The following is a 144,179-nucleotide window of genomic DNA, read 5'->3' as shown; positions in this document are numbered from 1 at the left end:
CCACCACCATTCGGCACTTGCTCAGCATGTAGTTGAACAGGTCCTGACTACTGTCCAGGCTGCCTGTGTACGGCTTCATGAGCCATGGCATTAAGGGGTAGGCTGGGTCCCCAAGGATCACTATAGGCATTTCAACATCCCCAATGGTTATTTTCTGGTCCGGGAAGAAAGTCCCTTCCTCCAGCTTTCGAAACAGACCAGAATGCCTGAAGACGCGAGCATCATGTACCTTTCCTGGCCATCCCACGTTGATGTTGGTGAAATGTCCCTTGTGATCCACCAGGGCTTGCAGCAGCATTGAAAAGTACCCCTTGCAGTTTATGTACTCGGTGGCTTGGTGCTCCAGTGCCAAGATAGGGATATGGGTTCCGTCTATCGCCCCACCACAGTTTGGGAATCCCATTGCAGCAAAGCCATCCACTATGGCCTGCACGTTTCCCAGAGTCACTACCCTTGGTATCAGCAGGTGTTTGATTGCCCTGGCAACTTGGATCACAGGAGCCCCCACAGTAGATTTGCCCACCCCAAATTGATTCCCGACTGACCGATAGCTGTCTGGCGTTGCAAGCTTCCACAGGGCTATCGCCACTCCCTTCTCAACTGTGAGGGCTGCTATCATCCTGGTATTCTGGCACTTCAGGGCAGGGGAAAGCAAGTCACAAAGTTCCATGAAAGCGCCCTTATGCATGCGAAAGTTTCGCAGCCACTGGGAATCGTTCCACACCTGCAACACGATGCGGTCCCACCAGTCTGTGCTTGTTTCCCGGGCCCAGAATCAGCGTTCCATGGCATGAACCTGCCCCAGTAACACCATGATTTGCACATTGCTGGGGCCTGTGCTTTGTGAGAGGTCTATGTCCATGTCAATTTCCTCATCACTCTCGTCTCCGCGCTGCAATCGCCTCCTCGGCTGGTCATGGTTTTGCTTTGACATGTTCTGGCTCTGCATGTACTCCAGGACAATGCGCGTGGTGTTCATACTGATCATAATTGCCGCGGTGATCTGAGCGGGCTCCATGATCCCAGTGCTATGGCGTCTGGTCTGAAAAAAGGCACGAAACTAGTATCTGACGGATGGAGTGAGGGAGGGAGGGGTGAGTGACAGACATGGCATACAGTTACAGGGAATTAAAATCAACAAAGATAGCTGTGCATCAGGGAGAAACACAATTAACTGTCACACAGTATGGCCCCCCCAAAGATTGATCTCAAAACCCTGGGTTTAGCAGGCCTTTGATTTCACGGAGGGAGGGGGAAGCAAATGAATACAGAACAAATCTATTTTTTACATCTTAAGCTGGCAGACGATGGTGCAGCATGATTGATAGCCCTCAGCATCTTCTGGGTGCTTGGCAGAAAATACTGGGCGCTTGGCAGAAAATAGCATACTACGACTGATAGCCATCATCGTCATGGGGAAGGCAGCGACTTGGGGACATACGGAGTTTCAGCCACTGCAGTACGACGACGACGGATACCAGTCGTAATACACCATCTTCTACCAAAAGGCAAGGGGCTGCTGCTGTGTGCAATGCAGCCCCACATCTGCCAGCACCCAGATCGCCGATGAAGGCTACCAGTCATACTGCACCGTCTACTGCCAAAAGGCAATTAGCTGCTGCTGTGTAGCAATGCAGTACCACATCTGCCGGCACCCAGATGACATATGGTGATGGTGAGCTGAGCTGAGCGGGCTCCATGCTTGGCGTGGTATGTTGTCTGCACAGGTAACCCAGGTAAAAAGGCGCGAATCGATTGTCTGCCATTGCTCCGACAGAGGGGGAGGGGCCTGATGACATGTACCCAGAACCCCCCGCGACACTGTTTTGCATCATTCAGGCATTGGGATCTCAACCCAGAATTCCAATGGGCGGCGGGAACTGTGGGATAGCTACCCATAGTGCAACGCTCCGGAAGTCGACGCTAGCCTCGGTACTGTGGACGCGGTCCACCGACTTAATGCACTTAGAGCATTTTATGTGGGGACACACACAATTGGCTGTATACAACCGATTTCTATAAAACTGGCTTCTATACATTTGACCTAATTTCGTAGTGTAGACATACCCTTAGAGGAAGCAGTTTTTAGTATCACCACAAAGTGATTGCACTTCATGCAGCATATGGTGCATTTATGGGAGCTTTTATTTGTGTGGGGGGAATTATAAAGACAGGGACTTTGAGATGTGTTGCTAAGAATTTACCATGCTTAATTTTTCACTTTCTACACACAGATATGCTGAACTTCTGGTTAAGGTTGCTGGCATATACTTCCATACAGGGCCATTTCCTGAACTAAAAAATAGTAAAGTAGAACTATCACTGAAGAATAGCAGACGGTGTTGCCAGCTCACAATATTTACAGTTTTTCATAAAGCTCTAACTGCAGGATTGAAGAGATTGAATGAGAATCTCAGCTTTCATTTTTATTTTTAAAGTAAGTTTCTAGCCCTCATGGTTGCAGAGAAAAGCTTAAAACCATGAAGTAAGTGCGACCTAAAGACTCAGAATGTTCAAAACACAGTGGGACAAATCCTGAAGTCTTCCTTAATTTTTACTTAGTCTTTATGCAAACAAGCACTGAAGCCAAAGTGACTTAGGACTGTCTAAATATTGAGTGCCCAAATCTGCAAGGCACTGAGCATCCTTGTTTAGAATTTATTTCAATAGGAGTTGAAAACGCTCAGCATTTTATGAGGAGGAACCAGGATTGGGCTCTGAATAAGGAGCTTCACCTGAGTGAGGAATTGGGATTTATACCGATGAACTCAATCCTGCAGAATGCAAAGCACTTAAGCATGTGAGTAGTCAAACTGAAGTCAATGGGATTACTCATGTTCATTCAAGGTAAGTATGTGCATCTTTAATATAAAACTTCAATAGAAGTAGTCCAACTACTATTGAAAACCTAGCTAAAAACTAGCACTAAATTGTCTATTTCTATCTAAGAGATAGTGAATTACGTATTTGCACATAGCCAGGGATATTAGGATTGTTTTTAATGGTTTATTGGAGTTGGCTGTATTATGCTTGGTGACATGGGCATGCAGCAGGCACTATCACAAAGATACAACAGCAAAGCATTTTATACTTTATTAATATGTATTAAAGACAATCAAAAAGAGTAACAAATAAAGCAAATGATTTCATTTACCAGCTGATGTGACAGTGGTATTAAGATTTGCTGTTTTTTCATTGCTGAAAACATCACACTGAAGGCTGTTGTTTGTGCCTTTATGTTAGCGGCTGATATGACAAAAAGTATTTGGCACGATTCTACAACACCACTGTTAATGCTTTTCACCCATAGCTGTTGTTGAATTTCTTTGCTGTTACTTTTTTTTTTATATATTCTTAATTTTTAAGCTTTTTTTTTTTTAAGCAAGTAAACATTTTAAGTCTTGGATCCACAGTTGTAAACATATAACATTTTCATTGACTAAAGATTACTGATAAAATACCTATTTTTAAATGTAACCACCATTTTTTTTAAATTTGCTTTTTCAGAACAGCAGATTGAATTAATTAGTTTCTAATGTTATCCTAATCTCCCTTCAAAATACGATTCAATGAAAATGCCATCCTGACTTGAAATTGAAAATCAAACTGCAGTTTATTTGAAAAACATATGATCACTTCATCTTGTTGTGAAAAATCTATAAATCATTGTTCCAAAACCAACAGTTCAAGCCTATTCCAAATCCACTGTCTGCATAGCACCACTCTCCCTCTCTTCGGGCTTAATTCTGAAGCCTCTATTCATATGAGTAATCCCATTTATTTAAGCATATGTGCTGCAGAATGTGGTGTTTAGGACCCAGCTATAGAGGTGTTGCGTTCCCTAAGTAAGGGCGAGTATTCTCAATTCCTATTAATTCTAGGGTTGCCAACTTTCACAAAAGTGAACACCCTAGGCCCAAATCTTCCCTGAGGCTCCACGCCCCGCTTACTACATTCCCCCTCCCTCGGTGGCTCTCTCTCCCCCTACCCTCGCTCAATTACACTGGGCTGGGGCAGGGGGTTGGGGTATGGGAGGGGGTACAGGCTCTGGGCTCGGGGTGCAGCTGAGGAATTTGGGGTGCAGGAGGCAGCTCCAGGCTGGGGGGTGGAGCCGAGGGATTCAGAGTGCAGGAGGGGGCTGCGGGTTGAAGCAGGGGATTGGGGTGCAGGGGGGTGAGGGCTCTGGGTTGGGGCTGGGGATGTGGCATTTGGAGTGCAGGAAGGGGCTCTGGGTTTGGGCAGGGCATTGGGGCTTGGGGCAGGGGCTTACGTCCGGCGGCTCCTGGTCAGCAGTGCAGTGGGGCTAAGGCAGGCTTCCTGTCTGTCCTGGCTCCGCACTGCACCCCAGAAGTGGCCAACAGGTCCGGTTCCTGGGCAGAGGCGCGGCAGGTGGCTCTGCGTGCTGCTCTCGCCCGCAGTCCAATGGGAGTGCAGAGCTGGTGCTTGGGACGGGGCAGCGCACAGAGCCCCGGGGCCCCTCCCCGCCTAGGAGCCAGATCTGCTGGCTGCTTCTGGGGCACAGCATGGTGCCAGGACAGATAGGGAATAGCCTGCCTCAGTCCCACAGCACTGCCGATAGGACTTTTAACAGCCTGATCGGCGGTGCTGACCTGAGCCACCAGGATCCCTTTTCGACCAGGTGTTTTGGTCAAAAACCGGTACCTGGTCACCCTAGTTAACTCCAGTGGAAATCAAAGGCACTCAACATGCTAGTCCCGTAGTTCTGGTCTCCTTGCTCCGAGACTTGCCTGGTTTCTGTGACTTTACACAAGTACACATCACCGGGTAACGGATAACAGTCAGGCTTAAATTTAGATCATATGGCTCAAACCAGAAATTACAGACAAATTTATCAAACCTGGGTGCCTGCAATTAGACTTCTAAATTCTTATTTTAGCTCCTTTAACAAATGGTCCAATTTTTACTTTTTAAAGTTTTTTTCTAAAATATCCTTGCTATTATAACTTTGAATATTCCTGTTATCCATATAAATGTTAAATCCTGTTAAGCTCACAGACTTAGCAAGATTTTGTGGCAATGAGTTCCAATACTTCTGTGTGAAAAAGTATTTTCTTTTTATCTGCTTTGCAGCTGCCATCTTTTAATTTCATTGCATAGCTCTTTGCTTTTGTATTATGGGAAAGGATTAATAGAAGTTCCTGATCTACCTTAATTATACCCCTCAGTATGTTGTATATCTGTATCATCTACCATCTTATTCATGACTAGATTAATGATGCTTGAGGCTCAAAAGGGAAGATTTGATGAAAACTGTGCAAGGTAGTTCTTACAAAGTAAGTCTCCAGTGTTACTTATCATCCTCCTTTAGGTGTAAATGTGGGAGAACATGATTTGACTCTTAATCATATGAACACATTTCCCACAAAATTATCACAGGTCACACTGTGGCAAACAACATTTTTCAAAATATATCTAAACATTTAGAATTACTGAAAGAACAGGAAGTTGCCCTGTTGTCCCATAAAGTTGTTTGCGACAAAGGAATTTATGTGGGAAGGGGAGGTGAAAATAAGAAATTCCTTTGAATATAAACCTTCAGGCACAGTGATATATTTTGGGCCAATCACAGAGAAGAAGTGCATTGTACTGCCACTGGGAGAGTTGGGTTTTATATCAGCTTTGTGAGTTCTGCTCCTTGGGCATCTCACAGGCAACACTATCCTACTTTAGGGAAGGTACAACTCATTCAGCTTTTAGTGCCAGATCCAAAGCCCATTGAAGTCATTCATTGACTTCAGTGGACTTTTGATAGAGTGTGCAAGTCATTTGGACCTTAGAGGACCCCTCATGCCAGGTGATCCTTGATGATCTTTTTTTATCACTAGCTGGCTTATTTTTTCCAGGATATTTTTTCCTCTAGTAGCATGAGATCCCTGTTTCCAAGTTCAAAAGCAGAACACACAGAACCATTTGTCTTCCAATAGTTCTCCTTTGGAGCTGCTTCTTTACTCACTGCTAGTCTGAAACAAATGTAAACATCCTCCTCCATGCAGAATCCTATTGCAAACCCACAGACAGCCTCACCCTCTGTTCAACTCTCCAGGATAAGTCACTGTCCTGATTGTTCTATCCAAAAAATATCGAGTAATATCAGTGAAAAAAACCAAAGATGTTAAATGCAAGGCAATTCAATTTCAGCATTAAAACCACAAGATTAAACCCAGGGATGTCTGTTTACTCCTGGGGGGACTTCTGCATACATTCCCCTTCTCCCTTTTCCACTGTCCCTAACCCTTTCCCTCATATCATTGTGAACACCTATATCTAGATTTCTTTTTCTTTTATTAATGTTTTTACCTGTTCTTAAAATTCTTCAGTATCTGTTCATATAACTGAAGTGTTACCCTCAAAACATATGCCCTCTTCCTTTCAGTGATGTAAAAAGCGGTGTCTGTTGCTATGGCAATGAACAGCGTACAGCATGAGCCACTGTGATTACAGGTCTACCACTAGACTGTTTTTTCCAGTCAGTTCACAGAGATATCTTTTGTTCCTGGGTGTATTCCAAGTTCTGTTGTTAACACGTTTAACTAATTAAGTGCCAACATAAGTGCCTATCAATGCAGAAACTACATTCCCTGAGGGCCCCCCTAAATCACCTTTTGGATGTATGCGAGTGCACCACTCTGTACAATATTCATGCCTGTTGAAAGGCATGGCCTCATAGGTGTTGAAGTGTGGCATGCAGAAGGGTTAACCTGTGATTTGAAATTGCATTTAGGTCTCTTCTTCCCAGGCCCATAGGCAGCCAAGTGCAGGTAGGGAGGTTATGACAAGCTGTGAGAATTTATTAAAAAGGGGGTAGCCCAAGGTGGTCCCTTGACAAATGTTAAAATGTCAGGTACAGTTTCCTGCATTTTAGTCTGCAGCTTAAAGCCAGTGCCTGTGCTGGGGTGGGAGGAGGGAGGCTGCTGAAGAACCCCCCAGGAGGAGTTCTGATTCAATTCCTAGGGAGCACATGCCAGAGCAGTGGGTCAGCTGCCCTGGGAGATGGTTCATAGCGTACTCCTTTCCAAGCCCCTTTAGCCAAGCACTGCAGAAGTTGGGGGTGGGGAAAAAGGCCCACTGCACTCATTTTCATTTAGGTTTTATGGATCCCCATGTTCTTTGACATGAAATGACCTTGGAACCAATTATAAACAATGGCATAGCACAGTGCTTCCCAACTGTGAGCCATGGCTCATAGGGAGAGCCATGACTGTTTGGGAAAAAAACTTTTAATCATTAGGCCCGGTTTTCTTTCAAAAAAACTATAACGCTAGACTTAAAAATCATCTGCATTTTATGTATGGGTCCGTGTCTTATGCTGCTGCTGCCAGGCCTCAGACGCTCTTAGGCCTTGGCTACACTGGCAATTCACAGCGCTGCACTTGCTGCGCTCAGGGGTGTGAAAAAACACCCCCCCTGAGCACAGCGAGTGCAGCGCTGTAAAGCGCCAGTGTAATCAGCGCCTGCAGTGCTGCACGCTCTCTCGCAGCGCTGCAAGCTACTCCCCTCCGAGAGGTGGAGTACTTGGTGGAGAGAGCTCTCGCAGTGCTGGCGGCGCGACTACACTCGCGCTTCACAGCGCTGCCTCGGCAAGTGTAGCCAAGGCCTTAGTGTTATCTGCTCCTGCAGAGGGCCCTCAGCCAAGAGACTCGCTGCTGGGGGCAGCACTCAGCAGGATCTCCCTTGGCTGAAAGCCGCTAGATCAGAGGGCACAGAGAGGGGTCCCAGTGCTGGAAGCAGCTCCAGCACTAGCAGATAAGGGAAGGGGACTGAAGGAGAAACAGATGTGTCTTACCTTTATAATAGAATGACTTTTAGCAAATGCTAAATCTACACTTAGCAAATGTTCAGCTGATGAAGATGATGATTTTAATAAAGCTAAACAGAAAAGGAAGAAGAGGAGACATTATGATAACAGCTACATTACATTGGGATTGTCGTGTCTCGATATTACTGCAGAAAATGCACAGTGACAACGTGTCACTTTTTCCAGGTGTTAGTGAATGAAGTTAGGAGACCAGGGAAACTACAGAGATATTTAGAAACAAAACACCCAGAATTTGTAAACAAGAGCCTCAATTTTCAACTTCAGAAATGAGAATTAAAGCAGCAAAACCAAAAAACAAACAAACAAAAACAAACAAAAGCCATGTTTAAAGATGCAGCTGTTCCTTGAAAAGGCTGAGAAAGACCTTAGGTTTTCCCCATACAAACTGCAAAATGCAAACAAGCACATGTCAGTGGTGAGACCCTTTTACTTCCAGCAGCAATAGACATGTAGAATTATGATTGGGAAGAAGCAGCCATGGCACTTAAACCATTCCTATGTCATATAATAAAGCCATCAACACACTGATGACCTTACAGAAAACATCCAGGAGCAGTTGGTAGAACATGATGAAAGTCAATATTTTGCACTGCAATTTGATGAATCCACAAACATAGCCAATATGGCTCAGCTTCTGTGTTAAGTGAGATTTGTCAAAGCAGGTACAGTAGTTGGGTCCAAACATGGTATACATGGTAGTCTGTGTCCAAAAACCAAAAATTCATATTTTCAAATTATAGTTTAAAACACCATGGATTAAGTTGGATTTTATATTTTAAACAAACTATGTAGTTGAATAAAGCCTCAAAACTGTCCAAATTATAGTGTCTCTCCTGAATCTAGTGTGCTAGGTCAGTAAAATAAAATGATGTTTGATTGTGGGGAACCAAGGGGTTTTAAAATATTTTTAAAGGAGCAGCAGTACTAAAAAGATTGGGAACTATGGGTTTAGTATGTCTTTCCTTCCACACTTTAGTTTAGAGGATATCTGAGGAATCTGATCTTCCAGGGATTCTTAGTAGAGCCGGTGGAAAATTTAAAATATACTTATTGAAAAATGTATTTGAAAATCTGAAATTTGTTAAATAAATAATTCATAAATGTGTGGAATTATCAGCCCAGCTCTATATCTGTAAATGTTTTTAAAAATTATTCCTAAAATAATTTATTCAAAAATATCAGGACATTCATTTAAGAGATTATTTGACTATTATTATTAAACCAGCTCCAGTTCCCAACATGGGGGGCTGCCAGGAGAGACACACTGTAGAAGAGAATGCTGCAAAGACTGGCCACAAATTATTCTAGAAACTTGGTATGAATTCTGCTAGTTTGCATTCTTGTTCAGAAGATCAATGAAAAGAGCAGGAATTGATTGAAATTGTCTACTTTATATAGCTCCTATGCCAGCAGCAGTGAAGTTTCTTTGCCAGCAGTGATCCCTATGTCTCCTTAAGAAGTCAGCATGTATTGATATTATTATATGCTTTAAACTAGATCATGGATTATATTAATACCAATTATTCCTAGTTTAATCGCTGGCTTTCATCCTCCCTCCCAGCATGCTGTGCAGTAACAGTATTCAGATGAACATCATCTCTAGAAAATGGAAGTTTAGGAAATATTACACCATGCAAAAGGGCATTGATATTTCTAGCACACGGATTTCAGTCCTGTTTTGTAGTGAAGTTAAGCTGCTAGCATTCATTTTGACTGGCCTCTGACACTCTTAGTCACAATCAAATTCCCGCTGCCACCTACACTGCACTACAAAGCTCTTTTCTTCTACTCAGTATTTAGTGCTGCTTTTTAAGGCCACTTCATGGAAGAGGCAGCACTGAGAATTAGTAGCTATGAACCCTACCTAGGATTCCTCAAAACAGCTACTATAAAACATTATGGGTTTGGGGTTTTTTCTGTACTTTTGTCATTTTGGGGTGTCAGCAACATACTCAACATGATTATGTATGTGTGCACAGGAAGATAATATATAAAAGAGGATAATCTGCAAGTGAACGAGTGCATCAATACAAGTGTTAGAATGTAATTAAATTTTTTAGATTTAAAATGACAAAATGTCCAAGGCCCTAGGCCCCATAACAACACATTAATTATACAATATAATGAAACCCCAGGAGCTTCCTTTCTTATTCTCCTGATTAAAAAGTTGTTGCCCAATCTGGGAGCCAAAATGATACAGGGGTCCATTGGTGTCACTCCACTGAAGCTATGATTGCTATTCTGGCCCTTGTCTTTGCTGGCTACACATCTCCAGCAGGAGTCATACTGCCATCGCAGAGCCAACTTGCATCTTTTAAAGTCCCCCTTTAGAAACATAGGCTATGGCTACACTAGAGAGCTTACAGTGTCACCGCTGTAAGCTTTCTAGTGTAGCCACTCTAAGCCAACAGGCGAGAGCTCTCCAATTGACTAATTAATCCACCCCGAATGAGTGGCAGTAGCTATGCCAGCTGGAGAAGCTGTCCACACTGGAGCTTAGGTAAGTATAATTTATGTTGCTGGGGGGAGAGAGCTTCTTTATGCACCTGAGTGACATAAGTTATACTGACAAAAGTAGTAGTGTAGACAAAGCCGTAGGTACAGATAGCCAATTGGCTACCTGCCATCAATGGAGGTGCTAATACCCTGGACAGCGGTGCGGGTCAGGCTACCGCTTCCCGCAGTTCCCATTTGCTGGGAACGGCAAACCGCAGCCACTGGGAGGTGCGAGTGGCCATACCTGTGGATGCTCAGGTAAACAAAGCATCTCACGGCCCACCAGCGGCTTACCCTGAAAAAGCCGCATACCAAGTTTGGGAACCCCTGGTCTAATAGGACACTACTATGTAGACCTGATAAAACATAGGCTACTCCACTGATAGAAGAGGATCATGCTAGCTATGCTGTCTGAATGCAATTTGGGTTGTTCAGAGAGAAAGAGGCTAGCTGTTCTGTGGGTGGCACCGCATGTAATGTGAATACTCCACCACATCTCTCCCCATTAAATTTCATTGAGGGTTTGCTAGAGGTCTGCTGGCTGTTTTGGCATAAATGAAAGAATCTGTTGATTATTAATCTATCAGATATTTCTTAGTGGGGAAGGAAAATAGAGTTGTTGTTCTGAGGATTTCCCTTTCCAAGCTACAGCTAGCTGAATCCTCTGGAGAGAAAGAAAAGCAATGTTTTAAAAAGCACTAATTTATCTAATGATGATGCTTTATCACTTCAAGATGAAAAAAATATTTAATGCAAATGGCTTTCTGCAGGGAGGCATTGTTACATGGAACACATCTGAGGGCCTCAGAGACCAGCATGCTCCAACTTGGTGCCTCAGGCACTCTTAACTTCTTTGACTAAAAATAGAACATCAGAAAAATTACCCCTCATGAATATTATAGATTGTTTCAACGTTTGGTATGTTTTGCTGTTTTCTCATTATTTAATTTAGCAGGCTCATCTCCCTAGCCCGATGTTGTAGGCTTGTTTTTCCATCTGCAACCTCTGGCCCCACTTTCTCTCACATAAACAACAGGAGTCCGGTGGCACCTTAAAGACTAACAGATTTATTTGGGCATAAGCTTTTGTGGGTAAAAATATGCCCAAATAAATCTGTTAGTCTTTAAGGTGCCACCAGACTCCTTGTTGTTTTGTGGATATAGACTAACATGGCTACCCCCTGATACTTTCTCTCACATATAACTCAAGTGCCTGACATAAGATCATGATAATTCCCCTTAAAAAAATAAAACAAAATCACCTGCAATTTATGGCTACAACGACAGATGAAAAAATAAGCAAAAGTTATTCTAAAACCCTGCAGTTTTCTTGACATCTTGCCACTTAATTTTACGATGTACGATTTCATCAGGTGGCACTTTATGTCTACAATCACTGAGGCAGTATATCCTGAGAGCACACAGCATACACAGCTCTTAGTGTGAGCTACTGTATTGCCAGACCCACAATACAGAGTAAATAAATCTGATTGCTAAAGCAGGACCTCCTACCTCTACTAAGTCTCATGCTTTGATTTTTAACATCCTGTCCAACACATTGGCTGCTTCTTGCACTGTATGAAGAATTTCCTACTAATCTATCTTCTAGCTAATGAAAGCAAGAAGAGTGACCAAACTATACAATAAGTTAAATTGATGATCAAATAATAGCCAGCTCCTGCTGATCGATTTCATTTTGAGATCTGTTCGGTTATTTTGTTCTCTACTCTAAGGATACCAAAGGATGTGCTTTCTGATAGCTAAATAAAGCACTCAATTAGGAAAAGAATCCAGAGTTCTTTATAGAGTGAACAAAAGCATGTTCTGATTCCTAATCATTTTGGATGGGATTTTTCATGGGCAGGTGCTGAGCAACATAATATCACATCATCAACAGAAACAATTAGGATTGGGATTAAAAGAAGACTCTTTCCTTCGATGAAGGCAATGGACAATGACCAGTACTACTAACAGAAGTGGGGTGATATATCTAGATAAATGGGAGATTTGTGTCAATTGGAATGGGCCTTCTTGGCAAAGGAATGCAATTACTTTTCTCTAGAATAGTGCTAGAAAAACCAAAACCAACCTACTTACCTCTAGAGAAGATTGGGAATTTTCCATCAGAATGATTTTCCAGTGGAAAATGCAGTTTCCATAAAATCAATATTTTCTGTGGGAAAATCTCAATTTTGCTGAAAAGCTTTTGATTTTCCATCAGGAAATCGAAATGAAATATTGTGTTTTGGATTGGTTTAATCTGAATCAGAATATTTCATTTGTTGAATTGACCTGAAACATTTAATTTTGAATCAATTCAATACTACAGTACAGTGCATTTCCCTATCAGCACATTGTCTTCTGGGAATTCTAGTATAAGCACCCATTCTCTCCTCTGGGTTGAACTCCTTGGAAGATTATATCTTCTGCAATGCATAGCAGATTTCCCTCTCTGAATGGTTCATCATAGGAGCTGAATGACTGGGTGCATCATGAGAGATGTATTCTGGCCAGGGATCTTAGCCAGAATCTTAGCCGTGAGGGACAGTGTGGGCGGCGGGAAGCAGCGGCCAGCACATCCCTCGGCCTGCATCACTTCCTGCAGCCCCCATTGGCCTGGAGCGGCGAACCGCGACCAGAGGGAGCCGCGATCAGCCGAACCTGCGGACGTGGCAGGTAAACAAACTGGCCTGGCCCACCTCCGTGTGCCAAAGGTTGCCGATTCCTGGCTTACACCATTGTGATAATGGTTCATGTTAATTATTTTAATGTACCAAGGGTGAAGTAGTTTGATAGAGAGCTAGTTGGCTATTTAAAGTTGTATTCTCACATTTTTTCTATTACAGTAGAGTGAATACATTTAACTAAACTTAAACCCATAATTTAGTTACATGTATCCATACCTTTTTGTATTTCTTTACCAATATTTCTTTTCTTTATCAATAATTTGCATCCCTAAGTACCCTATCTTTTCTGTCTCTTGTTATTATTGTTGTTCTGTTTTAAGTAAACAAAATAGAATTATATAACATAAATATAAATACAAGACTTAAAGGCCCAATTCTCCTGCCCTTTTCATGTGAAACAGAATCTTACTCTGTGAATAGTCGATTGAAATCCAGGGCCAGCCTCATAGCTGATGTAAATTGGCATACCTGTTTGCAGCAATTGAGAAGCTGGCACAGGAGAAATGAGTACAATAAGGCACTACTCAACTCAGAAAGGTTGGCAGAATTGGCTTCTAAATAAAGGCATTTGAGCATCACATGGAGTTAGAGGAATGTCATGAAGTATGTTTTTATTGCACAGTGGAAAATAGTGGGAGTTGCCATTTTGTTCAGCAGCTGAGCTTCTTATAGTTTATGCAAATAGTTTCTGGTAAAGTCTGGAGGAAATTATAATTTTGTGCGTAAATTGAGGGAACAGGTGGTTATAATTGCAAATGTCTATGCTCCAAATAATTTTTTCACTGTTCCACTAAAGATACACAGCTCCTTTTCACTGTTGGTTTGCATGAGCAAAAGGGAGTTTTCACTGGATATGGGGAAAGAACATTATTCTTTTCCTAGATGGTAAATTAAATCTTTTATGGAAATTTTCTCCTAAAACAGTGGAGATGAAAACAAATACTTGTATTATTGATCTAAATTACAATTATGGAGGAACAAAAATAACGGCAGTAGATGTACTTTGTTTTTAGTCTAAATATGAATGGTCATATGCTGACCTCTTCTATGTTACACTCAGATTGACATAAAGCAGTGATGTGGCAACCTGCAACCCTCTGACAGCATGCGGCCCATCAAAGTAATCCACTGGCAGGCAGCCAGACAGTTTGTTTACATTTGTATGGCCATCTGCAACTCCCAGTGGCTGTGGTTCGCCATTCCCTGCCAATTGGCGCTATGGGCGACCATGAAAATGTAAACAAATTGTCTGGTGGCCCACCAGCAGATTACCCTGATGGGCTGCGTGCAGCCCGCAAGCCGCAGGTTGCCCACCACTGACATAAAATTGTGACATTTACTATTAATAGCTCCACCTTGTGACCCTAGATTTCAATTGGTGCCTATTTGTGAGTTAATTTCTTATTATCTTTCAGAGTATTTAAACTGATCACTAGGTAGGGTGAGGAAAAATGTCTGTGTGGTGGATTATTGCACCATTGGCCTGTTTTATGTGAGTTTTTATATTTCCTTAATAGAAACCACCAACATAGACAGAATACCAGAAAAGATGGCCTCTTCTGTTCCAATTTCTGTTCCTACAATGTCTGTTGATTTTTGGCATCAGACCTAGCAGCTGTAGATGAGTCAGTGGAATGGTGGAATGTGATAGGTATATTTGAGATTTAATGACAATAATGAGACTAATATTTTGAAAAAGGACTTTGGGATCTTAAGTTGGAAGAGAAAATTAGTTGTTATAAATGCAGCATAAAATGTAGAACATCAGTATTGAAGAAAATTGTGATGAACTAATGGAGGCCCAGGATAAATTAAAATCTTTATAACTGCAAAGATGGACCGCACCACACCTTTAAGCAGGTGGGAGGTTGTCCAGCTAGCTGAGGGAAAGGGAACAGTGCTCTATGGGTGGGGGAGAAATGTCAGAAGCTGCTGCAAAATGGGGGAATGGGTCAGTGTGGTGATGCTGACTCATCCCCTGGGACCAGAAGGGCAGAAGGGTTGAAAAGGGGAAAGCCCAGGTGGGAGAAGCCCTTGTCCATGGAGCCCACGAAGCAGCAGCAGGGAACAGAGGACTCCAGCACACCAGGCGACATGGCTCCACATGGACGCAGGACAGTGAGAGCCAGGAGAGGGGGGCAATTTCCTCCTTCCACCACTCCGGAGAGGGTCAGGCAGAGTCAGGAGAGTAGAAGGAGAATTAACTAGTGAGATAGCTCAGTGTCAGACACAATCACCAGAGAGGAGAAGGGGCAGAGGGAAAGGGATGGGTAGGAGGAGGGGGAGAGGGAGGGAGAGGGGGAGGGGAGGAAGTGTACCCCCTCCCCCATCACAACCAGGGTATGAGTAGAGGTCTAGTGGACTGCCCTAATTTGTATATATATCCAGGGAGAAGAAGTTGGAAATGTGAGTGTAATTTTGTGTGTTGAATTGTTTTATTTAGTATAGAGTGTCTATTCTCTTGTATTTTTCAGAGACTATATGTTGTTTATAAATGTTTAGCTTTATTAGTTAGGGGGTTTAATGATCTTTTCTAAACATTAATAACTCATAATAAAATGAGAAGTCTTCTGTGCTATATGAACTATCAGTGGAATATTACAGCAATAAATATTAGTTCATCATTGCCTCAGAGTGTAGAAGAGTGTTACAACATATTCTAGCACACTTAGGGTCTCACACCATTTGTACTCACTTATAACTGTGCAAAGTGGGTGGAATCAATAGCAAATCAGAATGTAGCATTTTACAATCACTTGGCACAGCTGTAAATGACTACATGTGGCATGAGGCAATGGAGAATCATGTCCTTAATATGCTTGTAACGATTATGAAGCATACCAACCCTGATTCCTGAAAAGCAGGCTCCTGGCAACAGGGTTTCATACAAGAGGATTTATCCCCCTTCAATATTACAAAACGTTTTGCCAAGATTTTGGTAAAGTCTAGAAGATTCCAATAAGATGAACTGATCAGACTTACTATATATTGAAAATTGTGTATAGTTATATGTGGCTCCACAAAGCTGCACAATCTAGGGCTCAGAACTGGGAGTCAGCAGAGCTGAGTTCTATTCCCAGCTCTGCTACTAACCTTCTCTGTGACTTCACACAAGTCACTGCAATCTCTGTACCTCCATTTCACCTCCCACCCTTTGTGTGTCTTGTCTATTTAGACTGTAGAGCATCTAGCACAATCTGGGGCCCTGATCTTGGTTTGGATCCCTAGGTGCTATTGTAATATACATAATAATAATAAAAACTTAATCATGTAGATTTTGGAGATGGTGTCAGGAGGATTGTTCTTTTTTCTTTACATGGTTGTGGTCTAGTTTGCAGCTAGTTCTGAGTGTGTGATGGAGATTGGGTAATTTAGCAATGGACTCTAGCTCCTTCATTTTGTGTATAATTAATGGCTATTCGTCCTTTGGCTGAAACTATTTGGTATACAGAGACTTCAGCCTGCTTAGTACCATCGAAAACATATCATTACAACATTTAAAGCTTCATTAGCTATCAATGGTATAAGGAATCCCCAACCCCCTCTCTCCCCATTCTGTTCTTTTTAAGTCCTTTACCAAGCCATTTATCTGATCACTGGATGTTTTCCCTATGGAGTACCTGTACTGGACATCTGCCACAAGGAGGCATCAGCAATTAGCTTGGCTGCGTCCTCCGCAAACCCAGTCAGGTTCCCAGACATCTCCCAATACCCTTTTATAGCAGCCCAAATAGATGAAGCTCCATTCTCCCAAAAGAACCCGTTGTCCCTTGCACTATGCCAGGATCGTCAAGTACACCAGCATCTGGGTTGTCAACGACCAGGTACCGCAACACTTGCCCCTCCATGGTGGGCAATATCAGTGAGCAGCATTCTGGATCCTGAAATTGGAAGAACTCATTAAATCTTCCTTTATAGCTCAGCTGTGTGCCCGGAGCCAAGAATCTCCATGCCATTGACAATATCATATGCTGAGGCTCCAGAGAGCCAGTGGCATCTCCTCAGGTTCATTGCTAGCTCCTGGTGCGAGCTCACGAAATCAGTCAAACTAAAAACGAGACAAGGCATTATCCATTTAAACATTGTAGAACAAATGCCCTCACTAACTTCATAACCCTGTGTGATCTGTAAGTTTGGCAATTGATAACCTGTACCACTGCCATGTTGTTGCACCAGAAACACACCCTTTTATTAACCAGCTCCGGTCTCCAAATAACCACTGTAATGGGGAAAAATTCCAGGAAAGTCATATCACATACAACCCCATTTTGCGTCGAGATGGCAGGCCATTTCTGGGCACACCACCTGCCTTGATAAAAAAAAAAAAAAAACCAAACCTGTACCCCCGGAAGCATCTGAATGGATTTTTAAACCCTCCATTCCTCCCTCCACAATGGCACCCCATTAAATTGACTCAAAAAAGTTCCCACACCTTCAAGTCTTCTTTCATCTCTGTATTAACTCGTATGTAATGGTGTGACCTGGCTATGCCTGCTGTTGCCACAGCAAGCCAGGGACAAAATGCCTGCTCCTGGGCAACAACCCTGCAGACAAAGTTCAGGTGCCCCAGAATAGACTGCAGGTCTTTCAGCAAGAGTTTTTTTGGCTCCTACAGCTCTCCTGAGCAATCCCAATAGCTCCTGAAGCTTATCCTGAGGGAGCCACGATATGCCCACCCTGGTGTCCAGGTCAATCCCCAAGTAGGTCAATGTAGTGGAAGGGCCATCTGTTTTTCCTTCCACTAGGGGTACCTCCAATTGTTTAACCAGGACCTGAAATGTGTCCAAAAGGTGAACACACTCATCTGACCCAACTATTCCCACAAACAAAAAGTTGTCTAAATAATGCACTACTTGGCATAGTCCCGCTGACCGCACCACTGCCCAGTGCAACATTCAAATGCTGAACAGGATACCGAACAGCCCATTGGCATAGTCTTGTCAAAATAAAACTGTCTCTCAAAAGAGAAACCCAAAAGGTTGAAGTCCAACAGATGCACTGGCAGCAGTTGAAAAGCAGACTTGATATCATACTTAGTCATTAGTGCCCACAGGCCACAAGCCCTAACCATACGAATGGCTTCGTCAATGGATGACTAGTGCATGGAACATAGCACTGGACCTATCCCATCATTAACAGAGCCACCTCGTGGGTACGACAGGTAATGAATTATCCTGTATTTCCCTTGAGTCTTCTTGGGGACCAAACCCAGGGGGGAAACCCTTAAGTTCTCTATAGGAAATTGATCAAATGGCCCTGCCGTCATTTAATTCCTGTATAATCTTTTCTTGAACAATATGTTCTCACAGCCCTCCCAGGAACCTCAACTCTGTCCCATGAAGTTATATTTCTTAACAACGGGGATTAAAAATGTGCCCAGGGGCTTAATCCCCCACCATGGGCTCCCATACCCGTGTGGATAGACTGTCCCACCTGCCCATCTCCAGCGCCCAAACTTGAGCCCATGCTGGGCCTATCCTGTCACCCTGTCCAGCTCCCTCACCCACAGATGCCTGAAGTTGCAACAACTGTAAATTAGGTTGCAGCAGCTGTGTAATCAGTTAGTGTACCCCCCAGGGGTGTGCCCCTGACAGGTCTGCTATGGCTTCTGAGACTCCCGCTCCTAGGCCCAGGCCTATTTATTACCCCGCCAGGCCCACTCCCGTCTCCCCCAAGTAAACTCATAGAGGGACACTTGAGCCCAGACCCGGCACCTCGCTGAGGCCCCTGCAACTGCCACCTGTTGCCACACTGCAAGGCAGTATATCACCTGTGCCAACTGTCCCGTCCCCCCCCCCCCAACCTTTCTCTGTTGCAGATCACACTCACCCCTGGAATCAGCATCATCCCCATCTCTTGTGTTCAGTGGAGAAGAACATCCTGGTTCCGGGTGACCCGGTACACTTTGGAAGCACCGCAGTGCTGTTGAAACAAACTCAGAAACAACTTCACTGACCACTTGCCGCACTGCACTGCTGACTGTCCCACTAGCAAACACAGCCTGCCCAGCTGCATGCGTGCGTGCTTCCTCACGAGCATCCCCATCCTTCTGTCCATGGGGCTGCCTTGGATGATCCGACACTCTGGGCTCCACCAAACCCCATCCTGGTAACAACCCCTTGCCCCTGCTGGAATGAAACTCATCGTTGACGCTTGTCTGGTGGCCTGGGAGACTAGGATGTATAGTGGGGAGTCCACCAAACCTGCCACTTCGAAACCAGCTCTTCTGCAGTAGAAGAATGCAAAGGAACTGAATGCATCCTACACACAGATCTCTGCTGCAGCTGGCCGTCCTGCTGATGCTGCCTCAGGGAAACCATCCTCCAGCACCCAGCTTCCTTCTCTTCTGGTGGAGTCCCAGCACAGTCATGGCAAAACTCCCATTGACTTGACTAGGAGCAGGCCTGGGTCCTTGGGTTCTGATTTAATGATTAAAAAAACGTCCAGGGCTTGCATCTTTATAGCCTTTCGACCTCACATTCCCGGGGGGTGAGTCAGCACCACAAAGCTGATCACCGCTCATCTTTTGCAGCAGTTTCTGACCTCCCATCTCCCACCCACACTCCACCCCCACCATAAAGCACTGCTGCCTTCCTTCGGCAAGCCCAGACAATGTTACCCCCACTTCAGGTGCAGTGTGGCCATTACCACAACAGGTCTAATCACCCAGCCATTTCCCACTCAGGAAGCCCACCCCTAGACAAGAAGTACCAAGGATCCTAGCAGGACTCACTGATGTTTTTTTCCTACTGCCAAGCTATGATGGTATTTACAATAGACCTTTTAGTATGATGCCAGGCCCTATATATTTGTTTGATAGTCACAACTGTAAGCAGAGAACAAAGACTATTTATGTTCAGAGTATGTTTTTCAATGAGTGTCTTACCTGAGTTGGAGAAATAACACCATCTTTGAAGAATGACTGTTCTACTGAGTTTCTCACGTGAAGGCTCATTAATTGTTGCGTGACTGGTTGAAAGCAGAGAGATTACACTGTTAAAATTATTCTACTTTACTAATTGGGTCAAAAGTATGTGAAAAAGGCTATAAAAGCAAAATGATATATAAAAAGCAGGTATAAAATAAACTATGTAACTGAAAAGAATGCTATAACACAAACACTGTGTGAGTGAAATCAATTATTTTATGAATAACTAGTAAATGTTCATCAAGCAATGTTTCAGCTGGTGAGAGGAATACATGAAGGAACTAGGAGGCAGAGCATTTATATCATTTTCAACTGCAAACTGGAGGATTGATCCAAAGTCCACTGAAGTTAGTGGAAAGGCTCCCCACTTGCTTCAGGTCTGACCCTAGCCAATGTTCTTATTTGACAAAATGGGTTGTCAGTGGTCACATATTCATTTGTTTAAAAAAAGGTTTTGTTTTGTTTTAAATTGCCCTTAATTTATAAATCCAGTCATTTTGAGTGAGATTGAATTCTGTTTATTTAAGGAGAACCCTTATGTAAAAAAGCCCTGTAGGATTAATAGAGAAGATTATCCTATGTATAAAATTTTTAAACCATGCTTTAGAGCAGGGGTTTCAAACATGCAGCTCGTAGGCTGCATGCAGCCCACTAAGTTATTTCCTGCGGACAACAAGCTCCCCTCCCCCCGCCCCCGTTCTTGCCCCCCAGCACACCATGTCCCCACTTGCCCGCCTACCTCCCAGCACTTCCCGCCACCAAACAGCTGTTTGGTGGCACTTAGGGCTTTCCAGGAGGGAGTGGGGAGTAGCAGGGATGCGATGTGCTCAGGGGAGGAGGCAGAGAAGAGGCGGGGCCAGGGCGGGGATTTGAAAAGGGGTTGGAATTGGGGCAAGGATGGGGTGGGAAGAGGCGGGGCATGGGTGGTGCCTCATGGAAGGAGTGGAGTGGGGGCAGGACTGGGGGTGGGGGGGACTTTAACAGAAGTAATTCTAAAAGTAAGTGTGTGTTTTGTCCTTTGAGTGAGTTGCATTACTAAGTGTTTATATTTTATTAAAACCCCTCGAAAATGACTTATAGAACACTCATGGAAGAAAAAGAGAGTTTTCCAAAACAAATGGGAGAATTTATATTTTTTCACAGAGGTAAAAGATAAAATTCAATGCCTTATTTGTCAGCAAACGATTGCTGTTCCCAAGGAGTATAATGTGTGTCGGCACTAGGACACGATGCACTGTGAAAAATATAATGCATTCACCAGAAAAATCCGAGACGAAAAAGTTCAGCAACTTAAAGCAGCATTTGCCAAGCAAAGAAATTTCTTTTTGGAGATTAACAAGTCTAGCGAAGATTCAGTAAGAGCAAGTTTTGTAATAAGCGAAATTATAGCTAAATCATCACGACCTTTTACAGAAGACCTATTCGTAAAAGAATGTCAAGTTGTGAAGGCCAGCGAAATTTTATGACCTGATAGGAAGAAATTTTTTGAAGGAATAAACGTTGGTGTGGTTGGATTATTGAAGACCAAACTGAACAGCCTCAATATACCAGGAATTAGCTTCACCAATGTACATTGCATTTTGCACCAAGAAGCCCTGTGTAGTAAAAGTCTACAAATGAAGGAAGCTATGGATGTAGTTGTTAAAACCGTTAATTTTATATGTGCACGAGGGCTGAATCACAGACAGTTCACTTCTTTTCTAGCAAGTATGGACAGCGAATATGGGGAACTTCTGTATCACGCTCAAGTTAGATGGCTGAGTTGTGGAAATTTTTGAAGCTTTTTTTTTGCATTTAGAGAGGAGATTGATTCCTGCATGAAAGTGAAAAACAAGGAGGTTCCACAGCTTGCTGATTCCACTTTTATCTGCAACCTTGCTTTTCTAACAGATGTAACTGATCATCTGAATGCACTGAACTTGAAGCTTCAGGGTAGAAAACAGGTGATAACACAGATGTATGACAGTGTTAAGTCATTCAAAGTCAAGCTTACTTTGTGGGGGAAACAGCTGACTGCTGACAAGTTGGTCCATTTCTCGACTCTGAATTCCTTAGGAAAAGTTGAACCCAAATCCTTGAAAGAATATGCAGATATCATTTCTAACTTCCACAAACAGTTTGATACGCGGTTTAAAGATTTCAAGGCACTTGAATCACATTTTCAACTTTTTTCCACACCATTTCCTGTGGAAATTGACAATGTTGCAGAGGAAATGCAGATGGAGTTAGTGGAGCTTCAGTGTGATACCATTTTGAAGCAGAAGTAGACAGATGTTGGAATTCCAGAATTCTACCTGTTTCTTTCACAAGAAAGATTTCCCATGTTATTTGCTGCTTCCACAAGGGTAATGGCAATGTTTGGAAGCACATATATATGTGAACAGTTTTTTCTCTTCCATGAAGATTAACAAATCTGTGTTAAGGTCAAGGGTCACTGATGAACATTTGAAAGCAACATTGAGATTGGGTTTGTCTCAGGATATCAAACCTAATATTGATGCTCTGGTTGATGCAAAACTTTGCCAGCTAAGTGGCCAAAAATGAAATGACTGACAAAATTAGCACTGAATTTTCACATTACAGTTTTTTAAAAGTTAATACATTGACTTTTAATAGCATACTATATTACTCTTCATTTTGTTTATTTTTTACTGTACTTTTGTATCGTTGTATGAAAAGGTTTCAGTGATGTGGCCCTCAGGCCAATGTACAAGTCCTCATGTGGCCCTCATGGTGATTTGAGTTTGAGATCCCTGCTTTAGAATAAGTATTATATCCCAGCTATAGGTCATGTTTACACTTGGGGTGTAAGTCCCCTGCTTGTGTACACATGTGGTAGCTCAATGAGAACTATCATGAGTATAGCTAGCAGTGCAGCTGTGATAGCACTGGCAGCAGAGGTACAGCTGAGCCATGCCAAGTATGTACCCACTGTTTTCAGGCAGGTTTGAGCTTGGCACAGCTGAGCTATGCCACCAATTCCACTGCCCAGGCTGTTGTGGCTACGCTACTAGTTATACTCATGCTAGCTCTCATCATGCTACCGCGACTATGTGTACATGAGCAGGAGAATCGCATCCCTAGCTCATAGTGTGGACATAGCCTTAGAATTCCACAGGATGGTTAAAGCATCTTACATGGCAGTTATCAACCTGTATTAAATGCTGTAGGTTTCTAAAACAATTGCTCTACAGGGCTTTTTCACAGGGCTTAATTTGTAATTAAAGGTGCCGGGGCTCAAGCAATTTTTTTTTCTTTCATAGCTAGAGCCCTACAAACTCACGCCCATGAAAAAACATCACGGATCATGAAATCAGACCTCCCCATGAAATCTAGCTGCTGGAGGGAAGGGAGAGGGGCAGGGCTGAGGGCACCCAAGCCAGGGGCTCCTGGCATGCGCTGGACTCCAGCTGCTAGTGCACTGGGCTGGGGAGGGACTTCCTCTTCCCTTGCACGGCTGCTCTCAGGGGGAGATCAGACCTACCTCCAGGTGCCTCCTCTGCCTGCAGGAAGCTCTTTGGCTGAGCTGCCTTCAGAGCCACCCTCACTTCTGTGCCGCCTTCAGAGCTGGGCAGACATCTCTAAGCTAAGAGTCTCTGTTTGCTGTAATGCCTAAGCACAAGATGTTAGGGTGGGACTTTTGGATCATTACATCTTGGCTGTTTCTGAAAATTAAATTTGTGATTTCGTAAGGCCCTATCTACATTACAACTATAATTGAGCTGGGAGACCTGGTCCTAACACATTTTTTCTATGTCTTGTTATAACAGTTAAATATTTCAGTGTAAATTGGGCCTCAACCTTGTCCCCATAATTGGGTTTCAGACATCAAGCAAGGAAAGCCCTGTGCTGTAATATGTTTCTATTTATGAGGGGCTGGATTCTGATACCCAGGAAGTCAGTGGGAATAATCACAGATTAAGTTGGTACTGCTCATGAATGAGGGTATCAGAATGTGGCACAAAGTGATAAGAGGAGTTGTCTTCACACATGTGGAAAATTATGCTCCCAAAAAGTCTCTTTCAGGGCTTTATTTTTATTGAATGGTTCTGCTAACACTGTAAAACAGAGAAAGGTTTGAGTAACTAGAAGCTTGTGAATAAAAATGAAATATAGCCATGTACATTATTTATAATATATGGAGAAATCAAAATAAAAAGGCTCCCTTCTTCAGTTTATTGAGGGATTATATCCATGGCTATAACAGCAAAAGAAATTTTAATTTCTACAGCAGCCATGGGTATTCCACCACAGGATTCCACCACCATGGCAGATAATTACTTGGCAGCTGTTGAAAAGTCACATGACCTCCAGAGTATGTCTCTATGGACCACAGTTTTAAAGGTATTGAGATGTTACGGTGCTCATGGTGCTCAAATCTTACTGATTTGGGAGCCTAGATCTCATTTTCAAAAGGGATTTAGCATTTAGGAGCTTAATCCCATGGAATGCTGATGGGATTTAGGCTCTTAAATGCCCAAATCCCTTTTGAAAATGAGATTTAGGCTCCTAAATCAGTGAGATGCTGCAACCCTGAGTATCTTCTAAAAATCTGGGCATATACATATAGTTCTCAATGTGTCTCCACAAGGTGAACTCTTCATGCAGTCAGAAGAGAGTGCCCATCAGTTAGTTGTACAGTCAATGCTATTAAAATCTCAGAACCCTTTTTCTTCAAAGAATACTAATACATTCTGTTGATTTCAATGGGAGTTATACCCATACTCCAAGAAGCAAATAAGACCCATGTGATTACTACACCACAGTATTTACCATTACAGCATTATTTCTAGTACTCCCATACTTACAATGGAAATTCTGCAGTAATTTACCAACTGCAAAGAGATTTTAATGCCAGACTTTAATGGCACCCACAGTATCCATCTTTCAACAAGGAATAATTGAAATTGTAGCATTATTTCTGTTTAGCTGAAAAAAGTTCCCCTTATAATTTTAAAATGCTAAGATGCAATCAGTTTAAAAATTAAAACTAAATTGTTCAAGAAATTACCTTATTTTAGAAGGCAACAATCAATGTGTGGTTGAGGAAAGCAGGGCATTGTCAAATTTGCTCTACAATACTACTATCGGTGATGTCCTTTGTTTAGAAAAAAACTTATCTAGACAAAATATAGCCTCTCCTTCATTCTTGTATTGACATTGCTAATTCCTAGCTCATAATTCTAGCTCATATCTAATTCCTAGATAAGCAATTTTTTAGTGCCAGTGTAGTACTGCATGACAGAGCTCAGCTGTAGAACAAGGCAGCATTCTACAATGCTTAGGACTGAAACTTTTAGTTGTTTGTGCGAAGAGCAGCAGCCAGAATGGGACAAGTAGGAGATTGATAGAATTATTCTATTTCACATTTATCTAACTCATACCTAAAAAAAGAGATCTTGTCTGGGGAGGAGAGATGCAGAATAAGAAAGGCTGATGAGAGAAAGGAATTCACCTTTAATAGAAAGGACAGAAGTAATGGGATATAGAGCCGTTCACTTTTGATATAGGTCACCAGTTCAAATCCAGCACAGGTTGATAGTTATCAGAGTTTACTAGTTGATGATTGTTCCACATTCCATTGTGAAACGAGCTTGGTATTTTGTGATATGAGTTTGATTATCTCAGAAAAGTGCTCACATTGCAAAAAATATTGTCAACAATGTTTGCAGATTCTGCAAAGGACCAGAGACTGAATGGGCCATGGAAAGAGGGACACTTGATTTTATTTAACTAAAACAGAACAAGATCTTCTAAAAATGGGTATCAGCAGAAGACAGGTTTCAGAGCAGCAGCCATGTTAGTCTGTATCCGCAAAAAGAACAGGAGTACTTGTGGCACCTTAGAGACTAACAAATTTATTAGAGCATAAGCTTTCGTGGACTACAGCCCACTTCTTCGGATGCATAAGCAGAAGACAGAACTCTGTGAAGAGAGCAAAAAAATGTCATCCCTGGTTATCTAACTACAAACTTTTAGTCAGTACAGCTATCCTTTTATTTGAGAATAATGTGAAAGAAGCTCTGAATTTTGTCTGATGCAGAGCATTCAGTCAATTGTAATCTAATTCTACAAAACATGCATTTTAACTGCCTATGGAATACAGAAGACATGATTCTGGCAGAGCCAGATCCTCATAGACTCATGGACTTTAAGGTCAGAAGGGACCATTATGATCATCTAGTTTGACCTCCTGCACAAAGCTGGCCACAAAATCTCACTCACCCACTCCTATAACAAACCCCTAACCTATGCATGAGTTATTGAAGTCCTCAAATTGTGGTTTAAAGACCTCAAGGTCCTCAGCTGGTGTAAATCAGCATAGCTCTGACTTTGGTTTATATCAGAGGCGGATCTGGCCTGTGGTATTCATTTTACAAAGCAGAGGGGACTATTGTGTAGTTTGCGCTGGCCTGTTATAAAGTTCAAAATTGTTTTAATGTATTAGACTGTTTAGTCTGAAAAAACTAAAAATATTTTTAAAGTTGTTTAATAAATATGAATGGCAACTATACTTATATTGATGGTAGATGCAGGAAACAGATCTTTTCAGTACAAGTTAAATGTTTAAAATTTGTTACCTTTTTTGTTCACATTAAATATTTTTCACTATTTCCTGGATTCCATTTTTCTCCAATAAGTAGAAGTTTCTAAAGATTTTCTTTATATGTTTTGAGTGAATTTAGTGATGGTCCAAAGTGCTGAATTAAAAGCATTGGAAATGGAAGTTCTTCATGTATTGGTTGAAGAGGCACATTGCATAGTGCATCCTCATAAAATCCGATTTAGTTTTGGTAACAATTCTGTTTCCTTATTCGTCCTTGCTGTGCTGTCAAACAACAAACTGTAAGACTCTGAGGGCTTAATGTCACCCTTAGATTAATATGCATACACATATTGCATATATTGCAATTGCAGGTGCTGAGTTTACAAATTACATATACAGCCTCTGGTTCTGAGAGCAGGGTCAAACTATTCTGCCATCACTTACATGAAATAAGGAATCAAGTTACTTTAAAGATAAGTGGTTATGCTTTTTCAGCTTCTTCATGCTCACCATGAGGCACATCTACCTTTGACATTGACAGCAGATAAATGAAAAGTAGAAGAGTCAAAGAAATCTGAAAAGGACTATACTGAGAAATGAATTCATACTTGGTAATAGAGCAAATAGGAAAACTTGCAGAGTATAGAGTATGTCAGATCTAATAATCAACTAGTTTATTAAACTAGAGAAAATGGCTAGCAACTGCAGAATAATTTCCTCAAAGTTTTACACAATTTGCTACTACATTTTAACACAAACATGGGACAACAAAATTCCTTTCTCAGAAATTTAGGCTAAATGACACAGTATTTGCTGGTGTCCCTGCTGATGACACAGCTTCTGCAATATTGAGACATAGGGACGTCGGCATTTACTGCAACATTTTTAACTGCATGCCAGATTAGCACTGATTTATGGACTCCTGCAAATTACAAATATAAAATAACTAGATTGAAATCCTGGCCATTAGATTTATGCCATTGACTCCAGTAAAACTAGGATTTGATCCCAGTAAGTCAATATAGTTCATTCTCTTCCCAGTGCAATATACTTTCTAATTCTTCATCTGGTCTGATTTGAAAGGCTCCAAATAATGGGGCTTCCATCATCAGGAAGATTTCTAAAATATTGTGGATAAATAATACTTTTTATACAACTGTTGCGATTGTCCATCAATATTTACCATATTTGCCTTTACTGGGGTATTAATGATGTCCTATATTTAGAACATGTAAAATCATTAGTATTTTTAATTTTAAGAAGGGCTGTCAATTAATCGCAGTTAACTCACACAATTAACTGAAAAAAATTAATCGTGATTTAAAAAAATTAATCGTGATTAATCGCAGTTTTAATTGCATTGTTAAACAATAATAAAATGCCAGTTAAAATGTATTATAAATATTTGTGGATGTTTTTCTACATTTTCAAATATATTGATTTCAATTACAACACAGAATACAAAGTATATAGTGCTCACTTTGTATTATTATTTTTGATTAAAATATTTGCACTGTAAAAAAGATAAGAACTAGTGGTTTTCAATTGCACTGTGGTATTCATATAAGGTGAATCTCTTTATTGTGAAAGTGCAATTTATACATCTAGATTTTTTTTGTTACATAACTGCATTCAAATACAAAACAATGTAAAGCTTTAGAGCCTACAAGTCCACTCAGTCTTACTTCTTGTTCAGTCAATCGCTCATACAAACACGTTTCTTTATATTTAGGAGATAATACTGCCTTCTTCTTATTTACAATGTCACCTGAAAGTGAGAACAGACATTCGCATGGCACTTTTATATCCAGTGTTGCAAGGTATTTACATGCCAGATATGCTAAACATTCACATGCCCTTTCATGCTTTGGCCAGCATTCCAGAGGACATGCTTCCATGCTGATGACGCTCATTAAAAAAATAATGTGTTAATTAAATTTGTGACTGAACTCCTTGGGGGAAAATTGTATGTCTCCTGCTCCGTCTTTTACCCATATTTTGCCATATATTTCATGTTATAGCAGTCTTGGATGATGTTTTAAGAACAATTTCAATGCAGATTTGACAAAACGCAAAGAAGGTACCAATGTGAGATTTCTAAAGATAGCTACAGCACTTGATCCAAGGTTTAAGAATCTGAAATGCCTTCCAAAATCTGAGAGGGACAAGATGTGGAACATGATTTCAGAAGTCTTAAAAGAGCAACACTGTGATGCAGAAACTACAGAAAATGAACCAACAAAAAAGAAAATCAACCTTCTGTTGGTGGTACTTGACTCAGATGATGAAAATGAATGTGTATCAGTCTGCACTGTTTTGGATTGTTATTGAGCTGAATCCATCATCAGCATGGAAGCATGTCCTCTGGAATTGTGACATTGTAAATAGGAAGCGGGCAGCATTATCTCCCATAAATGTCAACAAACTTGTTTGTCTTAGCAATTGGCTGAACAAGTAGTAGTACTGAGTGGACTTGTAGGCTCTAAAGTTTTACATTGTTATGTTTTTCAGTGCAGTTATGTAACAAAAAAATCTACATTTGTAAATTGCACTTTCATGATAACACTGCTCTCCAGCCAAACTGCTTCTGAAATAAATGTAGTCAAACTTTACTAATTCTGGGTCACTGAGAACGAAAATGATGCTTAAAATTGTTGATTGGCTCTAGTTTTCAAGATATGCTATTGGGTCACTATATACAACCCTTGACTTGGGAATGGCGGAGGATAAGTGAGTTATAAAGGGAAGGGATTTCAATTTAAACCAGAAATGACTAAAATACATCTTTGACTGGATCTATGACTAAATCTATGACTGGGTTTAGACAGTACTTGCTTTTTAGGCAAAACAATGAATGATGCAATCTGAAGCTGGTATTGCATCATACATGATATGAATTGCATCATGTTATTCCTAGAAGTCATGAATGATGCAATCATGACGAAGCTTACATCACTCTGCTGAACAAATTGCCCTATATCAGCTCTAGAAATCATACAGTGCCGTGCTCTCTTATTTGTCAGTGTTTGATTTTGCAAAGGGACACATTCTGTTTAGCCAAAGTGAGCAGAGATGCCTCGTACTTGTGTGAACAGTGCAGATGACTTCTGCTATGTTTGTGGTGAAGTGACTTTTGCATCACAAAAGCGCAGTATAACCACTATGGTTAAGAAAGCCTATCACCTCTATTTTGGCTGCAAAATTGGAGATCAGGACAAGAGGTGGGCCCCACACATATGCTGCAACACTTGTGCAACAAATCTTTGCCAGTGGCTGAACAGGAAAAGGAAATCTATGCCTTTTGCAGTGCCAATGATTTGGAGAGAGCCAACAGATCATACCAGCAATTGTTACTTCTCCATGGTGCCTCCAGTTGGGAAAGGTGTGTCAAAGAAGAAAAAGTGGACTGTGCATTATCCAAACATTCCATCAGCTATACGCCGAGTACCCCACGGAGAAGAACTGCCGGTTCCTGATCCACCAGAATCATTCTCACTTGAGTCAGACGAGGAAGAGGAAGAGGATGAAACTTCTGGTCCTGAACCATCAATGTCACAGGACCCACATTTTCTCCCATCCTCCTCCTCTGAACCACACCTCATAACACAAGGTGAACTGAATGACCTTGTCAGGGATTTGGAACTACCCAAGAGTAAGGCAGAGCTGTTGGGCTCCAGAATACAGCAGTGGAATCTCCTGGCAGGTGATGTTAGGGTTTCCATGTTCCGTGACCGTCAAAAGGATCTTGTCCCATTCTTCTTCATGGAAGGTGATCTTGTAGCCTGCAACAACATTGATGGTGTGATGGCAGCCCTCAACATCGTTCATGATCCAGATGAGTGGAGACTGTTCATTGATTCATCGAAGACAAGTCTTAAAGCTGTTTTACTGCAAAATGGCAATGTTTTGCCATCAATTCCAGTTGGTCATGCAGTCCATATGAAGGAAACCTATGACAACATGAAACAACTTTTGAGGTGCATAAACTATGACCAACATCAGTGGCAGCTTTGTGGCGATTTGAAGGTTGTTGCTCTCTTGCTTGGTCTGCAGACTGGATACACAAAGTACTGCTGTTTTCTCTGCGACTAGGATAGTCGTGCAAGAGATTCCCACTACATCAAGAAAGACTGGCCACTCCAACAGTCATTGGAGCCTGGGAGGAAAAGTGTTCAGCATCCACCACTTGTTGAATCAAGGAAGATTTTGTTACCACCCTTACACATCAAGCTGGATCTGATGAAGAACTTTTTCAAGGCCGTTGACAAAACACAAGCAGCTTTCAAGTACCTCCGTGGAAAATTTCCAAGGTTAAGTGAAGCTAAGATAAAGGAAGGTGTCTTTGTTGGTCCTCAGATTCATGAACTTCTTCGAGATGATGCATTTGACCATGCACTGCGTGGCAAGGAAAAGACGGCATGGAAAGCCTTCCAGTTAGTGGCAATAAATTTTCTCTGAAACAACAAGGCAGACAACTACAGGTTGTTGGTGGAAAACCTCCTCAAGGCATACAAAAGCCTTGGTTGCAACATGTCACTAAAGATACATTTTTTGCACTCTCATCTAGATTTTTTTCCACTGAACTGCAGAGCAGTGAGCGACGAGCACGGCGAGCGATTTCACCAGGACATTGCAACAATGGAGAAACGCTATCAGGGCAAATGGAGCCCATCAGTGCTTGCAGACTATTGCTGGAAAGTGACAAGAGATGCTCCATTTAATGAATACAAGAGACAAGCCAAGAAGCACTGAGTAGACACTGAATAGGATTAAACTATGTACATAATAGTTTTTTGCCTTTTGTTTCATAATAAATTTTATTTATATAACCCTTTTGCTGATTTTTAAAGTGTTACATAAACAGGACAGGTGAAATATTATCATGTAAAGCAACCATAAACACATGAAAAGACCTAGGTTTACAATTTATGATTAAAACTCTACTATCTACACAATATAAATAGACATAAAATGTAAAAACTTAAATATCTTAGAAACAGTAGCCAATCAGTTGTTTTAATTGTCATATTTGAATTCAGCACATCAAAATCATAATAAATAGCACATTTTATCTGTGAAGCAGACGACTTCTCAAAAATTGTAGACCAGTGTAATGAGATCGCACTACAGTACTTGTATGAGGTGAATTGAAAAATACTATTTCTTTTGTTTATCTTTTTTACAGTGCAAATATTTGTAATCAAAAATAAAAATATATAGTGAGCACTGTCCAGTTTGTATTCTGTGTTGTAATTGAAATCAATGTATTTGAAAATGTAGAAAAACATCCAAAATATTTATAATAAATTTCAATATTCAATAAATATTATTGTTTAACAGCACGATTAAAACTGAGATTAACCGTGATTAATATTTTTAATCTCATGATTAATCACAATTAATATTTTAATTGTTTGACCGCCTTAATTTTAACATTTATTACTAATAATAACTTATATATGATATAATTTACATAGCACTTTATAAACACAAAATGAGAAAAGTTTGCAACCTTGAATTGCTTACATTCTAAGAACCCAGTTCTGCAATCTCTTCTCATGTGTGCTATCGGGTCAGGTGTTGTGTTTCTCACTTGAGGGGACCTGCACATCAGATCCATTCAGCATCAATGGAACTGCTCAACTGAGTAATATTTGCTCACCAGGATAAAGGTTGCATGATCAGGCATTAACTTTGACAAGATGAACAAATGCCAGATATTGACAATAGTTAAAGTGAAAGATGGTGTAGACATTCCTGATAATAAGAAGTAAGAACCAATTCTGCACTATCAAATCCGTGGGCCTTTTGCCATTGACTTCAATGAGCACAAGATCATGTACTCAGTATATAATTACTGTTAATGAGCATAATATGGGAAGGATTTCTGGAAAAACTGGGTTTTAAAGTGGAATCTAAAAGAAGTAAGGGAGGTATTTTATGAATGAGAACCTAAAATACTACATATACTGCACCTGAGCAACTATTGTGGACTAATAAATATTATTCTTAGTGGTGATCTCTATAATTTCCTCTCTTTACTTCTAGCTACTGTATAACCCCTAGTTTATAATTCCACTTCCAGATTGATCATACCTATCAAATATTTGAAGACTGTTACCATGTATTGAGCAGAGCTGGGTAGGAAACAGTTTTCTTATCCCACAAATATTGTTAAAAGTTTGAATTTTTTCCCAATTTTGAATGTAGACAAAGGGGTGAAATCTCACAAATATTTGTAAACCAAACAAGTAATATTGTCATTTCAGGTCAGTCAAAATATTTTCTTTTGATTTTGACTTTTTCCTTTTTTAACCTTTTTAGTCTAATTAGCTTAAATATTTTAACAAAAAGTTGTTTCGAATCAGAAAACTGCAATTTTTCATTTAAAAAATAGTGCAACAAAATATATTTACAATTTTTAAACTCATGAGAGATCAACTACCATCTTCTTTATTCCTTTCTACATGAAGTGTTCCTTCTCCACACACAGCCAATAAACTCATTGAACTGGTTTGCTGACAGATCTCAGTTAAAATACACTGCAGTTAATATCCTGTCCACTATTTCCCTCCTTCTTTTTCAGCATTATTACCTCTATTGAAGTATCTTTCTTTCAAATACTTTTTCTCCAGATGTATTTCTCCAAATACAATCTCATTTCATTATTTCCTAACCATAATTCTAACCTCTCTAGGTCCTTTTGTTTTATGTCTTTTAACTCAATGGTGTATGTAATGTCTCCCAGTGTAATATAATCTGATTTTATTAGCCTCTTCCTGATCATTAATGGTGCAAGATAAGACCAGAACTAACACAATCCTTAGATCCCCAATAGATAACTCTCCCCAGCTCAGTACTTTTTTCTTTATGGTTACAGTTAGTTTGCAATGTCAGCTAGTTTGCATTTCTTGTGACAGTGTTTCTACCTAAGGAATCTGAATTAAATTTGTGAAAGAGATTTCATGAGACACTGTATCAAACACTTCAGTAAAATCCAAATATTCTATTGCATTGCCTTTGTTCAGTTATTTTGTAATTCTGTCAAAAAATGTAATTGTTTGCCTTAATTTGTTCTGTGATGCTTATGTTTTTTGTTTCCATTTTCTTCTAGAGGTTTACAGGTTTTTTTTTTACTCTGAGTTCCTGATCCTGCAAATATTTATGCACCAATGCTTAACTTTACCACCTAGTAATTTATCAGATATGAACTGCTAGGATCATTCTTCCCTTTATTGAAGAGTGGTACCACATTTGCTTCCTCCACATTCCCCAACCCTGAGTCCTCTGATATACCTTCACTTCGCCATGCCTTCATTATTTACATGTAAATGGTTAAATTTCTGCTTATTTTCTAAAATGTGATTTTAACAAAAAGCAGTGAATCTTGCTTCCTCTCCTATATTTACAGCACTATGAACTGTTCTCCAAATTCTACAGAATTATTCCAATGTTGTGGTATTTATTTTGGATGTGTATTAAGTAACAACACTGGCATGTTCAGCATGTATTTATTTTTGTTTAATTTTTATCATGCTCTTAAAATATCAATATCTTTTCCTTCTATTCTGTCCTTCCATTTTCTTAGATAGCAGATAATATACCTACATATACCTTCCAAAATAAGTTTGGGTTTATAAACTTTTTTGAACTCACAATTGCTGTTTTGTCTTCCTGATTCCCCTTGTTGTTACAGATAAGGTTGATCAATTGAGAAAGTTCCTTAATTTTTCAATATGTTCTCATTTATGAAAAGTAATTTGCAATATGTTTCTAAATACTGTACTTTCCTGAGAGCTGACATATCCTGCATAATGCTTTGGAACAGACTCTGAATTGGCTACATAAAATTGATTCCATGCTTCCTTAAACAGTTTGTTTAAACCACATTTGAATTTCACATATGGAGTATCATCACTTTAAATCTATTGGGGAAAATAAAACTGTTAAACTGAAAAGTCTATCTTTACCACAAAAAAGGAGAAAGCTGACCCTGTATATAATGAGGGAAAGAAGTCTGCAACAAGTGTACACTGTGTATTAACTCAACATTGTGACAGGTTTGAAATGAATCTACTTCATTGTCATTTCAATTTAATTGTCTGTTTCACAGAAATGAAATCCTGGAAGTAATTGTTTCATTCTACAAAAGTCACCTGGCAAGTGAAGCCCCACGTTTATTCACACAATACTACACAAAAAATAACACACACAAAACTAAAAATAATTCCAAGGAAGAATACTTTCAGGACGGATACTTACACTAACGGTTTGTCTACACTGCAGTCACATCACTGCAGCATGTGTAGACATCCCCAAGCCAGATTGAATTTAGCTAGCTTGGGCACTGGAGCAGGGAAGCTGTGGCAGTGCACATTTCAGCACAGGCTAGACTTACATGTAATTACCCAGGGTTACGGTCACATTTGTACAGCCCACATTGACACCTGTACTGCTGCAGCTTCACTGCTCTGGTACCCAAGCTCGCTACATAAAAGCTATTTTAGATAAGTCTACTTGAGCTGCAATCACACACCATGCTTTGACAGTACAAAGGAGCCTTAAAATAATGTACTCCCCCTTGAAGTACCCTTTACTCTGCTAGTGCTCGGTAAAGGGGCCTTAGCGTAAATGAGAATCAGGACCTTCATGTTTTCAAAATAATGACCGCCTCGTTCTTAAAAACAAAAGAAAAATAAAGATACAGATTGTGCTATTACTGAAGTCACTATGGAGGATTAATATTAATATTATTTTTTAATTTTCATTGCAGTAACATCCTGAACAGGATTTGTGCTTCACTGTGCAAAGTACTGTACAAACACCGAGTCACTACGGACTAGATTCATAAAAGGATTTTGGTGCCTAACTGCCACTTTAAGCATCTAAATCAGGCCTTTCTGGGATTCATAAAACCCACACTTAGCCCCCATCGAAAACTGTAGACAACTAAACTCACTCATCACCTAAACTTTTGTAGTGAAAGTTCCTAGGGTCCTGCCTTTCTGACTCTGGACAGGTGCATTGCAGCCCCACACGAGGCATCCAGATGCCTGAGCCCCAGCATGACTCGTGAACCTGGGGAAGACAGACATTCTTCCACCTAACTCACTTGTGGGGCCCAGTCCACTAAGTCCACTCAGAGCTCGCCTATCAGATCAGGCCACAAAATGATGGTGGCAGTAGCCACTCACTCATAGCCTTTAACTCAGTGGTTAGGGTACTCAGCTGGTATGTGGGATCCCCCTATTCAAGTCTCCTCTTCAACCAGAGAGGGAGAAGGGATCTGAACAGGGACTTGCCACCTCTCAGCAGTGTGTGCTAACTACTGGGCTATATGATATTTTGATGAGAGGCTCCCTCAGCCTCTCCTGTTGAAGCTCCTCAGATGTGGATAAATAATTTAAAAGTCGTTGGGCCAAAAGACAGAGAATGACTCTGATCCACTGGTTGGAGCACTCACCTGGGAGGTGGGAGTCCCAGAATTCAATCATGCTGTTCCAATCACTTTAAAAGGGGATCTGAACCAGGGGTCTTCCACATTCCAAGGGGATATCCTAACCTCTGAGCTGGAAGTTATGGGAGACAGCCTCCTCTTCTTCCTCCTCTCAGCTTCTTGCAAAAATACATAGGAGCCCAGTGCCAATAGAGGGGTTGTAGATGAGAATCCCAAGCAGAGGGAGGCACTTCCCTGCAGTCCAAGCTTGGACACCTATCTCCAAGAGATGGGTGAGGCTTAGTACACACCCTTTGGCTTGGCATCCCTCATTGGCTAGTTTAAGCAGTGAGGAGCCTAATATGCTGGCTTTTCTGAATCCTATTCTGAGGCACTTCTCTCTCCCCATTCACTGTATAGGGAGCCTAGGCACCTAATGCAGGCTTTGTAAATCCCAGGGACATTCTAAGTGCCTAAAAGTCAGTGTGGTGGTGCCCAGTGTTGCCATGCCCAAGTTTCATCGTGAATCTAGCCCCATCGGTCCAAAAGAGCTTGCAGTATTTGACAGAAAAGACAGCCAGAGGGAGGGGGAACAGGATATGGTATACAGGCAAAGTGGTTAGGGTGAAGATAAGCACAAATCTTAGTAGTCCCATTTTTTACATATATATTTCAATGAAACTTTCCCAATTTTCTGTGTATAATATTAATCTTTTCAATTTACTGTATATTTTTGTATATAACTGTTTAGCCTTTTTTCTGTGTTTTTATAATGAGGCCATCTTTTTGAGCTACCATTCTAGCTCTTCACCACTGTTTGTTCCCCTGACTTCTTACCACCCTCATACTTCCCCTTCCACTACAATGAACCAGTGGCTATGAGAAAAGCAGTAAAATTGCAGCCAAACACAAAGAATCTTAGAAGTATAAATCAATTTTTTTTTCAGTTGAGCACATATACTCAATAATTTTTATCTCAAATCCATCAGAGAATACACTCCAAATGGACAGCAGATCTGGCCAACATTTTAAAAAATAGCAGCCAAAAGTTAGGTACCCAAATAAATTGTGTGGTTTTGAACAGTGATAAGAGTGCTATAAAGTAAGTCCTCAAGAAGAGTGATGATGCTACACTTACTATATACTCTTTATGCAATCTCTTCATTTTTGTGTCAGGCACTGAAAAACAAGAGGAGAGAATAGAAGGAAGTTTTGTTACCTTATTTCTGTATGTAAGTTTCCCTTCTTTTTCAAAATAAAACAGTCACGCTCATCCATCAGATACCACAGTAAATACCTATCAGCTCACTAAAATTAAATGACATTTTTATGATGTAACATTATTATTCTGTACACAGTATTTATTTATTTAAAACTTTGTAACAGAAGACTAAGAATCTGAGATATAAGATTTTTGTTTGCAACGGGGTCTTCGTTGCCAACAATTCTCCATTGTATACATCAATTTATTATTAAACTGGTAAGTGATTATAAAGTATCTATATATTCAATAATAAACTGACATTTTCATTTTGAATATTTCCCAGTGTATTGTACATTACCCATTATAAAGCATCTTTTTTGCAAGAGAGACAAATTATCTAATTCCATTCTGAAGTAAAGATTTTGGATTATGATGATCTTCAGGACTGCCAGACTGTTGTTTGGAGTCTGCAATATTCTGCTCAGTATTAGCTAGAACATTGTGTGGGAACCAATATTGTAAAGGTCATTAAGGATAAACTCCAAACCATTGCCTTTTGGCCTATTGTTTCTGAGTCTATCATCCAAAGGGGATAATTATCACTAGATCCCTTGTGTTGCTGTCTTTTTTCAGCTTTTCTCTGGTGTTCTAGGTACAGTATAATAGAGAGCTTCAGACTCACGTGACCAAACAGCAGGAGTAATGTGAGGGCAGCCTTCCACTGTCTCTTCTAGTATGTTTATTTTCCATCTGAGTAAAGAAGAAAGAGAGCCTCCAGAGGGCCCAATGCATTGTTGATGTGCATAACAACAGATCTGAGATAGGGATCTGTCAGCTGTTGTTTCAAATTCTCTATAAAACACAGTGCTCAGTCAAATCTTATAGGAATACCAACTTTATGCTTTCTGCTTTTTTTTTAAATCATTCACAGGATACTGCTTCTCTAAAGAGGCTAGAACATTTACTAAAACATTAATGGAAGAAGCAGAGCAGATCACTTTAAGTGAATCGTGAGACTGTAGGTAGGTTCAGAGAAGTGGAAAGGGACAGAGTAGAAAAAGTCTTCTGTTTTAAGTTCTCTCTGTAACAAGGGTTTGGCACACAGCAGTGCTATTAAGCAACTGGACTTTATTTCTTGGCCTCAGTGACCTGATCTGGCTCAAGGTAACAGTGATGATGTGACCCCTTGTCATATGGCAGGGGTCAGTAGCACCTGTGACTACACTTATATCTTGCTTATTTGTTTTTAAATCATCTGAACATAAGAATGGCCATGGTGGGTCAGACCAAAGGTTAATCAATCCCAGTATCCTGCCTTCTATCAGTAGCTGGTGCCAGGTGCTTCAGAAGGAATGAACAGAACACAGCAATTATTGAGTGATCCGTCCCCTGTCATCCAGTTCCAGCTTCTGGCAGTCAGAGGTTTAGGGACACCCTGAGCATGGGGTTGTGCACCTGACTATCTTGGCTAATAGTCAGTGATGGACCTATCCTCCATGAATGTATCTAATTCTTTTTTTAACCCAGTTATACTTTTGGCTTTCACAACCCCGGGCAAAGAGTTTCAGAGGCTCACTGTGTGTTGTGTGATGAAGTACCTCCTTGTGTTTGTTTTAAACCTGCTGCATGTTAATTTCATTGGGTGACCCCTGGTTTGTATGTTATGTGAAGGGGTAAATAACACTTCCAACTAAAGTTCTGAAGAATTTTTCCCTATGATTTTCAACCCTCTCTATTCACCATGAATATATGTATATATTTGACTATATGACATATTGTTAGTGACAAAATCATTGAATTAACTATAAAGGATAGCATTTTATGTACATAACACTGCAGTGCTTAAGTGGCTCAACTAGAAATCAGTTTGTTTCTACAGGAAGAAGATGAGTAAAAAATGCAAAATCAGGGATTACCTCTAACTTCCAGTATCATGAATTATTTGGCTCACCCCTTCACATCTTGCTACCTTAAAGTGTTCCTAGCTTGGAAGAAAAGGAGAGCTGAATACATCAGTCAAGTAGCTTGTGGAAACAAGTGTCTTCTTGCTAAACTGGTTAAATGTTTAGTGGAAGTCACCAGGAAGCAGCAAATACAAGCTCCAGGGGATCAGCAACTAAATAGGTCACTACCGAAGGGACTGTTTTGTAAATAAGATGTGCCTGTGTGATAAGAAAACCATCAAGACTCAGAGACAGTAGTTACTATTAATTTGCAGGTATTATTATGAAGTACTGAAAGTACTGAAACAGTCTGATTCCAAGCCATACCGAATTGGGCATCAGTGAAAACAGTTCCCATTATTACAACATGGTGGAACCTGGTCCATAGTCTCCTGAATTGAGTTACAATGTCCCAAATGACATCACTTCTCAGAAAAATGGTCACCTCCACCACTAGACTGCGAAATGTCATTTGAAATTAAACAATTTTTTTTTAAAAAGTCATAATTTATCCTTAGTGGCAAGTGCTTGTTAACGTGTGAACTTTTATAAGGTGGGACATAGCGACTCAGGAGCAGTTTTCCTTTAAGGTACACAAATATATCATTTAACAACTTTTCTGCATCGTGGACAGATTATTTGTGATGTGGAAATGAGATGTGGCCCTCAATGGTAATTCACCTACAGTATCAACTTTTACTGAGCTAAGTGCAAATGTCATAATGGCAGCAAGCAGGAAAGAGGAGAAATCTGTGAAAGGAACTTTAGCTAACAAATGTTGTTGTTGTTTTTCAAATTACCTGCAAGCAGGTTGTGATTTTCTCAGATTCATTCATTAATTTGCTGCTCGGCCAGGTAGCACATCCACTTTTGCAACAAGAACCATGATTTCTTCAATTACCACAATTGGCCAGGAACTCAAGTTTTTCCCTATTGTTTTGAAGCACAGCACAGTGTCATCTAATACTATGCTGGGTCATTGGTTCACTACAGACTCAGATAGAAAATAGCCCGCTGAATAACTTTTTGCAGCACATAAGTGTTCCTTTGCATGATATTGGACATGAGAGAAAGACTGGTTCAGTGGCTAGGGTGTTAGACTGGGGTTCAGTTCTCTGCTCTGCCACAAAGTACTTGTATGATCTTGGGCAAGTCACTTATGCCCACATTCACAAAGGTATTTAGGCTCCTAACTTTCAGGAGCCTAAATGCCTCAGTCTCTTGGGGCCAGATTTTTAAATGTATTTAGGCACCTACTGGGATTTTCTAAAGCATCTAGGCATCTATCACCCTTTCAATCAATGAGTTTTAGGCATCAAAGTGCTTTTGAAAATCCCACTAGGCACCTAAATACTTTTTAAAAATCTGTCCCTCAGTGCCTCAGTTCCCCATCTGCGTAATGGGGATAATAGCACTTCTCTACCTCACAGCAGCATTGTGAGGTTTAACATGGGGATGCAATCTAATACCATAGTAATAGGGGCCATATAAATACCTAAAATAGATAAGTAGATACTGCCCCATCCTGCTTAGTGTTTGAGAGCCATTGCAGTGCAGAGTATAATAAACAATTCCTGATTCATACAGCAGCATAGCTCTTACTGAGTTTATTGGCATGTTAATCACCTTAAAGTTTATAGAAACTGGTTGCTACTTATTGCAGAAAACAACCAGTGGTACAGACTACAATACCACCCCTTCTCATCCTATACGATAACAGGTACCTATCCATTTTTGTCTAAGCTTATGCAGATCTTTCTATCCTAAGAAACTGCAGTTCATTACAGTTAGGATATGAAATGGCTCATGATGAAGTAAAACAAAACAAAAAAATCTCCCAAAAAATCCTGCCATAATAAGTACCTGGAACAACACCAGTCTTTTTAATTACAATATGACTGAAAATAGGATCAGAGAGCTAAATGTAAGTACTTTGCACTGTCCTCCACTACATACATCACACTAATCATAATACGTATTGAAAACAGTAAGCTGGGCTAGCTAGTCAATTAGAGGGACCTGTTATCAATCTTGCAGTATAAAGAGCCATTAAATTCAGTCAAAATCTTTAAAATTGAAAATGCTAATTAAAACATTCTAAATATTTAAACATACAGGAAGAAATGTCAAATACACACAAATACCATTTTGGCTAAGATTTTTATTTTTCATTCTTATCTATGCACAATTAGCTATCCCCGTTCCTAGCTAGAAAAAGTAAAACTTGCTGCATCCATCCCTGCTAAGACATGCCAAAAGGTCAAAATAAGCTGTGCCCTGTATGTGCAAAACTGTGGGTCCTGTTTGTAACATACATTGTCTCTAATAGTGTGATTGAACAGTTAAGGTTTCTCGGCTGACTTCAGCTCCTTCACATTTGTTATTTCATGTGCAATGCACCCTGATCTGACAGCATACTGACACAAACAAGGCAGGTTAGTCAGGTAAAGCAATAGATGGAACTGTGTAAATTTATTCCACACTACTCTCGCTTACATATCTCGGTTCTCACCTTCAAAACCCAAGCATCTTCATTCTTTAAAAGAGGAAAGATTGCCCGCCATAGCAAATTAAATTCTGTTTATTAGCAGGGGCAGCTTTATGTACTTTGCCGCCCCAAGCACGGCAGTCAGGTGGCTTTCGGCGGCATGCCGTCCCTGCCTCCGAATTGCCGCCGAAACCGCGGGACCAGCGGACCTCCCACAGGCATGCCGCTGAAGGCAGCCTGACTGCCGCCCTCACGGTGAGCAGCAGGCCGCGCCCCGCAGCTTGCCGCCCCAGGCACACGCTTGGTGAGCTGGTGCCTGGAGCCGCCCCTGTTTATGAGGAGGTGTGGTCACATAGGGACCAGGATGAGATCATCAAATTGATTTTCATTTATGACCTAAGCCACACTTTGAACTCAAGCCTCCTGAAGTGAAAGGCTAGTGCATAAACCCACTACACCTCTTGAGCCTCCTTTTTAATTTTCAGTTATTTTAGAGGAGACAGAATAGAGACTAAAAAGCTGAGGAAAGTTAGGTGCACAAGGAAGGCTGAGATCATGAAACAAACTCCTATCTTGAGGCATTTTTAAAGTCATAATTCTGTCACCTCCAAGGTTAGAAAAGATGGGTAATAGATGTAAGAGGAAAAATAAAGCTTACTAAAGGAGAAACTTGTTTTTGCTTGAACCCTCTTTTACCAAAAACATTTCTCTTAGCCAACACTCCAATAGTCTAGTAACAAATGTTTCTGTGTTCTTCTATTGGGGATTGAGTCCCCATTTTTTCTAATTCCCATAGTTGTATATTGTCCAATTGTACAATAATTATTTTAGACATCGCTATATACAATACAGTTTTCCAAATGTATTCTTATACTGAATACAGTTTTCCAAATGTATTGCTTATACTGTACTTTGCTAGAATAATTTCCTACGCTAACTTGTTACAAATGTGCAACTCTATATATTCTAGACCTTTGCCTCTGCAATGCTTTTATCGTGAGTGGGAGTCAGGCATCTAGATACTTTGAAAACCCCACTAGGTGCCTATTTTCATCTTTGCATCTAAATTCCTTTAAGAATCTGCCCCTAGTGATCAAAATAAGTATTTTCTACTTTTTATTCCCGTTGAGCTTGCACGGTCAACACAACTAAGCTGGAATGACTTTGACTATCTTTCCTTATAGTTCATCAAATAAAAGGTTTTTAAGCTAGTATGCATGAGAAGGAAATACTCCTCACTTTTGAGAGGTCAGCTTGACTCTCAGAGCTCATGTTGAGTTTGCAATTAAAATCCATCTTTTTTTACCTATGAATTGATCACGCAGGTTACAGAAATCATTGGAGACAACAACCATGAAATCCCATATTGCAATTTTTAGACAATCAGTTTTCACATGAGAGCTCAACTTTTGAATTTTTATTAGCAACATATACAACTCAGAGATCATGATCATATAGTCTCTAAATACTGTCCATGATGTCTCTCTTCCTTTTTTCTCGTCATGGAAATCAGAGCTTCACAACCAGAATGATGGCAGATAAATCTAGCTAAACCCATGACTGAATCTATAGCAGAATTTTACTGCCACTCCTACATATCTTTTTTAGATTCTGCAGTTTAGCCTTAGGCAAAACTCAGATTCAGATTGCTAAATTTCTGTCCCTTCCAAATGACTCATCTGGAACTTAGGTGAATTTTAAGAAACTGTGGAAGATCAATTATCATGCAAAGTATTCACTTTCAAAAAGTGTGGGCCTGTCAGCATCATCAAGAGACAAGCATGAAAATGACATTTTGGAAGACACCAACATTTACCAAGCATTAATATGGCCACCTTGACCATCTTGCCCTTTCAGTCACAACTTACAACATTAAACATTCCTTCAACTCTTTGCAGAGAATCAATATATGGCTACAGTGGGTGTTAAACAGTTGACTAGAAAGTGCTTGAATGTCTATTGGGAGAAAATTAAGTCAAAGCCTGACTTGTAGAAAATAGGGCTGTCAAACGATTTAAAAAAAAAATCACAATTAATATTGAGATTAAAAAAATAGTCACGATTAATCACAGTTTTAATTGCACCATTAAACAATAATAGAATACCAATGTAATTTTATTATAAATATTGTTTTTCTACATTTTCAAATATATTCATTTCAATTACAATACAGAATACAAACTGTACAGTGCTCACTGGTGACAGGTTTCAGAGGGGTAGTCATATTAGTCTGTATCAGCACTAACAATAAGGAGTCCTTGTAGCACCTTAGAGACTAACAAATTTATTTGGGCATAAGTTTTCATGGGCTAAAAGCCACTTCATCAGATGCATGAAGTAATGATTTTAAGTAATTTTCCCTCTGTTGATATTCACACCTTCTTGTCAACTGTTGGAAATGGGCTACATCCACTCTGATTGAATTGGCCTTGTTAGCTCTACAAAAGTATTTTTTCCTCTGTTGATATTCACCCCTTCTTGTCAACTGTTGGGAATAGGCCACATCCACCTTGATTTAATTGACCTCATTAGCACTGACCCCCACTTGGTAAGGCAACTCCCATCTTTTCATGTGCTGTAATATATATATCTGCCTACTGTATTTTTTACTCCATGAATCTGATGAAGTGGGTTTTAGCCCACGAAAGCTTATACCCAAATAAATATGTAAGTCTCTAAAGTGCCACAAGGACTCCGTGTTATTAGTGTTCACTGTATATTATTATTTTTATTACACATATTTGCACTGTAAAAAAGATTTTAAAAAACTAGTGCAATCTACAAGTCGAAGCATGAAGGGGCGTATGACTGTTTAGCATATCTGCCATGGAAATACCTTGCAATGCTGGCTACAACAGTGCCATGCAAATGCCTGTTCTCACTTTCAGGTGACATTGTAAATAAGAAGTGGGCAGCGTTATCTCTCGTAAATGTAAACAAACTTGTTTGTCTTTGTGATTGACTGAACAAGAAGTAGGACTGAGTGGACTCATAGGCTCTAAAGTGTTACATTGTTTTGTTTTTGAGTGCAGTTATGTAAAAAAAATAATTCTACATTTATAAATTGCACTTTCACGATAAAGAGATTGCATTACAGTACATATATGAGGTGAATTGAAAATTACTATTTATTTTATCTTTTTTACTGTCAAATATTTATAATAAAATAATAATAAAAAGTGAGCACTGCACACTTTGTATTCTGTGTTGTAATTGAAATCAATGTATTTTAAAAAATAGAAAAAATATGCACAAATATTTATAATAACTTTAAATTGATATTCTATTCTTGTTTAATAGTGTGATTAAAACTGCAATTAATCGCGACTATTTTTAAAAAAGTTTTGCATTAATAGCTTGAGTTAACTACAACTAACTGACAGCCCCAGTAGAACCTGAGTTAAAACAGCATAACTTCAGTTCCTCAAAGAGTAAACTTGAATTTACGTTAAGAACTGTGCTATAGATTCAAATGGCATTAGGTTAATGTTCTGCTACACTAAGTTTATCCATCAGTTCTTGATTAAACCTTTTATGGCTGGCTACAAAATGTGTGTAAAGCATAAACATTAGAGTGTTGTTTGGGAAAGGAGGAAAGGTACTGCATTTGGTTTAAAAAAATAAAAATAACAAGGAACTTGCTGAATTACTAACAAAATCACTTTATTAAAACAGCTTTTCACTGACTGAGACTTCTGAAGTAGATTTGTAACACACTAAGTGTCTTGCGTCCTCCTCTAATGTTTGGTCCACAAAGGATAAAAGCCTACTATTGCTACTGGAGTTTCTCTTTTAGCTCAAGTATTAGAAGTCTGTATTCTGGTACTGAAGGTCTTGGCATCTGACAACACATTGTGGGGGTATAACTCACATTAAGTAATTTTAGTTTCATTATTTTCTTCTCTCCCCTCCTTTTTTTCAGCAGACACTCTTGACTACTATATAAAGCCTTTCTAGGTACCCTCTCTGTTTTACAGAGTAAATACAGTCCTTGACCAAAATTCTTATGCTTGCAAAGGACCCCGTGCTTAACTTTAATGGCATGAGTGGTCCCATTAAATTTCGTGGACCTAACCAAAAGCCCACTGAAATTAATAGAAGGACTCCCATCAGGATCCAGCCCTACCGGAGTACTGTGAGGCCCTCCTGTAAATTAAAGATATGCTCAAGTGCTTGCTGAATCTGGACCTAGAGCAGTAAGTGTGAGGTTATAAGTGGACTCTATAGCCCTTAAGGAGATGGAATTGAGCAGTTATCTTTGTATGTGAGAGTTCTGAACTGGCAATCCCTATTTTAACATTAAGCTTATTTGGTACTGATTGTGAGAGCACTTAGTAAGGTTTTAGGGAAATGGAAATGAATAAAAACAGTTTATGACTGGTTGTGTCTATGTTTTATTTATTTGGCATCAGCTAGGAAAACTTCAAAGAAAAAATTGATTGAATTTTAAAAGCTATTTGATTAGTTTTGATTACTTTGTTTTTGGACACTGCATTTTTCCAGTATTTTGTGATTAATTGACTACAAAACATAAAGAGACAAGCTGCTAAAATTGAACAGCTTTCTAGACACGTAACATTTGTTCAGACCAGCGCAGAGGCTGATATAATAAACTGTTCAGACCAATGTTTCTTGGAACTTACATATTAGCTCTGCTCTTCTAGCTGTGTCAGCTTTTTCACTGATACCAAGTTGCTAATTTCTGTTATGTGCCTATACTAGTATTTATGCTTACATAGAATAGTATAGTAAGTGTGAATAGTTTCTGTTTGCTTAAATATACCTCTCTTGGTGTAATGATCATGTAAATAGCTTAAGTAAGCAGTAAATGAACTCTCTTGATCGATTCTTTGAAGGATAACTATATGTCATATTACACTGAATGTGGTAGGAGCATTTGTGTAGCTTCACCTTAAGTGTCTTGCACAGAATCACGATATTATACTCTAGTATTGTTAGTCAACTGAAAATAACTGCTAATCTAAAACATCTACTCTGTTAAAAATCTGATTTAAATTTACATTGTAACCAAAATATTCTCCTGTTCATATTACTGAGAAAAGTATTACAAATAGTGTCCTGTAGCATCTATTTCTGTTAAGATTAAATGTGTCCATTAGATCTCATCAGAAAGATAATATACACTGTAGGTTCTTCAATAAGTGTTCTATTTTATCAATCAAAGTAACTGAGGCAGAAGAGAAAAGACCACATACATCTGGTTTGTTCCTAAGTGAATCCCCAGTGTAATCATTCCTTTGCTGGATTTGAAGATGGTATAAAATTCAAAATATAGATAAATTAGTGATGAGTCTTTTAAGGTTTGCCATGTCTTATAAATGATTATACCAGTCTTTGGAGACAAATAAGGCCTCCATATTTGCAAGATAAATAAGCTAGCTACAATTACAGCCCAAACAAACCAGTTTCTGAGGATCTGTAAGGCCTAGTTTACCTGCATCAGTCAAAATTTGAACATTCTAAGTATTAAAGTAAAATCCACATTTTAAAAGTTGTTCTGTCACCCACAGGTGCCGGCTTCCTTCAGGCCTTGGGGGTGCTCAACCCCCTGCTCTGCCCCAGGCCCTGCCCCCACCGGACCCCTTCACCCAAGCCCCCACCCCCACCAGCTTCTTCCTGCCCAGTTCCGCCCCGCCCCCCAAGCACCCCATCCTCGCTCCTCCCCCTCTCCCTAACACCTCCTGCACTCCGTGGAACAGCTGATCGCAGCGGGCAGGAGGCGCTGGGAGGGAATGGGGGAGCCAACTGCTGGTGCTAAGCACCCATGGAGTCAGCGCCTATGCTGTCACCTGCATCTTACCAAATTCCCTTCAGTTTAGGACAGTCCCAGAATATTTTTTGGAATGAATTAGATTATACAGCATCACCACCATTCATCATCCTTTTATGCCAACATTAAATAAATCTAAGGAGCTTCAGTGCATCCTAAGGAGAATCATCTGTTGAATTGAGTATAAAGCTAGGTCAGCTGCGGATTGTATAATATTTATGGTGAATGTTATTCCACTGGGATGTAGTTAAAATGGTTGTCAATGTGGATTCCACAACGGAAATATGATTTTTTTTTTCATTTTTAAAAGTGCTGAGTTCCAGATTTTCAAATTATAATACAATCTAAATATTCTTTCAGACACCTGAAGAACCCAGAAATGACACAATCCATAGATATTTGCTTGTACAGGAAGAAAAAGAAATCTATATTATTCTTCAACATTTTTTTCTACTTCAGGAGAGTGAATGTGGAACACTTGCATTTTTAGAAGTTATCTAAATTAATCCTCTTACAGACAGTGTCAGCAGGATTGTCAGCGTGAAACGAAGACCTCATATGCTTGAAGAAAACTTTAAAAAGATTAAGTGCTTAATCTATTATGTCTATGTGTGTAACTACAGAATGATGCGGGGGGGGGGGCACCAAATGTGTGGAGATTCAGTTTGGAAGCACCTCCAAACTTACCTGAACCATTTGGCCTGGGAATATCTCAATATCAAGCGTTTTTGTGAGATTTTTAGTGTGTCATTATGTTAGTTGGGGCAGAAACATTGTAAGAAGGTTCTTTCCATTGGGACTGAAATGCTTCTATTTCTGGTTGAAACCATGAAGTGCGAAGACACACATTTTTTCAATGATATAAAATTATTATCCAGCTATAGACAAACAGAAATTCCTATGAACCAGATTCATTTTCCTAATGGTCACCACCAACAGCTGAAAAATAAATAATCATATCCCTTCTTAACATCCTCACATACAGTTTCTTGTCTTCTTTTTTGCTTAATTTTCCAGACTGAACATCAAAGGAAAAAAATATTTATCATGGGATATGTAGCTTATTCTTTTAAATGGAATGGAATGCAATGTTCTCAAAAACCTCTTCACTGAGAAAGATTCTTTAGCATTTTCAAAGTACTACTAGTCATTCTCTGTATGTTGCTCTATTACACTTGAAATAAATTGGCAATGCTGTTCCATTCAGGGCTGATAGCAAAAATCCCATGCGGTGGTCAAAAGAGTACAATATGCCATTTCATTTTTCTGTTGTTGGTAAAAATTCTGGACTCAGCTGCCCACTCATGAGTGTGTGTGTGTGTGTGTGTGTTGGCATGAGGCAGGGGGAAGGTTGGAGAAGCAAAATGGAGAGCACTGACAAACTGTGCCTCTGCAGCCACCCGAGTACACAAGGGCGGTGCATAGGCTGCACAATTCCTTGTGGTTGTACAGCCTCCACCCCTTGACAAACCAAATCTACTTGTGGGCTAGTAGGGAGCTGTCATAGATCCACCTGTTCTCTACCATCACTTGGTGTGGAGCACAGACTGTGCACTGCCTTAGAATACTGGGTCAGTAGCCCCTGCACTCCTTTGAGCACAGGGACAGTAATTAGCCCTAAGATTTGCAGAGTGAGTGGGGAGGAGGGGGAGACCCCTGGTGCTTTTCCCCACCATCACACCTGCATGAGGTTACGGGACAATCTAGCTCTTTTTCTTATCATTGTTGCTGATGTGGATATTCTCATGCCTGTTTCTTAATATTTGCTCAGTAATTCTGAGTTACAGTGGAAGATTATTTTGTTGAGATTGATGTAGTTTTTATTTTATGATTATACATGAAACTGAGGAAGAAAGAGGATGGGTAGAAAGACAGCATTATGTAAATGAGAACTTGTGTCATCAATCTCTCTACTTCATGATACTAAAAATTCAAGTCCACCTTCAAATTGTAATTCCAAGAAAATTGCTAGCACAATGTATATATTTGTCCTTAGCAAATATATAATAGTAGTTTTGGAGATTGACTAGTCATATCATGTGACAATGCTACATCAAAAGAGGTCTTTTATGGGTATGAGGGCATTTAACTATTCAACTGAAAGGTGTGAATTCCCAAAAAGTATTTTAATTTGTGTGACATTGCACTCCATATGTTTTATGGAAATATGCTAATGAGTGTGAATATAATGTAACTGAAATATACTTTATGCAAAAGGTCTCTTGTAAGGTATCATTACAAAGCTTATAATCTACTGACTGTGTTCATCCTATTTGTATGACTGTATCATTCTTGTATCTGAAGCTAGAAATATGAAGTATTACTCTGAAGTCTTATTGTAATTATGCAAAGCGTGGGCCATTAATGGTGGCTTAGAATCTTGATGGCTTCCATTAAATAGGACAATTGGTTGTAAATGGCTCTGTTTACTTGTAAGCCTTTTTGTATATGTGGGCGCCAGCCCATGGGTAATGAAGTCTCACAGGATATGTGAACATGTCACATGATACTGGAATCCATCTTAAAGCTGGTGCTTTTCCATTTAGAAGGAAGGGTGGGAACCCAGGGAGAGACAAAAGATTCCCACTTTGTGCCAAATATATAAAAGGGGGTGGAACAGAACAAGAGGGCCACAGTCATGAGAAAACCCCTAGTTACCACCTGAGCTGGAACTAACAAGAACTGCACCAGGGGGAAAGGATTGGGCCCAGACTAGCAAAGAGTCTAGTCTGTGAAAGAAGCTTATTGGAACATCTCAGAGTGAGATTTACGTGTATTCAGTTTCTTAATGTACTAGGCTTAGACTTCCGTGTTTTGTTTTATTTTGCTTGGTAACTTACTTTGTTCTGTCTGTTATTACTTGAAACCACTTAAATCCTACTTTTTATACTTAATAAAATCACTTTTGTTTATTAATTAACCCAGAGTAAGTGATTAATACTTGGGGAAGCAAACAGCTGTACATATCTCTCTATCACTGTTCTAGAGAATGGACAATTTATGAGTTTACCTTGTATAAGCTTTATACAGAGTAAAACGGATATATTTGGGGTTTGGATCCCATTGGGAACTGGGTGTCTGGGTGCTGGAGATAAGTGACTTGCTGAACAGTTTTTGGTTAAAGTCTGCAGCTTTGGGGGTGTGAACAAGACCTGGGTCAGTGTTGCAGCAGACTAGCATGCCTGGCTCAACAAGGCAGGGTTTTGGAGTTCCCAAGCTGGCAGTGGAAAACGGGCTCAGAGGTAATTTCAGCACATCAGGTGACAGTCCCAAGGGGGTCTCTGTGACCAAACTCGTCAGAATTTGCTTCATAAACTTCTGTTTTCTAAGAGACCAGCACAAATGGGTTATAAATAAGATGGCAATTTAACTGCCCAAGAGATTCAGTTGCTCTCCAAATAAGAATGTTTTTCTACTGTATTTGGGCAATCTTTAACACACAGGCACTTGCACATGGGCATGCCTGCTCACACACACAGAGCTCAAAAGCCTGCCGCTGTCCTTTGTCATTTGGTTCTGTCTCAGGAGTCAGTTTAGATCTTATTTTGCAACATCTCTCTCACATAGTCAAATACCACTTCCCAAAATTTAAAGAATTTAGGACAGTATCAAAAATATGTCTCTACAAATTGTCTCCAGCACTATGCTTGGAGTGATATTCTGATGTGCTATATTTTAGTATGCATGTAGTAAAGGTTACATATTAGATTCAAATGAGCCTGTATTTCGATTATAGGGAGATCTTTATCACTAAGAGGAAAATATCAGATTTATTTTGGGGAATAAGATTGACCCTGAGTGCAGTTTTCAAGAGCAATAATGACAAAAATAGCATTATTGAACTATAAGATTTAGCTTTTATAGTCATTGTTATTGAGATTAATTACCTACTGTGAGAGACCATTCTGTTTCTCTGTTCTTCTCTAGCTCCTTAAATGCCTGGGGTTAAAGCTATAGCTGACTAGTTTTTTCTGATATCTAGACAGATCCATATTTTATATATATATATATATATGTAGTTAACTCAGAAGCCTGTCTACAGGAATCCAAAGATTTAAATAATTCTCAAGTATCTTTTCATGTTATGTGAGATCACTGGAGTGTGTAGTTTTGCCAGTGGTAGCTAGAAGTCATAAATTCTCACCATGACCCAAATTACCAGAACTGTATTATCTCTTGATAACATGAGTCTTCATGGTATATGCCATTCAGTAGGGGGTGGGAGAAATATTCTTGGTATTTTTTTTTTTTTTGGTGATCCCACACAACCTCATTTACTTCAAAGGGGCTCTGCATGGGGACAGGTCACACATTATGCATTTTGTGATCAAATTCACCCTTAGAATTAGGGGTGTGGAAAGGAGACTTGAAACAAAGCAATCCTCCCCAATACTCCCCTTCAGCCCTGTGCTGAATGCTGAACCAGAGGGACTGGCCTGATGTTACGTTTAACAGTCTTATAAAATAATCATGTTATCAAAGTAACATAATACAATTTAATGCTCAGAGTAGTCTTATTCTCTCAAGTCAATATCACTGATCAATGCAATATAAAGGGATTAAACCTGCAATTCATGTAATTCTTACATTTCATTCCTGATAAGAACAGTGGAAATCTCCAACTGTTCCATGTGTCTGTATATAATGCCTGCATCTGTAGCTTTCACTCTATGCATCCGAAGAAGTGAGGTTTTTACTCACGAAAGCTTATGCCCAAATAAATCTGTTAGTCTTTAAGGTGCCACCAGACTCTTTGTTGTTTTTGTTCTCTTCAGGCCAGATTTTTGTGTTGGGGAATTTCCAGGTGTAGTAGAGCTGGTGTAGTTGTGCATTCCTGTGGGAGGCTCGTCACAGCTGTTCCCAAGAGAGAGGGGTGTTGTCCGTCTTCCCCCATCTGGCATGTAATGAGCACAGTTTGGTACAATCTGACCATGAATCTCAAACTACAGCTCTAATCTTCTTGTTTTGTTGCATGTCACCAGGGTGGGGTTTTCCATTGGAACTATCATTAAAGTTTATATCAATGGGGGTTTGAGAACATTTGTGTGTATTTTTAAATTCTGTTTTGTCATTTTTTGCTTAACTTACATGTTCTGATTTTGACTGTCCCAGTAATCTTCAAAGGCATGAGTAAAAATCACACGTTTTTCCTTTAACGTTATTTTATATGATCTATATATCTAGCAAGTGTATGTAGTTTAGTAGTGTCTACATTTTTATGTCATATGGATTAAATAAATAGCATATTCAGTAAAACATTTTTAAAATGTCATGCTTTTGTGCCTTGTGTATTTGAGTCATTGATGTTCTGTCACTGGTGGCATACTAAAGGATTTCTACATGGCATTACAAGATATTAGAACCCAGTCCTGTAGCCTTTAATGAGACAAAAGATTCACTGACTTATATTAGAGTTTTCCTATGTAAGTAATATAGGATTTGGATTTTAGGGAAAGATCCTGCAAACCCTTACTCACATGTGTGAATTTTACTTACATGAGTAGACCCATGAAAGGGAGAGAGAGAGAGAGGAAAAAAGACTTGTGGGAATTTCTTAATGTTCCCTGTGTCTCCACATCTGGCTGCAATTTCCTGTGTCTCCAGCTGCACTTTTGATCTTCATGTCTTATTACTTGGCATCAGACAGAAAATATATTTACCTGCACCTACTTCATTATTTTATATTTACATGCAAGGCTAGTCAAAGAAATATCTTTTACTGGTTTTTGTTGTGTTTTGCATTGGATCAAGTGATTGCAAAACTATTTTATATTCTATTGTAGTTTTCAAACAACAAATATTTTGAAATTCAGTGCAGCAATCCTGTAACATCCCCCCCCCCCCCCCAAATAAAGATTAGTAATTACTGACTCACACAAGGACACCACCTCCCAGTTCAGAACAGTCTCATAATTTTTGGCTGTAGCTATTTGTTTTCTGTTTGGTCCAAATGATTTAGCCATTTTGAAGCAGGGTTTCTCCTCTCAGTGTGCAATGGTATCTTTATTGAGCAGCTGTAGATCACTCATTTGGATTCCACTTTAATACCGGGGACAAATTTGTGTGAATAAAAAGTTACATATTTTCCAACTCTGTTTTCAGTGATGATCATTGTGGGTTCTTCAGCTGACCTGGGAAGCATGACCTGAACATTTATTCAAATAAAAACTACAGCTGAAATCTTGGCCCCCAATCAAGTCAGTGGGAATTTTGCCATCAACTTCAATGGAGTCAGGATTTCAAACTAGGGATCTTCTTTAGTGGTATGTAGCAAAGTGAAGATTCACTGGTGCGATGCCTCCTGCTGGTTGTCCTGGGAATTAGCTCGATTCCAGCTTGGAGCGCCCTCTGCTGGTTCACCTACCTCAGGCCCCCCCGTGTCCGTCCTGGACACCAGTGCCCCTTACCCTGGGGTTTTGCCCTCCACAGTACTCCCACCCTCTGGGGGTCTCCCTTCCCCAAGGAACCCCCAACCTTCTAACCCCCCCTTGCCTCATTGGCTACTGCCAGTCATCATCTCACCCCCACTCACTGGGGCACACTGCAGTCTGTAATGGCCACTCATCACTGGCAAGGGAGTCAGACCAGCTACCTCTGCCTAAGCCTGGGCTGCACCTCTGCAACCACAGTATCTGTTTTGGCCTTTTAGCAAGGCCCCCAGCCTGGGGGTTTAGCAGGCTGGAGCTCCCCAGCTCCTCTTGCCTTTCCCCAGCCCTGCTCCATCCCTGTACCCTGAGCTCCCAGGCAGCCAGGTCCTTCTCTCTCCAGAGCAAGAGAGAGACTCCTTCAGCTCCTGGCTTACAGACCCTTTATAGGGCCAGCTGTGGCCTGATTGGGCTGGCCACACCTGTGGCTGCTTCCCCAATCAGCCTAGCTTGACTGCTTTTAACCCATTCTCCAGGAGTGGGGCAGCTGCCCCACTACATGGTATTGTTATCCTTTTAGTTGTTTTCCATGGCCATTCATGAAATCATTATTTATTTTCCAAAAATATTTGTGACAAGTGAAAATCTTGTGAAAACTCATTCACGTGTATGGATGCTTCTAGCACAAGCCTTCATGGGTATGTCTACACTGCAATTAAACATCCACAGCTGGCCTGTGCCAGCTGACAGTCTCACAGGTCTCAGGCTAAAGGGCTGTTTAAATGCGATGTAGATGTTTGGACTTGGGCTAGGGCTGGGTTCGGACCTCTCATAGCGTCCCAGACATGAGGCTCCAGCCTGAGCCCTACCATCTACAGCACAATTCAGCAGTCCCTTAGCCCATGCCCTGTGAGCTCAAGTCAGATGACATGGGCCAGCCATGGGTTTTTAATTGCAGTGTAGACATATCCTTTGTGTCTACATGTCCATCTCGAAGTCTCTTACATTCTTCTCCTTCCGTTTATAAAAAAATAATTCATCAATTCCATGAGACTGTCAGGACTTGTCTACATGGTGCCTTAGGCTATGTCTACAATACCACTTATGTTGGAAAAACCTAAGTCACTCAGGGGTGTGACTATTCCAACCCCTGAATGACATAAATTATGCTGGCATAAGCACTAGTGTGCCTAGCACTATGTTGGCAGAAAAGCTTCATTCACCAACACTGCTCATTAGGGGCAGATTAATTATGTTGATGGGAGAGATTTCTCATAAGAACAGCCATACTGGGTCAGACCAAAGGTCCATCTAGCCCAGCATCTTGTCTTCTCATAGTGGCCAATGCCAGGTGCCCCAGAGGGAATGAACAGAACAGGTAATCATCAAGTGATTCATTCCTTGTCACCCATTCCCAGCTTCTGGCAACAGAGGTTAGGGACACCATTCCTGCTCACCCTGGCAAAGACTTCCACAGGTAGACTGTGCATTGTCTGAAAAATTACTTCCCTTGTTTGTTTTAAACCTTCTGCCTATTAATTTAATTTGATGACCCTAGTTCTTGTGTTATGAGAAGGAGTAAATAACACTTTCTTCTTTACTTTCTCCACACCAGTCATGATTTTACAGACCTCTATCATATCCCCCCTTAGTCGTCTCTTTTCCAAGCTGAAAAGTCCCAGTCTTATTAATCTCTCCTCATACGGCAGCCATTCTATACCCCTAATCATTGGTGTTGCCCTTTTCTGAACCTTTTCCAATTCCAATACATGCTTTTTGAGATGCGGCGACCACATCTGTATGCAGTATTCAAGATGTGGGTGTACCATGGATTTATATAGAGGCCATGTGATATTTTCTGTCTTATTACCTATCCCTTTCTTAATGATTCCCAGCATTCTGTTTGCTTTTTTGACTGTCGCTGCACATTGAGCGCATGTTTTCAGAAAACTATTCACAGTGACTCCAAAATCTCTTTCTTGAGTGGTAACAGCCGATTTAGACCTCATCATTTTGTAGGTATAGCTGGGCTTATTTTTTCCAATGTGCATTACTTTGCATTTATCAACATTGAATTTCATCTGCCATTTTGTTGCCCAGTCACCCAGTTTTGAGAGGTCCTTTTTAGCTCTTCGCAGTCTGCCTGGGACTTAACTATCTTGAGCAATTTTGTATCATCTGCAAATTTTGCTACCTCACTGTTTATCTCTTTTTCCAGGTCATTTATGAATATATTGAAAAGAACTGGGCCCATTACAGACCCCTGAGGGACACCACTCTCTGCTCTCCATTTTGAAAACTGATCATTTATTCCTACCCTTTGTTTCCTATCTTTTAACCAGTTACCAATCCATGAGAGGACCTTCCCTCTTACCCCATGAGAGCTTACTTTGCTTAAAAGCCTTTGGTGAAGGATCTTGTCAAAGGCTTTCTGAAAATCTAAGTACACTATACCCACTGGATCACCCTTGTCCACATGATGGGTGGCCCCCTCAAAGATTTCTAGTAGATTGGTGAGGCATGATTTCCCTTTACAAAAGCCATGTTGACCGTTCCCCAACAAATTATGTTCATCTATGTGTCTGACAATTTTGTTCTTTACTATAGTTTCAACCAGTTTGCTCGGTACTGAAGTCATGCTGTAATTGCCGGCATCACCTCTAGAGCCCTTTTTAAAAATTGGTGTCACATTACTATCCTCCAGTCATTTGCTATAGAAGCTGATTTAAATGATAGGTTACAGATGACAGTTAGTAGTCCTGCAATTTCACATTTGAGTTCCTTCAGAACTCTTGGGTGAATACCATCTGGTCCTTGTGACTTATTACTGTGTAGTTTATCAATTTGTTCCAAAACCTCCTCTAATGACACCTCAATCTGGGACAGTCCCTCAGATTTGTCACTTAAAAAGAATGGCTCAGGTTTGGGAATCTCCCTCACATCCTCAGCCATGAAGACTTATGTAAAGAATTCATTTAGTTTCTCCACAATGGCCTTATCATCCTTGAGTGCTCCTTTAGCATCTCGATCATCCAAACTGGTTGTTTAGCAAGCTTCCTGCTTCTGATGTGCTTTAAAAAAAATGCTATTACTTTTTGAGTCTTTGGCTAGCTGTTCTTAATTGGCCTTCCTAATTATATTTTTACATTTCATTTGCCAGAGTTTATTCTCCTTTCTATATTTCCTTTTTGCCTCTCGCTGCTTCTTTTACTTTGTTGGAAAAGCATACATGTAAAAGCATATAAGCATAGAGCATCTATACAAGAGACTTTACAGCAGTGCAGCTGCATCAGTACAGGCTTAGTCTGCAATAGCAGGAATGTACATTCTAATGCAAACTAATGTGTTGCACACTAATTGGCTCATGTGAACCCTGCTGGTGCTCTCTAAAAGTTCCCTAGTTTGTGTTAATGGAGTCCCATTTCAAACAGCACAAAGTTCAACAGAATCCAAATCTCATTTACTTCCCCCACTTTAGGTTATTTTCCTGTTGAGTAAATTGAATGACTGGAGAATGGTCTAAGATTAACTATCTGATGCGGGTGCATATTCATGCATCTCTCCATATTCAAATGAACCTAGTTTATTCACTGCAACCAGATCATACGTTTTCTGAGATTTTTTGTTTGTTTGTTGTTATATCTTGCATCTCCACAATGAGTGAATATGTGCCCCATCATAGACTTCCCATTTATTCTACAGACAACTATACCTTCATTGTGATTCCTGTCAAGTATTTTAAAAAAGGTTTCGTTTAAAAAGCTCTTATAGTCAGATTTCATAGTGGTCACTGCTTACTCTGTCAAGTACAGTAACTATGTCACTTTGAATGTATTTCAGAAATTTCTTGTAAATAAACAGAAGATCAGGCAACAAACTGATGTTATCTATAGATGTTAGGAAAGCTATGTGCCCAGCAGCTGCTCTGTCAGGACACCCATTTTAATATCTGAGCAGAGCATGCCATGAGGTGAGAACAGAGTTCATCAAGCTGTAAGTGAATTCAGTCCATTTCACTCTGAAATATCAGGAGAGTTCACAAGCTGAAGGCTGTTGTCCAAACCTGTCTTTTCAGCTCACAGGTTACAAATCCTGATATGTGGAAAAATACAGCCAGACATTTTTTTTTCCTATTCAAGCCCACAACCCATTTCTTTCCCCTCTTTCAAAGTGGCCCCTCAATGAGAACAGATTTCCAAATTAGTCACTTTCACTGCATGAAGCTCCAAAGCTTTTTGTGACTCTTGCATATTTTATGGTTATGAAAACTCACATAGATTAATTTAACTTGAAGAGAGAAGAACTAAGAACACAACTCCTATTCCAAAACAAATTTAGAAGTGATACAGATTTGGCCAATCTCACAACAAACAATAGACTTGCCTTACCTTCTTCATAAGGCAGCAAGAGTGTTCCTGATCTTGTTAATTTCATCGCATCAGGATTCTGCAGCAATCAAGGACTTTGCACTATAGCTTTGGAGAAACACCTGTAGGCCAGCCTCTACTTCCCTGCCCCCCACTGTAAAATCTGTACAGTTGGACCTAAGCTTATCTTTAAGATGGGAGTCAATTTGAATTAAGCACATGCTTTGTGCTTTGCTGAATCAGGATCTCAACTGCTTCTCCTATTCTGGAAGGGAAAGTCCAAGAGAAATAGCATTAAGGAATGTTATGTACAAGGCTCTGTATAGTCTGTTGCCAACTTAACCTACATCCTGTGGCCAGGCTCCTAGGTTTCAGAGGCTCCCTGGTGCAGCAGACTGAAAATTCTGTGTCAACTTCAAGTAAATTCACACATTTGTGGGGTTTTTTTATTTTTATTTTTCTCTTCCCCTAGTTCAAACTAGATTGATGGCCATGGCTGACCCTCTTCTTCAAAGAGAAAGCAAGGAAACATTCAAATTCTCCAGTGGCTGCAGGAAGTGCACCAAAAATTTTCTTGGTAGCTTCATCATTGTCTGAGAGTGATGTTTCCACTTTCACTGGATGTGAAAATGATGTCATATGCTTCCTTTCTTCCATTTCCCCACTAGTGGAAGATTCTGCTACCACTGGCTTTTCAAAATTGAGTTGATATTTTTTCCTTGCTGAGGAAGCACCTCTTTTCAAATTGTTCTCAAATTGTCAGATATTTTCTAAATCCTTCACATAATAGGAAAGAAGTACTTTTAAAAGCAAGCAAATTAAATAAATTGAAGATTGAATGATATAAGGACATGAATTCATTTGTCTCTGTTTTCTGCACTCTCTCTCACACACTCTCTCTCTAAAACAATGCCATGAATTTACTTCATTGGTAAAAGTAATATGGCTATAATCAAGTCAACAAATTTAAATCTGCATTTTTCCCAAATAGCCACTTCATAGTTTCTTATCACGTTAACCTCGTGATTAACCTCACAACTAATTATTCTACAAAAAGACAGGCATCATTGTGACAAAATAATTACTCTGATCTCAGAAGAAAACAGACTTGTATGGGGCATGCTTAGATACCCACTATTTATCTCACACACAGTTACAGCTCTCTGAAAGAACAGAAAAGTTTGTGTCAGAAAATTAATTATTCAAAAAAATACATGTAATATTTTGTAATTTTTAAGCTTTACATCCCTTTGGAATTTGTCATGTTGATGATGATGATGATGATATTTCTGTCTGAAATGAGATGTTACCCTGTCTAGTTATTTTTGCCATTGCCCATTTAAAAAGCTATTGGAGCAGGAGGACTGGATTCTGGATCTCCCACCTCCCAGGTTCTCTCTCTGGGACTTAGGCAGGAGATAGGCATACAGACACCTGGAGTGAGGCTGAAGTGTGCATGCCCAGGGCAGAAAAATAATTTTTTGAACTTTTACTACAAAAAACTTAGATGCCAAGTGAGTTCAGATGCCTACAGGATTTGGTAGCAGCCAAGTGGGGGGTTTGGGAATTCCAGTGGTTGCCTCATGTGGAATTTAGGTGCCTAAGCTCTTATTCCAAGCATCCATAATTGTTTCAGGATGTATCTCCCTGTATCATGGCCCTGGTCGGAGCACTAAACAGATTCCCTCCCCTTTGCTTTTTCATTTTAACATACAATCTTGATCTGCTGTTCCCACAACTGCTTCCAAAAACACAAACTAGTTCTGCACTTTTGGCACATTAACAGTTTACATGTGCACACATATACATGCAAATTATATTAAACCCAATTGGAATTAAACCCAATTCTAGCTGGCATTGCCTAGGAGTTTAGGAGGAGAAAGTTGCATACTGAATCTTGGGGTTTCCAGCTATGGGGTCACTAGTTGAATGACTCTGCAAAAGCCCCCAGTTTGCTTGGATCAGTCCTGATTAAAATTATTTACTTAGTCATCGGGTGCTTGCAATGTGCTCAGAGCTTTGCAGAATATGGAAGAGCCTTAGTTCCTGCCCCATACAAGCCATAGACAGACATTCACATTGGCAAGACACTGGGCGACCAGAAGATGAATTAACCACACAGAGGCACAGATGTATTTTTTTAATGTATAAATAAATAACACTTTTAGGGTGGTGAATTAACATTCATTGGCTTTGTCTATAAACTACAAATTGTATTGGAAGAGTTAGTGACATTAGATTTTGACATTTACAAAGTGCAGTAATTAAAATGATCACATTTTCAACATTTCTCATACCACATAAAGGAAATATTGCAAATACCATTGATAAGGTAAATTCTGAGCTGTATTAGAGATAGAAGGCCAGGTGCTCAGTTGGTATAGACAAGCATATATTTGCATTGACTGCAGTGATACAGCTGATGATCTCATCATCATCATGGAAAGTCCCAATGGAATAGAACCTTCTTGCAGATCAAACACTACCTGGATTGATCTCTAACTAGGCCCTAAAGGTGCTCTTACTGGATATTCCATTTCTGTCCATCACTGGTGATTTTATCATGCCACCAAAGCTTTTGGTGTCCATGTGATTGCTAGCTATTTAGTGGCATTCCTTGGTAAAGATGCTTCGGAATTCATTGGTCTTACATCCTAATAACATGTCCATACCAAGAAAGCCGCTGAAACTGAGCCAGTGCTGATGGGACAATTTCGGAGGTCAGGGTCAAATATCCTCATTTCTGATCTTGGATTGATGTTTTTGATTCAGTGCTCTTCAAGTTTCCTCTGTGCCTACATTTCACTTCTGTACAATAGAATTGCTATAACTCTGTTCTGTAGATCCACAGCTTCATAGCAAATCCTCACAGAGGCTGCTGCAGATCAACTGCGTGGGCTTGGCCCTAAGAATTTAGGACCCAACCATCCAAACACTTACACACTCAACTTTAAGCATGAGTCATTTCAAGTGTTTGCAGGATCAGGCCCATAATGGTTCCCACTCTGTGAATCTATTATCTTTGTTATTTGTACACTTCATAATTTTTTCATTAAAAATTAGTTTTTTGAAAAACTGCAATTTTCATTGATTTTACACAGGAAAAAAATAAATAAGTAACAGACTATTTAGCAGTGTTTATATACCCACTAGGAAGAAACACTTCCATACAAATCTGCAAGATCTAAGCCAGGGGTCTCAAAGTCCTGGCCCGTGGGCCATCTGCCGCCCAAGAACCTCCCCACTGCAGCCCGTGGAGGAGAGACACATGCAGCCACGTTGCTGGCTCTGTCTGCTGCAGGCACCACCCCCCACAGCTCCCATTGGCTGGGGAAGAGGGACAGAGATAGCATCACTAGTCACCAGGCAGAGTCAGCTATGGAGACAGCATCACTTTTTTCCCCACAATGAATATGAACAAGTCAAAATACCAAACACAACTATCTGATGCACACCTTGCTGCAATCCTGAAGGTTTCAACTGCTCAGTCACTGAGTCCAAACATCAACAAACTGACAGAACTGAAGCGTTGCCAGGTGTCTGGCAAACACTAAACTCTCTGGCAGGTGAATAATTGTATAAAGTTGTATGACTATTTTTTATTTCAAATTTCTTAGAAATAATAAAACTCAGTATAAACGTTTTCTTTTCTGAACACTATCTTCGTGATATTATTGGCCTGCTGTGAGGATTTGGAGACTGGGAATGGCCCTAGGGTAAATTGAGTTTGAGACCCCTGATCTAAGCCAATGTAGAAACAGTTCATATGTCTATGTTTGTGATTTCTGCTCACAAAAAGCGGGGGAGGAAGGAGTTTTCCAAGAATGAAATGATACTTGGACCACCACAAAACAGATACTATCTATCAGGGTTTGAAAATCAGGAGAACCTGGAACTGAACTCTATTCAACACCATTCTCCCCATGCCCCTGTATTCCTGCTCTTTCCTACATGTTCTTATATTGGAGCCCATTGCTGTGTTATCTGAGTGCCTCCAAAGAATAAAATATAACAATGATATTTCCTGTGGGCAAGAGCCAGTATTGGGTGTGTTAGTGTTTGTTTTTTAATCATTATTGAATATAGAAGGAGGATGCTGGTGGGTGAGATGGTACTAGTGCAGGAAATTTTGCATGAACAGGTGGATTTTGCATTTAGCCCTGGATGTAGTGAGATTAGGAGTCATTCTTATTTCATCTGGCAATGAGTTCTGTACTTGTTGTTTGGCATAATTTTAATGGAACAAAAGTGTCCTTGAAGAGTGAAGTTGTGAAGACAGAGCTGGTCCCTCATGTAGCCAGGGTTTGAAAATCAGGACAGCAACCTCATACACAAGTCAACCCTCTCCTCACTGAAATACACTTTTCCTTAGATTGGAATGTGTGGACCAGGTTTTTAGGCTGTGGAGGCAGTGTATCGGGTTGCAGTGTAGGGAGATGCTCCAGTTGCATAGACCTGGCATAATTGCTGTTATGATACCTACTTGCTTAGAAGGCTTGGACAAAGTTGCAGAGGCATAGTCAGGGTTACTCTGCAATGTATTGGTCACTGGCTGTCATTGTGTGAGCCCTGATGAACAAATCACATATACAAAAAATAAGAAAATCTGATCAATTAACATAGAAATAGTAACAATAACCTTTGGATGAGGTTATACTGGTCTAACTAGAGCACTCAATTACTTCCACTTGAATATTATAATTCTGAAGGTGAATGACTAACAGAGTATTGTATAGGTCACTAGTTCAAACAAACTGATTGATTTTTTGTGTGTAATGTCCAAACAATCAAAATAACTGAATAAAATACACATAATTTCCCACTTAATGGAGTATCTCTCTCTAACACATACACAAGCTTGTGCTGAATTAATAAGTATAACTTATAAAATATTTCCCCAGTTCCACTATGAATCTTCTAAATAAGAAAGAACATGATTTTATTTTTATTGGTGATGGCAATTCTAGTTGCTATTTTTATCTTTGGATTTAGCAGAGGTTCTGAAAAATTTGGGAAACAGACACAGATAATAAACTTGGAATACTAGCAGTTCTCTAGTTGCCTGAAATCAAGCTGAGAATTTCTGCTTTAATAGTCAAGTCGCTGCATGAACCTTCTTTTGATCTTTTTACACTGCTGAATTGCTCCTTGACTTTTCTTGTTTCCATTGGGAATGCAAAATCATGTTACCTCATATGAACCACTGAATTTGCAGGAAAGGAATGTATTGCCATCAGGCACTTACAACATTCATCCTGAAATTTAGGATTTTCATTTCCTGTGTATCCTGTAACCTTTAGATCCATAACTGAGTCATGTTGAAAATATGAAGGAAATAGCTAAAGTTGTATGACCCTTGAACAAGTATTTGGTAGTTCAGCCATCCCAAATTCTGCAATGATGATAAAAAAGAATCTTAAGAGTATTCAGAAAGATATAGCACCAAATTATGTTCAAATTTAACACTGGTATAAAAATTCAATAGACAATGTGAGAGCAGTATTTGGCCCTTATGATGAGATGGGTCGGCATGCGTCATTGTGGAAAATTGTATCTTCATGCTTGAGTATATGCTGAGGCAGATAATGGGTTTTTACACTGAAAAATATCATGCAGTCATGAGCAGAGGTGGGAGCCTGCCTATTTGCCATTAAAAATGAATGCAACACAGTTTATCTCTTTCATATATTTCGTTAACCTCCATTATAAAAGCCATTGTCAGCGTCCTACTTTGCTTCAGTCTTCTCACAAAAAATAAGATGTGACCAGATGACTAGCAAAGTTACCGTAGACAATAAAGGGGAAGGGCTGCAGCTCAGAATAAGTAAAGAACATGTTGGAGACCTTCTGAACAATTTGAATGAATTTAAGTCAGCAGAGCCTGATGCTGTTCACTCCTGGGTCCTGAAGAAATTATCTGAAAAATCTCAGAGTGACTGGTGATAATGTTTGGAAATTCATGGACGACAGGAGAGGTCCCTGAAGACTGGAGAAGGGCTAACATAATGCCCATCTCTAAAAAGGGGAAAAAACAGGAGCTGGGGAACTTTAGTTCAGTCAGCCTGACCTCAATACCTGGGAAGCTACTAGAGCAATGTATAAAACATTCAATTCGCAAATGCCTGGAGCATGAAGGGGTGATCACTAGCAGCCAACATGGATTTACTAAGAACAAATCATGGCAAACCAGGTTGATTTCCTTCTTTGACACAGTAATTGGTTTGGAGGATAGGGAGAATGCGGTGGACAAAATATACCTGGACTTCAGCAAGGTTTTTGACACAATCCCACATGGCATTCTGATAAGTAAGCTGCAGAAAGGCAGGCTTGGCGGAACTACCATTAAGTGGATACATAAATACTATATTCATTGTTGGCAAACCACAGGAGGGTTCTGTCTTTTTGAAAACAGGCAGCACTTGTAATGCCAATCAAGTATTGTGTGCAGAGCTGATACAGCTATAATCTTCCATGGGAAACTAACTCTTAAAACATCCTCTTTGGCACTGAGAGTTTTACAAGTATTTCAAGAATGAAGACACAGTCATTACCCATGGATGAGATTGTGTCTTCAGTGGAACATGGCACTTTACTTCTATTGTTACTAGGGAAAAGCTCAAATTCTGATCTCTGGGTAAGAAAGCTGAAGATGCTTTCACCAAAGGGTACAATGATTGCAAGAATGTGATAGTAAGGCTAAGCAGAAGTTGACAAAAGTGATCTTTGTAATGTCTAATTATAGTGTGACTGAATTGTAGAAGAAAGGATGCTATCTTTCAGCTATTAAAATATCAGGGTTAGAAAGGACCTCAGGAGGTCATCTAGTCCAAAGTCAGACCAATCCCCAGACAGATTTTTGCCCCAGATCCCTCAGTGGCCCTCTCAAGGATTAAACTCTCAATGCTAGGTTTAGCAGGTCAATGCTCAAACCACTGAGCTATCCCTCCCCCCTGTTCCGCCTACATTTCCTATCATGGCAAGGCAATACACAGACATGAAGATTTTCTGGGGAATCCTCCAACAACTTTTGATTTTAAGAGCTGAAGACAATCCAAACATCAATGCATGGGTTGCTAACAAAAATTATCACATGAGATTGTGAATGAAATGATCTCTCTCATGGGAAATGAGATTCTACAAAGCAAAACTACCTGAAATCCAGCAATACCATCAGAATTGCTGACCTGAAGCCACTGACCTATCTGAAAAGGAATAAACGGTAATTTGTGTTTGATGGGTCAACAAATTCTTTTGACATTCATGAAGGCTGCAGAAGCTTTATGCAACTAGATAAAACTGACACGCAATACCTGTGCACAGTTGTGAAAGACACACTGGTTCATTGCATGTTACCCCTTTCCACCTGCCAGGGACAAGTATATGATGGAACGGGTAACATGGCTGGAAATGTCATGGAGTTCCTGAATGGGTATAGGAACTAGAATTAGCAGCATTGTATGTACACTGTTTTGCACACTGTTTAAACAGTGTGCCTGCAGGATTCAAGCTATTGTATGTCACAAGGAATGCTTTAAATATTTGTATGGATACTGCATAACTGTGCACTATTCAGCAAAATCTTCCAACCACTCTTTTGTGGAATATTGCTCTGAAATCAATTAGTCTTTTAATGCTGAGCATGGTAGCAAAGCCAAAGATGTTCTCAACCAGCTTTAACTGTTCAAGTTATATTTTGGACTTTAGCGTAACGAATAATCAGTTACACTGAACAGACAACCTGAGTTCTGCAAAAAACGTCTGTTCTTTGCAAGAAGGCTTACAATCTGTTGAGCTCACTGTAGCATTTCTGACATGTCAGAGAACCAATGAAGCATATGAGCTAATTTACCAAACCATAGTTGTGGAAGAAAAATGGTTAACAGACAAGCCCTCTCTACCCATCACCAAGAGTTCAATCTTCTAGATGATGGATCACATCCTCATCAATTTGAAATGCAAGAAGCCTGGTCTGGCAACAGTACAGTATTTTGGTATTCTTTCAGGTGAACTGAGATATTGGTTTGATAAAAGCTGTTGGGTTTAAACTAAAACACATTAAGGCTGCTTTAATTCAGAATGAGAATGTTGACATAGGGGTTTAATGCAGTTTAACTAACCTGCTTTAAATTCACACCTTTAGTTAATTCAGAGTAACTTTCTTGAGTGTTCTCATGTATACCAGCCTTAAGTTACACTAGCCCGAAATATGTATGAGGCGCTGAAAATGTAGCTCAGAATCAGTGTTGCAACCATGCTGTATCTTCAGTAGCCATCCCTTCCAACTATGCTGATAGTAAGTAGGGTGTGTGGTATGCAGGCCCTTACATTGAATGTATGCTGTTACAGGATCATTATTGTGACACTGGCAGACCAGGTGCCAGCTCTTGCTAGAGTCCCAGGCCAATTCCCTTGTGTATTAGTATAGATCGAACTGATTGTTAAATGTATAAGAGGGTATTTGGTGTTTAAACTTCATGAAAACTAATGGGATGTTACTTAGATTGTTTTCACTTATCTGTATCTCGTTATAATGTAGTAGCAAATATTTCCATTGGGTCTACCCCTGTAACTAATTAACTCAAACAAGAAAGAAGCTTTGTGGAATGCAAATGAAGAACTTTAACAAAGAAAATGCTAATTTCAAAGCAAGTGGTTATGTGTGTGATGACTGGAGGTCAAAGATTCTAAGTGCATTCCTCACTCTCCATTATCGAAGGAAAAGCCCTCATGCATAGGGACACTGTCAGCTTGCTTTCTGTGAGTAGAAGCTACAAGTATGGATTCAAAGAAAGATCCTGAATCTCTGAACTGTTTGGACTCTTACAGGGAAGTGCACCAGATGCAAAGTGGAGATCCCCAGAGACAATCTGGGAACCCTGAAAAGACTTTTTGGAAACTGGCAGTTTATTACATCACTGCCACCATATGGAATTATAAACTGTGATTCACCTGTACGTGTATATTACCTGCTTTAACCTCTCAATAACTCTCATTTCCTTTTCTTAGCTAATAAACCTTTAGTTAGTTTACTGTAGAATTGGCTACAGATAACTGGTGTTGTCTCTGGTGTAAGATCTAGAGTACCAATTGATCTGGGGAAAGTGATTGGTTCCTTGGGCCTGGGAGCAAACTTATGTGGCGTGATTTTTGGTTTAAGTGACCTTTTATCACAAAGTCCAGTTTGTCTGGGTGGCAAGTTAGACTGGAGAGTCTAAGAGGACTGTTTGACTCCATGGTAAGCCTGTTATAGTGATGCAGGAGTTCACATTTGTCACTGGGTTGGTGAAATCTAATTATAGAACACACCACAAGTTTGGGGCGTTGCCTTGTTTTCTGACAGTCTGCCTGAGGTAGGCATTCATGGTTGTGAGCCACCTGAGACAATGTGACAACTATCATACTGGGATAATCCTCCCTCACCAATTTGCTCAAGGCTTGCAGCCAAAGCATGCTGGTGGTGCAGTGCAAAGCAGTCTCACCGCATCCAAACATCTGGCTTACCATATTTAGAAAAAGATGAGCAAAAAACTAAAATGTTTGCGGGGAGTAGACAAAGTGCATTCAAAATATAGAACATTGGTATGGTCACTGTACTATGCCTTAATCCTCTAACATAAATAGTAAAGAAGATCTCATTTAGAATTGATTCTTGAGGGTTAAAGCAGATCAATAACTGCTGTCCTCTACAACATTACAGTGTGCAGAATTTGTTAAATTACCGATATGTACCAGGATGCTGAAATTCATCACACTGTCCACCCTACAACCGAGTTCATTTACTTTACCATTATTGAAAAGCATAAATTATGAAGCTTCATTCCACTGGACCCTTATATTAATCATCCTTTCAAAATATGAAGTGTCCTTGGAAAAATTGTGTCCAATAGTAGGCATCTGACATTAGTTACGGTGATATTATAACCAATGTAACTTAAAAAGTGGTTAATTGCATGAATTTCTAGCATTGTTGTGACTGAAAATGTTAGTCATTAAGAATAAACAGCATTTAGGTATTTGGGTTCAAACCCAGCTGTTCACATATTGAATAGTTAGAATTAATATGCACTAAGATGCGACAAAATCTTGTCTAATGAGGAACAATTCATGCAGTCCTATGGTTTCTCTCTTTGTGTATTAAACTGCATATATATATGCAATTTAAAACTGTATCTTACATTGCTACATATATGGAGTTTTAAATTTCAGGGGAAATGTATTGCAGAAAGGTGGAGAGTTGCTGTAGAGAGTTTAAAATATATTTTACACTTTGGTAAAATAGATGTTATTTTTATGCCACAGCAAATTCAAAGAAGATGAGAACATTTATAAAATGTAATATAACTTGCCAATAATTTTCCTTGATGTTATTGAAAGAAGATGTATATTTGCATCAGCTCTATTCCCAGATCTATTGTTTTTAAAGGCTACTGTGTTGATCTTATAATCCTGTATTTGTGACATTCCTGTGCAAGTCATGAAGCAAATGACAATAGCAAAAAATTAGTATTGAGATTTTACTACAGAAAAAAGTTAAAGGAAGATGGATAGTAAGAAAGTTCTTGTTTAAACACAAGGCTTGAGATTTTCAGAGTAGTTTAGGGGATTTAGACACATGAAGATGGGTTGCATATGCAATATAACACCCTTTTCTAGTGCAAAAGAGGTAAAATATTTTCTTGTCATGTCCTAAAATTATTTGGATTCTCTTGTTTCCCATGTCACTCTCCCTAAAATGCCCCGACCCTCTCGCTGTAAGATTAAGCCTTCCTGTGTTAATTCTTTCAAGTACTGTTGCTATTTGAAGTTTAGGTAATCTAATTGGCAGAGCAATGGTTTGATCACCCAATGAAACTATACCCATGTGACTTAGGTGAACAAATACATGGTATAAATTCTGGATTTCATATTTCAGATACTCATGACCCATTTCTGAAAAACCATTGGCCAAATGTGTGCATAAAATATTGATGTCAAAAAAGATTTAAAGTCCCCATTGTTTCATGGACAATCTGCAAACACTAAAAAAGGGACAAATCAATCAAATGAATTGCTCAGGATGAATAGTTAACCAGCTGTATTCAGTGCACTAGGGATAGCACATCTGTTCTTATGAAAGGTGCCATAAGATCTGTAACTATTAAAAGTAGACATGTCCATAAGTTTTTGTTGTTTTAAATCCAAAAAGTCAAGGTGTCCCTTAATGCCATGCTGGAGCACTGGTTTTGTTATTAACTCAGAAAGAAGATCACCAACTACTGAGTCAATATAATGTATTGACTGTGATGGAGTGGACACAGCTCATGTTAGTTCAGGCAGGGAAGGAGCTAATTCACTGGGTGAAAAGAGCCAGTTGAAGAACCGATCACATCCTGGAGAACCAGCCCAGCCTCCCAGCCCAGCCTCCCAGCTAGAGGGAGTGTTTTCAGTGGGCTCGTCAAAGCAGATACTTTATCTGAAAGAGGAAGCTACTTGAGATTGGTCAGAGGCCTCATCTGGAGTACTGTGTCCAGTTTTGGGCCCCACACTACAAGAAGGAAGTGGAAAAATTGGAAAGAGTTCAGCGGAGGGCAACAAAAATTATTAGGGGTCTGGAGCACATGACTTATGAGGAGAGGCTGAGGGAACTGGGATTGTTTAGTCTCCAGAAGAGAAGAATGAGGGGGAATTTGATAGCTGCTTTCAACTACCTGAAAGGGGGTTCCAAAGAGGATGGATCTAGACTATTCTCAGTGGTGGCAGATGACAGAACAAGGAGCAATGGTCTCAAGTTGCAGTGGAGGAGGTCTAGGTTGGATATTAGGAAACACTATTTCACTAGGAGGGTGGTGAAGCACTGGAATGGGTTACCTAGGGAGGTGGTGGAATCTCCTTCCTTAGAGGTTTTTAAGGCCCGGCTTGACAAAGCCCTGGCTGGGATGATTTAGTTGGGAATTGGTTCCTGCTTTGAGCAGGGGGTTGGACTAGATGACCTCCTGAGGTCCCTTCCAACCCTGATATTCTATGATTCTATGAGAGGGAAGTAGCCTGTTTCTCTGCTTTTTGTCTGAAGAGTGCACAGAGTGAAGTGCCATTGAAGCCTGCGTAAAGAACCCCCAAGAAAGGGAGGGAGGGAGGTGTTTGGAGTTTTGATACAGGCCTATTTGGAGAGCTCATCACCCTTGAGAGACCGAGAAAGGAGTGTATTTACTTTGGACTCTGTTTCAATTGATTTTGCTACAAGGTTCTGGGCAGAAACTTGCAGAAAGGAGAGTAAACAGACCTGCGGTGTAAGTGGATCCGTTTTGTTGGAATTTTGTTTTGGAAGAAAATGATAAAAAACAAACAAACCAACAACCAAAAAAATCAATGTTGACATTTTAGGAATAAATAGTTTTAGTTTTTCATTGTGTAACACCTTCATTGGTTTTTTGTTTGTTTTTTTACTTTGTAAAATATTATATAGTATTCCAAACATTTCAAATGACCTAAAACAAAAAACAAACAAAAAAATGGAATTTTCCATCAGAAAGAATTTCAAAATTTTCACTTTTCATTCAGATTTGTAACAAAGTCAGATTTCAAAGGCTCAAAATCCTTCTGTCCTCTGCACAGTTCTGGTTTATATTGCCATGAACTGAGTTTTCCTTTTGTGGCCCTCCTTTCCAAGTATTGATTAAGTCCACTCTTTTTATTCTTATAAGAAACGATAATATACCAGCCTGACTGGGTATGGCTATAGGTAACGATGTAGGTTTCAGTTTTTCCCAGTTAAAAATATGCTTTATGTAATAATAATTATATATAAATAATTTCTTTGCATATCTTCTTCGCTAAACTATTGTGGTACTGAACATTCAAGAGTACATACAAAATACTGCAGAGCACAAGTATGGTATAAAATAATAAAAGTATGCCAGACTTTCTTGAAGATATAATTTAAAGTAAGATTGGTCAGACCACTCTTGGAAAGAACTGAAAAATAAGCTACTTGAAACCATGTAATATGAATATAGGTGTTATAGCTGAGGAGAGAGGCAGAATTCAGGGGCACTTTACAGATATATTTATTCTTAAAGTGTGGATTTTATGTCAGTGAAAGATGACTACATCTATTTTGGGACAAAATAACTTAGTAATATTAACCGCTGAAGGTCTATTTAATAATAATAAAACATACTAATAAGTTACCAAGCAATTGCAATATTTCTCTGAAAGTTTTAAAAGTAATCTGTGTTCATGTATAACACTGGTGGCATTAGAATTCATAATATCTGCTGCACAGAATGAACATGGGAATATGTATTCCTCTTTGATTTCAAAAACTACACGAAAGGATCTAATCTCTTGTTGCTATCATGCATAACTCTTATAAGAGTAAATATTTAGTATAATTTATGCTGTGCCATATCCATCAGCTTAACCTCATGAATAATGTACTTGCTCAAGTATTAGAACTAAGAACAGTTTAATAAACACTGTTAAAAATGCAGCAGGAAGAAAAATTAGATGATTTACACTGACTTTTGGACAGGAATTCACTGTCTCTCTTTTGTCTCTTGAATTACACTAGAGGTGCCTCAGCACCTGTTACAATGCAGAGATCAGTAAGGTCTCTGCAATGGATTGATAACATGCTGAAAGGAAATAGTTAAATATCATCTTAAAAATAAAAAAAACTGAGATGAAGAGATGTATAGGAATAGCATCCTGAAAATGGCAGTTATGCTGTTGGAAGTAAATTTATAGAACATTTTCCTGGACTACAGGCAAAGCACACAATGATGAAATTTCTTGGGTAATCTTAAGTATAGACAAGATTTTTTCTTTGGGGCTGAAATTTAGCATGTTTGTCTATCAAGGAACACCCAAGCAACTTTGGCTGTCAGGGGCTACATTTGTCTGAGGGGAGGATGGCTTCACTCCCAGTGGAAACAAACGGTGATGGTAGCCATTTGAAAGAGGGCATCTTTGCTGAGGACTCTTTTAACCTCTCCCAGTGAGCACAAGATGAGAGGACAGTTCTGTGAGGAATTCTTTGTGGTAGAACATTATTTGCTGAAGGAGAAACTTCTTCACAAGTAACATTTCAGTGAGTTTGAATTATATGGATGTTTGAAGAGTCAGCATTATTCTGTTAAGATCATTCAGGATGAAAATAATGCTCTAACACCAGAGACATTTCTTAAAGGAACTATTTTAAAATATATATTAACTCATAAATGAACTAATTTAATTGCAAATTCTCAAAAAACTCATTCTGTACTCGGAGTAAGTGCTCTAATTTTGAGAGAATGCACTATATTCTTCATATGCACCACAGTGGTTGAATCCCTACATGTAGAAGTCAGCGTTAACTACAGAGCTGTGACTGTCTCTTCCTAATAAAATGACTGTACAACACCACAGAGCACTCACTGGCATGGATGTTATCATGAAGATACTTATGAACCGAGATGGGTTGAGCATCTTTTCTGTCCACTCCTAGTTCCAGTTACATTTAAGACAAAACAAGCATGAATCATTAAGGTTGACGGGATTATGTGTATTAGGGGATAGCATACAGTGTATCTACAAAAGAGGTTTGTGCTTCTGTATGAATATCAGAGGTCCTGTAATACTCCTCCCTTCTTAAGTTTCACCCCATTCTGCACATCTCATGGTCTTTTTACTATATATGTTGTTATTTTTATAAATACATAAGATAAGATTTAGATACAGTAGCAAGTTACATGACCACACAAGGCTATCTTGAGGACATAATAGCTAACTCTAAATGGAAGAGAAAAGAGCCTCAATAATGAGTTCTAGATGGCTTTGCGATACAAAGTTTGAACATTTACACATTCAGTAAAGAACCGAAACCAGCCAAATGCCAGGTATCTGCTTATAGAGACCTCTGTGTATAATTCAGATAGTCACATAATCAAAGGGTTTGTCTATATGGTGTTTTAGTGTATGGCAAGCTGGGATTTGAATCTACAGTGTGCTAGCCTGATGCACGCTAAGTGATTGTGTGGATCCTGCTGCTGCACACTAAAATTCCACAGTGTGCTTTGACATACTGATGAACAGAGAGTATGTAGCAACAGTTCCAACACTTATAGAATTATATTGGAATTACATTTTCATATTTTGAAACTTTCTAGAAACTCCAGGAAGGATATTAAAGTATAGTGTGTTACAACTTGGCCTTGTCCTCCCTCTTGACAGACACCACAAGTCTGTTTTGAGTGCACCCAAGAGCTGAATAACACATAGTGCTAAGCCTCATGACTGCGGGCAGTGACTGGCCACTGTTCCTAGCTCTGAGTCTCTCAGGTGTACACTCAGGTCTAGGCCCTTTGTCTGACATCTTTCTTGCACAGTGGGGCCCTACAGTCTAGCCACCTAGACCATAGAATTACTGTCACAGCCCTTGCAAGCCCCAGTTGCTTGGACATGTTCTCCCACACATTCCACCTGGCTGAGGGAGCTCTGACTTCTATTTAAAACTTTCAGGGACAATGTGGCATAAAGCAAGAAACCCAGACTTAGCAGTGGAATTTCTTAAAAACAAACACTCTTACAAAACAGGCAAACACCACAACAACAAAATTCTGAACAACCCTGCCTCTCATCTGATCTCACCCCACCAGTGCATCCTGGTTCTGGTCAGTGTCCTTAGATAAGGCAGAGAATCCCCTGCCTTCACTCTCTCCAGTAACTCCTGCTTATTTGTGGCATTGGAAAGCCACCTCACAGAGATCCCCTTCTTTAAATAACGGTTATCAGGTAGAGGGTCGGCAGGTCTAATTCCAGCAACCCACTCCCAGATGGGTTTCTGTGTAGAAAGTCTATTCAAATCAATGATCTCTAGGTCCCCCGCCCCCGCAGCAAATCCATTGTTCCAGTAGGGAAGAGTCACTTAGAGTTGACAGTCCTTAATGGCAGGTTTCAGAGCAGCAGCCATGTTAGTCTGTATCCGCAAAAAGAACAGGAGTACTTGTGGCACCTTAGAGACTAACAAATTTATTAGAACATAAGCTTTTGTGGACTACAGCCCACTTCTTCGGATGCACATGAGTCCTTAATGGCTCACTAATTCATAGTCATTCAACTAGGTGCCCAATCCATACACAAAAGCCTCCCAAACACAAACCTTCCCAAATGGTCGTTACAGCACAAAGTGAAGGTTACAGGAAAGGTTACAATCTAAGTAACACTTCAAATACATTATCACATTCACAGAACAAAATGGAGTTCTGTATTTATATCCCTCTAATCTGTCACATAGTACATTCTTCCTGGTGAATTTTATGGCCACTGTTTACAAATCTATTTTACAGCCTGTGTTTAAAAGAACCATTAGAGAACCCCAAAGCTTGTCAGAGACATTTTTTTTAAAAAGGCAAATGTTTCCCAGATATTGAATTTGGATACTGAATGAGTGAAAGTGAAAAATGTTCCTTCAGTGAAAGTGTTCTTTATTCTCTGCAATTTAATACATAAGTGAGAAGGAGGACCTGTACAAATAAATTGTGATATTTTTGTTGATACAAAATGTTTTTGATATATAGAGATTTGTGTGCTATAGCAGACATAGACTTGCCCAACTGCTTATGCAAATACTGAATATAACTGTGTGATCTTCGGCAAGTGATGTTAATCGCTTACTGCCTCAGTTCCTCATCTGTAAAATGGTGATAGTACTATTATTATTTTTAAATTAAATATTGTACTAGTAATTTTCTTAAGACAATCTATTCTTAAAAATTGAATTGAAATTCTTGCACACACAGAGTTCTTCATTACTGATTACACGTATTCCTCATATTCATGTGAATGTTATTCTAGTCAATCATTTTAAATTCTGTAGTCAGGTTGACAGCATACCTACAAACTGTATAAAGCAACTGCCAGTTAGGTATCTGTACTCAAGGTAATAAAAAATAATCTTTTTTCACTTCAAGACTGGAGGAAACTTCATATTGCTCAAGATGTTAGTATGTCGTTCATCAATTTGAATTGCTTTTATCAACTCGATAAGCAGAAAAACAAAATATAAGAGCTCAATCAATATTAAGAATTTTTTTCCAAGTACTGAATACAAGTATTAAAGTGCCGAACTGTGAGTTAAATCTTGCTCCCACAGAAGTCAATAGGAGTTTTGCTATGGGCTTCAATGGGGCAGGCTTTTGGTCTATAAGATGTGGAAGCAGATCTTCAGCTAGAGTAAATCAGCATAGCTCTCCTGACCTCCAAGGGTGTAATGCTGGCCCCATTGAAATCAAGGGGAGTTTTGCCATTGACTTCAACAGGGCTAAGATTTCACCCAATTAATCTATTTTGATTTATACAAGCTGAGCATCTGGCTCAATTAAATTAATGGCCTTCTTCTGCATTCCATGCACACTCAAAGCTGCCCTTGTAAAATGAGAGAGAAGTATGCACAATACATGTAGTTTTGGGCTCCAGTGGCCTTCACAAAACTAAGATGCTCTTTAATTCTCAGAGAGGAAGACTTTGTAGGAAAATAATACTTAGTTTTATGTTATGAAGCTTCAGCATTCTAGACCAAATTGCTTTAAGATGCTTCATTGGTTCAGAAGCATGTTATGTACCATGATAAACAAAATAATCTCTGGGGGATTAAAACTCCATTCACAATTCCTCTTTGAATATAAATTAGGTAATATTGGCCAAAGGAAAATTTGTTGCTAAGTGGATTTAGATTTTTAAAAGTTTATTCTCAATGCTTTTAAATATTGGTATTGAACAACAAGTTAGGCTAGTGAAAAAGTCTAGAGGAAAAATTATTAATTTTCCCAAAAACACAAAAGCAAACAAATATTACAAAACAGAGCAATCTGAAAACTAATCACAAATATATACCAGCTGTGGACCTGTACACAGATTTCGCTTTGAGGCAACAATTTTTTGGGGAACAATCTCAAAACATTAGCTCAGGCACTATCTCAAGCCTCATGAGCCCAGTTGTAATGTAATTAACCCAAAGCCCGCATCACCAGCCAATCAGAACTTGGTCTCTAGTCTTCTACAGCAGTGGTTCTCGAAGCCGATCCGCTTGTTCAGGGAAAGCCCCTGGCGGACCGAGCCAGTTTGTTTACCTGCCACATCCTCAGGTTTGGCCAATCGCTGCTCCCACTGGCTTTTGTTCACTGCTCCAGGCCAATGGGGGCTGCGGGAAGCGGCGCAGGCCGAGGGATGTGCTGGCCGCCCTTCCCGCAGCGGTCTGGAGCGGCGAACCACGGCCAGTGGGAGTTGCGATCGGCCAAACCTGTGGACGCGGCAGGTAAACAAACCGGCCCAGCCCGCCAGGGGCTTTCCCTGAACAAGCAGCAGACCAGCTTTGAGAACCACTGTTCTACACTACTCTTCCCAACACCTTTGCTAGAGCCTGATGAAACTTTCATTGATGACCCTAAAAAGAGTCCTACTGATTTCAGAGGGATTATATTGAGTCTTTTAATGAGCAGGAATACAAAATGACCAGCTTTGATCTATCCACATGTATGACCCTGAAGAGACAATTGTAATCATCTAGTCTGGCCTCTGTGTGATACAGGCCATAGAACTCACACAAAATAATTCCTAGAGCATAGCTTTTAGAAAAACACCTATTTTGATTTTAAAATTGCCAGGGATGGAGAATCCACCATGGCCCTTGATAAATTATTCCAATGGTTACTTACCTTCATTGTTAAAAATTTACACTTTATTTCTAATCTGAATTTGTTTAGTTTCCACTTCCAGACAGTAGATCATGTTATACCTTTCTCTACTAAACTGAAGATCCCATTGTCAAACATTTGTCTCCCATGTAGATACTTACAGACTGTAATCAAGTCACCCCCTAACCTTCTCTCAGATCTTTGAGTCTATCACTTTAAGTGATGTTTTCTAATTGTTCTCATGGCTAACCTCTGAACCCTCTCCAATTTATCAACATCCTTCTTGAATTGTGGATGCCAGAACCGGACGCAGTATTCCAGCAATGGTCACACCAGTGCCAAATATTGAGGCAAAATAACCTTGCTACTCCTACTCAAGATCTCCCTGTTTATGCATCCAAGGATCTCATTAGCCTTTTGGCAACAGCATCACACTGGAAGCTCACGTTCAGCTGATTATCCACCATGACCCCTAAATCTTTTTCAGAGTCACTATTTCCCATCCTGTAAGCATGGCCCACATTCTTTGTTCCTAGATTTATACATTTACATTTAGCTATTTTAAAATGCAGAAGACTACATTGAGCAAGAATATTTAGAGAGTCTACTGACATCTTTGCAAAAAGACACTTTTTAAAAAAAAATCTACAAAATAAAAAATGTTATGTGTTGCTACAGTCTGAAAAAGAACCCATATCTGAATTTATAAAGTACTCAGTTTCCCCAGTCCATTGACTGGTTTCCAGCTAGCAGTCAACATCATCATGAAAGTTCTTTTTATACCTGGAGAAATAGAGCAAACAGAGAAGCCTAATTTTTTTAATGCATATTTGTAATGATTTTCTCTAAATTGATTAAATGAACACATGCCTTACTCAGGAAAATCTCCTGTAAGTGTTTTGCCTGATTCTAAATGTTCCCAGGATTAGTTTAGAGAACAAATATCAGTGGGCCAGATACCCATTTTGTGTAAATTATTATATCTGAAGTCCTGCTTATTGAAAACCTTTTTTTATTATTATTATTTCCAGAAGACCTTGTTGATCTGCAAAACTTTTTGAAAGCTTAGAGTTATATTGCATGAAATGAATGAGTATAAATGGATATCCAATCCAACAGATAGAGCCTTGAAGTGGGGAAGGGAGAAGTAGGTATCGTCTATAGCCTGTACATGGAGAACAGGATGTGTTTTTTGGCCTTAGCAGGTTGTTTGGATAGAAGAGGTTGAGTTTCTGACCTGCATATGAGGAAATAGGCAAGATGTTGTTGTTTCTGGCTAGCAGTGGAGAGCTGAGCTGGAAGATGGGTTTATGAGGTAAAAACAAGCACAATAATGATAGCAAAAATCTCTAGCCATTCTTTAAAATGTGCCTGATGTAAGGTTGGGATGTGTAAGAGAATTTCTAGTCTGTAGACTGCAGCTATGCAAAAGATATATATATATATATATATATATATATACACACACACACACAATGAGATTTTACATGTGTATATGTTTAAGTGATGGTATGAGCTGTGAGAGAATTTGAACATTTTTCTTTTTTCCCTTAACTTATCATGCCATACATTCAAATAAAAATATTTTAACAGATGTTTCATCTATTTTATTATTCTACATACTTTGTAAATCTTGTAAAGTACTTTGGAATTACTTGACTGTAAAGCACTAACAGCGTAAAGTAATCATTCATTATTATACTAGTTAATAGATATATTGAACTCCATAAACTCTGGTTATTGGTTTACAAATGGTACTGAAACAATAAAATAATAATTGATAGCAGTTGGATATTGACAAATATTTTGTAATATACTTACAGTATAAATTTGCAATCTATATTAAAAATATTAGTTTCCAGGCTTTTTTTTAATTTTTGACTTCAGTGGGAGTTTTGTGCTCAACCGATGCAAGATTGGACAGGAGAAATGTCAGCTTTAATGATAATGTGCTAACACCTAAGAAATATACTCAATGCAACAAATATTGCCTACAATGGAGCTGTAATATTCACCATCACAGAACTACTATTCAAGGCCATACTATGATAGACTCCTAATTTCTGGGGGATACTTTTGTATGAAGTTTCTATATGCGTGATAATTTCTAATTTATCACACCCTAGATGTCGTCTCCAAACAGAGAAATATACACCACTGAGATTATGCATCATTATCATAAACGATTTTTAAAACTTCAAAAGGGGAGAATGATACATTTGTATAACACAATACATTTAAGGCTCTCTAGAAAAAACCTTCTCTAGAATCTGTAGGCATTCTTTATCGGATATTTTTGTATTCATGCAGGGAAAAAATGAAGCTTATCTACATAAAGCTCAAATCATTTGATTTTGTGCTATTCAAGGGCAGAAGTGAGGAGAGACACCACCCACAGTATAGGATTAGGCTTCAGGACTATAACTCAGACAATCCATCCATCATGGCGGCTAGTACCACCTATGAGGAGTTGGGGGGAGGGGCAAAGAATCCATGCAATAATAGCATCATCATCGTGTTCCTATTATGCCTCTGGTGTTTAGGGCAGTGACGAAGCTCCTCCACTCCTGTCTGTTTCTGGCAAGTTTTTCAATGGTTCCCCACCTGTGCCCCAGTTTTTTCAGCTCGGCTTCAACAGCTCTTCACCATGTTGTTTTCGGACGGCCTCATTTTCACTTGCCTTCAGGTGTCCATCTTATTGCTACTCTGGTGATGGAATTAGTTTCCATCCGAAGCACATGACCGATCCATCTCCAACGCCACTAGACAATGATGGTGCTCAGATCCTCTTGGCTGCACTGTGTCAATAGATCTTGGTTTGAGATTGTTCTGGGCCAAAAGATATGGAGGATTTTTCTGAGGCAGGTTGTATGGAATGAAGACTGTTTGGACTTGTCATACTTTCTCATTCCCCAGCATTCTGCACTATAAAGTAGTGTTGAAAGTATGCAGCTCTGATAAATCTTGACTTTGGTTTTGGTGTTGTATTTTGATGATTTCCAGACTGTATTTAAGCTCCTGAAGGTGTTCCTGGATTTATTGATTTTGTTCCGGATGTCCTGGCTTGTTCCACCATCCTGGCTGATGGTGCAGCCCAAGTATATACATGTTCATACATTAGTGAGAACATAATCCTCTATCCATACCGGTGATGGTAAGGCAATATTAAAGATCATGATATCTGTCTTATTGTGGTTGATTTTCAGTCCAATTTGCTGTCTGAATGCATTGAGTCAAGTTGTTTTTTCTTGTAAATGTTGTTGGGTATATGATAGGAGAGCGACATCATCTGCGAAGTCCAGGTCTTCAAGGGATGAGAAGAGTGTCCATTTAATGCCTCTTGTCATGTCTTCTGTTGCACGCCACATTACCCAGTTGATGGCAATGTTGCAAATAATTGCAGACATGACACACCCCTGACATGCTCCTGTTTTGACTTCAAAATTGAGCTCACTGTGGTCAACACTGCATGTCAAGTTGAAATAGATATTAGAAATTACAATGCTAGTGCTAAAAACTAGCAGTTAGTCATCTGCTCCAAAGGCTATTTGTGTATTGTTCCATAGGATCTCTGTAACCCCCCACCCAGTTTTTGAAACATATATGGGGAGGTCAGGAGGGCTCATGAAGGAGTATGGACTGTGGAGACTTCAATATGCAAATGACATCTATCCCTACATCTCATTCAAACTAATCAGTTTCGTTTAGTGGCTTACCCTTTGCTTAACGGAGCATGGATCTTGGATAAGTATATACTGTTGATTCTGCCGAAAACATTCAGAATTAAGTGAATATATACACGAAAAACAAAAAAATGTGTCACAAACAAAATCAGGAGTCTGAACAACAATAATAGTTATAAATATATTAATTATATAATTTAATTAATAGTGGTATAAATATATATAATAGCATATGTCTTTCACAGCTCTAAGAGAGTTTGCAAAGAAGGATAAGCATCTTACTGATGTGGAAATTTAGGTACAGAGCAAGGAGGTGACTAGCTGAAGGTCACAAAGCACAGCAGTAGCAGAGCCAGGAGCAGAATCCAAGTCTCCAGTTTCCCAGGCCAGTGCTCTGCCCACTGGATCACTTTGCTTTTTCTTCTCCTAAAATTTTGGGCTGCTAATAATTTGAGCTATTTGTTAATTTGACTCTGAGTTTGTATCCTAATTACGTGGCTCAGGCTTCTCTCTTTGTAATAGGCCAAATTAAAATCACAGGTTGAGTTGAGAGGGGCTTGAAGGCGATTCCAGATTTTGTGGGTAAGGCCTGTCTCTGAGGAAAATATACTTGTATACAAACAAACAAAGAAACAACAAACAAAAATTTCTATTTATTCTATTATTTAAAAACATTCTTTACCTCTGAAAGTTGTTTTATATGATCAGAGAAATTTCTCATGTTTAAATCTTAGCATACACCCCAAAAGCCCTATATTATTTTTATTTAAAATAAATGAAATTTCATTTTCTTTTTAGCGAGTTCAGTATATTTTACTACCCATTGTTAATCAGAAGAGAAATTGAATAAGATCATAATAGCAACACCAGAGAGAGGCCCTAAAAGATCACAATTTAATTGCACATGATCCCGAGGAAAGCATACAAATGCTCCTCTTCAAAACTAGAAAACTTCCCTAATATGCAGTATAAATGAGTCTGCAGTGCCAAATTGTTTATGATAAGTTAAGGATTACTTGTACTGCATGTTTTTAAGGGCTTACATTTAACAATATAAGAAGGTTAACTCCTATAATGTTTTCAGTGATGAATTTTGCTTTTAGTATAGTGCCACTAGAGAATAGGTATTAATCTTAGCCTCTTATTCATTAGCGGACTGCAACAGAAGACATTAACTTTCTTCTTCCTCTAGCCATGCTATGTAAATAATTTACAACATACTTCCCCACTATGGGTTTTTTGTTTGGCTTCTGTTTTACTAGAATTTTTTAGGAGTGGACTAAAATAGGCTTCTTTACACAAACCTCGTATTGTTCCTCATGACTAGGCAAATTAAAACAATTCTTGTGGAAGCAGACACTGTCTTTATTTCAATTAGATTGCCGATGATAATGTCCAGAGTTAGTTCTGTAGCACCCAGCAGCACAATATATTTTTGTTAGAGCTGTGTTACAAATTTAGTGCTTGTAGCAAAACTAGGCTTATTGCCAGCTTTGTGCAGACCATACAAAAGGATCATTTGCCAGTTTCATTAGTTTTCACCCTAAGCAATTTCCCCCAAGTGTTATGCATTATAATAGAATAGCAGAAAATGGAGGGCAAAGAATAAGGTTGACTATGACACATTCTTCTTGCCCTGAAACTATAGAAAGAGTTCTTCTGAAGAGTAATAATCACATTCAAACAAGAGATCAATTTAAGAGGTGTGACAAAGTTCCTCCTCTATCTTGGTGGGTCCTGCACTTATTGGCGGATTTTCTTGACTCAGAGATTCACCATGTGGGTTGGGGAACAGCCCAGAGACCTTCCCCTCTGGAAGAACCCACAGTCCAGGTCAATTGGGAGGTTTGGGGGGAACCCAGGCCTGCCCTCTACTCCGGGTTCCAGCCCAGGGCCCTGTGGACTGCAGCTGTCTATAGTGCCTCCTGTAACAGCTGCATGACAGCTACAATTCCCTGGGCTACTTCCCCATGGCCTCCTCCAAACACCTTCCTTATTCTCACCACAGGACCTTCCTCCTAGTGTCTGATAACGCTTGTGCTCCTCAGTCCTCCAGCAGCACACCCTCTCACTCTCAGCATCTTGTGCCTCTTGCTCCTCACACTCACACCACAAACTGAAGTGAGAGGGTTTTTAAATCCCAGGTGCCCTGATTAGCCTGCCTTAATTGATTCTAGCAGTTTCTTCTTAATTGGCTCCAGGTGTCCTAATTAGCCTGCCTGCCTTAACTGGTTCTAGCAGGTTCCTGATTACTCTAGTGCAGCCCCTGCTCTGGTCACTCAGGGAACAGAAAACTACTCATCCAGTGACCAGTATATTTGCCCTCTACCAGACTCCTGTACCCCACTGGTCTGGGTCTGTCACAGTGGGCAGGAGAGACTATATCAAGGGCACAGATTGTCCTCTCCCACATCCTTAGGAAGGGGCACAACAGGGAGGAAACAGCAGTAATGTTACCTTCATGAATCTTTTCCCACATCACACTGTTGTGGGGAAACAGAGTTTACAGTAATTTAGGGTAAAAAGGATCTGCACAAGCCCAGAAACCCTGTGTCTCTATCAAGGCTCTATTGCCTCCAGCTCATATCCTACTTCTTGTCAGAGAAAGCCAGTGGCTGCTCCAACAAACCCTTCTTAATGAGGTTTCTCAGGTACACAGGGAAGTGATTTGTGAGATGGGTATCATTGAGCAATGTTTTCTTTAGTATTGTCCAGATTATGGGATACTAGATGGTTAGTGGGTAGATTTCCTTCTTGGAATAATGGTGATGTCAACCATTTCTGCTAGCAGGTATCCCAGACATTGTGGATTCTCTTTCATTAGCTACTCAAGGCATGGGTTGGTCATAGGTAGTGGCTCAGATTTCTGAGATACCTTCCAGGATTTCCTGATTTCTGATTGGTGCCAAATGTTTGGAATGAGTGTGCTGCGTTATCAATCTCCCTTAGCTTAGTTTACTCCTAGTGTCTGGAAATACCATCTCTGATGCAGAGGGATCCTCTCTGAAGCGGAAGTTAATTCCTCCCATTGTGGGAGTGTCGGGGGGGAGGGGCAGGTCTGGCATTCTTGGAGTCATTCCAAATGACAGGATGATGTAACATCCAAAATAGACCTGTGGGATATGAGTTTCTTGCCGCTACAGCAGAGGACAAGTACAATCTCTTGGCTCCTCCTACCACCGATGAAGTTTTGAAAAAAAAAGTATTGTGCCAGTTTCTATCTTTGCTAATGTTTTCTTCTAGTTACTGTCACATTTTCTAGCTTCCTGCTGTTTCTGTGAAGGACATCTGAAAACTAAGAAAACCTTAGCAATTGTAGGAATAATCAGGGAGGAGGATACTTCAGTGTCAGCATGTAAACAGCAACAGTCTAGGAGTAGCAGGTTGATTTCCGGGCAATCTCCTTGAGTGGTATTGAGTGGTGAATCCAGGAGCAGCTTATGGTGATGGGACCACCTTTCCCAAGGATGAAGTTGTGATTTCGTTAGAACTGGAAAGCAATGGGTATCCACTCTATGTCCACACACAGCCTGAGGATCAGATATAGTGTGTGACTGGCTAACGTGTTTAGTCTCAAAGATTACCTTAGAAAAACTTACGTTTGGGGCTTGACTATCAGCAGTTCTGTCAGCAAAGATACTGATATCACTTGGAATGAGTCACTGGAGCTGACCCACCATGTCCATCAGCTTCGCTGCAGTATCTGGTGTTCTGTAGAATAACAGGTTCCCACTGGGTCCTATTTGGCCTCACTAATGAAGCATATGCATTTACTACTTTGTTTCAGGGGACTCGTCTTCATTTGAAGCTGGATGGGAATAATGTCAATTTTTTGTCTTTAATTATTTTTAAGAACATAAGAACAGCCATACTGGGTCAGGCCAATGGTCCATCTAGCCCAATGTCCTGTCTTCTGACAGAGGCCAAAGCCAGGTGCTTTTCGACTGGATTTGTGACGTATAAAGGAATTTGTGGGAGTGCAGTAAGCTAGCACTGAACCTGCTATGTCATCTAGCCAAGATTCAATAAAATAGATTGTTTGGGGGGGCCTCATCTGTAATGAGGTTTTGATAGCTGTCTGGTTAACCTCTGATCTTGCAGTGATCAACACAAACCTGAGATGTTGGGGTTAGTCTTTGTGAGCTGCAGCCTCACGTGAAGCAGTGTGTGACTTGAGTTGACTAGAGTGGCTGTGGCTGTCCATTGATGCATTTTCTCAGAATCAGTTTGTGTTTTCTGCAGTTGTATGTTGCTTTTATGACTTGGATCTCAAAGGATAAATAGAGGGTGGGGCATCAGATATCCGGTGTGCAATCACATTGCTTGATCCTTGGAACACAATATTAAGGTTGCATCAACAACCAGTGTCAAAGAATTCTCTCATTCTTGAATTGTCCTACAGTGCAGTGAAAGCAGTACATTACCCACATCTCCCATTCAAATTAATATTATTAGCTATAATTTTTTCCTTGAGATGCATCAACTATTCAGTCCTTTGAGTCAGCTCATGGGCACAGAGATATTGTATAGATTGGTCAAGAAAAGGAACAAATCAAAAACGAAGCAGAAGTAAAACTACCATTGGGACATAAAAGTTTTGAAGTCAATTGATTTTATCTTTTTCTGGATGAATTTTGAATAAGAACAAGTTTCTGATGCACTCTGTCATCGTAGCACTTTGTATGTGAGACTGGTTAGGGAGGGATGCTTGTTGGAATGGTGATTATTCAAAGCTGGAGTGGTACTCAAAAGAAACAGATACTAAGTAGTTCCAGAAAGACATTTGCTAACAAAATACACATATTTGATGGGTTGTAAAATTTGTGGCCTTAAAGTGCTTGGCAGTGTGCCTTGAAATTGGAGCAGGCAAAGCTTCAGCTTCAAATTAGGAACTTTGGGGAAGTCATGTAATTTGCCACCTTGCACTGCATAATCTATATAACAAGAGTCCAGGATTGTTGCTCTGCTGCCTAGAATGTCTGTTGAGTCAGTGTGAAGCAATGGAAAGAGCTACAAGCATGGCTGAGAGCTCTTTTTGTTCAGAACATCTGCAAGTTGAATCATCACTGGGATTCGTGGTCTGTTACCATCCAATTTTTAAGCTTCCAGCATTTTTCCTTTATAAATTACACCCATGTGGTTTGCAACTCAGCTACAATAAGGCATGTATTTATGCCCAGCCAAGAATCCCAGAACATTATGACAGCAAAGGAACTCAGCCAATCACCACCCTTACTCTACAGCTAACTATCATGCAACAGTTAATTTGGTTGAATGAGGGGGACTGCACAGCTGGTGGATTACTTGGCCCAGCTGCCGCAGTTCTTCAAAACCACACAGACACAATAACCCTAAACACACAGTCTCTCACTACAGCACACCCCTCACTTGCCACCTGCACAAATCAACACACATCTTCTAGGTTTGACACTCTCTGTCTTTGTGTCTCTCTGAAGTGTTGAATGCCTGTTGAGTTAACGTAAAGCAATGGAAACAGCCGCAGGCTTGGCTGAGAGCGCTTTTCGTTTGAAATATCACCAGGTTCAGTCATCACTGGGCCCTGTGAGAACCAAATGGAATGTTGGTGTCCAAAGGTTCTGTGATGGTTGGAATGTGACAGCTGATCAGAGATAGAGGGAGTAACAGCTACATGGGGTAATACAGAGGTGGTTGTACCTCCACCAGGGGACAGCTAAGTGCACAAATTTTGTGCAACATGTATTCACAGCAGCATTGCTCAGTGCAACACAGCACATGGAAACAAGAACCCCCAAATATTACCAGCCTACATGCTGCTGTATGTGACTTCACTATTACAAGCTGCTTTGTGTTGTGTTAGCACGTTTGTCACTGTGGTGTTTTGTGAGTGTATTTCCTGCTATGGTGTTCAGTAAAATAGTACACAGGCATACTGGTGGGCAGGCCTGCCACGAGTACTGAAACAGTCTGATTCTAAGCCATACCGAATTGGGCACAAGTGAAAAACAGTTCCTATATATACTGGTTTATGGTGGCACCATTACCAGTACACCTCTAAGCTTTGACAACACACAATGCCAAGAGAGAAAGCTACTTTCACTGTCCATATGTCTACACTGCAATGTAAGCCCAGGCCTCAGGCTTGAGGCCAAATCCACCTTCCACCTACACACAAATCTCTCCAACTTCGGATGAGACCCAGAATCCTAGGACCCACATCTCTAGGACCCACATTTCCTGAAACAGTACTGAAAGCAAAGCAATAGAAGTCCTTCAAATTGTTCCTTTTCCATATTGCTGGCTCCAGTTGCTGAGAATGCCCAGAATAAAAAGTTCACTTGGCAGGATGTGTTGGCAGGCTGTTCAAACTTCCTGTAACATTCAGGGTGGAGAGCCAAATTTTCCCACAGTGCACGACAGTCAAAAGGCTAGAGAAGCCACATTTCAGAAGGACACTAGGAAGTCTGGGATATGGTTGGCTGGACTTGAGTCTGGGTGCTGCAGTGTGGACGCCAGAGCCCCAGGTTTGAGCCTGGGTTAGAAAATTCTTAAGCTAGGGTTGACAGTCAGTGTAGATGTTTAAGCCCTGGGTTTTCTAACCCAGAGCCAACAGATTCAAGTCCTTACTACCCTTGTGCTTACATTGCAATGTAAACATATAGCCCCAAGCCTTTCCTTGGTTATTTCAATGGGAGGGAGCAATCAAGCCCTAAGCAATTTCCAAACAAAATTAAGTAATTCTACATAATTCTAAGTAATCACTGGAAAATGACAAGTAATTATCTTACTATGAATCAGTAATTAAAAATGAATACATAATTTTGGAGTTTGACTGTTGCTTCTAGCTTCTAATTATTAGCAACTGTTCAGATCCAATACTGAGAAATATTTTAACCCAAATGATACAAATGTAGATATGATGTTCTGGGAAGCTGAGAGAATAATACCAAGGGGAAAAATAATTGGCCTTGCTGCTGGCTTTCCATTAAAAAGGAAAGATTAAAAAGATGCATTCACTGGAAACAGAAATTAACTTCAAAGGTTACATATTAGAAATGGGCATTTGATATAATGTTAGAAAAAGGAGCACTCAGGGTATGTCTACCCTGCAATTGAACACCTGCTGCTGGCCAATGCCAGCTGACAGGATCCCTAGGCTCAGGATATGGGGCTGTAAAATTGTGGTGTACATGTCAGGGCACCTCTGATATCTCAGGCACAGGGAAGCCTGCAGAGCCTGGAGAACTATCTGTGACAGATGAAGGACATTTATCCAAGAACTAAAATGAAGAGATTTTGGGGACTGACTTGAATAGTAACCATCAAATAAGCAATCTCTAGTTGTTGTTTAGGAAGTAGTAAGCTAGCCTATGTAGCTTCCTCTATCATGAAGGTAAGGCAGTGGTGTTCAGGCTTATCTGTGTTCTCTTTTATGATTGACATATTGTGATGCTCTGTACCTCATGGGAACACCTTACACCCCCATGTTCATCTTTATAAAATGATGGTGTGGTATCCAATGCAAAGTTTGTAATGTTGGGTGTCTTCGGAAGGCTCGTGATGCACTGATCATTGTTGTTATAGTGATGTTATCATAATTACTGTTACAGTAATGGTATAGTAATGTTATAGGTTATAATTTCATGTATATAGTTATGAGGCTGAAAAGGTATCTTCATGGCTCAAAGCAAGCCCAGGCAAAAACTTTCCAAGAGCAGAGTGGCAGTTCACACCTCATCAGGGAATGTATGGGACAAACCCAGCCCAGGCTCACAGAAACAGACTCACAGGACACCAGCCTAGGCAACAACCAAGGATCTGTTGGACTCTCGAGTGAGTTACCCCCCTTCCTTTGGTCAGTTTGGGACTGCGATGAGGTAATGCTCACCTAACTCTGAAGGGGTGGGGGCAAAGCCAAGAGGGAAGAAAGGACATGATAAAAGGGAGAGACGTTTGCCATGCTCTTCCTCTCTCTTCCACCTCCATTTACAGACATCACCACCAAGTGACTGAAGCGCTGATCAAAGGGGAGAGCCTGGCTGTGGTGAGAAGCATCTAAGTTTGTAAGGGCATTGAAAGTGTTAAGATCAGCTTAGAATGTGTTTTGCTTTTATTTCATTTGACCAAATCTGACTTGTTATGCTTTGATGTATAATCACCTAAGATCTATCTATGTAGTTAATAAATCTATTTGTTTATTCTACCTGAAACAGTGCGTTTGGTTTGAAGCATGTCAGAGACTCCCCTTGGGATCACTAGCTTGGTACATATCAATTTCTTTGTTAAATTGACAAACTCATATAAGCTTGCAGCGTCCAGGGTGCATAACTGGACACTGGAAAATGGAGGTTCCTAGGGTTGTGTCCGGGACCAGAGATATTGGCTAATGTTATTCAGTTGCACAATCCAAGGAGCAGCTTAAATGCTAGAGACTGTGCGTGAACAGCCCAGGAGTGGGGATTCTCACAGAAGAGCAGGGCAAAGCTGGCTCCCAGAGTCAAGGATTGGAGTGACCTAGCAGATCACCGGTCCAGATAACACCAGGGGAACATCACACCTATTATCACATGTTAACAGTTTAATAAAGGACATCAGGTTTAGAGCTCTGCAAATCTGTGGATATCTGTGGATCATGTTTGTGGATTGTGGATCAGATGCGGATACAAATTTTCCAATAAAAAATAGGGCTGTAACCATGGTTGCCAGCTGTGAAAACAGCTCATTGATAATATTTTATTTTTCTTGACTTTCTTTCAGTGTTAATAGCAAATCTTATTGGCAAGATAGTGTGTTTGGCATGGTGTCGGACCATAAAATATATTTCTTAAAGTCACAGTCTTTGTCATTAATTTTAAGTGGCTATGGTAAAAAAAGTAGTTGATTTCTTCTTCTCCAACACTTTGATTTTTTTTAAAGGCAAAAAGAGGTATCTGATGAGGATAAAGTTAACATTTTAATTTTTTTGATAGAGCATTTAAAGAAAAATGCCATCCAACTGATAAATATGATCTACTGTTGAGTTCCACGGACTTTAAAATGAGCTGTACACAATGCCCACTACCAGTAGAGAGAAAAAGTCCAGAGCACAGGCCCATAGCAAGAAATCAGGAAGGATTTCTACACTTTTATTTTCCATCCGGGGTATTGGTAACTAGTTTTACCATCTGTTGTGATACTAGGGTTCATCAGGTATATACTCACAAGTATATAATCACACATGTGGACCTTACTCCTGTAAAGACTTACACATGTTCTTAACTTTACTTAAGTGAGTAGCTCCATGACATCAGTGAGAGTAATCATGTGAGTAAAGTTAACCACATGCATATGTTTTTGCAGGATCTATCTATTTATGTAACAGCAGCAAATCCAATTGGGAAATAATTATACTCTGGCAAAAGACACAAAGCCTTTTTTGATTCCATTTAATCTTGAATCGGCCAATTTATCTCACTTTTTTTTCACTCCTGTGTCAACAGTGAGACATAGGTCAAGTCTTATAAAATAAAAAAGACCTTACCAAAGGGTATTGTTAAGTGGTCTAGAGTGATGACTCACTGAATCTTTTCATCCATTGATCTGCCTGGGACCTAAGAGCAAAGTTATCTTCCATTAATTTCAATTAGATGGAGTTTACCACCAGCTTTGAGCTGCATTCCCAAGCAACCCGACTCCAGGAAGACCCAGTCCCGGTGCGCTGGGGGCCGCTACCAGCCTCACACCATCCATGGGCACTTCTTAACGGTTTCACACCCTCTTGAACTCTCTCTTCAAAGTTCTTTTCAACTTTTCCTTCAGTGTGTTTCTAGAAGACTAGAAAACTAATTTGTTCCTTGGCTTCTCAATGACGATATAACTATGCATGTGGGTTCCATTCAGAAGATGCAATGTTAATGTTTCTAATACTTGAATGGTTTATTCCTTTTCTTCTAATTATTTCATTACAGAAATATTAGCAGATGAAAGTCTGTGCTGTCACAAAAGTGTGGTAGTTGTCTTCCTTATAGACTTTTTCATGGAGTACATGAGCAAACGTTTTCTCCAAATCACCCTATCCTGGAGTGCAGTGTTGTATTCCCACCTCACATCAATGCAAAATGAGCAGACGTTTCAACTCCAGAAACCACAGATCAGACAAAACCTGCACTGATCCCAGGGGATCTACAGAAGATTAGAAAAATCCAGGAAGAGGCCAGTGCATCCATGTTGGCTCTAGAGGCTTCTGCCCAAAGTACTTCTCTCCCTTCAACATGCACACACACTTTTCCCAGCCTTGACTTGTGCATCACCGACCCCACAAAGCATTCTCTGCAGAAATCACCTAAAGGTGATGGTGACGAAGAGTTAATCCCTTCCTCCTTTTTGCCTGATAGGGGGAAAATCCACCCAGAGTGTGCAACTAATATCAGACTTTCTAGCAGGCCCTTCATATTTTTATACTTATTATTAACTAGTTGTGACCCATGGACATCTTGATGCCAACTGGCTGAGGGTACAGGAGTACATAAGGGTTAGAGGAATACCCTGAGTCTGGCACATACCTACTAGTCTGACAAAGAATGTCATGTAGGGTCTCTAATGAAAGCTTTTGTGACATTGGTCATCATAATCATAGCAAGATGTATGTACAGAAAATATGTGAAGAGTTATATCTATAAACTGCAAATTATGTTCTCTAGGTCTGTGAGTTAAGTCAAGTCACCAAAAGGTGACCCACATATGCCATCAGGCAGGGGGAAAAGATGCTTGTATCACTCTGACTGGTCATGTACAATCTAAGTATTGTATGGTTCACAATGGACACCCATTTACAGTCTAAGCAAAATGTTAATCAATAGATTGTGGAGGCTGCAGGAAAAATAAACAGCAGGGGTTATCCTTATGACAAGGGCAGGTGCATCACAACCCTGGATTCTCCTCAGAAGCATCCCACTAGTGATTACTTAATTTAAAATGGCTGATACAGTTACATGTTATTTATTAAGAAGTGCTTAAGGCCTGCAAATATCTATTGGAAATTATTAATCTGCTTAATACAAACAATGCAAACATAATGTACCATTGGTTTTATTTCCATTCACTTTTGTTTACAAGCAAGCATTCTGGATTGTGTCCATCAGATATGTCACAAGCTAAAAGGGGAAGTGTAAGGTGGAAGCTCTCCACTCCAGTTCTTCCTCCTCTTAAAAGACACGGACAGTCCAACCTGTAGGACAGTGTTTCTCAATCTGTGGGTCGTGACCCGTACTGGGTCACGGCATGTAAGGTGGTGGGTCGCCTTGCTCTGGTCAGCACTGCCAACAGGGATGCTAAAGGTCCCGTCGGCAGTGCTGCCCAGCTAAGGCAGGTGAGTGCCTATCTTTTCCGACACTGTGCTGTGCCCCGGAAGCAGCCAGCAGCGGGTCCAGCTTCTAGGCTGGGGGGCCACAGGGCTCCGTGCACTGCCCCCACCCCAAGCACTGGCTCTGCACTCCCATTGGCCGGAAATGAGTCAGTTTTCAGTCTTCTGAGCTTTCTTGTTGCTTGCAGTGTAGGTGGAGGGAGTTCTGTTTTATACTCATAGTTGTGTTTTATACCCTTAGTCGATGTGCTTGGAGAACATAAGTCCAGGCATGTCTGGTGGGCATTGCTGAGACACAGGTGAAGTTGAACAATTCTTGTGCAAGTGAGTCATTGCATTGTAGCTCCCTTGCTGGACAATGGCTGTTGTTGGTTGTTCAACACCTGCACAGGCATTGATTATCTCCCTTGTTATTGTCTTTGAGGAGCTAGTATCTGGGTGCTTCACAAACCCACAGCATATTTTAGTGACAATCATACAACACAATTCTCATAACTTCATATGCATTAGTGATATAAATATTTAGATGGAGCACTGGGTTTCAGCCAATCATAGCCTTTCCCTTGATACCTTACAAGGCATGCTTTGTATGCAATATCACAATCATATACAAATGATGAATATGGGGGTTACTGTGACACTCTAGCCCCTGGGGTGAAGAGTGTCACAGTAGTGTTGTGTCCAGTTCTGGGCACCACATTACAGGAAATATGTGGACAAATTGGAGAAAGTCCAGAGAAAAGCAACAAAATAATTAAAGGTCTATATGAGAAGACTGAAAAAAATGGGTTTGTTTAGTCTGGAGAGAGAAGACAGAGGGGACATGCTAAGAGTTTTTATGTACTTAAAAGGTTGTTACAAGGAGAAGGGAGATGTTACAAGGAGAAGGGAGAAAAATTGTTCTTATTAACCTCTGAGGATAGGACAAGAATCAATGGGCTTAAATTGCAACAAGGGTGGTTTAGGTTGGACATTAGGAAAAACTTCCTAACTGTCAGGGTAGTTAAGCACTAGAATAAATTGCCTAGAGAGGTCGTGGAATCTCTGTAATTGGAGATTTTTAAGAGCAAGTTAGACAAACTCCTGTCAGGGATGTTCTAGATAATACTTACTCCTGCCTTGAGTGTAGGGGACAGGACTAGAAGACCTCTTAGGTCCCTTCCAGACCTATGATTCTAAGATGAACAGCACTAATCTTTTTAGTCTCTCCTTATATGGAAGCCATTCCATATCCTTGATCATCTTTTGTTGCCCTTCTCTGAACCTTTTCCAGTTCCACTATTGCTGGCGATCCCTCGAGGTTGAGGATGATCTCTTTCATAGGTTTTATTTTTCATGGGTCCTTTGGTGACTGAAGAATCTGATTCTTGGGCCACAGGCTTCTTGGCAGACATTGCAGGTGGTGTTGGAAGATAGGGTTGGGCCACGATTGCTGCATGACTCTTGTCTTTCTTTTATGCTGTTTTTCTGCGACCAAAGCAAGGCGATTTTCCTCAAAAATCCACAATATCCTCTTTGAAATGGTGCGACCAGAACTAGACATCGTATTCAAGGTGTGAGAACACCATGGTTTTATATAATGGCATTATGATATTTTCTGTCTTATTTTCTATTCCTTTTCAAATAGTTCTTTACATTCTGTTAGCCTTTTTGACCGTTCTGCCCATTGAGCTGAAGTTTTGGGGGAACTATCCACAATGACTCCAAGGTCTGGTTCTTGAGTGGTAACAGCTAATTTAGAATCTATCATTATATAAGTGTAGTTGGAATTATTTTTTCCAATGTGCATCATTTTGTACTTTTAATGTTGCATTTCATCTGCCATTTTGTTGCCCAGTCACCCAGTTTTGTGAGAGTCTCCCTGTAGCTCTTCGCAGTCAGCTTTATACTGAACTATCTTGAATAATTTTGTATTATCTGCAAACTTGGCACTCTGCAACTAGAAGGGGAAAAAAACATGACCTTCTCTCCATTAGTAGCTCAACATAAGCTACTCTAGCAGTGTCAGAATGTTCTGTTCCAGAGACTAAACATGTAACCTTCATGCCACACATTTTAGCTCCTCTTGCCTGGTGAGCAAAGAGTCTTATGAATTAGGTCTCCCCCAGGCCTGCGTCTCCTGCATGGCAGCACATTGTGCTGCAGCTGTGCAACTGTTTGTCTGTTACAATCTTAGGTTTGATTAGTAACATGCTGCACACAAGGTTCGTAACTCGGTTCCAGTCTTCACATTCTAATACCTCACACATGAATCAAAGTGCAGATTTTTCAAGAGACCATTTTTAAGCCCCCCACCACTGCTGGGCTGTTGCCAACTACCTGCCCCCCTACACTGTTCTGCATCAGCCCTTCCAAAAGCAATACCTCTGTACTTGTCAGTCACCTAAACATCACACGTAAATGGAAGGATCAGAAGTACAATCAGAGCCATAGACATCCTGAAAATAAAGCCTAACTGTGCTTTATTGGCTTGAAAATGGTCACAAATCTTTCAAATCTTTCAATGTTCTGTTTTCCTCGTGAGTGTAACTGTACTACTGCTTTCCATCAGATTTTTTTTTCCATTTAGTTTTTAATCTCATTTTAGTTGTATTTCTATAAACAAGTTTCAGTTTCACGGCACTCACAATTTATAAAGTATTCTTACAGGTTTTTATCTGTTTATCTCTTAATTTATAAATCTTGATTATTACAGCATCTTCTGACCTTGTGTCTCCCTTCTTCCTTCTCTTCTTCAGCTAATGCATTTTCCCATCATTATGTGTGTGGTTCATGGTAAGTTTTAAGAAAAGTAATAGGCTCATCATGGTGAAACTGGGAGACATCATTGAAACATGGCATAGAAAACAAAAAGGGAAAATGGGCATTGTTTTGTTACTAAGTATTTTTTTTTATTTGAGGTAAAAATAAGAAAAACTGCATATGCTTCAGCAATACAACTGCTGAGGATCTAGTCCTACCATTCTAATCTGGTAGTGTTTTATACCCCATTTACACATTGGCTGAGGATTTTGTTTAGTCAGAAATACAATTCCTTGTGTCCACAATTACATACTTTTGACAACAGGCAAGCATGTTGCAGGCACACTTATTATGATTCAAAAGGAAAATTCTAAAGGAAAATTACCCTGCACTTCTTGGGTACCTTGACTGCCGAGGCTAGGCCCTGGTTATTGCTGAGGAAACTGAGCTTCAGACCCACCTACCAGAAAAAAACACACACTTGAAAACGCACACCTGAGAGTCACTGCAGCTACAAGCTCTCTTTTTGGGAGAGTTAATAACTGATTGGTGACAAATGTGTGCATTCACTTAGTAAAAATATACTCTTAAACTAGAAGATACATTGTATTCTACTTTGTAGGCAATTTGAACATAAAATCATATCAGCTCAATATCCTAGGTAAATACAAAATAACTAAGTCACTGGGCCCGTCTGCACTGTGTGTGGTCATTGGCACTTGTGCAAACTGTGTCATATCTTGCAATATGATAAGATCACCTGCCAGGTTCTGGTCATGTAACTGGGCAGAGGAAGATTGCCTAGTGTAACAACCTGCTATGCCATTTCCATCCCTGCTGCAGAAGTAGAGGACATAGCAGGAGCAAAGGGGTGCGACTGGAATGTCCTAAACAGTACCAGTCCCTGGCTGCAGCATTGGCCCCATGTAGCTATTAGCACTCAGCTTCAGTTAAAGCAGCCTTTTGGCTGTATTTGCTTATGCCTGAGAAGCAGCTCCAGGACCAGATAGTGGAAATGTAACCTTTATGTCACTCTTGCATGACTCCTTGGGCAGAGCTGAATATCTGGCCTGGCAAATGCAAAGTGGACTTAAGTTAGTTTGGAAAACTGAGTTGGTAGTATTTTAAACCCTCCTTGCAGAGTCCTAAATACAGTGACCAAGTCCTTAAAAGAGTAGTGCTGGCAGCACTCATGGTACTTCTGGTACTACCGAGTCATGGAATGCCTCCTGCCAGCAAAATGTGCCAAAATGGTGTTCCGGCACATTCCGGCACCATTCAAGCCCTGCCTAAATGCAGTACAAGACAGTGGAAAATGAGGCCCACTGTATCCATAAAGCCTCAATCCAAAGATGCATTCCAGATCTTGTGCTTCAGTATAAAGCAAGTTTCTCCCTATTACTGCAACCACTGGAACTACGTGTACACATCAAGCCACTAGCAAGATAAAGACAAATAATAATCTAGCATGGAGCACAATCAAAAACCTCTCCTTTCATACCTGAATAATCATTTTATTAATTTTTCTAAGAGTCAAAGGTAGCTGAGTGGGACCTGTTGCAAAAAACAACTTATAGGAATTGTGACAGACCAAGACCAGTTGGGTACAGGAGTCTGGTAGAGGGCAAATATACTGGTCACTGGATGAGTAGTTTTCTGTTCCCTGAGTGACCAGAGCAGGGGCTGCACTAGAGTAATCAGGAACCTGCTAGAACCAGTTAAGGCAGGCTAATTAGGACACCTGGAGCCAATTAAGAAGAAGCTGCTGGAATCAATTAAGGCAGGCTAATCAGGGCATCTGGGTTTTAAAAGGAGCTCACTTCACTTTGTAGGGCGAGTGTGAGGAGCTGGGAGCAAGAGGCGCAAGCTGCTGAGAGTGAGAGGGTGTGCTGCTGGAGGACTGAGGAGCACAAGCGTTATCAGACACCAGGAGGAAGGTCCTGTGGTGAGAATAAGGAAGGTGTTTGGAAGAGGACATGGGGAAGTAGCCCAGGGAGTTGTAGCTGTCATGCAACAGTTACAGGAGGCACTATAGACAGCTGCAGTCCACAGGGCCCTGGGCTGGAACCTGGAGTAGAGGGTGGGCCCGGGTTCCCCCCAAACCTCCCAGTTGACCTGGACTGTGGGTTCTTCCAGAGGGGAAGGTCTCTGGGCTGTTCCCCAACCCACATGGTGAATCTCTGAGGCAGGAAAATCCACCAATAAGCGCAGGACCCATCAAGATAGAGGAGGAACTTTGTCACACTGGGGTGCACACTGGTGGGGTGCACAGCGCAGCGGAAGAAGGAGAGGGAGAGGGTTTATTTTTTTTTTCACCACAATGGATGACGTAGTGCAGGCACTGATACAAGCTACGGTGGCGCAGCAGGAGGCTACCTGTGTCCAGGCAGCAGCCCAACAGGATGCAGTGCAGCTGCAGCAAGAGACTAATCGACTGCTGATGGATCAGGCTGCTCAAGACCGAGCTATGTTGCAAGAACTGGTAAACCAGGTAAAGTCCCTTACAGAGCTGAATCGCAGCCATGATGGGACGCGGCTCATACGGGCCAGCCATTGGCTGCAGAAAATGACACGGGAGGATGATGCATACTTTCTGACCTTTGAGAGGACAGCCCTACAGGAGGCCTGGCCTCGAGATCGGTGGTCTGGCATCCTTGCCCCATTCCTGTGTGGGGAGGCCCAGAAGGCCTACCATGATCTGCCTGAAGAGGCTGCGGCAGACTACCCCCAGCTGAAAGCAGAGATCCTGGCCAGATCTGGGGTAACAACAGCAGTGCGGGCCCAGCAGTATCATGGTTGGAGGTACCAGGAAGAGAAAACCCTGCGGTCCCAATTGTATGACCTCATCCATCTCACACGAAAGTGGTTGCAAACAGAGTCTCGGAGTCCGGAAGAGATACTAGCAGTTCTGGTCATCGACCGACACATGAGGGGACTACCACCAGATCTTCGTGCCTGGATAAGCCAGAACGAACCCTCCACCTATGATGAGGTTGTTGCCCTGGTAGAGAGGCAAGGGAGCTGACCCGACCAGTTAAGGAAGAGGCACCCCGGGTTAAACTAGCAGCACCAAACCCTAAAGTTCGGGTGACTGAGCCACCAGGAGGGCCCAGGTGGAAAAAGAGAGAGGCTGAAGGCCCATCAGAGGCCACAAAGAGTCGGAGCACTGAGGGAGAAGAGGATCGTGATGTTAGACTGCCCGAACCAAGAGACTGGGGAACGCCTAGGGCTCCATACAGATGTTATACCTGCGGGGAGTGGGGACACATAGCTGCACAGTGTCCCAATGCTGAGGAGCTTATGCAGTGTAACCTGGGGAACTGGACAGATCCATGCTCCCTAATCCACCTTGTGGGGGTCTCACTAACCCCACATATGTATACCAGACCAGTGAAACTAAATGGGGTAGGGACCACGGCACTGGTTGATTCAGGGAGTGCTATCACGCTTATCTCAGGGAAGCTCGTGAAGCGTAGTCAGCTGCTGCAGGTTAAACGTACGGGGATAATGTGTCCATGGGACGGTTAGCTACTACCCCACCATCCCAGTAAAAATCGAGATTGAAGGGAACACTACTGAGGTAGCAGCAGATGTAGTCCCTAAACTCCCATACCCGGTGCTCATAGGGAGGGACTTCCCAGGGTTTGGAAACTTACTTCCAGTAGGGGGATTGAAGAAAGATGGGGACCCTAAAATTGGTGAGGTATCCACAGCAGACTGTCAACCCCCAATCTTCTCTGAAATATCCCCAGATTTGTTCTCCATTCCCAGACAGGGTAGAAAGACAAAAGGGGAAAGAAAGGCAGCTAAGGCCTTGGGAACCCGAATACTGACCCAAAGTCAGAGGGTCGCTCTTGTAGGTAGGTGGACCCGCACAGCTGAAAAGGAGGCCACGCAGGAGGGAGAAGCACCTGAGTCTGACCCCCACCCTAATGCTTCTGAACCGGTAGAGGCAACAGAGACTGGGCCCCTAGATCTTAGGCAGATTAGCCCCGGGAGAGGAAATTTTGGACGGGACCAGGCAGAAGACCCAAGGTATGACAACATTAGGAAGGAGGTGACTGAAATAGATGGGGTCCCCGTGGAAGGGAAAACCCAGGGACCAGGACCCTACTTCATAATGAAAAAGGATCTCTTATACCAGGTTGCACCAGTACAGGGGCAGAAGGTACAGCAGATCCTAGTACCTCAAAAACACCAGAACACTGTATTAAGTCTTGCTCATAGTCATCTTTTGGGGGGGCATTTGGGGGTAGAGAAGACCCTGGCACGAGTCCTACGACGGTTCTTCTGGCCCGGAGTACATGAAGAAGTGCGGAGGTACTGTGCCTCCTGCCCGGAGTGTCAGCTGCACAGTCCCCATCCCTACTTGAGTGCACCTTTAGTACCCCTTCCCATCATAGAGGTCCCCTTTGAGCGAATAGCCATGGACCTAGTGGGACCCCTGGAGAAGACAGCTCGGGGCCACCAACATATACTTGTTGTTTTGGAGTATGCTACTCGCTACCCAGAAGACGTCCCCCTGCGGAACACGGCCTCTAAAACTATAGCCAAAGAGCTAGTGGGGATCTTTGCCCGAATGGGGCTACCGAAGGAGATATTAACCGACCAAGGAACCCCATTTATGTCGAAACTAATGAAGGATCTCTGTACGCTGCTCCATATACATACCCTGAGAACTTCGGTCTACCATCCGCAGACTGATGGGTTGGTAGAAAGGTTTAACCGAACCCTCAAGGCTATGATAAGGAAGGTGGTAAGTCATGACGGGAAGGATTGGGACGCCCTACTACCCTACCTTAAGTTCGCTATCCGGAAGGTACCTCAGGCCTCAACCGGGTTTTCCCCCTTCGAGTTATTATACGGGCATCACCCCCGTGGCATACTAGATATCGCCAAAGAGAAGAGGAAGAGGAACCCAATGAGGGGAGAAATATAATAGAGCATGTAATGCAGATGCGAGACAGGATAGCCCGGGTTACCCCTATTGTACAGGGACATTTGGAGAAGGCACAGGAGGCCCAGGGAACCCATTACAATCGCCAGGCAAAAGTGCGACAGTTCCAACCAGGGGATCAGGTTATGGTGTTGGTACACATGGCAGAAAGCAAGCTTCTGGCCCAATCGCAGGGGCCCTGTGAAGTGGTTGAACCTGTGGGGGAAGTAACCTACAAGGTGCAGCAGCCAGGACGCAGAAAACAAGAACAGATTTATCACGTTAACCTTCTGAAACCCTGGCATGCACAGGAGGCATGCACAACGGTCCAAAAAGACCTAACCCAGGAAAACAAGCCTTCCAAACAGGTAAGGGTGTCTCCCGATTTAACACCAGACCAGAAGAATGAGGTGTCTGAGATGATCTTCCGGAACCAAGACAAAACCGGCTTGAACAACGGAGACATATCACCACATCGTCACAAACCCTGGGGCCAGAGTAAAAATGAGGCCCTATCGGGTGCCAGCGGCAAAAAGGGAGGAAATAAAAGCAGAAGTAAAAAAAATGCTGGAGTTGGGGATCATCGAAGAATCTCACAGTCAGTGGTCCAGCCCAGTCGTGCTGGTGCCCAAACCTGATGGCACCACAAGATTTTGCAACGACTTCCGGCGACTAAACGAAGTATCCCAGTTCGAGGCGTACCCCATACCTCACATAGATGAGCTAGTGGACCGTCTGGGTAATGCCCAGTACTTGACTACCCTAGACTTGACAAAGGGGTACTGGCAGATTCCCCTTGCAGAAGACGCAAAGGAAAAAACTGCGTTCTCTACACCAGAGGGTCTTTTTCAATATATTGTCCTCCCTTTTGGACTACATTGGGCCCCAGCTACCTTCCAGTACCTCATGGACAAGTTATTATGCCCACATAACAGTTATGCTGCTGCCTACTTGGACGATGTGGTCATTCATACCCCAGACTGGGAAACCCACCTGGAGAAGATGGAGGCAGTCCTCGATACCTTCAGGCAAGCTGGCCTTACAGCAAACCCTGCCAAGTGCGCTGTAGGGTTTACAGAGGCCAAATATCTTGACTACATTGTGGGAAAAGGTTTGGTAAAACCCCAAGTGAACAAGTTAGAGGCCATCCAAAATTGGCCCCAACCAAGTCGCAAGAAACAAGTCCGGGCGTTCCTAGGTGTGGTGGGATATTACCGACGATTTATCCCCCACTTTGCCACAAGGACAAGCCCCCTGACAGACCTCATGAAAGCCCATGGACCTGATCTGGTGAGATGGTCTGACGCAGCAGAGGAAGCATTCACAGACCTATGGACTGCCCTCTGCAGTAACCCTGTATTGATAGCCCCTGATTTCACCAAGGAGTTTATCCTGCAGACAGATGCATCGGAAGTAGGGTTGGGGGTCGTTCTATCACAGATGGCCGGGGAGGAAGAAAACCCAATTCTATACCTCAGTCGGAAACTCCTTCCAAGGGAACAAAAATATGCAGTGGTGGAGAGAGAATGCCTCGCTGTAAAATGGGCCATGGACACATTGCGCTACTACCTGCTCAGGCGCAGATTTGTCCTCGTGACTGACCATGCCCCTCTTCAATGGATGCAGTGGAACAAGGAGAAGAACACAAGGGTGACCAGATGGTTCTTATCCCTCCAACCTTTCCAGTTCCGTGTGCAACACAGAGCAGGGAGCCGTCATGGAAATGCCGATGGCTTGTCATGTGTGCACTGTCTGGCGTCCCAAGCTGCCCAACCCCTTGGCGTTGAGCAGGGGGGAGGGATATGTGACAGACCCAGACCAGTGCGGTACAGGAGTCTGGTAGAGGGCAAATATACTGGTCACTGGATGAGGAGTTTTCTGTTCCCTGAGTGACCAGAGCAGAGACTGTACTAGAGTAATCAGGAACCTGCTAGAACCAGTTAAGGCAGGCAGGCTAATTAGGACACCTGGAGCCAATTAAGAAGAAGCTGCTGGAATCAATTAAGGCAGGCTAATCAGGGCACCTGGGTTTTAAAAGGAGCTCACTTCAGTTTATGGGGCGAGTGTGAGGAGCTGGGAGCAAGAGGCGCAAGGAGCTGAGAGTGAGAGGGTGTGCTGCTGGAGGACTGAGGAGCACAAGCGTTATCAGACACCAGGAGGAAGGTCCTGTGGTGAGAATAGGGAAGGTGTTTGGAGGAGGCCATGGGGAAGTAGTCCAGGGAGTTGTAGCTGTCATGTAGCTGTTACAGGAGGCACTATAGACAGCTGCAGCAGTCCACAGGGCCCTGGGCTGGAACCCAGAGTAGAGGGCGGGCCCGGGTTCCCCCCAAACCTCCCAATTGACCTGGACTGTGGGTTCTTCCAGAGGGGAAGGTCTTTGGGCTGTTCCCCAGCCCACATGGTGAATCTCTGAGGCAGGAAAATCCGCCAATAAGCGCAGGACCCACCAAGATAGAGGAGGAACTTTGTCACAGAATGTTGAAATAAAGCTTCTCTTTCAATTATGCTGTTTGAAAATTTTTGAAAGGTACCTTAAAGGCAAAGGCTTACCCCTTACACGAATCAAGCTAGAGCCTATTACACTTAATGCAGATGGAAACTCCCATACACTAGAGCAGATGACTGCTAAAGAGCCAAATCAACACTGTATATCTTGAATAGTTTCCAGGTTACCAGTCCTGCTCCCCATTGATGTCAGCGAGACCAGGAACAGGTGGTGAAAGTTCTGCACAACCTCTCCACGAAGGCAAATGTGAGACATTACATTAATTGAAACATGGGGCATTGCTCCATTATAAGCTCAATGAGTACAACGGCTAATGTTGACCTGTTCAAAAAAGCAGATCTATGTTCATTTTCTTGTCATAGTTACCGCTTTGGACTCTGGTGGGTATGTTATTCATACTTTTGGAAAATGCATGTATTAGATTCTTTCCTTGAGGCATTTGAGGCTGAGAGCATTGTATAGATCAAAGTGAGCAGTTAATTGGAATGGTTTTAAACAGATACTTTAGGTGACTTCAGTGGGGCCCTTTAAGTTTTACTATTGACAGACTGGTTTTCTGTGAATGCTTTTCTTAGTCATTGGGCTGTAGCATTGTATTCTTAATCTGATATCCTACATTTGATGGTTATATATATGCCTGTAATATCCAATGACATTCTTAAACTTAATTTAAATGTTCTAAAAATGGCAACAATGTTTAAAAAACAAAAGGAACAAGGAGTACTTGTGGCACCTTAAAGACTAACACATTTATTTGAGCATAAGCTTTCATGGGCTAAAGCCCACTTCATCAGTTTATGCTCAAATAAATGTGTTAGTCTCTAAGGTGCCACAAGTACTCCTCGTTCTTTTTGCTGATACAGACTAACGTGGCTACCACTCTAAAAAAAAAAGGGGGTTGTACATACAGAGCCAAATCCTGCTCTCCTTACTAATGTATAAAGTCAGAATGTCTCAAACATCTGTGTCAGATTCTGCTCTCTTTTGCACCAATGTGAATCTAGAATATCTCTACCAAATCCAGCGGAATTACTTTTGGATTTACACTAGAAGAAGAACATAATCTGTCTCCATGACACATCAAATTGGGGGATTTCATCCCCCTCTCTACCCCTGGGGAAAACCCATGGGGTGTGGCCCTGGACTGAGGAAATCTCTGGAAGACTGTGACATTGTTTAGTCAGAGAGAAAGGTTTGCCCCCCATGGAACTGGCAGCCTGTAAACTCCATGGCACCCCACTGTTCTCAGAGGATCTGCTAATAGGTTTAGTGTTATCTGCCTTCAAGGGTTTCCCCTCTTGCCAGCAACTTGTGAGTCATTTCTCAAAGGAGTCTTGGGTTCCCCAGTACGGTGACGGGCTGTGGGAAAGTCAATACAACTTGAGGTTTGACAGATTTATTGCTGGATGCCATGGGGGATGATATACATCCCACCTGGCCCTAGCTTATGCCCGGCAAATCCCCCTGTCTATGCATAGATTCTGGGATCTGGAGAGGGGTCACCATGGAAGTACATGGCAGTGCCTCAGAGACACGTGACTCACCCCTTCCATATGGGAAGGGGAAGTCCACAAACATATCCCCTCTCAGTAAAGTTGTTTGTGGGTATGAGCAGAGCAGGATTGTGCCTGTCTACTTTTCATTCAAGCCAATCTATTAATTTTAATTGCCTACAGCTGTCTGATGATAGGAGACATAATAATGAGGATGCAATGCCAAGCAAGTAGAATAAGGTGTGTCCCTCACTGAAGCAGGCAGCCACACTGTTTGTGGTAAAGTTTTAATTCTTTATCTTCATAAGTCTTATGACCATTTTTAATGGAGCAAATTCATTGCAGGCTTTCAAAGTGAAGTCAATAAATATAAAAGGATTAGAAAGCAAAGTCTGAACAGTGTTAAATAAGTCTAAATAGTAAGTGACCTGTATTCTCTGACATTTAGATGAGTGTTCACTTTCATAGTGTTTGGGCTCTACTGATATATTCCAGAGTAATACTATATAACTACTAGCCTCCAGGTACCCTCACAAAAACCAGGGGCCCTATCCTCATTGATGTAAATTGACATAGCTCCATTATCTCATGAGGTTACACCAGTGACCCATTTTAAATAAATAAATATGACCTTAATGTTCTACAAATATCCGTGTATGAATAAAGCTACTGTTATCCCTATGGGGCAAGCTAGGCACAATTAAAATAACTGTGTCTTGACCCAGTTCGCTTATCTTTGTTATAGCTACTCTGTTTAAACTCTGTAATAACTAGATTCAACAAATAAATAAGACAAGTAAATTTAATTGGCTCAACAAGAAGCTTAGGACAAGCTGGCACAAATTCTCTCTTTGTGCTAAGGGAAAGGAGACTTGGGGGTTACTTACAAGCCTAGTGTGCATGTTACCTATGCAAAATATTTCTCCATTTGGATTTTCTGTCCTGAAGAGATTCTCTACATATGGGTTGAACAAAGCAGATAACTAAGCAATCATGACTTCTGAGTAGTCAGGCATTCCCTGATCTCTGGAGGAGACAGGGCCTGCATTCAAGATTTTTCCATTCTTCAATGTCCCCTTTTATTTCATGCTGCAAGTGCAAACAGCTTCAGAAAATTCTTCACAGCAGATGGGTTTTTCAAGAGTTAACTTGGACACTTTGCTGTGAAGGCTGTCTTCAGAAGAGTCATGCCTGTTATGCAGAAACTACTTTGCTCTTAGAAGGTCATTAAGTCCTTTTTACACCTTCCAGCAATACCTTAAGTACCTTGAGCGTAGAATTCACAGTGTAGCCAAAGAACTTGTCCTTATTCACTCTCCTCTCAATTTCACTAGACAAATCATAGAATCATAGAATATCAGGGTTGGAAGGGACCTCAGGAGGTCATCTAGTCCAACCCCCTGCTCAAAGCAGGACCAATTCCCAACTAAATCATCCCTGCCAGGGCTTTGTCAAGCCTGACCTTAAAAACCTCTAAGGAAGAAGATGCCACCACCTACCTAGGTAACCCATTCCAGTGCTTCACCACCCTCCTAGTGAAAAAGTTTTTCCTAATATCCAACCTAAACCTCCCCAACTGCAACTTGAGACCATTACTCCTTGTTCTGTCATCAGGTACCACTGAGAACAGTCTAGATCCATCCTCTTTGGAACCCCCTTTCAGGTAGTTGAAAGCAGCTATCAAATCCCCCCTCATTCTTCTCTTCTGCAGACTAAACAATCCCAATTCCCTCAGCCTCTCCTCATATGTCATGTGCTCCAGCCCCCTAAACATTTTTGTTGCCCTCCGGTGGACTCTTTCTGATTTTTCCACATCCTTCTTTTAGTGTGGGGCCCAAAACTGGACACAGTACTCCAGATGAGGTCTCACCAATGTCAAATAGAGGGGAATGATCAGGTCCCTCAATCTGCTGGCAATGCCCCTACTTATACAACCCAAAATGCCATTAGCTTTCTTGGCAACAAGGGCACACTGTTGACTCATATCCAGCTTCTCATCCTCTGTAAATCCTAGGAGAACTGGAAGGGACCTTGAAAGGTCATTGAGTCCATCCCCCTGCCTTCACTAGCAGGACCAAATACTGATTTTGTCCTAGATCCCTAAGTGGCCCTCTCAAGGATTGAACTCACAACGCTGGGTTTAGCAGGCCCATGCTCAAACCACTGAGCTATCCCTCCCCCACAAAGCCACATTCCTTTTGGACAGGGACAGTGCTGCACAAAATTAGGACTGTCTGGCTTTAACCCAGACAAATGGCCTGTTAAACCAAACATTGAAGACACAGTGACCTCATAGATGCCTGAGCTATTATATTAGCCCAATAAACTAGAGGGACCAAGCAAGTAACCTTACAACGCATTGGGCTTTGAGAGGACCTGCAGCCTGGCATCTTACTGAAGATACTTTAGTTATGTTCTTCCTCAGCTCTTCCCCCCCCACCCATCAGAAGTAAATACCATAAGAATGACATATAAAATAAATATCAATCAATCTTTGATTGAATGAATCCTACAGCCAACAGCCTCCCTTCACTATCCAACTCTGATTGATTCCCAGAGCAGGTCGATCCTCCATAATGAGGGAGGCATGCTGTGGAAAATATAGTATGTGGTCATGTAATTCAAAATTATATCACAATGCATATGCATAAGGGGGCTGAATTAACATTGCACAGTCTACCTTAGTTTGGCATTTCCTAACTTTTGAATGCTTGACTTTGCAAATTTAATGTTCTTTTAACATAGTTTAATAAAATTTCCTAATTTAAAAAAGAAATTGACCCCTCCCCTGAAATTCCATCCTGTGGAACCAGTTTGGTCCCCAGCTGGGTCATCAAAATGGGTTCAGAGCTTTAAATTCACAGCACAGATATCTACCACTTGAGCTAACAGAGAAACCAATAGCAGTAGTAGGCAGTTATTCTCTGTATGGACCAGGCACTAGAAGGGGATGAGACACACTATACTGGTTGGTTTTGTTTGCTGACAGCAGAAGAATATAGAGACACTGCAAGTTGGGTAACAGAGTGTTCTTTAGTAGTTATAGTCCTTTCTGCCTCTCTGCTCCCAGTCTATGTCCCCCTTTGTTACTATCATACATAATCCAGCTCCTATCCGACTCTTCTCTGTCCATCCCCCATCCTGGCTTAAGCCCTCATCTACTCCTTCCCCCCTACCAGACATCTTCCACCATCCCTTATTTCTCATCCCTATTCATTCCACTCTGGTTGCTTCTTCATCCTCTTCTACACTGCCTGGGCCCAGAAGGGGAACATTGAGAGCACAAGAAAGAGTCTCTCTGTCTTGTGTCCAATGCCACAGCAGCCCACAGAAGCCAAGGGAAACACCTGTTCTCAGGCCCTGCAACTCCAAGATGGAGCATGTTCAGTCACTCTATGAGGATGGCACATGTGCAGTAGGGCCTATGAGGAAATGGAGCATGCTCAGTGAAGACAGAATCTTGAAGAATTCAGTTGCCAAACTCTAACAAATCTCTCCTGAGAGTGTTAAAATTGAGATTTTTCAGAAGTGTATAAAATGGCCATACTTGGACAAGTTTTCATGGGGATGGCAAAAAGCACATCCCTGATACCAAAGTGACCCCTTGCCAAATTCCAGTGCTTGCTCCAAATCATTTAGGCACTGCCCAGTCTCAACAAAATGGTCGGAAGAATATTTTTTAATATGGGCATAGTATATCCTTGTTCTCTGAAAGGGCTAAACCATTTTAGCAGAAACGTGAAAGAAAATAAGAAAGAAAAACAAAGAGAAAAAAGTTAGCCTGAAGCAGACACCTGGCACAGATAATTTAAGCCCATATGGTGGAAGTTTGGCCAAGTTATAAACCACTGAAAACAGGTTCTTATGATAGAAAATGCCAGGCAATCTTAGAAGCAGCTGGTACCATCAGATCCACCTATCATAACATTCAGATCTAGCAAAGGACTATGTAGTCTATAGAAATTAGAACAGGAAAAGAGTTAGCAATATCCTCGCCAATGCAGGGTATCTTTCCCAAATAGAAAATGATGCTCTGGTGACCCAAAGCCCACTGCCATACAAATTGTCTTGGGGAGAAAACTGTAGAAGTGTGGGTGTTCTAATACACTAGTTGTTTGCCTCTGGGGCTCTGAGTTTACATCCTTGTTTAAGGCACAAGTTAAATGTAAATGACTTTGGAACTCTTAACCCAGTCATGAGGGGATGTTTGCTATATTGCAAAGCAACCATGCAAGTTAGCATAATTGGCAATGTCTCTTCAAGTGAGACCATGTTCTGCATAGTAGAGGAATGATCGGGTTTACCATTACAGCACTCCACAGTGGCCCAGGACTGACTCATCCAGCCAAAGGGTTTCTTCTGATAGGTCACTGCCTTTGTTGAGAGCTGATGTAGTGGTGCTTTGGCCAAGGCATACTTCTGTCCTACCCCTTTCAGGGTGTTAAAGTCCAAAAGAAATCAAGAAAAACACCAACTCAAAACAGGGTCATTTGACAAACCTTTGGCAGGCCCCTGACTTTCCATTCAGGGCCTGTCTTCAAATAACTAGTACTCCATCTGGTCTCCCAGAGTATGGTCATCCCTTCCATCAGGAGGTTCATCCAACTGGCAAGCTACCTCAGTCTCTGGGCTGCAACCAGTCTTTTCTCACATTAGGAGAAGCAGAGCTCAACTCTCCTTCCTGGTCAGCCCTGACCTGGGCTAGGTCTCCTTTTAAATCATCTCCCCATGCCTGACATATGCTGCAGGTGTACCGGCGTAAAGTCATTTGGGGCCACAGCCTGTCATTAACCCTCTCCTTGCCAATGTGGGGCCTGTCAATCCCATCAAAAGAGGATGTTCTGAAATGTGTGTAATAATACATTGGCAACACTGCATTGGAGCTCAGATCCAGAAAATCAGGAATATTATGGATTAAGGTGTGTCGACCAATTTGTAGGTCAGATTCTGATAATCTTCCTCTTGTTGAGTAGCAATTTATTCTGCTAGTAGCCCCACTGAAGTCCAGGGCAAACAAAGGTATCAGAATGTGACTCTGGGTAGCCTTCATGGTTACCCACCACCTACACTATACTTGCAACTAATATTTTTAGTTCCTCCATTCCATGAGCACTAAAGTCATCATAATTCTAAGGCAATCAATATAGGTGTAAAACAAATTACCTGAATCTCAGCTGTATTTAGGTTTTGTGATTTTTGCAATTTGCAAAGCATGAAAGAGATTTCTTTTTTAAAAGAAATAAATCAAATGATTGTACTTATAGTTAATTAACTGAAAACTAACATCATAAAATTTCAGTAAGGAAAGAATTCTAACAAGCATTCATCAGTTTCATAAGCTATTTACTGAATAGAACACACTTTTTAAAGTGTCAAACGAAACCATCACTCAGCCTGATCATTAAAAATGTCCTGACTATGCCCCTGACAGTATAAAGTAACTAAGTTACAAACAGTTTCCAACACTATTTCAAATTAATTGTACTTTGCAATCATACGTTCATCCCACATTTGAACAGAGAGAGGTCAAACAGGGTTAGGTAATGATATATAAACAAAATAAGGAGTGTATGTTTTAGTGCTGCTGGCTTCCTAAGTCAATAGGAGCAATGTGATTAAATAACTGAACTGTCTCACCTTATGCAGTGGAGCAGAATTCCAACAAGAGCAATCTTGAACTGGATGTACAAAGGAATGCAAAAGTCAGGAGGTGGACCAGGCATATTCAATAAATTCTCTGGATATTTTCCCCCCAACAACGCAAGTTTTATAAGCAAAATATCAAATAAACATGTACATCGATTAGTTAACCAGGCTCTTTATTGGGATTGATTTTCTAGCTGCTTCACTCTTTGTAAGACCTCTCAACCTTTTATAGCCTACTGTCTCTTTCTTTGTTATTTTTCTTTCTTTTTTTAATAGTTCTGCATGAGCTATTAAACTAGAGGGGCAAACAGTGCCCTGTATGTGGGGCACAGTAGTAATTAACCTATGTATATAAACAGCCAAAGGAAGGGCCTATCGAACAGGTCAAAATCTTACACTGTTTTTTTTCAGTAAGTATGTGCTGAATCATATTATTTTGTGCCTCCTCTAATTCTTTATGTTAGACCCATGTTAACTAGAAATAAAACTGTAGAATAAAGCACTGTCAAATATTTAATACTTGTCACATTGGAAGTGTGCATCTGCTCTGTTCAGTGCCTGGTTCCTATCCAGTTTCACCTTCTGAAAGCAAGAGAAGCAAAGATGGATTTATGTTGTGCCCTTTGGACCCTGAGCCAATTTTCTGATTCTGCAAGAGGAAGCAGGGATTTGACAAGAGCAGCCCAGCAATGAGAGAGGGCCAGGCACACCAGCACAGGCAAGGGGGATCCCTGCAATGCAGCATTAGTTGAGAAGGCCAGCATAGAATCATAGAATCATAGAATCATAGAATATCAGAGTTGGAAGGGACCTCAAGAGGTCATCTAGTCCAACCCCCTGCTCAAAGCAGGACCAATTCCCAGCTAAATCATCCCAGCCAGGGCTTTGTCAAGCCGGGCCTTAAAAACCTCCAAGGAAGGAGACTCCACCACCTCCCTAGGTAACGCATTCCAGTGTTTCACCACCCTCCTAGTGAAATAGTTTTTCCTGATATCCAACCTGGACTTCCCCCACCGCAACTTGAGACCATTGCTCCTTGTTCTGTCATCTGCCACCACTGAGAACAGCCGAGCTCCATCCTCTTTGGAACCCCCCTTCAGGTAGTTGAAGGCTGCTATCAAATCCCCCCTCATTCTTCTCTTCTGGAGACTAAACAATCCCAGTTCTCTCAGCCTCTCCTCATAAGTCATATGCTCCAGACCCCTAATCATTTTTGTTGCCCTCCGCTGGACTCTTTCCAATTTTTCCACATCCTTCTTGTAGTGTGGGGCCCAAAACTGGACACAGTATTCCAGATGAGGCCTCACCAATGTCGAATAAAGGGGAACGATCACGTTCCTCGATCTGCTGGCAATGCCCCTACTTATACAGCCCAAAATGCCGTTAGCCTTCTTGGCAACAAGAGCACACTGTTGACTCATATCCAGCTTCTCGTCCACTGTGACCCCTAGGTCCTTTTCAGCAGAACTGCTACCTAGCCATTCGGTCCCTAGTCTGTAGCAGTGCATGGGATTCTTCCGTCCTAAGTGCAGGACTCTGCACTTGTCCTTGTTGAACCTCATCAGGTTTTTTTCTGCCCAATCCTCTAATTTGTCTAGGTCCCTCTGTATCCGATCCCTACCCTCTAGTGTATCTACCACGCCTCCTAGTTTAGTGTCATCTGCAAACTTGCTGAGAGTGCAGTCCACACCATCCTCCAGATCATTAATTAAGATATTAAACAAAACCGGCCCCAGGACCGACCCTTGGGGCACTCCACTTGAAACCGGCTGCCAACTAGACATGGAGCCATTGATCACTACCCGTTGAGCCCGACGATCTAGCCAGCTTTCTATCCACCTTACAGTCCATTCATCCAGCCCATACTTCTTTAACTTGGTGGCAAGAATACTGTGGGAGACAGTATCAAAAGCTTTGCTAAAGTCAAGAAATAACACATCCACTGCTTTCCCCTCATCCACAGAGCCAGTTATCTCATCATAGAAGGCAATTAGGTTAGTCAGGCATGACTTCCCCTTCGTGAATCCATGCTGACCGTTCCTGATCACTTTCCTTTCCTCTAAATGTTTCATAATTGATTCCTTGAGGACCTGCTCCATAATTTTTCCAGGGACTGAGGTGAGGCTGACTGGCCTGTAGTTCCCCGGATCCTCCTTCTTCCCTTTTTTAAAGATGGGCACTACATTAGCCTTTTTCCAGTCATCTGGGACCTCCCCCGATCGCCATGAGTTTTCAAAAATAATGGCTAATGGCTCTGCAATCTCACCCACCAACTCCTTTAGCACCCTCGGATGCAGCGCATCCGGCCCCATGGACTTGTGCACGTCCAGTTTTTCTAAATAGTCCCGAACCACTTCTTTCTCCACAGAGGGCTGGTCACCTTCTCCCCATGCTGTACTGCCCAGTGCAGCAATCTGGGAGCTGACCTTGTGCGTGAAGACGGAGGCAAAAAAATCATTGAGTACATTAGCTTTTTCCACATCCTCGGTCACTAGGTTGCCTCCCTCATTCAGTAAGGGGCCCACACTTTCCTTGATTTTCTTCTTGTTGCTAACATACCTGAAGAAACCCTTCTTGTTACTCTTAACATCTCTTGCTAACTGCAACTCCAAGTGTGATTTGGCCTTCCTGATTTCACTCCTGCACGCCTGAGCAATATTTTTATACTCCTCCCTGGTTATTTGTCCAATCTTCCACTTCTTATAAGCCTCTTTTTTGCATTTAAGATCAGCAAGGATTTCACTGTTTAGCCAAGCTGGTCGCCTGCCATATTTACTATTCTTTCTACACATCGGGATGGTTTGTTCCTGCAACCTCAATAAGGATTCTTTAAAATACAGCCAGCTCTCCTGGACCCCTTTGCCCTTCATGTTATTCTCCCAGGGGATCCTGCCCATCTGTTCCCTGAGGGAGTCAAAGTCTGCTTTTCTGAAGTCCAGGGTCCATATTCTGCTGCTCTCCTTTCTTCCTTGTGTCAGGATCCTGAACTCGACCATCTCATGGTCACTGCCTCCCAGGTTCCCATCCACTTTTGCTTCCCCTACTAGTTCTTCCCTGTTTGTGAGCAGCAGGTCAAGAAAAGCTTTGCCCCTAGTTGGTTCCTCCAGCACTTGCACCAGGAAATTGTCCCCTACGCTTTCCAAAAATTTCCTGGATTGCCTGTGCACCGCTGTATTGCTCTCCCAGCAGATATCAGGGTGATTAAAGTCTCCCATGAGAACCAGGGCCTGCGATCTAGCAACTTCTGCTAGTTGCCAGAAGAAAGCCTCGTCCACCTCATTCCCCTGGTCTGGTGGTCTATAGCAGACTCCAACCACGACATCACCCTTGTTGCTCCCACTTCTCAACTTTATCCAGAGACACTCAGGTTTTTCTGCAGTATCATACCGGAGCTCTGAGCAGTCATACTCCTCTCTTACATACAATGCAACTCCCCCACCTTTTCTGCCCTGCCTGTCCTTCCTGAACAGTTTATATCCATCCATGACAGTACTCCAGTCATGTGAGTTATCCCACCAAGTCTCTGTTATTCCAATCACATCATAGTTCCCTGACTGTGCCAGGACTTCCAGTTCTCCCTGCTTGTTTCCCAGGCTTCTTGCATTTGTGTATAGGCACTTAAGATAACTCAATGATCGTCCCTCTTTCTCAGCACGAGAAGGAGTCCTCCCCTCTTGCGCTCTCCTGCTTGTGCTTCCTCCCAGGATCCCATTTCCCCACTTACCTCAGGGCTTTGGTCTCCTTCCCCCGGTGAACCTAGTTTAAAGCCCTCCTCACTAGGTTAGCCAGCCTGCTGGCGAAGATGCTCTTCCCTCTCTTCGTTAGGTGGAGCCCGTCTCTGCCTAGCACTCCTTCTTCTTGGAACACCATCCCATGGTCGAAGAATCCAAAGCCTTCTCTCCGACACCACCTGCGTAGCCATTCGTTGACTTCCACGATTCGACGGTCTCTACCCCGGCCTTTTCCTTGCACAGGGAGGATGGACGAGAACACCACTTGCGCCTCAAACTCCTTTATCCTTCTTCCCAGAGCCACGTAGTCTGCAGTGATCCGCTCAAGGTCATTCTTGGCAGTATCATTGGTGCCCACGTGGAGAAGCAGGAAGGGGTAGCGATCCGAGGGTTTGATGAGTCTCGGCAGTCTCTCCGTCACATCGTGTATCCTAGCTCCTGGCAAGCAGCAGACCTCTCGGTTTTCCCGGTCAGGGCGGCAGATAGATGACTCAGTCCCCCTGAGGAGGGAGTCCCCGACCACCACCACCCTCCTCCTCCTCTTGGGAGTGGTGGTCGTGGAACCCGCATCCCTAGGACAGTGCATCTTTTGCCTTCCAATCGGTGGAGTCTCCTTCTGCTCCCTTCCCTCAGATGGGCCATCTAGTCCACTCTCCGCATTAGCACGTGTAGAGAGAACATGGAAACGATTGCTCACCTGTATCTCCATTGCTGGTGCATGGACGCTCCTCTTTCTTCTTCTGGAGGTCACATGCTGCCAAACCTCCTCACAATCCTTCTGTCCCTGCTGCGCCTGCTCTGAATCTTCAGAACATTGTGGCCGTAGAAGCATCTCCTGACGTCTGTCCAGGAAATCTTCATTTTCCCTTATGCAACGCAGAGTCGATACTTGTTTCTCCAGCCCTCGAACCTTCTCCTCCAATATGGAGACCAGCTTGCACTTTGTACAGACAAAGTCACTTCTGTCCTGCGGAAGAAAGACAAACATGGCACAACCTGTGCAGGTTACAACAGCTGATCGCTCACCTTCCATATCACCGTCCTCTTAGGAGCTTCCTCAACTGTTGCAGGAACTACTCGGAGAAACCTGCAGATGAAAGCCTCAGTGCGCTCTCCCCACGCGAACTCCCAGGCAAACTCCTGCTGTTAGCCTCTGCTGTTCACAGCTTTTGTAGGTCCCAATTGTACAAGGTCCTGAGTGCCTTCTACAAGTGGCTGAGCTTTCCTAGCTCCCATTGATTCCAGTTGGAATTAGGGGGGCTCAGCACCTCAGAAGATGCATTGAGCACCACTCTGGATTGGGCCCTTGGTTTGTTATATATGTGGGGGGCTTCCAGTACATTCTCGCTCAAAATCTATGAAAATATGGATTTTAACACCTGTACAGAATTAAGTGATGAACAGTTTGTGGAGAAAGGGAGAATGTTAACTTGAAGTTGTTTGAAATTAGATGTTGTTATAGAGTAAGTGGTAAGAGAAATTGTACGATGGGATAAGCTGTGGAATGAAGACCAAAAAGAACATGCTGCTAGGCTCACAGAGACACACAGGCTTGGTCTCCTGAACAGAAGCTGCACCCAGACGGCTTGTTTGGAATTTTGGGAGGTTGAATTTGAAGGTTGTCAGCTGACATCTGAGGAGTGAGGAAGCAGGATCATAAAGAAGGAATCTAGATTGTGATCAGAAAGGTGAGCATGACTGGGCTATTATAAGCTTAGCCTTTCCCTAGTGAAGAAAGAGGTAGAAGAGTTACTGGATGCATTTATGTTTCTTCTGGCTAAATAAAAGTGTTGTGGTTTTTAAAAACGGTAAGTGGGAGGCATAATCAGTTGGTGGGTTTTGGGGAGATCTGTAGGGGTCTCAAAGTAGAATTAGAATTAGGGAGGGCAGCCACGATCACCTGATATTTACAGGCAGATGTCCTGAGAGGAAGCTTAAATGGATAAAAGGACTACATTAGCAACCCAGAGAAACAGGTGTTGAATAAGGTGTATGCCCAGGAAAGTTTCCCTTAGGCATATCAGTTTTGAGGGACATTGCAAATAAGACTAGGACTTTGGGAAATTTTGGTTTAATAAGTTTTCTTGTTTATTGGATGGTTTATATTTGCCTGAGTTTGTTACTAAAACCTTAGGTAAATGCAAACTCTTGCCTGAGACAACATCTCTCAAATCCCAGAGAGGACTCACAAAGACAAAGTGAGGGTTTTGTGACAATAGGATGAAATGACAGTTTTCACTTGTGAGAAAGTGGGAATTTTCTGTAATATTTTTATGACCCTATGTGGGCCTCAGTTTTTCCTATGTGTTGCATTGTTACTGGAGGAGTGGGAAGGACTGTTTGCTCTCAGGGCTGGCTATAAGACATAGGTATGAATGACTCCTAGCTTTCCAAGTCTGAATGAGTCATTATAAAGGAGTGGTTGAGACTGACCCCATATCAGTGGAGAATCTGAGAAGACAATGGCAAATCCGCTCACCAGGACATTGGCATATAGCAACCAACCACCCAGAGGAGGACCCAACCATCTCTTAGCAGGAAAGCTGAGCAAAATCTCCCAGCTTGAGAACAAAGGACTGTGAAGGTTTCGGGGGGGGGGGTGATAAAAATTGGCTGCTGGAAGGCGGCAGGGTTCTCACCTGGGAACTGACCAGGAAGGTCACACAGAGGGAGAGAGAGACAGAGTCTCAACATGGAGTTCACTGCAGCTTGGCTGAGCTCTGGGCTAACCAGAGCCCTTTTGAAAATCCCCCCCTTATATGTTTATCCTGCTGTGTTTGGAGCTAAAGTTTTGTGTCTGGTGCTCACATGGTGTTGGAAGTGCACTGGAGTTAGCTATAGATGTGAAGAGTCCTTGACTGTGTTTGGATAATGTGATGTCTCGATGTTAAACTATGTGAATGAAGGTTGACTTTCCTTGATTTTATTGTGATTATGGTGCAGAAATTTGCTCTTGAGTAACCATAAACCCTAGGCAAAAGTGGGGTTCTCTTGTTTGTATTTGTATTGTGGTGTTTATAACTGAAAGTGGGCTGAAAGTGGTTGTAGAGCTACAGACTGTTGCTACAAATGCAGTTAGACTTCTAGAGGAAAGAGAAACTGTCCAAATACCCTAGGAAGCCTCCTTCAGAGGCACAATGCAATCAAACACCATGTTAGAGCATTGACTTAGGAGATACTCATTGGAGAATGAGCCTTCAACTGAATCAATAGCACCACTTACAACTAAACCATACTGAATACTCATTGGGGTCTCCTGTCAATCAGTGACTCTCTCCAGTATTGCTTAGCTTGAGAAAACCAGGGAGGGCTCAGCAGAAAGTGCTATGTCTGCATTTATATAGTCACTTATCCAATCAGACTGTAGCATGAAAATTGTGTAAACTTTTATGTGGCTTATTAATAAAGTTGACATTTAGGAAAGAAGCGGCTATCGGGGTGGGGAAAGCTCATCAAGATCTATGAACTGAAAACAAAAAGTCCTCACAGTACCGCCGCCTCAAGACCGAGTGGAAGAACAACGTGTACCTGGCACGCTCCCGCATCCAGGGGCTGGGGCTCTACGCTGCCAAGGACCTGGAGAAGCACACCATGGTCATCGAGTACATCGGCACCATCATCCGCAACGAGGTGGCCAACCGGCGCAAGAAGATCTACAAGGAGCAGAACCGAGGAATCTACATGTTCCGCATCAACAATGAACACGTCATCGATGCCACGCTGACGGGGGGCCCAGATTTACAAATCTACCCATTTCAATTTAGGATTCATTGGGATGACTTGTAAATTAATCAGAGGAATTACATATACTGGTTAGGATTTATAAACCTAGGGGAGGATTATAAAATATCGTGTAGGATTAGTAAATCTGTTGTATAGTGTATAAATACATTTCTAGACTTCTAAAGCTGTTGTATGTGTTAGCTAAATTATATGTTTAAAACTGTGGGGTTTTAATTTTAATGGGGTTACCAGGGCTGGCTTAGACTTGCTGGGGCCCGAGGTCAGAGCTGAAGCCCGAGCCCCTCCACCTGGGGCAGAACCCTGAGGTTTCAGCCCTGGATGGTGAGGCTCAGGTTACAGGCTCCAGGCTGGCGCTGAAGCCCTTGGGCTTTGGCCTCCCTGCCCAGGGTAATGAGGCTTTGGCTTTGGCCCCCACACCCGGTGCAGCGGGGATCGGGCTTTGTTTCAAGCTTCAGTTCCCCCTCCTGGGGGCATGTAGTAATTTTTGTTGTCAGAAGGGGGTCGCCGTACAATGAAGTTTGAGAACCCCTGATTTAAAATAATGATTTCTAAATCAAAACTGTGGATAATATATCGTTGGGTTTTATAAACTAGAGGCAGGATAAGACAAGTAACACTAAGTCTAGAAAGAAGCAGATTTATAAATCCAATTTACAGAACAGAAATTCATAATGGAGTGTATTCTCCTAGATGGGGATTCAAAGGAAGTGTATCAATACTACAAAAATAAAGGTTTTCTAAAACTTGTTCCTCAAAAAGTAATAGACAGGACCAGTTCTTGCATAGAAACAGAACAGGTGATCACGTAAGGCAGCAAAGCAGCAAAATATTCAGTGATTCTTTGTGGGGGAAAGTAGGCCAAAGGGGTGACTGAACACTGCTAAGGAGCAGATATTTGCTGATAGTCTCGATTAAAGCAGAAGTACGAGGGTCAATGATCAGAATAAAAGAAAAGGTACACCATAGTTGGAAACAAACTCCCCATGGCCACTTATGAGTGTACAAACTATGGTGGAGTTTGTCAGCAGCTGGGCATGGGCCACCCCATCCAGAGGAATCAACTAATTTCTCTTTCCAAATGGACAAAATAGCTTAGGGTTAGGGTTACCAAAATGGTAATATGAGCAATATCAGATCTTTCATAATACGGCATTATAAAACCAAACCAAAACAAAACAAAAAGAACTTCTTGAACTGTGTTCATTCAATAGAAGGTGCCATAGAGTATCACATAACTCGAGCTGTGGCACTCAGATAAGACTCCAGAATTCAAAAGAAGAAAGAGAACATGCAGCATAAGCAGAATAGTATGAACTGCTTAAATCAAAGCACAAATGTATTTAAAATCAGCCTTGGCTGGAGTTCAAATTGCATCTGCCAACCTACAGATTTTGTTTGCGTCTGCAAGCACTCCAAGGAATAGCTTTTTATCCTGTCTCTGGATATCCACAAACTATGTCTCCTATATTCCCCTCCAATTCAAGGTGGAGAGGGGAACAAACAAAAGTAAAAAGAAGGCAGAACAGCCTTCAAATCAGCAGAGAATGGGAGAGGGCTGCCTGTTTCTTTTAGTATCCCTCATGGTAGAAGAGAGATGCGACTTGGTTGTAATTAGCACAACGGTATTCTTCCTTCAGGCTACTGGATGCAGACAAGACCCCATGGTTCTTAGAGCTAGTAAAAACTTTCTGAAATTTGATTTTTGACTAAAATTTTTCATCATGATTTCAACAAAAAACTGAAGGAAGAAATGACAATTTTCCTCTTTTTTTTTTTTTTACCAGCTCTAGTAGTTCTCCTTAGCTCTAGAGCTCTTCAGCTAACAAAACACAGACTGTGGTGTTTAGCATCACCGCCCCACATCTTTATAAGTCCTCAGCAATCATGGAAGAGAGGAACTACACTTCACTCCCTGTTTGAATCTCAGGCTCCTTTCAATGAGGTTTTTGCAGCTCAGAGTGTCTGGATAGGAAAGGGAGCAGCTCATTTAGAATCAGAAATACATCTGTTTTTACATCTGTCAGTAAAAGCAAGGAAGTTAATGCTGCTAGAAGTCTCCTCCATGTGGAGTCGGAGTAATGTACAAGATTTCCTTTGTTGTAGGAGTAAAGCATGAGACTTTGTCTTTCTAGCGAATAAAGTGAATCTTTGAATCAGTAAATATTACACAGAAAAGGCAATGAAATTTCTTGCAGATATACCAAAAGTCCTGCCTGAAGCACGAAACACACATTGCACTCCATGCCATGCTATAAAGGATTAAGCATCTGCAAAAAATATAAAATTGCCACACATCATATAGGATAATATGCAGTGCCACACTTCCAGGAGACTGATCTACATACACACTTAGGCAGGAACTGAAGCCAGGTGTACACTAGAAACATTCACCAGTTCAGCACTATCTGTTAGGTGTGTGATTTCTATGATATATTATTTATACCTGCAAATACCCTAGTGTAGATGCAGTTATATCGGCATAACAATGCTTTAGAGAGCATAGTTTATTTTGCTCGGGCAGCAAAACTACATTTTTTGGCAGTATAAGCTGCATCTAGACTAGGAGTGTTTGTTGGTATAGCTCTATTGACAAGCCTCTTCTACTGAGTGACCTGCCTCAGATGGGGAACACAGCCAGACTAGACCATAGCAGCATCAGGACTGCATATGCTTTACCATTTATTTGTGTTTGTTAACTATATTATCCTAAAGCCTGCCTTGGTCTTCACTGAAACACAATACACTTGGCACTCCTCTGTCCCACATAAATAAAAGCCATTCATCCTTCTTTTTCCCTCCCAGCCATTGGAGACAATATCTTGGCTGTGTCAACTGAGTTCCCCTCTCCCCAGCAGCAGCACTCTCTGCATCTCTCCCATGATCCCTGGTGTTCTGTGTGTGTGACAGCACAGCAGAAAATGTAAAAAAAAGAACACCCTGAATCATATGTAGCCTGCTCTGTTATGTTTGTAACTTGCACATGGATGATTTTTTACGTAACCACATGGTTTGGGTTGGAAAAGCATGGGGAGGTTTACTGAGTTTGCTTGATCACCCTGATTTCTTGGGCACTAAAGCAGAGAATTTTAAAGTGCATCACTTCCACTCTTAATGTAAGAATTTGGAGGTGCTATCATGTGCACAATTCTCACCTCCTCTCGACTGATGTTTCTTAAACACAGAACAAAGGATCTCTGCAAAACTACAATTAAGTTAGTGAAAACAAACATAGTAACAAAACAGAACAGTTTCTTCTGTGCTAACAGAAGATCACACAACACCTGATGATGTCTTTCTGGAAATTGTTCACAATAACACAGGGCTAAGTCTTGGGAAATGGGACATAGGCTAAACAGCAAGACTGTACAATGAGATATTCACAGAATGTGACATGTTTCAGGAGGAATATAAGAGACAGAATGGGTCAGACCAATAGTCCATCTAGCCCAGTATCCTGTCTTTTGCCAGTGGCCAGTGCCAGATGCTTCAGAGGGAGTGAATAAAACAGGGAAATTTTAACTATTTCATCCCCTGTCATCCAGTCTCAGCTTGTGGCAATTGGAAGTTTAGGGACAGCAAAGCATGGTGTTGTGTCTCTGACCATCTTGGCTAATGTCCATTGATGGACTTATCCTCCATGAGCTTATCAAATAGTTTTTTTAACCCAGTTATAATTTTGGCATTCACAACATCCACTGATAATGAGTTCCACAGGTTAACTGCAAACCTGTGAAACCACAAACAAGGGTATACCAACTAAGAAAAGGGGTGGTACTAATCAAACATGTTCACCATCCACTTGCAACTGCCCATACCACTCAGATCTAAGTGTAATAATGGAATATAAATTCCACTATCACTAAATTGTTAGAAACTTTGCTTTGCAATAAGAGAACTCAGTTCCCTCTTACCAATGCCTCCTCTTTTCCACACATCACTTGATCATATTCCCCAATGCCTTTCATGTTCACATCCCTCCTACTAGCTTCTGTTCACCCATCCCAGATAAAGCAGGTTTGGCTTGATGAATGGACCTTGTTTTGGTGGTAGGGGCTAGAATGGGGATAGGGTCACAGTTTACTTCAGTTTTTGCCTCACTGTCAGGTGACAACTCTAGCACCAGCCAATGTGAAGCATTCAAGCCAATAATGTACTTAAAATTGTCATTCAGTGCCTCTTTTAAAAGCATCCCAAGTCAAAGAAAATTCTCATATATAAAAATCTTCCTTCAACTGATGTTACAGCTGTAAGTACATATGTGACATTGCCCAAGGTGCAATCTGAACTGATGGACAGCGATGTCCATTCAATTCTCCAACCTGGGGTGCCTTTTACACTGCTTTGCTGTGAGAGCAACCACTCCTGCTCTGGCCACACACAGCCTCCAGCATGTAAATCACGCCAAGCTATACTGTATGAGTACTATAGCCAGCCAGCCACCCACCCATGAATTACATTATAGAGCAACACAAGTAAATTCCCACTCCTAGACTTTCCCCCAGAAATGTGTGCCTTGTACTGCCCAGCACCTTCCTGGACAATACAAGCTCATCATCAATAGAAAATGATATGCACCAATGTTGTTATCTCAAATGGAGTTTCCCAAACACTTCAATCCAAACACACACTGGTTCAGATAAAACAATAAAATAAATAAACAAATTAATGGAGATATCCTATCTCCTAGAACTGGAAGGGACCTTGAAAGGTCATTGAGTCCAGCCCCCTGCCTTCACTAGCAGGACCAAGTACTGATTTTTGCCCCAGATCCCGAAGTGGCCCCCTCAAGGATTGAGCTCACAACCCTGGGTTTAGCAGGCCAATGCTCAAACCACTGAGCTATCCCTCCTCCCAATTTTATTAAAGAAGATTTTAAATTATTAAAAATAATGAGGCAAAAAGTCAGAATTGGTTACAATGTAAATAAAAGATAAAACACATCTAATAACTAACTTAACAAGCTAAACGAATTCACAGCAACAGTTTCTTTCACTGCATGCTTTAGCAGCCTTAACTGGCTGGATTCCTTTCAGTCAGGACCCCTTCCCCAGTTCAGTGTTAATGTCCTTGTCCTTCAGGCATTGTTGGGTGCTGTGAGTAGAGATGAAAGGAGATGAATGATTTGGGGCCTCTGTTCCTCACTATTTTCCTTTTCCTCTTCTTTGTGAATCATCTGCTGCTGGGATTCAGGAGACAGAAAATCTGGGGAAACAGGAACTTCCAGCTGCTTCTTTGCCAAAATGTAAACTTCTCTGTCACATCCTTTTGCCTGCCAAAGAATGGCTGCTTAACCAGGTGATAGTCCATCTGATTTTGTTGACACCTGGCTGAGGTGTCATTTTGCCTTTTGTCTCTGAGGAACTGGTTTGTGCCTGCTTTTCTAAATTTGGTATATGTCTCAAAAATGTTATACAGTAGAGTCTTATAACTTTGCATACAATGGTGCCAGACATATTTTACCAAGACAATAATGATCAGCATGTTATGAGTTTTCAAATGATACCTTACAAGGCATACTTTGTACAAAATCTATTATAGTTTTGTTAAAAGGGTGAACATAGGGATACAGCCTGTCATACCATAGCATTAGCTTAAAGTGTGATCTGATCTGAAAAGTGACTGTGTACAAATGACATCTTCCAATCAGCAGATCTGCTCCCCATGTATATTCAGGCTTGAATCTGTTGACTTTAGTGAGGCAAAAACAGGTTTTTATTACTCTCTGCTCCTGTTAGACCTGCAGAGTCAAAAGAGCTAGGAAGCAGTGATCTGAATTCTATTTCTTCTTGCTTAGCATCAAGAGAATTGCTTACTAAATTCCAGTTACAGGGCCAATCATTTACTATTATGCAACCCATTTAAGGTTTTCCAAGAGGTATAATTCTTTCTATAAAACACTTATTAAAGATGAAGATGCATTACAAAGGAGGAATCCAGTTTGATTTTTGAGATCTCAAGTTGAATTTGTAAGGCGGGAAGATGGGGGAAAACATTTTTACTTATAAACTAAGCTCTTCTGACTTGGAGTCATTTTAGAGACATAGAACCCCACAATGCTAATTTTGTCCAGCAACTTTTCAGACAAAATTTTTCTTATGGTGAAAAACCTTAATAGAACTTGTAGCTTTTAAAAAACACACAAAAGTCTGAAAACCCAGATAGTTAAAGGTAAGTTTTCACTGTTTAAAAATAAATAAAACGTGGAAATGCAATTACAGCATCAAAAACAATTTAACCATTCTCATTTCCACAACACACTGTGTACTCCATGCAGAGCAGATACATATCTGACAAGTATAATATCACAGCAAGTGGGGATGTTAAATCTCACTTATCTTGCCATTTTGGCCAGGGAGCCAGTGGGCATCTTTAGTGTTTCCCTGCAGTTGCAAACATTTTAAACCATTTCCACTGTGTTGGTGCATTAGGATTCTCAAGCACAGGACAGGAATCATTAAACTCAGCTCCCATTCTAGAAAAAGCTCCATTTACCATTTCACTTATGTTCTTTCAGACTCTCTCAGCTCCAGAAAGAGAGCCTGCCCATTTGCTGCCTCCTCACTCACCAAAGAACAATAAAAAGGGTTTCTTACTCTATACATGCCTTACCTGAGCTGCTGTCATCTTCCTAATGCTTCCAAGCTCTCTTTATGTGGATAGAACAGTGTCAGTTATTTCTCACCTTCTGCGGCTATGTGTTACTGCCACCTGTTGCTGCTTGGACTCAAGGAGTGGGCTGGACCTGGTAGCAAAGGGGAAATGAGACACACCATGAACACAGGCTAGAGTGGGGAAGGTAGAGTGTCAAGGGATTAGCTCCTTCCAGATGTCCCAATGTAGTCTCTCTTCCCTTTGGTAACAGATACTTCTTCTTCATCTCCACAGCACACCCTCATAGCCCTAAAAACTGTCCAGGATGGGTATACCAAGGTGTAAAACACCTCAGCTAATTTAATCATATTTTCTAGCTGTCTAAAATTCTCCATTGTCCAATAACCTTGACTAACCTAAATAATAGTGCCATTTATTATAGCCAAAACTCTGTATATCGCTGTAGGTAAACCATTTAGCTATAGATGGAGGGATCTCCGGGTTTTCAGACCTTAGTGCATTTCTTATGTATTTAGTTAGTTATTGAATGCAGTATGCTTGGGATGTCGCTGCAAGGAACATTGTGACCTTTTAACAATCTTTTTTTCGAACATTTACAAATCTCTCTCATTTATTTCAATCAAAGGATCTACACATGTACTTTCTGCCATTCCCAACTGATAGAGCACATAAAATTCATGATCAGCTTAATTACACCAGCTATAGACTTTGGAAATAAGTATAAAGGCAAAGTGGCTCCTGCATGCACTAACAATGAAAAGCTGAGTGTATGAATAAAAATGAAATAAGTGAAAAATACAAACTATAGGGAATTGTCATGTTTTAACATACTGCTCCGTATTTTGAATAGTTGTATCGCTTTATATAAAAGGTCGATCTGGAAAATCTTTGACTCTGTCACCATAACAGATAGAGGAAAAAAGCTGCTTCACCTTAATTATGTGAGAAAATCCCCTTTGTTAGAAAGCTAATTTGCAGAACTGATTAAAAAAAGAGGAAAAATATATTTCAGAAAAAAATAGAAAAAAAGGCTATTTTTCAGCATAAAAACTCTTATTGCAAAAATATTTTACCAGCTCTACTAATCTGCATACATATTCTCAATCATAAGTGTTCCTGTCAAAGTATTATATTACAGCAACATTAAAATGAGGGTCTTTTGTAAAGTTCTCACTTGGTACCCTCTTCCCTGCTCTTTCTCCATTGTATTCCCCTCTCTCTTCCAGATTTTCTCTTTCCCTTCCTTACTTACTACAGTAGTTTTGCCTGACTTCAGATGACATTACATGTAATAGGATGTTTTGTTTGCACCTGTACAAGACAAGACAAGTTTTCTCTGCATTTCTCATATGCTTGAGTTCAAATTAAAAACAAAAACAAAAAAAAACCTCAGTACAGATTTTGAATTAAGCACTTCTTACAATCCTGTAGTACTAATTGTAACTCACATTTTGCCTAAATTATCCCCTATATTTTCAAAATATAAAGACTGTCTATTTCTCATCCCAAACATTTCATATGGAAAATAAGAGAAAGAGACATTAAGTCATCTTGATTCAGTGGGGTTATAGGTTTAATTGAGTTCAGAAGTGGGCCTTTAATATCTATATCTATTTTAAAAGCCTTATTAGAAAAAGATAATTAGTTTAAACTCTCTCAAGTATAAAAAGAGACAGACAGGGCCAATTTGATCCCCCTCTTCAAGTCAATGCTTCCATATGTGGGCTTATAAACCATAGAAATGGGAACAACTCAGTCCTAATGGTGCCTTGTTTAACTTGTAAAATAGATCTTTTTTATTATTTTATTTCTTTTTTTTCTGTACAGAACATGAAAAAGGCTGTTGGTCTAGGAGTTCTGGGTTTTTTAAAGTTAAAATAAACACATATTCCCTGTGTTCATAGAAATCAGCCTTAATTTATTGTGTTTTGCCTCTTCAGTAAGAACAACTTTTCCACCTTTTTCGCTATAACATTTCATAATAAGTTACCTATTGAAATGTTTTGTTTTGTTAATCAATTATGTTAGCAGAATAGGATCTGTATCAAATTACTAGTAGAATAAAGCTCTTGAGGCCCATTTCTGTATTCCTTGCAAAACTACAACTTTCATAAAAAGCTGTGGGAGGTTTGGATGTGCAAGGAATGGAAGAGTGACCCTGCAAGGTTTGGTAGTATTACAGTAATAGCTCAGATTCCCCAGTTATCTGGTAAAAGCAATAAGGGTGTTGCTTTTCTACCTCCACTCATTGCCATGACTCCCAATGTACTGAATTCGCACATCACAAGGATTCATAGAAATAGTTTTGCAGTCTTGCATTACTGTGAGCTTCACACATATACAGCAAGATTAAAGAAGCATCCAAGTTTTCTCTGCGATTAAGCAATTAATGCATTTAAGTAATTAATGTGTAAAAAAATCAAATATTTTTTTAAATGTTGAAAGTATGTAGCACACCTGTTTTGCAATAAGCTGTGTTCTTAAGAAATGTCTCTTTGCAGTACCCAAGTAATTAAACAAGGCTTAGAAACTCATTTGTATTTTCAAATATTCTTAAATGAAGATAAATAATGTATTTCTGTTAGAAAAACTACTGGCTCCATGTAATTTATTACTTTGTTTAGTTTCCTATGAATGCACTGTTCGTCAGAAAGCAGCAGGAAAAATCCATCTCCTGAAGCTGCAATACATGTACTGGAACAAATTACCACCTACAGCAAACTCCATGTCAGATTCCTGGAAGTATACCTCAGCATACTGTTGGACTAGAAAAAATATAGGACGAAAAGAGGTAATGGTCCAGATCTTCAGAAGTCCATGTGCTTGAAGCACACATGTAACCCCGATTTAGGAATCCACGGGCATATAGGTACACATTTTTGTGCATATGTTTTTTTTAAAACTTGGGTCAATGTGAGATATGGATCAAGTGAGGCCATATTTTCAGAAGTGTTCAGCACCCCCAGCTTGAGCCAGATTTCAAAAGCGCTCAGCTTTTATTTAAGCACCTAAACAAGAGACATTTTTTCAAGTGCTCAGCACCCAGCAGCTCCCGCTGAGTCACTCATGGCCAGATGTTTTAAATGCAATTGGAACTCAGTGTATTGACTTCTTTTAACAATCTGGCCATTTATTAGGTGCCTTAAAATGGGAGCTGATGCCTTTCGAAAATCCAGCCCCAGTGGTTCAAAATTTGATTGGCCCAAGCTGTGAAATTTACTGTCTATATTCAAACTTAATTTAAATTTTGCCAGAATTCAAAGGAATTCAGATCCAGTGTTTGAGTCATAGGGTCAAGTTTGCATCCCACTAACAGAGATGGGACTGATCCACCAACTATAGATCTAGTGCTGTGGTTTGGGCCCATCATGAAGGATAAACTTCAACTGAAATTAGGTTGTATGGCAGTCCTGTTCCTGAAGAACTGCTTTCCATGAGATAAAATATTAAACACTTCTTTAGGGTTGTAAGTTCTTTGGGGTAAAGACGGTCATCTATTATGTGGTACAGCACTTGGCACAATGGGGGTAGAATTCTTATAGGCTTTATGAAAGCAAAAACATTTTGCACTACAAGGACAAAATCAAATATTACACATAGGGTTCAACAAAGACGCATTCTGAAACTCAATTTTCAAATAAAATTAAGGTGTGTATAAACATTATGAATTTTTCACTCAGCTTAGACATGTGGACAAAGTCAAATACATCTCCATGTTTAGACACTTCAGCCCCAAAAGTAGAAAAAAATCAACTTTTTGCAGAGTTCACCATACTTAAGAAACTTTTAGACAGGTAATAACGAAGGATTGATACACACAAGATGTCAAAATTATTGATGTTGTATACAGTACATCATATCGTAAGTAAGTGGATTTCATCTTGTCAGCTGATTTGTCATATTCTTGCATGAAATTAAAAATAACATCTTTGACGTGTTATACCATAACCCCACTGGCACTTCCAAAACCATTTCACAAACATAAAACCATCCAACCAATGCTGACAAATTTATAAGTGCCTAGCTGTTTTGCTAATGCTTACATTATTTTTTCCTGTATATTATACTTACACATTATACAGGTAACATAAAAACTTAACTACATTCCTGCTTAAAACTAGGCTATGAAAATTCTGTTATACAAAGTCATAAATAGAATTTAACATTTGCACTCCTGTTAAATTACTGTTAATGGTTATTGTTTTTTTTCTTGCATTTCTGTTTGTATTTAGATGATAACTCCTGAAATATTAAAATAGTTATAATTACAAACTTTCAATAATCCTACAGTATGTAAAATGAAAAAGCACTCAGAGTTTTTATACCCTGAGGGACTATTTTGATTCCTTTTTGTACTTATGTCTCAGAGTATTATAATTGCATTTTGGGTGTGTTCAGATAACTGCTTACATGCTTATATTTCCAGCTCTGCAAGTGTTTATGATATTAGAATTATCTGAATCTTTTCAGTTTATTCATTAAATCTGGTAGCTTTCAGACTTAGAAAGCAATCTTAGTTGACATTATGTTAAGGGATCATATATAAAATACTTCTTTATTCACTGCCTATCCAAGAAAGCAGATAGCTTCAGAGGCAGCTATAGCTCCAGGCCCCAACAAATTGGATCTGCACTAGGAAATACAGTGAATAAAAACTGTAATTTGTAAGAGTCTAGAATAGATATGCCGCCAACCACTGAAAGCAGGGTGGCAATATTCTTCCATATATTGAAAACCGTGTATTTAATTCAAACCCCTCTTCTTGGAGGGTCATAGATTCATAGACAATAGGGTTAGGAAAAAGCCTCCTGATTTTTGTAATCCAAAGCAATAAGAATTCTGTGCTATTCTTTCCATGGCCCAGATTGTCCCCTCTGAAGAAGAAAACACAAAGAAGGGAGCCAGACAGACAGGAAATTTCCATGAGCTTTCCCTCCAAGTGTTTGCTATACATTATCCCATCAATGAAATAGATGTAGAGGGACAAGGTCTCCCAACACTGTGGTTCCTGGGGATTGCTAGGAAGGTGCAATATTCCTTCTGCAGGAGCCCTTGGACATTGTTTGTGTCTCCCTACTTATATACTGTAGCAGCCACAGAAATATGGGCAAGTCAACAGGAGATGGTGCAGGATAATTTGCTCTTAGTCCCCTGCTTCTTCCCCTCTCACCCTGAATCAGAATTCTAGTATCTCTTCTGCAATGAAAACCTATGAAAATGTACCGTGTGATGTTAGTGTAGGAGGACTGTGCCTTGAAAACAGCACTTCCCTCCATTCTGCGTGCATAGGTGGAGATATTCTGGTGGAGGACAGGTTCATGAATCTACCCAGGGGACAATCTGATATCTGACTATGTCAAACAAGATCTGAAACAAGGATTCAAAAATATAGTGGTACTGGGAGTAAATGATTAGCATATTGAGTTGTGAGGGCTGGTGCTCTACTCTTGCTGATGGATGGTTGATATTCAACCTTGTACTTATTCTGACATGATCTATTTAGATACACATTTGCAGGTTCCCAGCTAAGAGTTTTCATGGTTGCATCTCTCTAAATACATGTATTTAGTTTAATCTGGAAACCTCCAACTGAGCAATAAAATACTTAGGCTGTTAAGATTGTCAGACAAACTACAATAGATTGTAAGCTTCAAGAATAGTCTTTTCAGCAGATTATTAGCTTGTGTGATTTCTTAGTGCAATTTTTGTCAAATCTGCTTAATTAAAATAGTCACATTTAAATTGCGATATGATCCATGGTCTAAGACACAGTTTCTTCATTTTCTTTAGAAGATGTTTTGTATTAATGTCCATTAGATTTAAGCTGAGTTCAATCAGTTGATGCATGGGAGGAAGTGAACATTCATATTTGACTTACGGACACTTCTTGCATTTGATATAAATCACCTGAGATGGAGTATTACACTCATCATTTTATACACTGCAAGGTGTACACTGTGGGTCGTTGTGTGGTGAAGCTTTTGATGAATCTTTATTCTGACTGTGGGGCAGAAGATCTGGTTTAATCATACTTTCATGGGGCTATTAAGAGCACTTTACTAGGATATATTATCATAGGTCTCTCAGTTGGAGTTTGGTATTCTCTTATTTAAATTCTTTCATTACAATATGATGAACCTGTAGAATTCATTACTACAGGAAGTTAAAAGGATATTTTACATACCAAATGGGTTAAACTTACCTGGAGCTATGAAGGAATGATTTCCAATTTACAACACTGTATAATAGGTTACAGGAATAATAGGCAGGAGGCGATGGGCTTCCATTACGGCATTTAGTATTGGCTACTTCTCCATCTCTGTGGTCCAATACTATTTTCTTTAAAAATAAAGAGATTGACTTCACTTATGACAGTATGCAGCTGTTGATCATGGTAGGTGTTTTGGGTTATGTAGTTCAGAGTTTGATATGGGGTGGTCATGCCAGGCTCTTTCTGAAGTTGCTATCTGTGCAATCTCAGGTTTCAGTTAAGCCAGAAAGAAAGGCTCTTTCCCTTTCAGACATGAAGAAAACTTTGAAAACATGAAATGTGTGAAAACAAATGCAGAGATGCAAACCATTCCATCAGAAAATGTCTGACTGGTTCTGATCTGAATGATGATTTAAATGTCAGTACTGTTGGTTATTTCACTGCTATCAAAGTATGCAAAAAAGGAAAGTGAGGATCACAGCTCTGCCAGTTCAGATGTGAGTGGGATTTCATTTTGGTGTCATTATGAATGGTATTTGGGGGTTAGCACAACTGACCTACAGAGCTGTCAGGGCATTCATGACCCTCAAACAGCCAGTCATCCTCTCTCTCTCTCTCTCTCTCTCTCTCTCTCTCCCCCTTCTCCCCTTTCCCTCCCTTCCCCCCAAGTAATAGGGCAAGGTCTGCTTTGGTAGTGGATGTCATGTAGAGCCATTGCTAGGCATAAGCAGACTAAACAATTGCTTAGGGTCCCTATTCACTTCTTATTATAAGAACTGCAGTATGAATATATAGAGGTTCATCACTCAAACACTCTTAAATTTACATAAAATAACTGTCTCTTTCCATCTACACAAACATCTTGCTTGGTACATTTATATGGATAATGAGAACATGTACAATTACATTAGCTAGGAGAATCTCAATAAAAGTTACCCTGTATCTAATCTCCACTATTTAAGGAAGATTACTGGGGTAGTAGTATCAAAATAAAACTGGAATAAACCTATTCAAATAACTGATTTCTCAGGTCACTGACAATTCTGGAAAAAAAAATGTTTCAGGTCAGCATGAAACAAACTCACGTTTTAGGCAAAATTATTTTAGGTTCAACAAAACTTTTGTTTGACCTGAAACTAAAGGTTTTGTTTAGTTTTTAAGCTTCTAAAAATTTTATTCTTTTTAAAAAAATTGAAGTAAATGTTTAAATGAAAAGTCATTCTGAATAGAAAAAATATTTTGTTTTGAAAATGTCAAATGGAACATTTCGTTTTTTTCAGATTTTTTTTAAGGCAATTCTGCAAAACTGAAATGAATTTGCAAAATACTTTGGTTGACCCAAATTTATATTTTTCAGTGAAAAAAGTTTCAGATGAAAAATTTCACCCACTTCTAGTCTGGAATCTTTAGTGTCCTCAGATGTAGTATCTGGTATTAAATTTAGACATAATATGAAGGAGTCACTGGTCTTATTAGCTAATTATCATCTTCTAATAATAGAATATCAGGTACTATGCTGACTCTTTTAGATATATTGACAACTTTTCATATCCTAACCAAAAAGTATGGTTGGCAAGCCTGACTCATACTCTGGTTCCTCATCTAGTTGAGAATGTAACAGAGGAGAGGATGTAGCCCCCCATCTATCTTCCAGTGAGGATTAAATATCCAATATCCTTATAGATTGCAAACTATAAAGTGGGGTTTATGCGTAAAAGATTATCTAAAGCAGTCCCTTTGAGGGGCAAAACTACTCATCTCGCTTTGTATTTTATGCCACATCCAATGTCTTTGGAAGATAGATTAGATCTGTGCTGACCTATTCTACCATAGAAACACCACACTCTTTCTCACTCTCTGAAGTACTGTATAGTCATGTTACTGTAAATGTAGCTGGTGAAAGAATTCATTTTGTTATCACAAAAGCAGCCAGATGGTCTTAAAAATAAGTGTGCTCAAAACTATTTTTGTGACCTGTAAGCTCCAATATTGTTAAGCAAAGATAAGGAGGATACACTCTCCCTATCCGTGTGGCTTGGTGACCATTACTTTCTGCAAAACAGAGATTTGTAAGAAACTGTTAAAATTAGGTTAGAGAAAATATAAAACTGCCACCAAACAACAGCTGTGCATCTGGCCATTTTTCTGTACTCCCTCTCTGGCTTCTATTGTTCCATTCATGCTTTTGTTTCCTGTCCATTCCCCCCGTCCCTGTCTGCTCTACTGTGTCAAGAAGCAACTTTCAAAAAGCCTCTCTACTGTGTGGCTCTTAACTTTTTTAAAACTCCTATCTATTTCAATGGGAGTTTTGGCTAAGTCAGATCTGTTGGATCAGTTTCAGATTTTGTAAGGGAGACTTTAAGTTCTGTTCCTTTTTTCAAAGACAAATTAACCAATTAATTGGTAGTGTTTTTTAATTGCATGCAGCATTTTTCTTATTGCATTCTTAGTAAAGTTTTGGTAATATTCTGTGATGCTGAGTTATTAGTATCATACTAAATACTTTATAAATGTATTATCTGTAGTATCATTCTAGCAGGGTCTATAGCACTCCATAGTCATAATATGCAATACAAAATCCAAAGCGAACATTATAACTATTATTATTATTATTGATTTGTATTATTGTAGGACCTTAGACCCCTACGCATGCTAGGCACTATACAGAATAGGAGCACAATCTGATACAGACCACATATAGTGGCAGCAGTGGATCCCTAAGGATTGTATCCCATTTATTTCCTCTGTCACTAGACACATGGCATTGTTGTAGTATCATGCTCGCTTCATTCTCCAAAACAGCAGTCTCCTTGAGGTAGGTTTAATAGAGGCTTTCTCCCTCTTCCATTACTGGATTTCCACACATTCCATCATTTCATGCCACAAATGTCATCAAACTTGTTTGGTGTAGTTCAAAAACTTCTCTCTTTCACCAAAAGTGGTTGTTCTAATAAAAGATATTACCTCACCAACCTTCTCACCTGTTAAATTCCCTGCATTGGACTAATTGTTTGTATAGCTGGTCAGACTATTCATTACAAATAAATGATCCATCAAATTTCTCTCTTATTTCTGTTCACAAATCATTCACAAACCATCCTTATTTTGGTATTCACTGAATGGATTATATGAACAAATCTGACTATTCACTGTTCATGGAGTGTGATTAAACTGCTAATTAACATTAACATTGTTTCCATTCTCTGATCGGATTGTTTTTTCCTAAAAATAGGATACAAACTAATAACAAATAGTGAACAGTGAATAAAAAATATCCCATAACTACTCTTCTCTACATGTCCATAGGGTTATATATATGAAAAACAGCCATTTGCCTAACCTGTTTGAACAAAAACTTGTTCTCAAATAGCAAATGATAAGTAAGGCTGTGAGTCTGTCACGGAGGTCACGGAAGTCATCGATTCTGTGACTTTCCATGACCTACATGAATTTGCAGCAGCCACTGAGTCAGCAGCAACAGCCGTTTGGGTGTCAGAGGGGGCTGAGGGCTGGGGCAGGATTAAATTTCAAAATGATCTGGGCAAACTGGAGAAATGGTCTGAAGTAAATAGGATGAAATTCAATAAGGACAAATGCAAAGTACTCCATTTAGGGAGGAACAATCAGTTGCACACATACAAAATGGCAAACGACTGCCTAGGAGAATTACTGTGGAAAGGGATCTGGAGATCATAGTGGACCACAAGCTAAATATGAGTCAACAGTGTAACGCTGTTGCAAAAAAAAAAAGTGAACATCATTCTGAGATGTATTAGCAGGAGTGCTGTAAGCAAGACACAAAAAAGTAATTCTTCTGCTCAACTCTGCGCTGATTAGGCCTCAACTGGAGTATTGTGTCCAGTTCTGGGGGCCACATTTCAGGAAGAACATGGACAAATTGGAGGGAGTCCAGAGAAGAGCGAAAAAAATGATTAAAGGTCTAGAAAATATGGCCTATGAGAGAAGATTGAAAAAATTCAGTTTGTTTAGTCTGGAAAAGAGTAGACTGAGAGGGGATATGATAACTGTTTTCAAGTACATAAAAGGTTGTTACAAGAAGGAGGGAGAAAAATTGTTTTTCTTAACCTCTGAGGATAGAACAAGAAGCAATGGGCTTAAATTGCAGGAAGGGAAGTTTAGATTGGACATTAGGAAAAACTTCCTAACACAGTGCTTAAGCACTGGAATAAATTGCCTAGGGAGGTTGTGGAATCTTCATCATTAGTTTTTTTTAAGAGCAGGTTAGACAAACACCTGTCAGGAATGGTCTATACTTAGTCCTACCATGAGTGCAGGGGACTGGACTAGATGACCTCTCAAGGTCCCTTCCAGTCCTATGGTTCTGTGGGTGCCCCATTACCTGCCCTCCTTCCACTCTGCTTCAGCAGTTCTTTAGAGGATGACTGAGTAGAGAAGGAACTGAGGATGATTTGCCTGCACACATCTATATAGCATCTGTATCTGCCACAAGGAGGTATAGGGTGCTTGTGAGGGCCGAAAGGTCACTGCTAGCTAGAAATCTCCAATCAAAGACTCAAGAGCTGCATTTGCATCTGAAGTGGAGCATCCATAAGGACACATATCTCAAAGAACTACAATTAGTGCACAGGGTAAGTAACATTTCCTTCCTGTATACCTACTCTTTAATACAACTACAAAGCGCATTGCCCTCATTGTTGCTTGTTTCTGACACTTCAGCAGAATTTCTAAGTACCTTCTATTGTTGCTCTGTTTATATGGTCAGGTTCTAAAATGACTACCTAGGAATAATAGCTGGACATGTCTCTCCAAGTGCCATTATTGTCAGTATGTTCAAAGTCTGTATCTCTAATTACAAGAATCTTGTCATATCTGCAAGGTTGCCCAGATGATGTAGACATCACAGATTCCTGTAATCAGTTGCATGAGATTGTTACATTATTACACTTTGAAATATTGGACCATGCTATGCAAATTCGATTTTCCTTTTTTCAATCTAAATCAGAGATAATGGATTTGAGAATCAGACCTATTTTTGAGAGATCTTGGGCTTGCTTTCCCTTTATATTTTCCTTTTGTCAAATCTACACCCTGTGTTTGTAAATACAGACATACAAAGACTCTATACCAGCACACCTTTTTCACAGGGGGAAGAAGTAGGCACTTATTTTTACCTAGAAAATATTACCTTTTGATTCTTCTTTGAAAAAACCAGCAACACTCCAGACTTTTTAAAAACTGTTGTAGAGGCTCTCAAAACCCAAATATGTATTTAATTCTCCTGTCCTTAATATAGCAATAGTAGATGACAGATCTCCAAATGGAATCAAGTTGTACTATTTTATTAAAATATTTATTGTCCATAGGTCTTTTTCAATACTTATTCAGACTCAAACATTGGTAATGCTTCCTCTTCAGTATTCTCTTACAAACTATTCTAGGATTTTAGATTCATACTTTCCATTACAATACTTCCGTGATAAGTAAAAGATTTTTCTGCACCTTGTTTAAAATCAACATTTTAATATTACTAACAAAAATTTTAAAATAGTGACACAGTAAAAGAGACTGTAGAAATCCAATTCTAAAGTCTTGTCTACACTACTGGGGTAAGTCGACCTAAGTTACGCTACTCCAGCTATGTGAATAACCGTAACTGGAGTCAACATAGTTTAGGTCGACTTACCCCGGTGTCTTCTCTCCTCTGTGTTGACGGAAGACACTCTCCCATCGACTTACCTTACTCTTCTCAGGAAGCTGGAGTACCACAGTCAATCAGAGAGCACTCTGCCATCAATTTAGTGGTCTTCACTAGACCCACTAAATTGACACCTGCTGCATCAATTGCAGCAGCGTCGATCTCCCCAGTAGTGAAGACAAGCCCTAAGTTGAGAAATTCAGTTGAAGATAATTAGAAATATATAGCTGATGTCAAGTCCAAATAAATAGTCACAAGAAAAAGATTCTAGTGTTTAAAATAGTAAAAAAATACTTTTATAGTGAGCAGGAACCTGAATAATTCTGCACATAAAATATAGTTAATCGCAAATCGTTCAAAGAAGTTTAAATATATGATGTCAGTGAGATGATCCAAGATTGCCTTTAGAAATACATGGAAGGTAGCTAGTTAAAGGAGCCATAAAGTAATACATCTCACAATGATATACCTCCTAGTTTCTTATTGTTCACATATTCTTATCTATGTGTACCGAGCAATGGCAGGTAAATAGTATAATGGTTAACAAGGGTCAGGCTGGAGACTCTTGCCTACATGCTCGGGGTCTTACTGATCGCCATATTTGGGGTCGGGAAGGAATTTTCCTCCAGGGTAGATTGACTGAGGCCCTGGAGGTTTTTCGCCTTCCTCCGCAGCATGGGGCAGGGATCGCTAGCAGGAGGGTTCTCTGCCAATTGAAGTCACTAAAACACAGGATTTGGGGACTTCATCAGCAGAGTCAAGGGAAGGGTAGGGACGGTTTTGTGGCCTGCAGCATGCAGGGGGTCAGACCAGATGATCATAATGGTCCCTTCTGACCTTAAAGTCTATGAGTCTATGAGTCTATGTACTATAAGACATGAAGGAAATTTGCCTTGCTTTTGGCACATGTATAATAAAAATATGCTGATAGATGAATTCAAAAGAATCCATTAAATAGAATCATTTTCCTTTTGATAAGAACTGGTATGATTAAACTTTTAAGATTTCTGCCATTATTTCAACAAATGAAATGAAAAATTAAAAGTGACATTGCATTAATTGTAAATGTATTTATGAAATTTGTTGTCAATGCTGAATTGACTTGCCTTTTTGTATTGAAATCTGCACAATGTAAACCACTCAAGCAGACATGCCAAGCTTTAAAAACTGAATTGAGATGAGTTCTTGGCAAATTACCCTGATAATTATATGACACAATTAGATGTCAGATTTCTCCAGTAGAAAACCAGAGGCCCTTTTCTGTGTACTTTGGACAAGAATGGCCATTTACTATACATTTGTAAATCAACTAAGACAATGGTACCCCCAATCTAGTTGGGGCCTGGGTGTTACGGCAATATAAATGTTAAGAATAATTATTATTATTAAACAAGAGCAGAATGACCTGGACTGATTTTATGGCAGGAGGAACAAAAATAGCAAACCCAACAGAAGGGCTATCAAATGGATGTAACATTTTACTAATAATGTATTATTTACATAGTTCAGTTGGCATGCTTGTACGGTGGGCATTTCAAAACTACAGGAATTCAGAGAGTCTTAGGGGTTAAGGTGATGTTGAGTGTTTACTTCACCAAATGCACACCTAGTGTGGGACTGAGCAATACAGTGCTGTCCAGCACAGAAATCAACATCACAAAATTATTTTTTAAATATTTTTTCTGTAAAATCTAGGAAATGCTGTTAGAAGACAGATCTTAAAAGAACATTGAGATAGCAAAATGAAGCTCTCAGAGGGAAGGAAATGCCAAGTTAAGATCACACAGGCAATCTTAGACACTGCCTAGTACACTGCATAATTATAGACCACTCTGCAAAGATGGTGGCAAATATTACTTTTCTGATCTGGTAGCATTTTTGGACCCATTTTGCCCAGGTGTAAATGATTACACAAATTTCATAGTAGAAGAGCAACAGGCCCATGGTCTTTAATCATATGATCACATACTGTGATATCTGAAGGCAGGATGGTGCACAGCGAAGGAGGCAGCTAAGCAATATTTATTTTTAACCTCACTGTTCAATAAGTGTGGACATCTGCCTCATTTACTGTACTCTGTTATTTACTGTAACTACCTACAATTAAATTAACGAAGTTTGTCTAATTGCATTATAAAACCTTTTCAAGCCAGGAGTGGCTATTATCCCGCTTATACCTCATTCTCCATTTATAAGCCTGTGCTGCCTTTTATAAACATCTGAGAGCTATACTCGCGCTGTTAATGGGGATGACATCCCAGATGCTAGAAAGCAAGCTTGCTAATGTAGTGTTTGGGAACTGATGGCCAAAATACATATTATCCATTTCCTCTTCCTGATAACTAGTACATTGCTACAGCTCAGGGTTAAAGAACTATTTCTTAACCAAAATAAATGTGGCAGTAGAAAAATGCCTGAGTGGACTCTGAATTGTACACAATGGAATATATTTCAGATTTGGATGTATATCCAGGCTCCAATAAACACTACCAGCCAGATACTCATCCTCCATTCTGCTATGGCAGCACATAGCAGGCAGAAAACCATCTGAACTCAGTTTATTGGGAATTCCTAGGTGATGCAGAGTTTGACCCCTTCCAGCCTGCATATAGGTATCTCAGAGGTTAGACCAAGAGAGGGAACGTGGCCTGAATGCTGCTATGTTCCAGCAAGCACACTTTAAAGCAAATGTGAAGTTGCTCTAAACTGCATCAAGAACCAATCTAGCCCCTGGCCAGCCCCAGGACTGGAGGAAAAAACAAGTGGAGTGAAGCCAGCTTTAGCCGCCCCCTCATCTGCACCAAGCCCTGCTCCAACACAGTTGAATATCTATTTGCAGAAGTATTTCAAGAGATGATGTTGGTTTGACTGAGTAAAATATAATTAGATACTCTTTCTATTAATATTAATACAGGCTGCCTTGTGTATCATCAGTGGTACAAAGCAGCCATACAGCCATACAGCTGAATCTGGCCCCATTCTGATTCCTCCTACCTAGATGAAGCATCAGGTTACCTATAGCCAGACTGGCTCTAATGCCACCTCCCTCCCAGCCCTAGGGCTGTGAGCTGATGGGCATAAATTTGAGCAGTTCTGAGACTTCTGTAGTCTGGGGGGTGAAAGGGTTCCTGGCTGGCCCCTGCATCAGTGGAGAATAAAAGTGGTTTAAAACCAATTTTGCACCCCCTTTCTGGATTAGGGCCTATAATCCTGGAGGATTTGGATCTATAATTTTTCTTCTAATTGTGGTTGAAAATATATCCTAGTACTCTTCTTAGAACCATTTAGTTTTCTGAAAATACCGGTAGTGATTTCCTTTGTGTTCCTTAAATTTATACAGCAGATATTTTATCCATTTCCTCTTCCTGAAAACCAGAACTGTACCGTAGTTTCAGCTGTGAAGAACTTTTTTTCACTCTTCAGGTAAATGTGATATTAGATTGACATAGACTGGTCAAATGTGCCCAGAAAGTGAGTTACTACTGACATGCTGTCGCTTTACAAGAACTTGTTGTTACATGGTGGCATGAGGACACATCCAATGACATTATTTGAGTCAAACTTGTGCAGATAAGACCCATAACATGGGTACATGGGTGGTTACTACTTGAACTAGAACTAACTTTACTTTACTGTACTTCTTGCTAGCCAAATTAAGTCTGCTCTGGCAGAGGCTAAATAATTGCTCAGGGTACTAATCACAGATGAATAGTTAATTGATTAATAGTGCATTCTACACATTAGCATAGGAATAGCAGACAAGATTGTGGTAAATCAAATACAGTTCATACATTGAATAAGCAATGTATAGCTCACTGCCCTACATGACTTCAGACAAAACCATGGTTCTGTCATGAATGTCTACTGAACATTGACGTGGCCAGGCAGACAAGATGACTTGCAAAAGATGCTTGGGATCACTATGAAAGAGCAAGACATTATATAAGTGAATGAGGCAGCTATTCAATTTTTTTGTATATACCTTGTCTCACTACACATCCCTATACTAAATGAAGTTTACTGCCCTCACTCACTACACATCAGTGACACACACATCATCCAACCTGCACACAGATTGAAGCATGCACTCTGCTGGTAAAATAACATGTGATAAAGGAATTAACTGCAGCATATAATGCATACATGCAAGAAGTAAGAATTAAGTTGGCATAGGCAACTTTAGCTTTGGCATTTCCTAACTTCTGAGCTATTCACTTAGCAACCTTTATATTTTTAAACAAAGATTTTGTATGGAATTTCTCAGGATATTTTAAAGGAAAAAATAGAGAACAAAGGTCCTTTCATTATGTGGAACTTTTTGATAGAGAATAATATAATTCTGTGTCTGACACACTATCTACATCTGTTGGATTGCCTGGGTGTAACTGGCAGAATTTGAATGTGTGTGTTTTAGCAGATTTAATTTAAGACTTATCTCCTTTATCACTAACTTATTGTTATGTTGGAAGTGTGTTAAAGGTGGCCATCAATTACAGACCCGGTAGAAGTTGATGGATATACTAAGCACCCTTCATTTAGGCTAAATGATGGCGCAATTAAATGCCTCTTCATTTAATGAGAGCTGAAACAACAGACGCCACCATCCAAGACATGGTCCAGCGTGGCAGGGTCTGAGTAGAAGCTAAGCTATGTGGCCCAAAAGGTTTCTCTGTCGACTGATCACAAATGTAGGGGCTGGGGCATTGACGGGTTGTGTGTGTAAGGAGGCAGAAACTAAACAGACAGTGATAGAAGCAGTGTGAATGTGACACTTATGGAAAGCCAAGAGAGAGAGTGCTTCTTTGGGGCACATTACTCGCTGAGAAGGCAGACTTGGATTTCTGAACAGGGCAGTAGTCTCCTGTTTCTACTGTACTGAAGTAAACAGGAATTTGTACACATTCTTTATAAAGACATATTTGACTCATCTAATCAATTTCTCTTCCAAACAGAAACAAGCTGGCAAAGTGCTGATTTGACTAACCGCTCGGGCCAAATAAGGGCAACACTATTATAAGGGAAAGTTTGCTGGATTAGTAGCTCCTTGGAGCTCTAGAATACCGGAACAGACAGCGAGGTTACACTTTTAATAATTTAATTGTGTTTTTATGAATAGGTGTATTTTAATTTAGTAAAAGGAAATGTAGTTACAGTACAAATCATTGACCTAAATGTAAATATGATCAGTAGCTTTTCCTAAAGAATTTAATAATTGCAAACAAAAGAGAACTTAAATTAGACCAAATTTCTGTGGCCTCATATGTCTGACCTTTACATGAGAGCACAGGAAAGGAAACTTCTGCCCAATCCTTCAGTCCCCCCACACAAGAGCCAGCTGCACGGTGCAGTGATGGGGCAGTGTCCATGCCACATCTGTGCACCATGGAAGGAGTGTGATTCCTGAGGCACAATCAGTTCCACAGTTCCTCATCCATGGAGCAGGTCGCACCACCCTGAACATGGAGCCATGCATAATGGCTCAATCTGACCTTGGCAGGGCCGGCTCCAGGCACCAGCCCACCAAGCTTGTACTTGGGGCGGCACCTGGAGGGGGGCGGCGCGGTGCGGTGCTCTGGCCACCGGGGAGAGCGGGGCCACGGCCGGGCTCGCCGCCCTCCCCCCGGGGCTCCGGCCGACCTCCCTGCCGCGCTGGGGCGGGGGGGGGGGGGGGGGGAGGGCTGCGGGCAGCGGCTTTTTTGCCTGGGGCGGCAAAAAAGCCAGAGCTGGCCCTGGACCTCGGATAGCAGAGTGAAAACATTACATGTATTTAATGTATTGAAACAAACTAAAACAGACTTATTTATATATTTATATATATTTATATATACATTGAATTATTGATAGTTCATATTGCAGATGATCAAACATAAATATAAAGCAATGTAATAGAGAGTAAAATTTTATTATTCTTCCTCTTGGGCATATGCAAACAGATATATAAACAACTCTTGCTTTTTTTCTTTGCTACCAAGACTTAATCTTCTATTCTTTTTGTTAATCCATTCTAGAGTAGCAGATTACTATAATAAAAACATTTGTTTAAATATATAAAGTAGTCAAAGAGCATGTCAAATTAGATTTGTTTGTATTTTTAAAAATGGTTTGAAAACAACTTGTAGTTAGGGTAAAATAGAAAAGATACACAGGGCTAAAAACAGAACCATCAATAAAACAAAAGCTGTGGCTATGATAGCTCTCAATATTCTCAAACTGATGACAGAGGCCCAAGTGCTTAAGCTATGATTTTAAACAAATGTTCACTGTGAGAAGACATGATAGAATACTTTAAAAGCTACATTTTTAAAATGCTCTTCTGTAGATATCATGGGCCTGGTTCTACATTTCCTTATACATTATACAGACATTTACACTGTGCAAAGAAGTGCATAGCTGGTATAAAACATTACCATTGCCTTCCTCTCGGTCCTGTGAACCGTTCCGCTGAATCATAGATTCTGGCACAAGAAGTCTACAACATTGTGGAAGAATTTCTGTACATGAATTAGCTATTGGCTGTATTATTAATTTAACTTGGATTTTACAATTTGGATGATAATGCTTTATTTAACATTACTGTTAAAATAATGTGGATGTATTCTGAATCTTTACAGAAAACAATGTCCATCGCGTACATTAAAATATATGGTAAAGGCTAGAAATTCCCAGGAATTAGCAAGGCTAGAATTATTTCAGCCTAAATGTAAGCAAGTTGAAAAGAAATTTTAAATTAAAATAAATTACAAATATAGCTGTATTTTGGAATGTAACCAAAGATGCAGAAACATAACTGATTCCGGTCTTCTTTTTGTATCACTTTGAGGGAGACACAATCTTGATTAAAGCACAATATTGAAATTCATCATACACCATGTAATGCTAAACATTCACATTTCCTGTTCACACATTACGGGATCCTTTAACAAAAAGGACAGTAATAAATTATTGTTTTCCATTGAAATACATACATGTGTTAAATATTCCTCAGTATGAATGAAATACTACATATAAGAAGCCAGATAGAATCCCATAAATACAAGCACAGAAGATACTCTATATGTGGATCTCACCTTTTGTAGGTAGATGAGAGGTGTGTGGGCGGGTGTCAGTCATCTCCATGGACTCAAGGAGCTCATGTCATTGAGAATGGGCAGGCACATGCACTATGGACTGGACACCCCAAAATGGTGGGGAATCCACTGAAAAGGAAATTCAGCTTTGGCTGTTTATTCTCTTTTCTGTAGGTTCTTGTGCAGTGCTCACCAATCATTGTACCTGAGCCATTGGTGGCTTTAGCGAGGCTTCATGCTTTCAATTGCACCCACAGAAATCATGAACTCCTGCTAAAGTTGCAAACCTGAGTTGCCTTCTATCCCTCACCTCAGGTTGCAACTCCACTCACTCAGATTCGGCCAGGCGCCCCTCCACTGGCCATAACATAAGCATCTCCTGGAAGTGCGTTAAGCAATGTGGCTAACATCTGTCGTGTTTGTTCTTTCATTGCTTGAAACCCCTTCTCACCATGGAAACTCTTTGAGGGGGTTCCTGAGACACTGTTACAATAGATAGGAGAAATAATGTCAATACTGATCTATCAGATGCCCATTAACCACACAAATGTTTGCTGATCTGCCTTTTTGGGGGCCATATCCACTATTGCTTCCACATTGGTAAGCCCTCTCCCCCCCCTTTACCCCCACAAAAGAATTTGACATGCAAACTACCTTAATTCTGCCCTGTAATGACAGAATTAGAGTTAAAAATAAATAAATACATCTAATGTTTCTTTAAAGATCAGTTTTATCTATCCTGGGACCACAGACACCTATGCACTAACCATAATTGTATGGCAGAGGGCAGAGTTAAGGTTGCTTGCATGCAACAATGGGTGGAAGCGTACACTTAACAATTTAACAGTTTATGGGTTTTTGTTTTTGTTTGGGGGCAGGAAGGAGAATAATATATAGTAAAATAAAATAGAGGGGGAAAGGTATAAGGGTAAATTTCCACAAGGAACACTACATCCCTAAATCACCTCCCTTAACTGAAATATCCTGTGCCTGAAATCCTTTTTGTCCTCCCCATAAATGTACACAACTATTGTACCTTTATTTTAACAAGGGGAGTTTTTTTCCTCAACTCCCACTCTGTTTCAGCACTGGAACAGATCAGCCCAATGAGCAGGAAACGTAACAGTTTGAATTACTGTGTAATTTAAGAATCACTTACAAAGAATACCCATACTACCAAAACACATCAGGCATTCTGACAAATATAATCAAGAAATCTAGGGCATTACAAGAAAGTATTAAAATGAATTTAAAACTTAAAAGTAGCATGGTATGTCAAATAAGGATGTCTTGCCAAGTTTCTTTGATAAAGACAATTGCTAGCATTAGAATTATAGCTCTAAAACATGTGTAGAATTTATTCCTATGAAACATCTACATTTTGGACAAATATGGAGTAAATTATTAAAACTGTTTTCTCCAAAGGAAAAAGAAAATTAAGTTTTACTTTAAAAACAGAAATAAAGGATTGTTCGGACCTCCAATTCCTATGCAGAAATAATATTTAAGGAAATTCTCAAACACTGAAAACTGGTTTCTACACCAATCTGAAATGAAATGACCTGAGAATGAAACCAAGTGATTTATTCCGTACAGTAGGGTGCCACATCTCTGGACCATTAATGTTCATTTTCGATAAGTCTTGGAACACTGGAGAAGTTCCAGAACATTGGAAGAAAGCTACTGTTGTGCCAATATGTAAAGGGTAAACAGGACAATGTGTGTAATTATAGGCCTGTCAGCCTGACATCAATCCTGAGCAAAATAATGGAACAGCTGATACAGGACTTGACTGTTAAAGAATTAAAGAAGGGTAGTGTAATTAATGCCAATCAAGAGGAGTTTAAAGAAAATAGATCTTGTCAAACTAACTTGATATCTTTTTGATGAAATTATAAATTTGGTGGAAACTGGGGAAAAGGTAAATAATGACACGGACTGGTCACTGATACAGAGTGATGTGGGTCATTTGGTAAGCTGGGCACAAGCAAATAATATGTGTTTCAATATGGGCAAATATAAAGTCATGTACAGAAACAAAAAAATGTAAGCCACACTTACAGGCTGGGGGAC

The sequence above is a fragment of the Chrysemys picta genome, chromosome 2 (genome assembly GCF_011386835.1).
Source record: "Chrysemys picta bellii isolate R12L10 chromosome 2, ASM1138683v2, whole genome shotgun sequence".
NCBI lineage: Eukaryota > Metazoa > Chordata > Testudines > Emydidae > Chrysemys > Chrysemys picta.
The sequence above is the reverse complement of the archived record's forward strand: the minus strand, read 5'-3'. Positions refer to the sequence as shown.